General features: G+C 44.0%; 6 protein-coding genes across 10 annotated transcripts; 4 read left to right on the plus strand and 2 right to left on the minus strand.

Moving 5' to 3' along the window:
- Positions 1-40,656: 40,656 nt before the first annotated feature.
- On the minus strand, positions 40,657-77,148 carry COL11A2 (collagen type XI alpha 2 chain). Of its 3 annotated transcripts, XM_072641714.1 has the most exons (66): positions 76,775-77,148; positions 73,327-73,476; positions 72,932-73,142; positions 72,572-72,734; positions 69,672-69,863; positions 68,715-68,792; positions 68,019-68,081; positions 67,126-67,305; positions 64,642-64,701; positions 64,480-64,521; positions 63,873-63,935; positions 63,468-63,542; positions 62,849-62,935; positions 62,445-62,501; positions 62,129-62,182; positions 61,939-61,992; positions 61,667-61,720; positions 61,398-61,451; positions 60,763-60,816; positions 60,571-60,615; positions 60,366-60,419; positions 59,871-59,915; positions 59,343-59,396; positions 58,997-59,041; positions 58,729-58,782; positions 58,351-58,395; positions 58,119-58,172; positions 57,942-57,986; positions 57,641-57,694; positions 57,102-57,209; positions 54,948-55,001; positions 54,334-54,387; positions 53,811-53,855; positions 53,664-53,717; positions 53,444-53,488; positions 53,218-53,271; positions 52,964-53,017; positions 52,662-52,715; positions 52,019-52,126; positions 51,770-51,859; positions 51,523-51,576; positions 51,143-51,250; positions 50,779-50,886; positions 50,563-50,616; positions 49,655-49,708; positions 49,292-49,399; positions 48,915-48,968; positions 48,577-48,630; positions 48,281-48,334; positions 48,027-48,080; positions 47,480-47,587; positions 47,123-47,176; positions 46,761-46,814; positions 46,529-46,582; positions 46,001-46,054; positions 45,607-45,714; positions 45,392-45,445; positions 45,156-45,209; positions 44,730-44,837; positions 44,428-44,481; positions 44,101-44,136; positions 43,724-43,777; positions 43,304-43,571; positions 42,715-42,827; positions 42,215-42,421; positions 40,657-41,981 (listed from the first exon to the last, which is right to left on the minus strand). In XM_072641714.1, exons 1-66 carry the CDS (start codon positions 76,857-76,859, stop codon positions 41,841-41,843), a joined length of 5,214 nt encoding a protein of 1,737 aa, XP_072497815.1. In that variant the 5' UTR covers positions 76,860-77,148; the 3' UTR covers positions 40,657-41,840. The 3 variants fall into 3 exon arrangements, 2 of the variants coding, with proteins under 2 accessions (XP_072497815.1, XP_072497816.1); XM_072641715.1 differs by lacking the exons at positions 67,126-67,305; positions 68,019-68,081; positions 68,715-68,792; XR_011974157.1 differs by lacking the exons at positions 40,657-41,981; positions 42,215-42,421; positions 42,715-42,827; ... (16 more) ...; positions 48,915-48,968; positions 49,292-49,399 and adding an exon at positions 50,283-50,375 and having other exon boundaries at positions 49,659-49,708.
- A 1,055-nt stretch (positions 77,149-78,203) lies between these two features.
- Positions 78,204-85,925, minus strand: RXRB (retinoid X receptor beta). 3 transcript variants are annotated; one of them, XM_072641719.1, is made up of 10 exons: positions 85,871-85,925; positions 84,298-84,548; positions 83,746-83,902; positions 83,026-83,205; positions 81,643-81,815; positions 81,121-81,250; positions 80,772-80,904; positions 80,556-80,647; positions 79,870-79,975; positions 78,204-79,532 (listed from the first exon to the last, which is right to left on the minus strand). In XM_072641719.1, exons 2-10 carry the CDS (start codon positions 84,361-84,363, stop codon positions 79,385-79,387), a joined length of 1,185 nt encoding a protein of 394 aa, XP_072497820.1. In that variant the 5' UTR covers positions 84,364-84,548; positions 85,871-85,925; the 3' UTR covers positions 78,204-79,384. The 3 variants fall into 3 exon arrangements, with proteins under 3 accessions (XP_072497820.1, XP_072497822.1, XP_072497821.1); XM_072641721.1 differs by lacking the exon at positions 85,871-85,925 and adding an exon at positions 85,613-85,734; XM_072641720.1 differs by lacking the exons at positions 78,204-79,532; positions 79,870-79,975; positions 85,871-85,925 and adding exons at positions 80,018-80,181; positions 85,613-85,723.
- On the plus strand, positions 85,761-89,916 carry SLC39A7 (solute carrier family 39 member 7). Its single transcript, XM_072641716.1, has 9 exons — positions 85,761-85,821; positions 86,127-86,262; positions 86,536-87,123; positions 87,240-87,408; positions 87,526-87,597; positions 87,761-87,910; positions 88,070-88,213; positions 88,436-88,632; positions 89,057-89,916. Exons 3-9 carry the CDS (start codon positions 86,545-86,547, stop codon positions 89,327-89,329), a joined length of 1,584 nt encoding a protein of 527 aa, XP_072497817.1. The 5' UTR covers positions 85,761-85,821; positions 86,127-86,262; positions 86,536-86,544; the 3' UTR covers positions 89,330-89,916.
- Positions 89,917-90,066: 150 nt separating this feature from the next.
- Positions 90,067-92,328, plus strand: HSD17B8 (hydroxysteroid 17-beta dehydrogenase 8). Its single transcript, XM_072641722.1, has 9 exons — positions 90,067-90,144; positions 90,418-90,635; positions 90,719-90,835; positions 90,937-91,029; positions 91,107-91,192; positions 91,372-91,456; positions 91,590-91,632; positions 91,905-91,979; positions 92,144-92,328. Exons 1-9 carry the CDS (start codon positions 90,099-90,101, stop codon positions 92,158-92,160), a joined length of 780 nt encoding a protein of 259 aa, XP_072497823.1. The 5' UTR covers positions 90,067-90,098; the 3' UTR covers positions 92,161-92,328.
- A 1,644-nt stretch (positions 92,329-93,972) lies between these two features.
- Positions 93,973-97,038, plus strand: RING1 (ring finger protein 1). Its single transcript, XM_072641718.1, has 7 exons — positions 93,973-94,126; positions 94,352-94,502; positions 94,632-94,792; positions 94,964-95,179; positions 95,357-95,752; positions 96,043-96,316; positions 96,635-97,038. Exons 2-7 carry the CDS (start codon positions 94,425-94,427, stop codon positions 96,734-96,736), a joined length of 1,227 nt encoding a protein of 408 aa, XP_072497819.1. The 5' UTR covers positions 93,973-94,126; positions 94,352-94,424; the 3' UTR covers positions 96,737-97,038.
- Positions 97,039-97,515: 477 nt separating this feature from the next.
- Positions 97,516-104,063, plus strand: LOC140525928 (uncharacterized). The gene is made up of 4 exons (XM_072641717.1): positions 97,516-97,766; positions 99,156-99,505; positions 100,080-100,193; positions 100,790-104,063. Exons 2-4 carry the CDS (start codon positions 99,325-99,327, stop codon positions 102,082-102,084), a joined length of 1,590 nt encoding a protein of 529 aa, XP_072497818.1. The 5' UTR covers positions 97,516-97,766; positions 99,156-99,324; the 3' UTR covers positions 102,085-104,063.
- The last annotated feature ends 36,974 nt before the right edge of the window (positions 104,064-141,037 follow it).

The raw sequence follows: 141,037 nt of genomic DNA on the forward strand, positions 1-141,037 counted from the left end.
ATTTTGCAATATATTCCTCCTACCTCCCCTACCCAAAAAAAATTATACCTTGATATAAAGATTTTAAAAGAGAAAAAACAGTTCAACAAAACCAGCCATCAGCTGTGAGTGGGAGTGTATGCACTGTTCCACACCCATAGCCCCTCACTTCTGCAAAAGGAGAAAAACATATTTTCTCAAGTCTTTTCTAGGAGCAAATTTGGTTATTATAATTTTATCTACCCATTAATCTTTTTACTCCTTGAAAATGTTCTCAATTTTTTTTCCTGATAATGCTGGTATGGAGGAATGAATTGTAGGTACGAGCCTTTGAGAATTTTTTTAATATTCACTTTTTAATTTTGAGTTTCAAAATCTCTCCCTCCCTCCAGTCCCTCCTCCACCCATTTAGAAGGCTAGTAGTATGTGGAGCAGCAAGTACCGTGACATGGCCTGCTAGTACAGGTTCTTAGATCTGCTTTTCTAAAAGTAAAGCAACTTTTGAGGGGTCAACAATTCTCTTCAGTCATATATACCAACAGAGAAAATACAAGCAGAGAAATAAAGACCAACAGACAGGGCTTCTGACTGTCTGGTCATAAGCATTACATACATCACAAATCCAACTATCTGACTACTACATACATACATAGTTACCAAAGACAAGCACCAACATCTGGGTTTTCAAACCCAAGGGGATGGGGGACAGGGCAGGGTTCCTTAAAGGCTACCCAGAGTCTTATCTGGCACATGAACCTTCTTCCAAAGAGTAAGCCCCCAAAGCAAAACCTCACCTCAAAGTATATATATGCTTTTCAGAGCTGGAAGACATCATAACCCTCATGACCTGGTGCCTCATTATAAAATAACAAAAGGTGTGGGCCTTCCTACAAAACAAGCCTCCCCTAATCAAGCAATTCTCATTAACATTACAGTATGATACCCATTATACATGTGAAGTCATGCAAAATACTTTCATATTACAGCCAGAGTTTTTTTGATATTAATTTATTTTTGGTCTAATTCGAATATTTTTCTGCTTTGAGAGAGAAATGTTCACGCTTAGATTCTCATCATGCTCTCTGGCATCTCTCTATATAAATCATTTTATTATTTTGCTTATATAATCATTTAATATTAATTTTATAATTTCAATAAGGGCCAGAACCTGAACTAATCAACTAGAAGAAGAGCCTGGACCTAATAGCTTCTTTGTTCTCTGAGAAACTCAGAGAAACTTCCTATGTCAACAAGGCCAGATGGGGCTGACTTAAGAGTATTTTTCTTCAATTTAAGGATGAGACCATTCACCTGAGACACTATCTTATCTTATCTTAATATTTTATGGACATATACTTTGTTATGGCATGTTAATGGTAAAGGAAATGCAGATATCCTGGGTTGTAATTTCAATTGATGCTTTGTCAACTCTCCTATCTCATTGTATTTGCCACCTATTGAATTAAGAAAATTTCTTTCTCATAATATGGTTAATCATATTTGGAGGTCATAAATTTCAGTGACATAGAGACCCTGAGTTGGGATTTTTCTAAAACATATTTAAGCCTGGTCATTCTTGTATCAGACAGTCAGAAGTTTCCTTCTGGCTCCATGATCATGTATCTTCTAGCTTTAAGGGATTTACATATCACCTACTCTGTTTGTCTCCTTTAACCAAACTTTCAGGTCTACGCTTATTTTTATTTTTAGAGACATTTTATTCATTTGAAATAACTTCACAGGGGATATTCAAGTACTACCTTAGTCCATAGAAATATTTGTTCTTTAGTGTGAAACATCCCCTCTTCCATGAAATTTTCTCCTTTCTTTACCCTCTTTTCATTCTTCATTTTACTATCTGACCCATTCTCCCATAGTCCCGTTTTATTCCTAAGAGACTACAGAAGTTATTTTCCCTTCATTATTTACCATTGACTTGATTAAAGTAGATCACACATTTTCCTCTGTCTTCTTCCTTCTACTCTTCTGTGTGTGCTCCCATAATGCAGTTTTGTTATTTTGTTTAGTTGTTCAGTCAAGCCCAAGTCCTTGTGATCTCATTTTGAGTTTTCTTGGCAGTGATACTGAAGTGATTTGTCATTTCCTCCTGCAGTTCATTTTACAGAGGAGGAAACTGGGGCAAACAGGGTTGTGACTTGCCCAAGAGTTCACACAGCTAGCAAGTGTCTAAAGTCAAATTTGAACTCAGATCCTCCTTACTTCAGGCTTAGCACTCTTATCTACTGTGCTACCTAGCTGCCCCTATTCTGCTATTTAGTAGATCCATAAAAAACATTGATTCACATGTAGACAGAGTATACAGAGATGCTTTTTCCTCCAGCATTACTTCCACTTAAATTCTGCTTTTATCTTTCATCACACCTCCCTGAGTACTTCTAGAAAGAACCATCTTAATGGTTCCTCTGTTGTTACTTTATTGTCGTTATTGTTTTTAACCCCATAAATAACACCTTTGGGTAATTTATTTCACTATTTGTACTTTGTAGTTGTGTTCATTTATTTTCTTGTATTTCTGGAGTATATCTAAAACAGAAAATCTGCTAATGGGGGGCAGAATGATTCAAATGCTGGTGATTTGTGTGGATTTATTTCATATCCTACAAGTTTGCTGATTTTTTTCAATTAATTTTTTAGTTGACTTTTGGGTTATTTAAGTACACTGTAGTATCATCTGCACAAAATGATGTTTTGTTTCTTCTTAACCTATGGTGATTCAATTACTTTTTCTACTCTTATTGGATTTGTATCAGGAAAGCAATATTGGTTTAATGTGAGAAAAAGTATAAACTTAACCACATAAGTAACAAAAAAACAAGCATATGTCAATTACATGTATATGTAATATAGGTATATATATTATATGTATATTATATAGAAAAAACTTTTGACAAAATATATTTCTGTTAAAAACTCTACAAAGCATAGGAATAAATGGACCTCTCCTTAAAATAATACATAGTAAATCCAAGTACTATCATTATTTGTAACAGAGATAAATCTTTTTCACTAAATACAGAAGTGAAACAAGGATATCCCTTATCATCACTTCTATCTGACGTAAAGCTAGGAAGAAACCAAGCAAAATAAATTGAAGGAATAACCTCAGGTAAAAAGGAACAAAATTATCACTTTTTGCAAATAATATAATGGTGCATATGAAAGACTCTAATCAACTTAAAAATGGCCTGAGACAATGAATAATTTCAGCAAACTTTCAGGATATAAAATAAATCTACATAATCTATAGCATTTCTATAAAACACCAGTAAAACCCAGCAGAATAAGACAGAAAGAAATTCCATTTAAAATTACTACAGAAGGTTCTAAAATATTTTGGAGTCTACCTTCTAAGACATATAGAAACTATATAAATCCAACTACAAATAGAAATAAAGACAATTCTAAATCTTTTAAAGAGCATTAATTGCTCATATATAGGACAAGTCAGTCTAATAAAATGACAATACTACCTAGGTTAATATATTCAATGTCATACCAATCACACTACCAGAGGATTACTTTATAGAACTAGAAAAAATAATAACAAAATTCATATGGAGGTAAAAAAAAAAGGTCAAACATCTCTAGAGGAATTATGAAAAGAAATGGGAACAAAAGGGGCCTAGTAGTGCCAGATCTCAAATCATATTACAAAGCAGTAATTATTGTTTCTTTAAAATAGGTTCCAGATAAAATAGACCAATCAGTGAAATAGATATACAACATACCAAATTAAAACAGTCAGCAGTCAATAAGCATTTATGAAGGGCTTATTATGTGCTAGACACTGTGCTAAGCACAGGGAATACAAATAGATTATTTATCTATTTTATTATCTATGCAAATACAAAAAGAAAGACATTCTGATGGGGATGACAATATATAAAAGGAAGCTAAAAATAGAAAGGGGGAGGGGAATGAAGGTGTCCTGTGGGAGGTGCTGCTTAGTTGTTAGGGTTGGTTTTTTTTCAATCTTATTAAATTCTTTGTGACTTCATTTAGGATTTTCCTGGCAAAGATACTGGGGTGGTTTTGGCATTTCCTTCTCCAGTTCATTTTACAGAGGAGGAAACTGAGGCAAACAGGGTGAAGTGACTTGACCAGGTTCACGGAACTAATAAAGGTCTAAGGGTGAGATTTGAACTCAGGAAGATGACTCCAGGCCCAGGACTCTATCTCAGTTGAGGTAAGGTGGAGAATGATGGAAACTCATGACAGCAAGATCATAGAGCATCAGTTGGAACCTTCTTCCTCTCCTCAAACTATGGTGCTTTTTGAGCTTAATTTTTTTTTCTTGAGCTTAATACCCTAAAGACTCATTTCTTCTATCCCAGCCCTTCCCAGGATTTGGACCTGGTGATTTCCTGCATTTTCTCTGCCCCTCCTCAAACTCCCCCTCACATTCCTCAGCTCCGCAGTAATTAGGAACAGTTCTTGGTCCCTGGGGAAAGGAGAGAGGAAAAGAAGCCTGAAGGATGTAGGGGCTGGCAGAAAGGTGGGGCTGAAGAGAACAAGAGGTCTCTTGTTGTGTGGAGAGAGTAGTTGGAGGCCTAGGGAGATTAAGGGAAGAAACTTGGAGCCCTGTGGAAAGACTGGTGTGTTGGAGGCATTTGGGATTTAGGGATGGGACTTGAGAACTGGGCTCAAATACTACCTGGATGCCTGAAAATGGAGAAGCAAGAGAGCTCTGGCACTTGGGGTAGCTGAGTTTCGGGGTTTGGGTGTGGGTTGGGCTGGGACAGGCACCATCTGGGGAACGGTGCAAAACACAGAAAGCTAGAAATGGTAAAGTCTGTACAATGGACCTGAGCAGCAACTTTGGCAGGATGGGGGCTCTGCCCCAAACAGTCCTACTTGGAGCTCGCAGATTTCTGGAGAAAGTGGAGCCCAGAATGGGCTAGGGGAGATCTAAAATTTTCTCTTACAAAGGCTTGAACTGCAGGGCCATTGATAATAAAGGGAAAATGATAGTGCTGAGATAGGGGAAAGAAAAGAATCTCCCTGCCCTGTCCACCTTCCACCAGTCACTACTGGAAGCTTAGCTGATATTGGAATGGGTGATCAGGACATCTAGGTTGGCTTTGATTACCGTGATATTCATAGATAGGTGGATAGATTTATGGCTGGCTACATAATTAGCTAGATACACCCATTAAGCACAAGGACTATGCCAAGTGCTAGATTTATAAATATAAGCAAGATATTCCATACAACTAAGGAACTTACGTTCTAAAGGGAGAAGTCAACCCAATGAAGGGTGCTAGAAAAGGGGGGAGGGGAGGAAGGGTACCCATGAGGAACAATGTTGCAGCAATTGAGAAGGAAGTGGAGTCTGGAGAGAGTCAGAGAGAGTACAGTGAAGCATAACTGAGGTTCTTTACCAAAATGGTGGTCTCCAGGCATCAACAATGAGGAGAGGAGGGCTCCGGGGCAGAGGTTTCCAGAATAGCAATGTGAGGGGTGAGAAGGAGGTGGAGTCTGGAGAAAGTCCATGAAAGAGCGGAATAAAATCCAGGGAAAGCCAAACTGAAGTGAAACCGTATAAAACTCAACCTCCAGACACTTTGACAAAGCTGTATCCCGAGGGAACCCCAGAAACACACGTGATACCTCTACAGAAAGTGTGGCTTGCCTTCCATGCAGATATTCTGTCTGATCATGGGGGCAAATCAGTATGTGCCTCTAGCCATAGTGACCCAGCTTCAGTGTTTGCAGCAGAATCACCAAATGTTCAAATCGAATGGAACCTCTGGGGAGATTAGCAAATCCATCCAGCACCTTCATTTTAGAGATGAGGAAATGGAGGCCCAGAGAGGGGACTTTGGAAAAACTATAGTACTCTGGAGGAAAAACGTTGATAAACACTGCTAGTTGTTTTCAGTTGTGTCTGACTTTTCATGACCCTCTTTGGGCTTGTCTTGGCAAAGACATTGGAATGGTTTGCCATTTCCTTCTCTAGCCCCTTTTACAGATGAGGAAGCTGAGGCAAACAGGGTGAAGTGACTTGCCCAGGGTCACACAGTAGGTCAGATTTGAACTTGGGAAGATGAGTCTTCCTGATTCCAGGCTTTTTGCACAATCCTCTGTAATACCTAGCTCCCCCAAACTTATTTCACTTTTACAGGAGAAGGTGGCTCAATGGATAGAATGTCAGGAAGTCTCAGCTTCTGGCCTCAGACACTTACCCGCTCACTTTCAGTATTTTAAAAAAAAACAAACACAACTTTTTTTCTTTTTCTTTTCTTTTTTTTTTGACCTGAAAAGTGGGGAAATGTCACATTCTAGAGAAGGCAAAATACTTTCATGGGGTAACACCTCTCTCTGCTGGTTGTTTTATGTACTGCATAGCTGGTTTTCAGGAGACTTGAGTTTGCAGATAACATCAAAATAAATCCTAAAATCCAAAAGGATATCTCTGATCTAGTCTAATCCCCTTATTTTAAGATAAGACACTGCAGGTAACTGCATCCTTTATCTTAGGCCTTGTAGCCTTTTCCTCAAATTAGCAAACAGATGTAAGATGTAGTAAGATCTCTTAGCATGGGAACCTGGCCCATTTAAGTCCCTTGAGAAGAGGGGTCACAAGAGCTGCCTTGGCCTTTCAAAATAGAGGGAATGTATAATTGTCAATTTATAACAAACAACTGCTAATTAGTAATTATTCATTGTCGATTATTAATTGTAATTAATAGCTATCATTAATAAAATTTAATTATTAAATAATTAATCAATCAATCCTGACTGCATAAGTAGGCTGAGTTCTTCCTTCCAGGCTGCCTTCTCTCATTAGATCTTGGTTCTCAGCATTTGTGATCTAGGACAGCTAGATTGTACAGAGACTTAGAGTGCAGGACCTGAAATCAGGGAAACTCCTCTTCCTGAGTTCAAATCTGGCCTTAGACACTTGTTAGCTGTGTGACTCTGGGCAAATTGTTTCAACTCTGTTTGTCTCAGTTTTCTTATCTGTAAAATGAGCTGAAGAAGGAAATGACAAACTACTCCTGTATCTTGGCCAAGAAAACCCCAAATGAGATCAAGAACGGGACATGACAACAACATTCAAGATCCAAACTCTTCTCATGGATTAACCCATGACCCGATTTAACTTGGCTTAAGGAAAAGAAGAAGCATTTGTCTCTACAGTGGAAACTTACGCCCAGCCTCTATCGAGAGATTCTTTTGGGGGATCCCATCCCCCTGGAAGTTCCTTACTTCCTCTCAGATCCAGCCATGTTAACAAATCATTTTGATTTCATTTCAGTAGGAAAGAAGGCAATTTATATGAGATCAAAGAAATACAGATATAAGCAACAGACACTCCTAACACTTGGGGCTAAAACAAGATACTTCATTTCCTCCAGCTCCCTAGACAGTCCTAGTCTTGGAAGAGAAGGGGAGAATAGGCTCCTGTCCACATGCAATACGACTGCCAGTCCTGACACCTATCTCTGCTGGTGCTAGGCTGGGGTCCGCAAGGCTGCCCCCAAAGATCCCTTCTTTTTCCTCAGGACATCGATGCTATGCAGACTGCAAACCTAAACTGTGAAATGCCAAGATACTGAAAATCCTTTCGGGTTCACGAGATAATACAGGCTCCATCCCTTTTATCCAGAATGGAAAAGAGCAAATATAGTGACCAAACAGTTTCACAGCCCTGATAGGGAGAAGCCTGATAGGCTCTTATGACATGGTCTCTCATTGGACGCTATGAGTAATGTTGCTCCTACTGTTCAGTCATTTTAGTCATGACTAACTCTTTGTCACCCCATTTGGATACTGGACTGGTTTGCCATATCCTCCAGCTCATTTTACAGGTGAGGAAACTGAGGCAAACAGGGGGAAGTGACTTGCCTAGAATCACAGTTAGTAGGTGTCTGGGGACAGACTTGAACTCAGGAAGACAAGTCTTCTTGATTCCACACCCCTACTCTATCCACTGAGCCACCTAGTTGACCCAAAGGCAGCAAAGAAGTCACCGAATGAAGTAAAGACAGCCAGCTGCAAGTATCTCAGGTCTTTTAAATTTTTATTTACTTATTTTTGTGACATTTTAAGTTCTGAACTGGCTTCCTCCCTCCCTCCCTCCCCGTCTATTCTACAGAAGGCCACCATTTGACAGATTTATAAATACATGCAAAACCAAACTATATGTACTTCTATATCTTCCTCAAACAACCAAGCTGTGAGTTTGGTCCAAACCTCACCAAGAACTTGGACATGTAAATCAATTACAGAATGCAAAGGAATGAGAAACATTGCTTTGGGCAGAAATGAGTAAATCAGTGAGACATATAACAGAAAAGGTATAAGCAAAAGCTACAAAGGTTTAGAGATGAATACATACAGGTTTAAAGGCCCATAGAGGGCAGCTAGGTGGCACCCTGGATAGGCAGGCTGAGTCAGGAAGGCCTGACTTCAAATCGAGCCTCAGACAAATACTAGCTCTGTGACCCTGGGCAAGTCACTTAACTCTGTTTGCCTCAGTTTCCTTATCTGTACAATGGGTTGGAGAAGGAAATGGCCAACCACTCCAGTATCTTTGCCAAGAAAACCCCAAATGGGGTCATGAAAAGTTGGACATGACGGAACAACAGAGGTCCATGACGGATAATTAAGCAAAGTTTAGGATATCTGGGGCAAGGTCCTAATTTTTTGAAGTTGACCTCACAGTGAACAACTGTGGGAATTGTGGGAATTGAGTAAACCACACTGATTCCAAATTATGACACATTTCTGGATCTAGCTCAGTTCCCTTTCTATTCAATTATGGGTCTAATCCAATTTCTGTCTTGTGAGAAAACTTTATTCAACTGTGGGAATTGGGAGAAAACCTTATTCTATTGTTTGAACTTAGCCCTGTGTGGCTGGGAAGCTGGACCACCTCTACCTGTTGCTTGGAGACTCTTCACTAAGGACCTAGGTTATGCTGACCAGAAGGTCTGAAGATTGATGCAAAGAATTTTCTCACAATTATACAACTCAAGCAACCTATATATCTTACTTGAAAACTGACCCCATACTAGTCAATCAGTTACTTTTTTCTTATTCCTTTCATTGAATACAGACACTTGGTGGGGAGTGGGACCGCTCTTTCTGTGATTTCAGGAAATTACACCTGTTTACTTTGCCCCTCCCGGTTTGGAAAGCTCTTAGTCTTTCCTCCAATTAGAAATCAGATTATCTAATTTTGTACCCTGGTTTATATTCTGTTAATTATTTTCTCTTCATAAATAAAATCTATATACCCCTGTATTCAAGGTTCAGTGCCAAACTGAGGAGGCCTGGCCCTAATTTGTTATGTGATTGTTGGTTTCCTCAGTTATTTCAGATTTTACCCATCACATAATCATGTTATTTTACTAATTAATTCTTGGTGCCATTATCAAGGAGAATATTGGCCTAGAGTTGGCATGTAGGTATGACCAGTACTTAACTTGTGGTCTCCAAGGTGTAGGCTAGGGCCTTCTGAGGGGTCGTGCAACAATTACAAGAAATGTGTGATCAACCATTCAGCCTACTAGGCAGATGGCTAGAGTCCTTCCTTCTCCCCTCCCCCTACCAAACTCATCATAATTATCTCCAGCACATCCATACAACTCCTTCCAATTCTTACCTGCTCCTCCCCTTCCTACCACTGACTTCCCATGTAGTTACCTCTGACATGGACCCCTCAAGGAAAAATTCCTATCCATGACCCCCAGCATCCTCTCCCCCTGCCTCTCTCCCCGCCCCCATCCTCTGCCCAGCATCTTATGGCTGCCATAGGTGTTTTCTAGGTCCCCTCCCACAAATACACACAAACACACACATACACACATATGCAGGCATGAACACACTTTTCATTTCTTACTGGGAAAGAGTATAAGAAAAGTAGGCATGTGATTTTGTCACCTTTCCTCCAAAAATCACTCTCTCTGACTTCCCTACTTCTCTCAAGGGCAACACCATCATTCCAGCCTCCCAGGTTTTCAACCTTTTCATTAACCTTGAGGCCTCACTCAACTGAAGTTGTTCTCAATGAACTCTTAATTATCAAATCTTACGGCCTTCTCTCAGTCTTCATCCTTCTTAAACTCTGTATATCATCTGATACTACTGACTACCTTCAGTCTCCTTGTCTGAATTATCATCCACATCCCACCCCTTAACTGCATATTCCCCAAGGTTCTATCTTGGACATTCTTGTCTTCTCTTTGTGCATTCTCACTTGGTGAGATCCCAAAGGGTTTCATTATCATGTCTGAAAGATGGACTCCAAGTTATCCCTTTTTTGAACCACAGTTCTGTATGTATTAACTGTTTAATAGTCCATAGACTTTTACCCCTAAAGCCACCACTCTCCATTCACATAGCCACTACACGTTGCAAGCTCCCATCACCTCATACCTGGACTATTGTCATAGCCTCTTGGTTGGTCTCTTGACCTCAATTCCTCTTCCCAAGATAAACCATCCTTCACTCAGCTCTATCAAAGTGATAGAGACTAGGACTGTAGGCATCTGCACTTTAATGGGCAGAACTTCTGTCTTTACAGAAGAAAACAAAGGTCAAGAGCCTGAACCCAGTCCCTCAGTGACAGGAAATTCCCATCCTAATAGGACTCAGGTCTGATGCCTTTGCCCCAGAGAAGGGAATTCCTCCCCTACTATGATCAAGCTGAGACTATAAACTACATAAATTCCTAAAAGAAATAAAACAAGAGTTTAGAAATGAAATAAAAGGAAAAGATTGGAAGGAGAACAAATAGCTTTGATGAAAATTGGTAAATGTTACTCAGAAGTTGAAATCTCTGAAAGCTAGAATTGAGTAAATAGAAATCATTGACTATGAGACAGCAAGGAATATTAGGACAAAATGAAAAGATTAGAAAAATAGAAGAAAAGATAAGATACCTTATATAAAATACAACTCACCTGAAAACAGGACAAGGAGAGATAATTTAGCAATCTAAATTTTTTTTTCCTGTGAAATATGAGACAAGATTCTCAACTGAGAGGTGGGAATGGTGGAAGGGAAGAAAAGGTTTGGAAAAGCTGCTGTGGTGAATAGAATAGAATCGACTGTTACTGTTTAGTTATTTTTCAGTCATGTCCAACTCAAGACCCCATTTCAGGTTTTCTTGGCAAAGGTTCAGGAATGGTTTGCCATTTTCTTCTCCAGCTCATTGTATAGATGAGGAAGCTGAGGCAAACAGAGTTAAGTGACTGGCCCGGGGTCATACAGCTAGCAAGTGTCTGAGGCCAGCTTTGAACTGAGGAAGGTGAGTCTTCCTGGCTCCAGGATTGACACTTTATATACTGTGCCACTTAGCTGTCCCTTAGAATCAGGGAGGTATAAAAAGATTTTGAGGGCTTAGTTGAGATTACATACCATAAATTTGTAGTGGATCCAGTCAACACAGTTTTGTGATTTATCTGGCACATAGTAGGTGCTTAATACATGTTTATTGATTAAGTGACAGCATGTGAGAAAGAATGAAGAGAGCGGATAGTGGGAGTAATCTAGGGCTGAGACTAAGTCATGATCCATGATGGGGTAGGAGGGCAAAGGAATAAAAAAAAAAAAAGATGAGAGTAAGAATTGAACTGGCTCACTAAGGAACTAAGATGGGGAAGGGAGGAAAGTGTGAAAGGAGAGATAGCCTGGGCAAGACCTAAAGAGTTAAGGGATCGATGGTCATAATGAGAACAAAGAACAGAAATTTGGAGTTGCAAAGGGGAGAGGAAGAACGACTGTGATTAGATAAAGGAATTTCAGACATCATAAAAATAGAAGTAGAGTATTTTGGGGTAAAGGCAGGATCAAAGTTATGATCAACTATGAGATGGGATGAAGAAATAGGTCACAGGAAATGAGCAAGTTGAGGAACTGGGGGGTAAGGTTGTTTGAGGGAGTGTCAATACATATGCAGAAGTCCCTTGCTATGAGGACAGGAGTTGGGGAAAAGAGAAAAACTGTGATCCAGGCACTCACTGAGGGGAAAAGAGGAGTATCCTGGAGATTGGTAGACAAGAACTACCAGAAGATTGGGTGGTAGATATGGACTGAGTGAATCTCAAAGGAGTAACAGAGGTAGAGGGAAAACCTGGAAGTGGCACTGGGAAATAAAGAGTATTCCAACTCTCCCACCTTGACCAGAGAATTGAGGGAATGATCAAAAAAGCAGCTAGTGCTCCAAAGGTTGGTCAGGGAAGCAGTGTCATCAAGAGACATCCAAATCTCATGACCTAGACTTTGTTGTTTTTTTTTTTAATTTTGTAATGTTTAACAATCACTGCCATACAATTGCGATTTTATCCCTCCCCACCTACTCCCCACTACCCCCCTCCCTCCCCACGACTGCACACAATTCTGTATAGATTCTACATATACTTTCCTATTGAGTATACTTTCACTATAGTCATGCTATGTAGTCAGACTAAGATAAATGAAAGAAATCGTATAACAAATCAGAACATGATACACAAACACATACACATATACAAACATGATCTGCTACAATATGTGAGTGACTTCCATATTTCTCTCTCTGAGTGTGGCAGGCATTTTGCCTTGAGATCCTCCATTGGGATTTTTTTTTTTTTTTTGGTAAGAAGTTCTTGTGTTATTACAAAAATCTAAGTCTACCAGAAAAAACTCTCACACACTGTGGTTGTTGCTGTGCATAAAGTTCTCCTGGTTCTGCTCCTTTCACTCAGCATCAGGTCATATAAGTCCTTCCAGGCCTCTCTGAAGTCTTCTTGTTCATCATTTCTTATGGCACAATAGTACTCCATTACATTCATATACCATAATTTATTCAGCCATTCCCCAATTGATGGACATCCCCTTGACTTCCAGTTTTTGGCAACTACATAGAGTGCTGCTATAAATATTTTTGTACATGTGGGACCCTTTCCCATTTTTATGATCTCTTGGGGATATAGTCCTAGTAGCGATATTGCTGGGTCAAAGGGTATGCACATTTTTGTAGCCCTTTGGGCATAGTTCCAAATTGCTCTCCAGAGTGGTTGGATGCGCTCGCAGCTCCACCAACAATGAATTAGTGTTCCAACTTTCCCACATCCTCTCCAGCATTTATCATTTTCTTGTTCTGTCATGTTTGCCAATCTTATAGGTGTGATGTGGTACCTCAGCGTTGTTTTGATTTGCATCTCTCTAACCAATAGTGATTTAGAGCATTTTTTCATATGATTATAGATAGCTTTAATTTCTTCCTCTGAAAATTGCCTGTTCATATCCTTTGACCATTTATCAATTGGGGAATGACTTGTATGATTATACATTTGGATCAGTTCTCTATATATTCTAGAAATGAGGCCTTTATCCCCGAGCTTAGCTGTAAAAATTCTTTCCCAATTTACTACCTCCCTCCGGATTTTGGTTGCATTGGGTTTGGTTGTGCAAAAACTTCTCAGTTTAATGTAATCAAAGTTATCCATTTTGCATTTCATAATGCATTCTATCTCTCCTTTAGTAAAGAATTCTTCCCTTCTCCATAGATCTGATAAATACACTATTCCTTGCTTCTCCAGTTTATTCATGGTATCAATCTTTATACCTAAATCATGTACCCATTTGGACTTTATTCTTGTGTACGGTGTCAGGTACGGGTCTATGCCTAATTTTCGCCACACTGTTATCCAGTTTTCCCAGCAATTTTTGTCAAACAATGAGTTCTTATCCCAGAAGCTGGGGTCCTTGGGTTTATCAAATGACCTAGACTTTAAAGGTCACAACAAAAACAAGTTAGAGGAACAGGAAGAGCTATGTCAAAGGGAAGATTTCGTGACTAAATAAAAGGTAAGAAAAAAACTCTTAAAAATAAAATGAACAGTTTTGATTACATAAAATAAAAATTTTTGCACAAACGAAACTAAGGCAACAAAGATTAGAAGGGATACAATTAACTAAGAAAAAAAATCTTTGAAGCAAGTTGTCTCTTTTCCAAGGTTTGTAAGGAACTAATTCAAGTCTATGAGTAATAATATGAGAATAATCTATGAGAATAAGGACAATCCCTCAACTGATAGCTAAAGAACATAAACAGGCAGTTCTCAAGGGAAGAAATCCATTATTGTATCAACCACCACATTTTTTTAAATGCTCCAAATCACTGATTAAAGAAATTTAGATTAAAGAAACTTTGAGATCCCACTTCACAACCAAAGTTGACCCCCTCCCCTACCAAGAAAATGTATATACCATTTTAAGATTTGCAAATATTACCTCAGTTTTATCTTCACAACAACCCTGGGAGGCAGGTGCTATTATTATCCTCATTTTACAGAAGTGGAAACTGAGGAAGGGAGAATTTAAGTGAAACCTGCCTAGGATTCCACAGCTGGTAAGGGTCTGAAGCAAGATTTGAACTCGGGTCTATCCTAACTCCAGCATTCTAACCATGGAAGCACCTCGCTGCTGCTAAAAGATGTAGTGGAGGAGGGAAAGACAAATGTTGGAGGGGATGCAGGAAAATGGGTACATTAATGAATTGTTGGTAAAGCTGTGAATTGATCTAGTGATTTTGGAACAACATTTGGGACTAAAAAGTTACTAAACCATGCATACCTTTTGAACCAATGATTACCATGAATAGGGCTATAACTAAAAGAAATCCAAGAAAGAGAAAAAGTACTGATAATCATAAAATTTATTTTTGTTGTTCTGAAGTTTTTCAGTTGTGTCTGACTCATCGTGATCCTAATTGAAGTTTTCTTGGCAGACATACTAGAGTGGTTTGCCATTTACTTCTCCAGCTCATTTTACAGAGGAGGAAACTAAGGCGAACAGGGTTAAGTGACTTGCCGAGGGTTATACAGCTAATTGTCTGAGACCAGATTTGAACTCAGGAAGAAAAGTCTTCCTGGCTTCAGGCCCAGCACTCTACCTACTTCCACACCTAACAGCTTGAAATATTTATAGCAGCTCCTTTGGTGATGGCAAATAATTGGAAACTAGGGGTGGGGAAACCATGAACTGGGGAATGGCTAAACAAATTATATTATGAATATAATGGAATACTGTTGTGCTATAAGAAATGACGAAAGAGACAGTTTCAGAGAAACTGATGAAGACCTGTATGAACTGATGCAGAAGTGCGCAGAAGCAAGAGGACAATTTATACTATTAACAGTATTGTATAGACAAACTGCTTTGGAAGACTTAAGAGCTCTGTTTAATGAAATGACCAACCAAGCATGATTCCAGAGGACTAATGCTGTAGCAAGATGCCCATCTCCTGACAGTGAGGTGGTAGTTTGTAAGTGTAGAATGAGACACGTATTTCTGGACAGTCTTCTTTGCTTGACTATGCGTATTTGTTACAAGAATTTTGTTTTTCTTCCCATTACTCCCCCTCCCCAGGGGTGGAATTGGAGTGAAGAGATGGAAGGGAGAGAAAAACAAATAATAGTAAAACAAAACAAAATATTTTAATTTTAAAAACCTCCAGCACTCTGAGGGTGGCAGCCTCTGCTTACAATAGAATACAGCTCTCAGGGATTTTTAGCTCAGACTTCAGGTTGACCGGCCTCTGGAAGAAAACAAGATGCAGGAACTGGCATTTTTTCCCCTCCTGGCTGATTCCTGTAAACCTCTGAAGGTTCACAGGAAGCTGAGGGAACGCTTGGAGTGGCTGTTAACACAAACCAGTCTTTCAAAGGAATGACAGGAAGAAAATGCTACACAAACTGAAGACAGAGGCTGCTGAACACAAGTCCACTACATAGGGGTTTGTTATCCTAAAGAGCTGATGATGGGGAAAGTGAATGACCACCAAATAACAGCTGATCGTAGATGCACGGAAAATACACTGCAGGTCAATGGACAAGAAGAATAATAAATAACGATAATAGCATTTCTGTCACATTGTAAGGTTTGTAAAGCACTTTATACATGTTACCTCACAACAGATGCTATTTTTGTCCCCATTTTACAGAGAAGGAAACTAAGGCTGACAGGTTAATTGACTTGCCAATAGTCAAATAGGAGATTTCTGAAGCAGATCTTTCTTCACTTTATCCACTGAACCACCTCAAATGAGATAATTTGGGAAAAGCACTTAGCAAAGTGCCTAGCGCACAGTAGGTACTACATATCTCTTCCCATTCAGCAGCCTCCATTGAGCTACTTCATTCTAGATACACATAGGGAGTTTGGATCACATATGCCCTCATGGGGATAGAATGAGAAGATGATAGAAAGTAACTAGAACAGGGCAACCAGGCCTTTACACCAGTCACTAGCGTCCAGGGGGGGCACATTTCCTCCTTGACTGAAAGAGAAGGGGAACCCTTCCTCTCCTCTACAGTTTGTAGTCCTTAATTGGCCCACAGACCATCAAGATTAGGGAAGAACAGGAACACCAGTAGAGAATAAGGGAGAGTAGATGTAAGTCTGCAGAGGTCAAGGAAATAATATAGGGGGACTCTGTTCCTGTACAACTGTCCCCATGATCAGATTTTCCCAAAGCCATCCTGAACTGCCATTCCCCACTCACATATCACCCCACCCCTACTCCCACCCCCAACACACACTGAATTTATTATGTTATTTATATTACAGGAAAAGTTTTGCATCTGTCTCCTGGCAATCTTTCTGAGGTTTTAGACATAAAGTTCAGGGAAGGCATGGATGTCACAAACTCAGGAAAAGTGACATCATTAACACTTTCTGAGTCCTTCCCTAGACTCTCAGACATACCTATGTCAGAGATCACGGATCTCTGGAAGAAAGCTGTTGTGGGCCTTTCACAGACAAAACATCAACATCAAAGGCATTGATAATCAGAGAAACAGGGCACATCAAAACTAAGGTTCTACCTGGGAGTCCTCAGTCAGCCAGAAGCTTCTCCAAAGACTAAGAGAGTTGTGTCTCTGGTAGAGTAAGGCACTAGGGAATGGGACTAAATGCTTAGAAGTGCTTAGAAAAGGTAAAGCTTGTGTCTTAGATCCAGGAAGTCTTAACACCAGGACCAGTATACGTGAAACCTGAAGTTTTGATATAAACAGTAGTTAAGAAATTTTCTAACCTCAATCAGTCTCCCAAGGCCTACAAGGAATAGTCATGAATTCCATTTGAGGAACAACCTAAGAGAAAGATACTGAGTCCTGATTTAAGAGGAGAAGAAAGATATTAGAGCTACAGCAGACTCCAAAGTCATCCCCATCATAGGGATAAAGAAAAAGCTCAGAAACTATGGACTGTTAAAAAAATTAATATCTTTTGTTTTTAAATCACTTTGTTTATATCCTTCCTCTCCCCTCTCCCACCCATACAACCATCCCTTAAAACAAGGGATTTTTTTGAAAGGGAAAAAAACACAGTTCAGCAAAACTAACTCACAAATTATCCAAGTTTAACAGTATGTACAGTATCCCCAACATTTGCAAAGAAAGGAAGGTAATACTTCTCACATCTCCCTTTGGTGCAAAATTTAGTCATTAAAATTTTTGTTGTTTGGCCCTGTCTGACTCGAGACCCCATTTGGAGCTTTCATGGCGAAAGTTCAGGAATGGTTTGCCATTTCCTTCTCCAGCTCATTCTACAGAGGAGGAAACTGAGGCAAACAGGGGTAAGTGACTTGCCCAGGGTTACACAGCTAGTAAATGTCTGAGACCAGATTTGAACTCAGGAAGATGAGGCTTCCTGGCTCCAGGTCTAGTACTTTATCCATTCTATTCACTGTGCTACCTGTACAGTATTAATACCAATTTGGTCATGGAGTAACAAAAAATAATAATAAATAAAATAATAATACTAGTAGTAGTAATAGTCATATATAATAGCTAACATTTATGTAGCATTCACCATTGTGCTAAGTGGGTTATAATCATTACCTCATTTTATCCTCACAACAGTCTTGGTGGGTATTATTATCCCCATTTTACAGTTGAGGAAACTGAGGCAAACAGAAATTAAGTGACTTGCCCAGGGCCACACAGCTGGTAAGTGTCTGAGACTTGATTTGAACTTAGGTCTTCCTTACTCCAGGCTTAGCGCTCTCTCCACTGTGCCACTTTTCTTCTTCCTAACTGTGTTCATTTCATGTATATTTCCAGCCCTGGTTCTACTTCACTTTACATAAATCTCCCTACTTTATACTCATCACTTCCGCAGCACAATTTGTCTAGACATTCTCTTGTCAATGGACATCTGTCTCCTTTGTTTTTAGTTCTTTGACACCACAAAATGGATATTTTGATGCCGATGAGGTTTTTTTTCCTATTTTTTTTATTTCTTTAGGGCCACATGGATGGCAATGGAATCTCCGGGTCAAAGAGAATGAACATTTTAGTCATAATTCTCAAATATTTTTTGTGTGGACTGTTTTTTTTAAAGTTGTAGACTACAAGTATTTTTCCCCCATTTACCTTGGAACCCAGTGAGGAAGGCTTGATTCTTGATAAAACTGATCCTTTGTCTCACTACTGTGATGCAAATCCTGCATCTCCTATCTACCTGGGAACTGGAGGCCTAGTTGGAAGCTACTGTTGCAGGAAGAGAGGGAGCTCCAGAAAGGATTGAAAGGAGTATACAAGGTCTTCTGTGTACCTGTGAATGGGGATTTTATGGGAAAGGTTGTAACCAAGACTGCTGACCTGACCTTTGATTACGCATATGTAGAGGGAGGTAACTGCCTGTTTTTAAGCTTCTTTGGAAAGGGAGCCTGTATTTTTTCCTAGGAGAGGCTGGCAGTTTGGAGAACTATTCCTTAAAATGACAAGTGGGGTAGAAAAGGAGTGCACTCTAGTTGAGGACAGTGGGGAGAATTAAACGGAGAAGGAATTAACCTTGTCTTTTGGTATTAGAAGAAACATTCCTTCCAATTTGGAGGTAGAAATTATGTTTAAAAGCAAGGAATGTTATTTAAGAGGAAAGAGCTCTGAGTGTACTTGTATTTCCTTACATCTGCCTCTTTACAACTTTCACCTACCCTTTGTTGTTAATTCTGGCCTTACAAACCAAGAACATTTCTAACCCTTCTGCCAAAGGACAGCCCTTCAGAAACTTAAGTTCTTGGTTTGTTGTTGTTGTTACTTGTTGTTTGAAGTTGTTGTTGTTACTGACTGATCATATGTTGTCCTCACCCCTCCTCTGTTTACCAAGCCAAACAACTATAGTCCCTTTAACAATTCCTCATTTGGAACAGTTGCCCAGATACACTCTACAGGTATCCCTTGCACGTTGTGGGGATAGGATTGCGATGTCCCTGTAATCTGGAAAATCTGGATAAAGATTTTGATCCTCCCTTCATATCAGAGAAGAAGTTTGAACTATTATGGTATTAAAAGACAAAACATGTCAATATTATATAACACTATACATATATTTTATGCATTTCTGAGTTTTTAAACTTTTCTGTGTTGTCTGCTGGCCTTTGTGTGTATTCTGCAGCTTCCACAAACTCTCAAAAAATTCCCATTTTATTTCTTATGTTGACCCATGATATGTTGAAACTGTGATGGGGAAAGTTGCAATGTGGAAGGGATAACATAGCATGTAGTGTCCAGAACTAAATGCAATTGCCCACTGATGAGCAGATCAGAGGAGAATAGGGCAAAATACAGGCTTTCTCATGCTAGATTCTGTTTCTATTACTGAAATCTAACTTTTTAGGCTGTCACATAATGCTGGTACCATATACTGAGCTTGTAGTTCAGTAAAACTTCCCATACCCTGCTTATTTGCACATCTTGTCCTGTCTCCCCCAACTGGTACCTAAGTGACTGATTTTCTGAACCCACACATACACTATCTCTATTAAATTTCATCTTAGTAAATTCTAACCCTCATTTTAGTCTGCACAGCACTTTTGAGATCTGAATACTGTCATCCAGCATATTAGCTATCTTTTCCAGCTTAATGTCCTTTGCAAATTTGATAAGTTCATCAACTAGGCCCTCATCCAAGTCATTGATAAAAAGGTTGATGAAAACAGGACCAATTATCCACTACAAGATAATTCATCTGACATGAATTCATATTGCTTCTGGTCATTCAATCAGTTGCTAATCCATTTAACTATGTTATGATGGAGCCTGTATTCCTCTACATTGTATGAAGGCAACTAGGTGATGCAGTGGATAGAGCATTAGTGCAGGAGTCAGGAGGACTTGAGTTCAAATCTCACCTCAGACACTCACTAGATGTGTGACCTTGGGCAAGTCACTTAACCCCAATTGCCTCATCCTGGGTCATCTCCAGAAATCCTGATGAATATCTGGTCACTGGATTCAGATAGCTCTGGAGGAGAAGTGAGGCTGGTGGCCTGCACAGCCCTCCCTCACTTAAAACAAAGTCAAGGGCAAGTCATGTCATTATTTCTCTGATGGCATGGTCTTCTTCGGCAAGGAAGGAGGAACACACAGACATTGTTTGAAAGAATAGGATGAGAGATTTTGTCTAACACTTTGTTGAATCCAGGGTTATATTATATTTAAATTATTTCTGACTCCAGGACCAGTGCTCTATCCACTGTACCACCTACCTGCCACCCACTCTTATTTTTTGGCAAAACATTCCAGTTTAAGTGACTTGCCTAGGGTCACACAGCTAATCAGTGTCAAGTGTCTGCAGGCGGATTTGAACTCAGGTCCTTGTTTACATTATTCCACTGACCTACACATATAGCAACTTTGTTCAAAAAAAAGGAAATAAGGTTGATTTTATATAATTTGTTCATGGTGAGTCCATGATCGTTCAGAGAGGTCCCTTTATGGATCAAAAATTCTGGTAATCTGATTCTATAATAATCTTCCCTTTCCAGGTGCTACAATGCATAATAATACATCCTACATTTTTGCAAAGGGTCAACAACAAACTCTTCAGCCTACAGTTTGAAGAATTCACCTTCTCCCTTTTGAACCTCACAGTGCTAGAGCCTTCCCATCATCCTCCATGACAGCTCAGAGTTGACTGATAAAAATTATTCAGTCATATCTAGAAGTTCTTTAAGAATGACAAGAAGTAAACCCCTCCCTAGGGGCAAAGAAACAGACAACCCAAGAACAAAAGGAAGCATCTAGATCTGGCTGATGAAATGTGTCTGTCACCCTAGCTACAGTCAGGAATATACTCTCAGGGGAGAAGCAAGAACTAAGTGGAAGGTACAAGAGGCATGGGCTTTGAAACTAGAAAAGAAAGTCAGTCTAGTCATAGGATTTTAGATTTAGAGTCAGAATATTAAAGGTTGGCCTACTCCAACACTCTCATTTTATAAATTGGTCAACCTGAGGCCAATGCCTCTCTCAAGGTATTACACAGGAACACAGGCAGTATTTAAACCCACATATTTTGACTCTAAATACAGCATTCTTTCTTTTGCACAACACTGTTGTCCTGGATAGCAGGAGTAAGATCTGTGAACTCAGGCTATTCATGAATTTTATTTTTTTTTCAAATTTATTTATTTTCAATTTTCAACAATCACTTCCATAAGTTTTAAATTTTCTCTCCCTCCCTTCTCCCTCCCTTCCCAAGATGGCATGCAATCTTATATGGGCTCTACATATACATTCTATTAAACACATTTTCACTTTAGTCATGTTGCATGGAAGAATTAAAACAAATGGGAGAAAGCATGAGTAAAACTAAACAAAACCAAACATAACAAAAGAGAACATAGTCTGCTTCATTCTGCATTCCAACTCCATAGTTCTTTCTTTGAACATGGATGGCATTTTGCCTCAAGAGTCCTTTGGGAATGTTTTAGGTCCTTGCCTTGCTTTGGAGGACTAACTCTGTCAGAAACAGTCCTTGCACACTGTGGCTGTTACTGTGTATATTGTTCTCCTGGCTCTGCTCATTTCACTCAGCATCAGTTCATATAAGTCCTTCCAGGTTTTTCTGAAGTCCACCTGTTCATCATTTCTTATGGCACAATAGTATTCTGTTACATTCATATACCACAACTTGCTCAGCCATTCCCCAGTTGATGGGCATTCCCTTGATTTCTAGTTCTTGGCCACCACAAAAAGAGCTACAATAAATATTTTTGTACATGTGGGACTCTTTCTCCTTTTTATGATCTCTTTGGGATACAACCCTAGAAGCAGTATTGATGGGTCAAAGGGCATGCACATTTTCATAGCCCTTTGAGCATAGTTCCAAATTGCTCTCCAGAATGGTTAGATCAGCTAGCTCACAACTCCACCAACAATGCTATTCATGAATTTTAGAAAGGGAAAATCATTAAGGAATAGGCAGACCAGGTCCCAGGGCACTAGTTAGAAAGTGATGTGAAAAAAAATGAACTTTCACTACAGGAGGAAATTTTAATTCTGATTAAGGTATATGGTCAAATTACTAAGACATCATGGAGTAGAATGCTGAACTTGGAGTCAGGATGACTTGAGTTCAAGTCCAACCTATGATAGATAGTTCCTGCATGACAGTAGAGTCATTCAATTTTCTCTGAACCTCAGTTTCCTCATCTGTAAAGTGATGACAATAATAACTAATACCTCACAGAGTTGTTGTGAGGATCAAGTGAAGTAATAAATATAAATCACTTTACTTTTATATTTTAAAAGTGCTATGGAAATGTCAATTGTTAATACCGTTATTCTATTACATTACATTCTACTACATTAAAGGTAGCGTAGCTTGGTGGATAGTAAATCAGTCCTCTAAACAGGGAAGTCTGGGTTAAAGTCCTGCTTTGGCACATACTATGAACCTGGATAAGTCATTTAACCTCTCATTGGCTCCAGGCAACTGTCTCTAAGACCATAAATTACGGGACAATCATCAAGACACGTTGGTAGAAGGTAAATAAATAATAGACCAATGAAATCACAGGTCTAGACAAAAAAAAATGCTGAATAAAGAAACAAAAAATAGGGATAGTTAAGGCAGAAAACAAAACTATGAATTGGTCCAATCATTTTAGAAAACAATTTGGAATTGCGCAAATAAAGTCAAAGATAAAAAATAAATTTTTAAATAAAGTCACTGTTGGGCATATACCCCAAGAAAGTCAAAGATAGAAGGAAATTTCCAAGTATGTCAAAATATTAATAGCAGCACTTTTCATAATAGTAAGGAACTGGAAATAAAGTAGATGCTTCTCTGTTAGGGAATGGCTACACAAATTTGGCACATGAATGGAAGGGGGTATCGCTATTCTGTAAGAAACAATGAGCATGAGAATCATAGGAATATTATACAAACTAATACTGAGTGATGAAGCCAGAACCAGGAGGATAATATATAAAATGATTATATAAATGGAAAAACTAAACACTATATAATTAAAACAGCTAAGTTCATCTCTAAAGAAGAGATCGAAAGGAATTAAAATTCCTTCTTTTCTGAGGCTGGGACATTGCCTGTCTTGTCAAACATGGCTGATGTCTCGATTAATTTTTCTGAAATGCTTTTCTTATGTTTCTTTAAAACTTTTTGTTGTTGTCACAAGGTGTGGTTCACCAGCTAGAGGAGGCCAGAAGGACATGTTCAGAAATGACAGCTACATCAATAAAAAACATATTAATTAAAATGTTGTTTACAGCTGATGAAGGGAGAAAAGCCTAACTCTTCAGACAAGCTTAGATGGAATGACGATAAAGATTTCTACACCTTTGGGGACTTGGCAGCACTATGACTTTGGGTTTTGTGGTGTTTTATTTTAGTTTTTCTCTTGATTCCCTAGCATAGTTTCTCCATCCTGACCACATCTCAATTGCATTAAAGTAAGGACATTTGTATAACATCTGGTCGGAGAAGTCAACAGCAAGTTCCCTTCAGAGTATAGGTGCGAAATGATGGTAGAAGAAGAGACAGAGACATGATAAGAAAGAGGAAGAAGAAGGAGTCGCTTTGTGAAAGAAGATTTGTGATTCAACATAGAACCTGTTCCTGCCCTCCCAAGGCAGGAATTTTCTTCCCAGAATCCACCACGGGTCTTTTCCATGGGCCCATTTACTAGTCATTGGCAGACTTGAGTTTGGAAACCATTAATGACTTTTCAAAGTTCATATCCAATGCCTCAAGAAATATGGGAAAGTAGAAGAATGTCCTAATGACAGAGGGTTCAAGGTCAGAAATATACAGAGACATATATCATAGCCCACTCCAAATTTCTTCCTCAAATGCTTTCAGGCAGCTAGGTGATCTAGTGGATAGAGTACTGGACTTGGAGTCAAGGAGACCTGAGTTCAAATGCAACCTCAGATACTAGGTGTGTTACACCAGTTAAGGTAGATAACCTTGGTCTGCCTCAATTTCCTCAACTGTAAAATGAGGACAATAATAACATCCAGAGCTGCTATGAGGATCAAATGAGACCATATTTGTAAAGTTCTTAGCACAGTGTCTGGAACATAGTAGATAATAAATAATTGCTTATTCCCTCATCCACCTTGAGCTCTTTAACTCCCACCTAGATAATTAGCCCCACGCAACTATAATAGAAACTGATAAGATTATCAGAGATATAAGGGATTAATATTTCTCAGGCATTCCTTATCTTTAGTTTCACCTCTCTATATTATCAGTGAACTTTTTCATATTAAGTTATATCCACTTGGAATGTATCTTGGTATATGGTATGATGTATTGGTCTAAACCTAATTTCCACCAGAAATCATGATTACTAGTTCTCCTTTAGTTAGCTGAAGCTAACTGGCACATTCAGATGAAAATGAAATTCAAGTGACACTTGCTCTTTCTCCATGCCTTCCTACTTATTTACATAATTTTCTGCTTGTGAGCCCAGATCATATAAAATAGTAGGCATCCCCATTCATCTTTAATATATTCCTTTTTCTCTTCCTCTACTTTCTTTTAAAAAATAAATAATTAAAACATAATTAATAAATTGAATTCCCTCTGTGATCCCTAATGATATTTATTTCTTCTCTCCCAGTTAGAACATAAAGACTTCACCATTATACAGATCATTCCAATTGCTCAAATACATGTACTATTTTTTATGTTTTTCTTGATTCTTGTGTTTGTATTCCAATATTTCTACTCAGTTCTGGTCTTTTCATCAAGAAAATCTGGAAGTCGTTAGTTTTACTGGGTAAGTTGTTCTTGGTTGTTAGACTATATGTGTGTGTGTCTGTGTGTCTGTGTGTCTGTACATACATACACACACACACACACACACACACACACACACATATATATATATATCACTTGGAATATTGTATTCCAATTTAATGAGAGAACCATTAACTTCTGTATGCTATATTCAAATTTTCAGGAAATCTGTTATTCTGATAAAGCTTCGGTTCTCCTTCTAGGTCTTTCCTCTAGTACTCACTTCTCTTACAACCCCTTACTTAATACACCTAATTTTGTTTATAATTTGATTTTTAAACTCTTGCTTCATTTCCTCGGGGAATTCCAGTTGGTCTTGTAGCCAAGCTGTGTTTCCCTTTGTGACTTTGCTTGTAGGTGTTCTGGAGTTGTTCTTTTCTTCTGGGTTTGTGTCATGTGTGTCACTAGTTCCCATAACAACTCTTTATCAGGATTATCTTTTTTTATTTACTCATTCTACCAGCCTCATCTCCCATATTGAGACTTTGTTAAGGTCAGACTCTATACACTTTTGGAAGGAATATTGGAGATTTGCTTGGTCCTAATTTGTATTGTCTGGGACCTTGTTGTTACTTTCTCCAGGTACTGAGAGCTGTGTTCTTTAAGGATCTCAGGAGTAATGCAGGCTGGGGACCTATAGACTTTTAGCAAAAGTCTGATCAAGGGCAAAGTTTGAGCACTGCTTTTCTCATCTGAGCTTTGCAAGCTCCTGATCCCAATTTGAATCTGGGTAATACAATTTCAGATTTTCCCCTGATCATTTCTCCAGTAGACTGTTGCTGCTCCCAAACCCTGTCAATTCTTCAGGTTTAAAGTAATAAAATCACAGGTTCACCCTTGATCTGAGCTTCTTATCCTGGGTTACTCAGCTTCAGCTTTGCCAGCTGAGACCATAACCCCAAGGAGTCAGAGTCACATAAGTGCCATTGGCTTCTGTTCCTCATCTTTACCTAGTACATAATAGCCTCAGTGTGGTTGGCTGACAACAGCCAGAGAATCTTGGTGAACACTTTGTGTATCATTGGTATACTTGTATCTAGAAATGTTCACGTTTATTGCCACTTGTCAAGCCCCAAATTTACCAAAAAAAAATGAAAATAAGAAAGAGTATTTGCAACCTTGGAGAACACATTTTCAATGGAAGTGTGGGTGCAGAAACTAGATTGCCAGGATTGGGAAGTAAGATGACCTGGAAACTTGAGTTCAAAACCAACCTCAGAAATTTACTGGCTATGTGACCCTGGGCAAGTCACTCAACCCTGTTTGCTTCAGTTTCCTCCAGTATTCTTGCCAAGAAAACCCCAAATGGGATCATAACTAAACAACAACAGAACTGGAAATCTCTATGTTTTAATTAATTGCTCCCTATGTACATATATTATATAGGGGGTGTTGGTCTAGACTCTTTCCCTTGAAAGTTGGCATGAAGTCTGGTCTCTTACTAAACAACATTTATGACACAGCAGCTTTTGACTGGTTCTGTGGAACTGGGGACGCATCAAAGACTACAGGCAATTGAACCAAGAGAAACATTGCACTCAGTAAGCTCTAAGAGGAATGAGGAGAGGCTCTGTCTCTCTCTTTGAAACTCTTCCATCACTTCCTTTTCCTTGGATTTCCTGCCAGCAAGGAGGGAGGGATTTTACTTCCTTTCAGTGACCCCCTCTGTTGTGGCAATGGTGGTCCACAGCTTTCACATGAAAATGGAGATCAGTTTGGTTGCCTAGTCAAGTCTGGGTTCTGTCCCTTTCTTCTGCTTTTGTATTTCTTCCCATTGATCTAGAGTCAATATTTCCAATTTTGATGATCACCTCATGAGTTTGAGACTCTTGAGGTGCTAGCTTCTGAGTGGGAGGTGGTTCCTGTAACAAGAATCAACAGGAGGAGAGGAAGCATCTGCCAGGAAGATGTTCTAAGTGAAAAGGCTAAAAAGTCTAAACTACACCCTGGTTAGCCAGGATATCTGGCCCTTTTCAGTTGCCCAAATAGTGCAGCTCTATGATAAAAGTGAAATATCTATACATAAGCCCCACAAAGTACCTTTACCTTTGTTGACCCAAAAAGTTTGTTAAAGAGAAGGCAATAGGCTAAATGCATACATTTTATGATTTCATTAATTAATTCCCTTTAAAGAAAATGGTAACATAATGCATTATGGAGTCAGAAAATTATCTGACTACCTGGTACAGAAATCTTCTGGCTTATATACATTTTACCATGAGAAAGAAAGTCTCTTAGTGACAAATTGTAAATTTAGTAAGACAAGACAATTAACAAAGCCATGTTAGTTTGGATTTATGATCCCAAGCTGTGTGAATTTCCTTTCTGTAGCATATGTCTCTGTAACATAAGATAAGAAGGAAATCCCATCACTCTAGTGGCAGGCCTCCTGTCCTAAATGAGTACTTGAAATAGTTGACACAGGAAAGGGTACCTTTAACAAAGGTTCAATTTAAATTACAACCCAGGACATCTGTGTTTTTTTCCTTATCACTAAAATGCCAGGAAAAGGGTCTCCTAAAGAAGTTACTAAGTCAGCGCCATTTGCTTCCTGACACCAAAATGTATTCTCTGAGTTTACTTAAGATAACAAAAGAGACTATTAGGTCCAGGCTCTTCCTAATTCAAGCTTTGGCTCTTATTAAAGTCCAAAACTTATATTAAATATTATCACCTTTCAGAAGAGTAGAATGCCAGTGATGGATTATCATTTTATGTTTTAACAATTTGTTAATACAATATTATGAATTAATTATGTCTTAAGCGTTTCTTTTGTGGAAGATGAAACAAATAGCTGTCCTATATCTGATACCTATTTTTTTACATTGAGTTTCTTTTCTAGAAGGAATCCTACAAATCCCTTTTAAGGAGATGTTGGACATGTCATACCTAAACTTTGTTTAATGAATTTGCCTTGTAATTTTACTAAAGGTTGGGAATATAATTAGCCAAAGAGGCTGAGTGAAGTCTGACCTGCCTCCACCCCTTTGCTCAGGATAAACTCAGTCAGTAGGAGTTCCATAGTTACCCAGGTCATACTTATCTTCCCAACCAGATTATGAGTATCCAGAACCACATCTTACCCCATTTAAAAGTTCCCCACAGAACTGGGCACATAGTAAACACTCTATAAATATGAATTCAATTGAAATGAGCACAACTTACATTAGGAATGAAAAACATTTTCTCTATTGAAGGTTCTGACTCACAAGACAAAACTAAGTCAAGGACCAGTCGCAAGTTTAAGCAACGTAATTATTTTTAAAGAGGGAATCAAAAGAGTCTATTTAATATAATACAATAATCATTTGAATTCTATATTGTGATCTGTTTGGAAAGCATAAATGAAGGGAAATAGGACAGGAGAGAAAAGGAAAAGGAATGAAGAGGGAGACAAGGAGACATTGTGTTGTGAATGCTTTGCTGACTAGGACTCCTGGCACCAGATTGAGGGATCATTGCTCTTTGAAATTCTGATTAGTTTTCAGTTCTTTAGAATAGTCTTTTTTTCTACACTGGGGAAATAGCTTTTCTTCTTTTATTTCCAAACTTCAAAGTTTACTTTTGAAATAAGTCTTTTTGCCCTTGGGATTCTGAAAGCTTTGCTCTTGTGTAATGGAAAGATTTAAGACACCTCTAAAATTCCCAAGTAAATTTCTAAAACCTACCAGTTTACCTCCTAAAACCTGATGGTCACTATAATGCTATGGTCAGTCTTATGCAATAAAACAAGAATTTATTAAGTGGCTACTGTATATATGGCACTGAGGGAAAACAAAGACACAAACAAAACAGTGTCTACCTTCAAGGAGCTTATATTCTAATGGAGGATAAAAGTATAATAGTGCCTCCTCTGCGGTACCACTGAAATTTTTTTCCCCAAAAACTGTTAGAGCTGCCATCATGGTGGCGTAAGGTGGAACAATGGGGAAACAAGGGAGTACTTGAGGTTTACTGCATCATCTCAGACTATCAAGCCTTTAGCACTGAGCCAGAATGCACATGACCCAAGTTCTCAAAGATTGTGTGGGGAGAGGAGGCTGAGATCTCATTTATTTTCCCTTGCTATACTAATATATAATTAATTATATAATATATAGATTATATAATTAATATATAATCATATTCTACTTCTACCCCAATCACCTTTCTAACCTGTACTTTCCTTTTAAGTGGGGTATGCCTTTCCATAGCCATATTCCAGTCATGGATCTCTTCTCACCAAGTCTCAGTGATTCCTATGAGATCAAATTTGCTTCATTGCTGCTGGAGTCTACTCAGCAGCCCAGTGGCTAAAGGACTAGGTCTGGAGTCAGGGAGACTCAAATTCAAAAGCAGCCCTAGGGTCTGTGTCACCCTGGGTATGTCACTTCTGACTGCCTCAACAGCAAAAAGGTGATGGTAATAATAGCATCTACTTTCCAGGGTTATTGTTAGTATCAAATGAGATAATGTTTATAAAATGCTTAGCACAGTGCCTGGCACATAGTAGGCACTTAATAAATGCTTCTTTCCTTCCTTGCATTGAGTCTCTGTTTCACCTTTCTTGTTATCTATGGTTTGCATTGGTATATAGACACATGAAGATGACTTTTATTCTTGGGTTTTATTCTTGGCTCAACTCATTGATTTCAGTTTCAGATGAATTTCTGGATGTTTCTACTGCTTTTTTCCTTTCTATTCTTTCTATGGTATCCAGCTTGGCAGATATACATAGCTATACAGTTTTATCCCTCCCCTATCCCTTTCCTTTTGAGTTTAGAGACTTTTTATTTATAAGACATTAAAAACCCATCCCTTGGCAGGAATCATTCCTATTATAGACTTTAGGAAAGCAGATTTTAAATGGTCCAGAGGCAAAACAGGCAATACCTAATGGGCTAAATTGCTTCAGGAAATCAGTCCAAGAGGGATGGGAAATACTCAAGAAGGAAATTCTGGTGACACAAAGGGAAACAACTCCAATGAGGAGGGGAAATGGAATTTGACTGAAAAGACTGATGTGGATGCACAGAGAACTCACTTAGATTTTAAAATGAAATTTATAAAGGATGAAATCAATGCCACTGATAAGAGTGAAGCATGACTCTAAAAGTAATATCAGGATGCTAAAGTTCAGAATGAGCTGAGCTTGGTAAAAGAAACAAAATGATTGTTTCTTTCTTAGAAAATTATGTTTGAGAAAAAGAGGAGTATAAAAGTATGATTTAAAGTAAATGGGATAATGATTGCTTGGTTGGTTGTTGTCCTTCATTCTGCAAGAGGACCAAAATGACATCCGTATGTTAGAGTCAGTTTCAATGTGTCCAACTGTGGCTGATCAAACCAATACAAGCTCAGAATGCTCTACCACAGGTCGAGTACAAATAGTGCATGTGAACATTTGGAGTAGATACTCTAAAAATACTCATCTTGTGCTTCCTTTGAGTTGTTTCAATTCTGCCTTGCTCACAGAACACAGAACCTACTCTGATGTGGGCACGCCATGCTGAGTGGTACTGTGCCAGTGTCTCCCATGTCACATAATCAATTCCAAAGTTCTTACAAGAGACCTTGAGAGTATCCTTGTATCACTTCTTCTGACCACCACGTGATTGCCTCCCCTGTGTGAGTTCTCCATAAAATAGTCTTTTTGGCAAGCATATGTTTTGCATTCAGACATGGCCAGCCCATCCGCATTGTACTCTGAAGCAGAGTTTGAATGCTAGGCAGTTTAGTTAGAGCGAGGACTTCAGTGTCTGGTACCTTATCCTACCAGATGATCTTCAGAATCTTCCTAAGACACTGTACATGGAAGCAATTCAGTTTCCTGGCATGGCGCTGTTAGACTGTCCATGTTTCACTGGCATACAACAATGACGTCAGCACAATGGCACTGTAGACCTTCAGTTTGGTAGTCAGTCTAATTCTCTCCCATATTTTCCTTCAGAGCCTCCCAAACACTGATCTAGCTTGGACACCACAGGTGGAAAGCGTCCCTGAGAAGGGCTCGGCAACCCTCACACCAGAGGTATTAGTCTTCCCTGAACACACCCTACACCCTGGAATTACGATAACTGACAACAGAAAGAAGGCAGAGGAGCTCAAACTTCATTGTGTTTGTTTTCTCTGCAAAGGAGAATGACTTTTGTAGCGGTAAAAAAACAGAACAAAAATACTAAGATGGTGTTGATATTCAAGATAAGTAAAGAAATATTAAAAAGGCTCCTGGCTGCCATTGATGAATCCCAGTGACTGCACAAAGGACCCAATCACATTCTTGGATCCTGAAAGAAGTGGCAGATGTGATTGCTGAGTCAAGGCATTTAAAAAATACAGAAACCTGGAGAAGTGCTAAATGATTGGAAAGAGATAAATGGTGTCCACATTTTCAAAAAAGGGAAGAAAACAGAGCCTACAAACTATTAGTGCAATGAGTCTGACTTCTAAGGAAAATTATTGAATGTATCAATAAAGAGATAGTTAGCAAGTGATTATAAGGAAAGCAGTGATTATAAGGAGCCTGCCTCCTTCATCAAGCACAGGTTATGCCAGACTAACATAATTTCTTAGTGGATAAAGGGAATGCTATGGATATAGTTTACCTAGATTTTAGCAAAGTTATTGTTAAAGTGTCACATACTATTCTTGTAGAGAAGATGAAGAAATAAGGTGTAATGGTAATAGAGTCAGATTAACTCAGGACTAGTTGGACAGTCAGACTCAAAGAGAAGCTGTTAACAATTTGATGTTAACATGGCAGAAGGTCTATAATAGAAGGTTTCAGGGATATGTTTGACCCTGTGCTGTTTAACATTGCTATCAATAACTAGAATAAAGGCGTTGATGGGATGCTTATAAAATCTGCAGATGACATAAAGCTGAGAGTTACAGCTAACACAGTGGATTAGAGTCAGGATCCAAAAGGATCTTGACAGGCTAGAACATTTGGGCTAAATATAATAAGAGAACATACGGATTCAAGATACAGATTGAGACATACATTTTTGTGCATAGCAATATGGAAATTTGTTTTGTTTGACTATGAATAATTGTTGTAAGGATTTTTTTTCTTTTTCTTTTAAACTGGGGGTGGGAGGGAAAGAAAATTTCTTGTTAATTAAAAAATAAAATAAAAATGACAAAATCAATAAGGAAAAATGTAAAGTCTTCCACTTGGGTACAAAAAATCTGTTTCATAAGTGTAAGATGGAGGAAGCATATGTAATGAGGGACTGACCAATAAGGACCTAGTACTTAGGGCATCTGAAGCAAGCTCTGCTTCCTGACAACTCACACTGGGGCTTAATAAGTCTGTTTCCAGGCTTAATGGAGGATTCTGTCTTCCTCTTCAGAGGATGCACTGACATCCTATGACTGTTTCCTCCTATTGGCTTACAGGGTAAGGCTGAAAAGCTTCATTGAATGAAAATTAATCATCTGCTGAGTTGGCTGCTGAGGGTGCACACCTCCAATATAGAACTTGATCTCTGTCTTTCTGTCTCTGTCTCTCTATTCCTGTCTCTTCCTACCCTACACTTTCTCCACCTCTTTCTCTTTTCTTCTTTCCCTCCCCTTCCCCTCTTCCCTAGATGGGGTGGGGCAGGGAGGTGACAAAAACAAGAGCTGCTTTAAAACTCATTTGAGGAGAATGGTATGAGGGGCTGCATTCACTTCCCAAATCTGCCTTTCTCTTTGAAAGCCCTTGCTTTTAAATTGGATACAATGATGAAAATAACACCTATGTCCCAAAATACTTCAGCTTCTCATCCAAGATTTCATAATCCTTAGCAATGATTTCTAGATTCTTCTGGCGGTATTATTGTGTCTATGTGAATAACCAAAGGTGGAGAGTAGTCATCCAACTGGACAAAGTTTAGGAGGTTCACTGTCATATCCTGGTAAAATTTTATACAATTACACATATCCCAGAACACTAGACTGTCAAATTCCATCTTTAAATGTAGGGTTACTTTAACTCTGCTAGCCCATTATTCTTCAAGTTCTGTTAACTGAGAATACAACACCAGTCTCTCTCCTATCATACCTGTTCTTGGCTGTGTTGTCTCCCTTCTAAACCTTAGCCCTGAACCCTTAGACACCTCTGTTTCTTCTTCTGTTCATTGTTTCTTGATGTTAAATGTGTGAGTATCACACAGAACAGATGCTAGCACAATTCCGTGAACTTCAGTAGGTCAGAAGAGCCATTAGAGGTCCAGCAGAGTCCATGGCAGTCCTCCACAGCCATGAAAGCCCAGGCAGTTGGGGAGTTAGCTCTAAGAATCACCCTATTTGACCCAGGTCAGCAGAGAATCAACCCAGCAGCCTAAACACCAGGCCTGCAAGAGAGAGAGCAACTCCACCATCAGATATGTCACACCCCAAGGGAATCTGGTAAGGAGGAGGGTTGTAGTTATCCCTTCCAGTGTGAGTCCATTCTCCCCTGGGACAGAGGTAGTAGAAAACATTGAGTTCCTAGTTTGGGAGAATTTTTGTATTCAGTAAACATCCCTTTGTAAAAACTAATTTATGTTAATTGGTTAATTGATATTGAGAAGAGATCAACTGATCAAAATTATATTGGGGCAGTAAGCACTGGTTAGATGATACTGGGGAAATATTAAATGGTGATAATATCTGAAGGAATACAATGGATAGGGGCTCATGAGCAATGATATTGGAGAAAGATATTCTAAATTCCTCAGGGTTACCCCTTGTGACTCTGAAGATGGGAGAAGTGGCTGAGCTCTGGGAATCTGACCCTCCAGTGCTGAGGGTCAGGGGGCAGAAGAGAGGAGATTGAAAGCTTTCACTTCCCAGATCTGCTTTTATCTTTGAACATCCTTGCTCTCAAATTGGATACAATGATGAAAATAATATCTGTGTCCCAAAATACTTCAATTTCTCACCCAAGATATCATATACTTTATCAGTGATTTCTAGATTCTTCTGGCAGTATCATTTGTGAATAACCAGTGGCGGACAGTAGTCATCCAATTGGACAAGGTTTAGGAGATTCATTGTCATACCCTGATAAGATTTTGTACAATTACATATATTCCAAAACACTAGAATTTCAAATTCCTTCTTAAATGCAGAGTTACATTAACTCTGCTAGCCTATTATTCTTTTATTTCTGTTAGGTGAGAATACTATACCATTTTCTCTCCCATCACACTGTTTCCTCAAACCCCCACTATCTTAGATGTGAATTTCATACCCATTCTATCTCCTCCCAAGCCAGTTTGACCATCTTCTAGCCCATTCTATTGTGTACTTTAGAACTATTTTATTTATTCTAAATAAACTTCCCTACATCTTTAAACTTTTCAACTAACATTCCTTTAACCTCCTTACTTTACCAGAAACCTGGCTTCCATGTGATTTCACTACATTCATTATAACCTTTTCAACTGATGGCCAATCTACTCTCATCCTCTGCAAGTCATATAAGAAGGAGGTTGATGTACTCCTTTCTCCCTACTACCATTTTCTAACCATTTCTCTACCACTATCCTTCAATGATCTTTTGAAATCTATGCCTTCAAGTATACCTTTTTCGTATTCTTGTTTCTATACTTTTCCAACTCTATTTCATTTTCCCAAATTTTTCAGTGGTCTCTAGTCTTTATTATCACCTCATACCCTACCATCATTCTCAGAGACCTTAATACTCATATTGACAACCCTTCAAATAATCTATCTATTCCTCACATACTTTAATTTCAATAACCTTCTTCTACTCCTGACTTAAGCAGTACATCAGAATGGTCATACCTTAGACTTCCCTATCTCTCAGGTACACCACCTTCAGGATCTTGAAAATTGAAATTCTACTTTCTAACCTCTTATTCTTACTCTTTTTAAAATTTTCTCACTCACGTTAAATCTGATGTGGGAGTGATGCCTAGGAATCCACAATGATCAAGGTGAAGGACACTCTCCAGCTGGAACAGGGCATAGATGGGTAATGTAATTAATGAGATTGCTTTAACCTGGATCCGGTTTGTCTTGGCTAACTCTAAGAACAGACATGACAGTGGATACAGCAGGTGATGTGCAAAGGGTTTTAAAGGAAAAAGGAGAGAGAATGAATGGTGATCAGGGCTATAGGGGGAAGTAATTAGAAACAATTTTACCTCACCATCACTACTGGAAGAAGATCAATAACTGATGTGGTTGTTGAATATGGGAAGGAATTGTTTGTGTCCATGTCTGGGAAAGAACTTGAGAAGAATGTCACTTTTAGTCTCTGGAGAACGGTGCTTATATATAGCCTTAACAACTGATTTTTTATCTTCCCCTTGTACAGAAAGGTATTAGCTGTAACTACGGTTCTTAAAGATTCTCTCAGCTATTGCCAAGGCAAAAAGTATCAACAGCCCAACTTGAAGATGAATTTCCCATGACCAGTGTCTGTGGCAAGTCTAAATTCCTAAAAGTCCCCTACTCACAGTGTTGCTTACTAAAATAGCTGTGGAAAGCCTTAAGGAACTCCACTGGCATTTCAATGGGGGAAAATGCTTCTTATTAGGAGACTGAAGTTTGTGGTTAATGTGAACTGATGGTTACGGAGCTCATGTAAACTTCAATTGTGTTTTTTTGACATGATTATGCATTTTCTCTAATGTAATAAAGTTGTTTTGCTATAATCTTGAGATTTAAGTGATTGAAATAACAGATAAAAAAGAGACATTTTCAATGGGGTGGAATGGAAGCCTACACAGAGCCAAAGAGCAGGGGGAAAAAGAAAATGTTCAAGGTGATTGACAGTTCACCTTAGGACACGCCCCTTTCATGTGTCCTGTTGCATAAAGGTTATCATATGTGAGAATATCCTATTACATACTAAACAATAACTTCTAATCCTTTTTCATCATTCTTTTTCCACTCTGTTTCCTTCAATTTGTGTTTTTTTTTTCCTTCATATCTGGCTTTTACAGCATTATTGGCAACTGTAATGTCCCACTACCTAGGACACTACACAGAAAAGGCTTACCTCCATGAGCTTTTGCTACTCTCGAATTGCTAATCCTGAGCCCTGAATTTTCTGCTGATGCTCCAGAACTGTGGAATGGTGTTAGTCACAAAAAATGAGTTGATTTCACCTGCAGTAACTTACAGTGAAGAGGGAGGCCATGTAGCATAGTAGTTAGACAACCATTCTTCGAGTCAGGAAAATTTGAATTCAAGTTCTGCTTCAGATACTGTGTAACCTAGTCACTCAAACTTCTCAGAGTCCCAGCAAGTCTCTAAGGCTACAAAATACTAACAAGTTATCAACATGCGTTGGTGGAGAGAGTTTCCATCCCCAGAGTCCCTCCACAAAGATGAAATCACAATTTTACCCAAAAAAGGAAAACCAGTCAGGCCCTTCCGGCAGCTTGAAAATCCTTTCATTCTATTCTGATCAATTCTCTCTCCCCTTTTCACAACTGTTCAATCCTTTTCCTTTTTCCTCAAATTCCAAGATCCACTCCCACCATCACAATTCCAGCAGATGCCATAACTCCCTACTTCCTTAACACAACTCAGGCCATCTAACAGCAACCACCTCAGCTCCCTTCTTTCATTACTCAAAATACCATCCTTTACTCTTTCCATCTAATCATTTTTTTTAAAGTATCCATGCTCTGATCCCAACCCTTTCTTGTTCTCTAGATCCTATTCTCTCGTGTTTCTCCAGGACCTTATTTCAGCAGTCATTCCATGTACATCTTACATGTACCTTTACATGAATCTCATATGTTCTTTCCACTACTCCCTTCTCATCCCTACTACTCCACTAAAAGTATTTTATCAGAATCACTAATGACCTTTCACAAATTTACAAGTCCAAAGGCCTTTTTGAGTAGTTGTCCTCCATCTCTTGACAATCCTTGATGTTGTTAAGTAGTCCTGCTACTAGATAATCATTATTCCCTGGACTACAGGGACATTTCTGGTTCTCCGCTGGCTAAATCACTTCTCCAGCTACTCATCCTCTTCCTCATTTCTTAAGACAAGTGTTTCCTCAAGATTCTGTCTTGGCCCTCTTTTCTCTCTCTCTCTCTCTCTCCTCTTCTCTTCTCTTCTCTTCTTTATCAATGTCATTATCTCACAAGACTTTAGCTACCACCTTTATTCAAGTGACTCACAAATCTATATCTCCAGTCATGACCTCTTTTCCTAGCACCAGCTTCACATTCCCAACAACCTATAGGTACCTTCACATGGACATACCATAGACAAATTCAACATGTAAATGTGTTGTTTCTCCCTGACAGAATATCAGCTCCTTGAGTAAACTGTTTTCCTCTTTGTATCCTCAGAGTTTGACACAAAAACTGGTATACGGTAGTTACTTAATAAGTGCTTATGAATCAGTGAATGAATATTCAAGACCTTTAAGGCCTCCTTGAATCTGCCCCTTTACTTTCCAGGCAATAACCATTCATCCCATCTTCATCCGCAAAATCTTGGTGTTATCAGACTCTTCCTTCTCCCTCCTCTTTCATAATCAAGCTATCACCAATTTCTAATAACCCCACCTCCATAACATCTCTAGCATCCATTTCCTTTTGCACCCACTGCTGGCACCTTGGTCCAAGACTTTATTGTTCAGTCATGTCTGATTCTTTTTGAAACCATTTTGGGTTTTCTTGGCAAAGAAACCAGAGTGATTTGCCATTTCTTTCTCCATCTCATTTTCACAGATGAAGAAACTGAGACAAATAGGATTAATTAAATGACTTGCCCAGGGTCACACAGTTAGTAAGTATCTGAGGCCGGATTTGAACTCAGAAGGATGAATCTTCCTGACTCCATGTCTGCGGCTCTACCCACTGCACCACACTGGCTCCTTGCAAATAGCCTCCTAATAGATATCCCTTTCTCTGTCCTACCCTTTCAGTCTGTATACTGCTATTAAATTAATCTTTCTTATTTATTGATCTGATCATGTCTCATCAAAATCTCAGGTGATTCCCTATTGTCTTTCTTGCCCTTCTCAGCATGACATCATAGCCACAGCATCCTTTACCTGTCTGCTATCTGAAGGTGCTGTTCATCCTGCTCAAGTTTCAGGCTCTCTCTCTGCCCCTCACTCCTCAAGCCTTGAGCATTTTCTTTTGCCTGGCTCTCTTCCCTTCCTTTTTCCCAGTTTGAAGGAGATTCCCTATTCCACATTTCTCTTCAGTTTTCTATTATTTTTTAGGTTTGTAGACACTCCCTCAGGTTCTCTCTTGGCCTGATTTTTCTCTTTCTGGTTTGGAGGTCCTTTCTCATGGTTCTCTTTTCCGCTTCTCCAATTCTGACACATTCTCTTTCTCTAGCAAGACATATAAAAGACTGCTTTCCAGATCATCAATTCCCCTTTACTAGCCCCAGGCCCTCAGTGGACTTTCTTGGAAACTAATTTCCCCTCAGCCAACCCACCTCCACCCTCTCCCCAGAGACTGTGCATTGGCTAGAAATAGACAGCCCAAAAGCAAGGACGTGTTCCACTCATAAACTTGCCCCTCTCACTTCCTGCAGCTGGGACACTATTAATATCTTGAGCCAGTGGAGAGAAAGAGAGGAGAGGGGGAGAAAGAGAGGAGTGGGAGAAAGAGGAGAAGGGGTTAGGGGAAAGGGAGGAGGGGACTAAAGAAGGGGGAGGAGAGATCAAAGAAGGAGGAAGAAGAAGGAAGAAGAGGAGGAGAGAAACAGGAGGAGGAGGGAGGGGAGGAGGAGGAGGAGGAGGAGGAGAAAAATGTGCATCTGATTGGTTAGCACCAGCCTGAGATTGTGCTGTGATTGGCTGCTTGCTTCTAAGGCAGAAATCCCAGTTTGTCCTTCTCTGAATGCCAACAGAATTTAGAATATCCTGTCCAGCTCTACTGTGTCTCACTGTTCCTCTGTTTACAGCTGGTCTCTGCTGCCCTGAAAGCTCCTAGAAAGCTCAGACTGTGATTCTTCTCTTGCATTCCCTCCCAGTGCCCAGTACCGTTCCAGACTCATAAGGAGACTCGAAAAATATTCCTGACTTGAAGAGCTAAGATTTGCTAGGGCTTCAAGGCTGGGTCTCCTGGTTCTGTCCACCCCCTGGGGCCCCAGCCTGTTTAGGGTGGTGTATTTCAGAAAATAGAGCCAGGGTTTCTTTCCACATTTCCCCTTTTGATTCTAGGGGAGAACTGAAAGTTAAGAAGATGAAGATGACAGAAGGGACCACAGGAAGGGGAGAGGAGACTGGCAGAATTTAGATGTCTTGAAGGTGGTGAGGGTGGGACATTCTAGAGAGAACAGGGGTACCATTTTCTCCAACCACCAGCCCTGGGCTACCCATAGCAATAGTAACTCACATGTCTATGGTGCTTTCAGGCTTACAAAGCACTTCCTCCAGCAATGTGAGGTGGTTAGTGAAAGTGTTATTATTTCTATTTTATCAATAAGGAAACTGAGATGTAGGGAGTGTTTGACATCATGACTTTCCTAGGCTCAGAGGGAGGCCTCAAGACTCCTTGACTTTTTTTTTTTTTGAGGCAATCAGGACTAAGTGACTTGCCCAAGTCACACAGCTAGTAAGTGTCTGAGGCTGGATTTGAATTCAGGTCCTCCTGACTCCCTGCACTGTTCCACCCAGCTGCTCTCACCTGACTTCTAAGTTCAGCATTCTTTCCACTATGCTAAGATGTTTCCCTATGAGTTCTCTCCTTTCAACGTAGAGCTAATAGCTGATAAAAGGAGGGGCAACCATGAGGATGCCCCAGAGGTACCCGGAGGAGAAAAGAAGGGCACTGAAAGGAGAGACGCTGGGATTGGGACCAAAAAGCCAATGCTTTGCATTTAACATAACACACGTAACTCAATCCTAGGATTTGGGGTTTGGTGGGACCCTGGAGTTGTCTATTTCAGTTTCCTCTTTTTACAGAGGAAGAAACTAAAGCCCAGAGAGGGGGAGTGACTTAGCAATGGTAACACAGCATACACAACTGAATGAAAGGACAGTAGTTTTATCCTGCTCTTGAGGCAAACACAGGAACTTGTGACATGGAGTGGTAGAGAATAGGTCTCTACTTTGATATAAATACAACCTGGATTGAAATTCTGCCCCTGTCACTACTTGTGCAGCCTTTTGAGCAAATAAACAACTTCCCTGGGCCTCAATTCTAAAATGAAAGGGTTAGACTAAATCACCTGTGAGGACCTTTTCTGCTCAAGGGCTTTTGTTCTGGGATCTTAATTTGAAAGTAGAGAGCAGGGTTGGTGATGTGTGAGGGGAGACCCTTCATGATAGAAAGATTACATGGCTTTGAGCCAGAAGATTTGAGTTCAAAATGTAACTGTCACTTAATATCTTTGTAACCTTCAACAAGTTACTTTATGTCCCTGAAAAAGAGTTCCCTCATCTGTTAAGACCTGAGGTCATAATGTGGATACTACCTGACTCACAGGATTCTTCCAAAGACCAAAGAGTGTGTATGTGTGTGTGTGTTCCAGTGCTTTCTGACGGTAAAACTCTAGAGAAATGTGAGCTTGGCGGAGCTAGGAGGAATCCTGAGATGTTTGAGGTTGAGGTCAGGAAGGGCCGCACCTTCCCACAAACCATCTGCCCACACAGAAAGACAAAGACCACTAGACTGGACAGACTATTGGGCACACCCAGAATGTCACTGTGTATGATATAATTTTCCATTTGTCAACAAGTGGCTTTGCAACAGTCCTTCAGGTTCATTTGTGTGTCCCATATCTTGATTTTGACTGTATGGTCCCAGAAGGCAGGATCTTCCATTTGTTCTCTACCCCAGGTGGCTTGAACAAGGACCTCTATTCAGAAGCCCCCAAACTAAGACTGCCCTCACGTCTTTCTTTGGGGATGCTAATAATATCCTGAGCCAGTGAAGAAGTGGAAGAGAAGGAAGAAGTGGAGGAGGAGAGAGCCACTTGATTGGCTAGCACCAGTCTGAGGCCGTGCCATGATTGGCTGCTTGCTCTTGAGGTAGGAATCATAACTCTCTGGTTTTAAAATTCCAATAAAAACTTACAGTATCCAGTCCAGCATTGGATTCATAACTAACCATGCACTCATCCCCACACCTGGGGGAGGGGGAGGGAGAGGGCACATTCAGGGAGTCACTTGATGTCAAGTTGCCCTAAAAGCCCAGGACTAGTACTGCATGCTACAAATAGTAAGCGCTCATCCAAAGTTTGTTGAATGAAATAAGAATGTGGAGGGGAGAAGAAAAGAAACTAGCCTTGACTGGGGGAGAGAGAGATTGAGAGCACGAGGGACAGAAGGAGACAATATATTCCAACATCCACCTTGGCACTACAGATGGGCTAGAGGAGGGAGAGGCACCACCCTATGGGGGAGGTCTCTCCGCCCTCCCCTTACAGTCACAAAGGAGAGTGCTGAAGAATTGGAGGGGTGGGGGCCAGGGCACTCAGCCCCATCTCCTGTGCCAGGTTTCTCTGTTGGAGTTTCTTTTTTCTTTTTAGTTTCCGCTTGTTAAATAATTAATATAATTAATTTAAAATATAAAATACACAGTGTTCTTTCTCTTCTTCTCCTCTTCTGTTTGCTTGGGGGTGATTTTAAACATAGATCTCATCTCCAATGGGCAAAGGGGCTTCACAGAGAGGCACAGAGGCCCCCCAAGCCCCCATCTTGTGAGGGGATCTGACCCCCCCAACTTTCCCCCTCCATGGGACCCCCATGGATAGAGGACACTTTCTGCCTTGCCCTGAGGCCCCTGGGATGGTGAAGGGGGTCTCTCTTAGGCAACAGCTCTGATTGGCCATAGGGGGTCCTGGCTTTTTGAAGAGTTGGGAGGGTTAAGCAGGCAGGGGTTCTAGCCCTGGAAACAGACAGGCCCCAGCATGACTCCACTCCGCCTAGGGGGGGCCCCCAAGTCCGAGAAGGAAGCATCCAACACAGGAAGCTGCTCCAGTAGGGGCGTTCGAACTTCAACCACTGTTCGGCCCTGATGCGTCTTAGGAAAGACAAAAGAGGATAAGAGGTGAAAACAAAGATGGGGTCTCCATTTTACAACTGTCAGCCCAAAACTATAGGACTAAGCTCCTTCCTTCTTGGGATACGTTGGAGAGGATCACTACCCCCTACTCCCCTTGGCCTTCTTCACCAAGGGCTTTTCTGGTTTCCATATTTGGAGCCCGTAACTTCCTCCAAGGTCCCCAGCAGACCCCTCCTCTCCTCCTCCCATACCTGGCAGCCATCTCTGAATTCCTTGACATAGGGACTAGTCTCTGGGCTCAGTTCATCCTCATTGGCTCCCCGGAGCCGAAGGGGCCCCTCCCGGGACCCTCCTGTACACGGGTAGGAGACGTCTTGGTGAGCAGATACACTGAGCAGGCGCAAGAATGTGAGCTGGACCACACCTACTGGGGATCCCCCAGAGTCCACATATGAGAACTGGAAAGATAGGAATGGGCACCATCAGAGGAGAGATTGGGGATCTGGCCAGGAGGATAAGCGAAAGGCTGGAGGAAAGAGAGAAAGAGGTGGCAGTGAGCTGAGGTGACATGAGGCAACAGAACTGAGAAGGGGAGGATCAGGAGAAAGAAAAAGATGGGGAGCCAGAAAACAGAAAGAGATGAGAGCCAAGAGAAGGATTGAAGGGAAAGGAAATGAGATAAAGACTCAGGGAGAGAAGCAGTGAGGCTCAGGGAGTTATGGGGATTCAGAGGCTAGGAGGGTGGCCTCACCTGTGTGACATCATCCCGAGGTGACACGCAGGTTTCTCCTCCTGCCGTGAAGTTACAGAAAACACGGAAAGCATCTCTGGCACAGCCTTGGTTAGGGTCAACCCAGTATTCACCTAGTTGGGGGGTGGAGGTGGGAGAAAAGGGAAGGGTCACAACCATCTTCCACCCCTCCCCCACTGTCCCATCACCTATTTCCCTTTCATTTTCTGTTTCATATTCCCAGCCCCTCACTCCTAGCTACCTTTAAATTATGTGCACACACACACACACACACACACACACACACACACACACCTATGCCCACATATTCTTCTCTCTACTCAAGGCTTACAGCTGAAACCTCTACTATGTGTTGTCTCCCCCCATTAGAATGTGAGAGCAGGTCTAAGCCCCCCAGAGCTTAGCACAATGTTTTGTACATAATAAGTTCTTAGTCAACACTTTATCTTTCATTCGTGCCATCATTCATTCAACATCCAGATTTCTCCATCACCTAGGCTTCTGTTTCCCCATATCCTCCTACCCTCCCATATAACCCCCTCTCCTCTGATCCCCTCTCTGTGTTTGTCTCCTCATGTTCGCCTCTGACCATCAGGAAGCTCAGGGTGACATAGTCTCAAGTCCTGACAGGTTCGGGCTGGGCTCTCCTGGGTTCCTGCAGGGCGCCTCATTTGTTCAATCTCATCCCGAAGGGAATCCAGGGAGCCAAATATCTCTTCCAGGCCCCCAGGGGCCCCAGGGGCTCCCCCAGCCTCCGCAGCCTCATCCTCCTGCATCAGTTGACTTGCATCTACTGAACGCCGAGACTTCTTGGGCATCTGGATGGGCAGTGGCTGGATCACCTCCCCAGGAGGACCCTGAAGGACAGAAAATTTAATGAGAGGAAGCAGGGAAGTGAAAACTGAAACCTTAGAAGACAGAAATGGTGAGATAGACAGACAGAGAAGGCATCAGATGCAAAGAGAAAAAAAATGAGACAAATGGAGAGAGAACACTTCCCTTCACTCACCGGATGTCCAGGCGGACCTTGGACACCTTTTTCTCCTTTGGGTCCAGCTTGACCCTGATGTGGGGAGACACAAAGGGATCAGAGAGTCAGAAGATTCAAATTGTCACTCAAAGGGATCATAGAGGTATGCAGAGTCCAAGGTTAAAGAATGGTTGGTAGTGAGGGGTAAGAGGTCATAGCCTATCAAATGTTTAGAGGAATTAAGGAATTGGTGTCCTACCAAGCCTGAAGTATCAAGTATCAAGGTCTGTCTCTACGAGCTGCTGTTTATACCAAGTAACAGTAATGTCTAGTCTAATGTGGGGGACATAGAAGTGGCCAGAGGACAGAGTTGGCTAGGAAGTAGAAAGGGGAGGGAAGGGGAAAGGCTTACTTACCGTAGCTCCTTTAGCACCTTTGGGGCCAGCAGGTCCCTATGGAGAGAGAACAACATTAACCATGGATAAATGAAAGGACAGAGAGGAATGGATAAGCAGAGGAATCTGTGATCATGGGGTCACACAGACCCATAAATAGGGGCACTTCTGAGTGGTTGTGAGGGAGAATAATGTGGGCTGTACTAGAGTATTTAGGAAGATATTAGGAATATTGGAAATGGATACTGGGAATAATTAGAAGATGAATATTACTAGGCTAAGGGAGATTTGTCAAAGTTACTGAGATCTATGAGTGGGAAGAGAAAGCAGGGAGGAAGGGGTACTCACAGGAAGGCCAGGGGGTCCTCCAGGGCCAATTGGGCCAGATGCTCCAGGTATACCCTAGAAGGAGGAAAAGCCTAGTTAACCCCATTTTGTCTACCCCCTTCCCACAATACTAAATCTCCTCCAAATTTGTTCACCCTATAATGGAGACACCCCACTAATAACAAAATCTTTAATAACAAAGGACTTTAATATTAATCTCCCCCTCCCCTTCTCGTTCTCCCATCCCTCAAGCACACTGAGGATTGATGCCCACAAAGTGATTCAGGAAAGACTGTCCTGGACCCCTCCCCCCCCATACTCACCGTCTCTCCCTTCTGTCCATGTGCACCTTGGGGACCAGGAAGTCCTCGATCACCCTTTTCCCCTTGTTCTCCAGGAGGGCCAATCAGGCCAATAAGACCAGGGTGACCCTAGGGGAGGGTATAGCACAAAACAAGGTGAGAGGATATGAGATCAGAGGACAGGAAGGGGACATTAACCATAGCAGTTAAGACTCCCTTCCTTCTCTTGGTGGAAAAGGGCCTCTGTATGTTTTCCCTTGGAGGGCAGGGTCAGTGACCTTTATACAAAAGAGATGCTGAGGAAGCACAGGGGAGGACAAGGAACCCAAAATGCTGAGGTGAGGGGATATTTTTCATCTTGTTGGAGGATGTAACATTATATACTCAGAACTGAAGAGGGGATGAGAAGTCCACCCAAAGTTGGCTGCCTATGTGTCTGTCTCTTACCTTTTCTCCTTTGGCTCCAGGGTCACCCCTGAGACCAGGGAGTCCAGGAGGTCCCTGTATGGAGACAGATGATCATTAGCTATGGAGTAATAACCAGCAGGCAGGCCCCGTCTCTTCCTACCTCTATATTCCCTCTCCCTTTCTCTGAAGCTGTTAATGTCTTCCACCCGCAGGATCATCCATCCCCAGGATCCTGCTCTCCCCCCTACATACACCCTTCCCTCAGGGTCACTCACCACAGGACCTGGAGGCCCAGCTGGTCCAGTGGCTCCAGGTCGTCCCTGTTGTCCCTATAGGGGTGAGGGGGAAAACAGGGTTTAGAGAAGGATGCCTCCCCCATGAGTCTTCTCTCTGCCATCAAGTAACTGGTAACTGAAGTCTCAGGCCCTTGGTTCCCATCCACCGTCTCCACAGGCACTAGTTATCCCCTCGTCAGTCCGCTGTGACTCACCACTGAGCCTGGGATTCCCCTCAGACCATCAGGGCCTGGTTTTCCTGCTGCTCCAGCTGGACCCACTGGTCCTGTCTTTCCAGGAGCCCCAACAGCACCCTGCTCCCCCTGAAACACATAGAAGGGGAGTCAGAGAAAGCCGGGGAAGTATAAGTACAGAAGATAATCAAAGGGTAGGAACAAGCCAGCACAGAGGACAAGAAGAGCTTAATGCTTCCACAGAAACACTGGGGCCCAAGGGAGGTTAGCCCTCTGAACCAAGGCACTTGAAGATATAAGACCAGAGTGGCACCAGAGGTTGTCTGGGAGTAATGGCCTGGATTTCGGAGCAGAAAAGTCCCCGTGGAGAGGTGAGAATGAATATGAGAGTCTTCTAGAAGTTATCCTCTCTTACCTTGGCTCCCTTCTCTCCTTGTCGACCCTCAGGGCCAGCTGTACCCGCAGGACCCTAGAGCAACGGGGTGAGAGAGAGGAAAGGGGTCAGATAAAGAAAAGAGAGCAGATAAACACAGCTGTCTCCCCCTGCTTCACACACAGAGCTTCCACCAGCGCACAAAGAAAGGACCAGGGCGAGGAGCACCATCGCCAGCCCTGTCTCAAACCCCATCCCACTAGGCACTCAGTCATCGCTTTGATGACCCAGGGGGACCCAAGGGTCCAGACCCCTTCCCTCCTTTTAGCCAGTATTTATCTAGTCCTTTAAGGTTTACAAAGTGCTTTAAACGTATAATCTCATTTGATCCTCAAAACCACTCTGGGAGGTAAGTGCTATAAACATTTTCCATTTTACAGACAAGTAAACTGAGGCCAAGAGAGGTCAAGTGATTGCCCAGGATTTCATGGCTTGCAAATGTCTCAGACAGGACTTGAATAAAGGTCTTGCTGACTCCAAGTCTAGCACTGTATCCACTATGCCACTTACCCTCTTGCCAGGAGGTCCAGGGGGACCATTCTCTCCAGTAGGACCTGGGGATCCCTGAGGAAAGGAGAAAGAGAAGGAGGTATCAACGGCAAAGAGATAATGGAAGGTGGGAACTGAGAGTGATGAAAATGGAAAGATTAGGGAGAGGTTACACCAGAGTTGAAAAATCTGGAGGTTGGGAGTTGAAAGGTTGAAGGTTGAGGTCAAAGGTAAGAGAAAGGCAGTCACTCACAGGCTGTCCAGCTTCTCCATCCTCCCCTCGGTCACCTTTAGCACCATCCTGACCCTGGAGAGAGGGAAGGGTGGGGGGCTCGGAGGGAGAATTCAGCCCTTCCTAGAACTGGACCCCCATGCTTTTCTGTCTTCCCAATTTTATGGCTCCTTCAGTTAACTGCTAATCAATCAAGTATTTAGTAAACGCCTACTATGTGCATATACTGGGCTAGAAGCAGAGAACGCCAATAAAAAGAATGAAATAATTGCTAATCCTTATGACTATGTAAGCCTGAGAAATAACTTCCACTCCCCAAATAGTCTATCAAAATCCCCACCCCCCCACTCCTCCCTACCCCCTTTCCTAAGGGTGAGACTTACTCGGGGACCCCCTTCTCCAGGAGGGCCAGGGTCACCAGGAAAACCAACAGGGCCCTGAGGGCAAAGGAGAAGAGAGGAGCTCAGTCACAAGGCCTTGAACAGACTCACTACCCATTATGGAGCGGTCACAGCCCCACACAGTGCACATCCCCCCAGCCCGCACCCCATTTCTGACATACTCCAGTCATGATGAAGGTTTACACACAGCCCCCCTACAGACAGAATCTCCTCCCAGAATCCTTGCCCCACCCCACCTTGCTGTACCCTGTCCCACACCTTGGGGTTTGTGAAAATTGAACCACACCCTTCCATCCTCATTTCCTCAAACCCTCTGGGTGACCCTTACTCCATACTCACAGGGTTTCCTTTTGGGCCATCATCACCTGTGGGGCCCTTAGGTCCAGGTGGTCCAGCTTCCCCTGGTTGTCCTGACTCTCCTTTCTCTCCTCGTTCCCCTCTAGGGCCCTGGAAAGGGATAAAGGAGATGGAAAGACACAAATGGAGGCTGGGACAGAGTAATTGGGATTAATGGAAAGGTCACAAGGAGGTTAAGAGAATAAGAGGCACGTCCCATGCCCTCAACTGCCCTTGCCCATTCCCTCCACCCCCACCCCCTCCTGGAAGGAATGGGAGAGAAGGAAAAGAGTTCAGGAAATAGAAGACTGATCCAGATAAAGGACAAACTATGTGCCTGATCCTCTTAATAGTCAGTGAGGAAAGAAGGAAATGGGGGGCTGGAAGCATTGCACAGATCCAGAGACCTTAGCTGCCCTGGCAAGAACTAGTAATACAACAGAAAGAATCCCTGATGGGAGGAAGGAAAGGGAAGCTTTCAATGCTTTAGGAGGTCAAGGTTTAAGGAAAGTGGGTAGAGATGTCACTGGGGGCTAGAGATGTCACTCACCTTGACTCCAGGTTCCCCAGGGACTCCTGGAGATCCCGACTCTCCTGGTTCCCCCTATAATGAGATCAGAGTCAAATACAGGCCCTCTCCTTCCCACATCTCTTAGACCCATTCCTTCTCTACCAGTCTCCTCGCTCCCCTTCTTCACTATTCCCCCCGCCACCTTTGCCCAATAACCAGAATGATTCCCCTCCTCTTCTCTTCCCTCTGATTTTCCCTGCCCAGCTCACCAAACCCATTTCCCCAACAGTTACCTTTTCTCCAAGAGGACCCTGATTTCCAACACCTCCTGGGGGGCCTTGTGGACCCTAAAAAAGGGACACAGTGATAAACAGTTACCACCCAAAGAGGGATGGAAGGGGACAGATGGGTCATATGGACACGACAGAAGATTAGAAGGGGGCAGGTGGGGGGACTCCTTGACCATCAAGATAAAGGGGCTGAAAAGGTGTGACTTTTTCCAAGCAGATTTCTCATCACTAAAGAGAAACTGAAGCGTGAGCCAAATGACCTGGGAGGGACATCAAGGTGGGAGATGGGAAATACTTACATCTGCTCCATTAGGTCCAGCAGGGCCTCGGGGTCCTGGTGGGCCAGGCGGGCCCTGGGGAGAAACAGAACACATAAACAGAGGGAGAAAGAGAAGTGGGGAAGAGATGCAAGGAGACAAAGAAACAAAGAGGATGAGGTTGAAATGCAGAAAGTCAGACCTTTAAGTAAAAGAGTAAGGGACTGAAGTGGAAGTGGCCAGAGAGCAATAAAAGTAGTCTTAGGGAGTTAATAAAGGGGTCACAGATGGATCAGAGCAGGGGTTACTGAAGAATAGAGGAGAGGCATGGTAAGTCAGTGATTAGAGTTGGGGAGGGTCAAGGGAGAGGTTACACTCACCATGGGTCCCACATCTCCTGTCTCTCCTTTCTCTCCTGAAGGGCCTGGTAAACCCTGTGGGTAGACAAACACACAGAGACCGACATGAGGAAAAAGACTAGAGGCTTTCCTTAAAGAAAGATCAAGGCCCCAGTACTCTTGGGTGGCATCCCCATCTCCCTAAAAAAACTGTCTCTTCCCCTCAAAATTTTTCACCTTCTGCTAATTCTATACTGCCTCTTACTTCTCTCTGAAGTCCCTACTCCCCCATATCAGCCCTACCTTCAGTTTTGTAGTTGGAGTTGGGGAAGGGAGGCAGGCCCCATCTTCTCCTCATCCCTTACCCAATCTATCTCTAACCCTGACCTCCAACACAAATACACACACAGAAAGCTCACCTGCAGGCCAATGGGTCCAGGAGGGCCATTAAATCCCCTTGTTCCCTCATCCCCTTTGGCTCCAAAATGTCCCTGGGGTCCCCGAGCACCAGGTTCTCCATCTACTCCCTATACATAGGGAAGGAATGTGAGAGTTGCATACTCACAGAGAGAGAACCATACTAGGAGAAAGAAAAGAGGTCCTAGGTCCAGAAACTGAGGGGAAGTCCCCAAAGTAAGGAGGCACTTTCATTGAGGAATGAGTGAATGCTAGGGATTGGGAAAGGCATGTCAATAACAACTATGACAGCCCATGAATAGAGGAAGATTTTAGGGAAAGGACTGGGGCAGAATCAGGGAAGTCAGGGGTATCTGGTCACTCACCGCTGCTCCAGGCTGACCCAGGGGACCCAGTGGTCCAGGAGGTCCAGGAGGGCCCTAGCAAGGGAAAGAGAAGGTTAATCAGAGATACCAGAAGGTACAGAGAGAAAGAGAGAGAGACGCAAAGTAGAAATGTGGTCAGGAAAGATGAGAAGATGGGGATAGTCAATGTTGGAGAGGCTAGAAAGACAGGCACACTAAGGCACTGGTGGCAGAGCCATAAATTGATCCAACCATTCTGGAAAGCACTTTAGAATCATGCAAGAAAAGTGACTAAAGTGTCCCCTCCCTTTGACCCAGAGATTCCACCATTAGGTATATATGAAGATTGTCAGTGACTAAAAGATAGGTCCGATAAAACCAATATATTTGTAGCAACACTTTTTTTGTGATAGCAAAGAATTAGAAACAAAATAGATGCCCATCAAATAGAGGATGGCTAAAAAAAATGTGGTGCATGAATATAGTGAAATATGCCATAAGAAATGATGAACGTAATGAATAAAGAAAAGCATGGGAAGAGTTGTGTGAACTGATGCAAAGTGAAGTAAATAGAACCAAGAAAACACTGTATATAATGACAAAAGTGTACATGAAAAAGAACAACTGAAACTGAATGCTGTGAAATTACAATGACCAAGTCTGTTCCCCAAAGAAGAGCTAGGAAAAGACATCTTCTTCCTTCTTCTTATGCTGGGGTGTGAGGAACTGTGGGTATAGAATCCTGCAAATAACATCAGATTTTTTTGATGTGTTGGTTAGAATTATGGAATTCTTTTTCTTCCTCTTTTAAAAAATTCTTTATTATAAAAGATAGAAGAGAGAAAAAGTGGGAAATATAGGGAATGTAAAACAAAGAGGTATCAATAAAAATGTATCCTTTTAAAACATCTGAGGTCAAGATTACTCACATGTTCACCCTTGTTCCCTTTGCTACCCTTCTGTCCAGCATCACCAACTTCACCCTAGAAGGGAGAGACATGTCAGATATAGGGATAGGAGACACAGAATGAGGGACGATTAATACAGCAGGATTAGAGGGCCACAAATGAGTTGAACCTATTCTCTTCAGGAAGAATCTGGGAAAGATAACGGGATGGGGAGTAAGGGGGTTTTGGGTAAATTACCTTGTCTCCATCTTCTCCAGCCACACCTGGGGGGCCAGCAGGACCAGGTAGCCCCACAGATCCTTGGACACCATCTCGGCCAGTTGGGCCAATGGGACCTTTCTCACCCTGTGAGAAAAAGAAGGGATTGAAAAGTAAAGCCAGACACCAGGGAACACACATTGACCCTTCTCCCACAAAAACCTCCTCACCAAAAATTCCTCCTCCATTACTCAATTCACAAACGTAGTTCCCTCTCTGTTCCCCTAAGGCCCTCTCTTATCCAGCAGCATATTCATCATTCCTCAGCTCACAGACCATTCCCAACACCCTCAGTACAGAGAGCTCATAAATATCCCTGTCCCATCTCCTCACACACACTCACCGGAACACCTTTCTCTCCAGCAGCACCCGGGGGACCCTGAGGCCCAGGTCTTCCTGGGGGACCAATGGGTCCTCCTGTACCTGCCACACCTCGCTCTCCAGGAGAGCCCTAGAGGAAGAGACAGGATAAAATATGGGTTAACAAGAGGAACTTCTGATCTAGAAGCTCTCTAGAGAAGATTATTCTATGTTGATTCTCCCTAAAAAATAGGGAAAGTCCACACAACCTCCCCTCATACCCAGCAATCCTCTGCTCCTGGACTCTGAAGAGTCTAAGAGGAGTAATTGCTTCTCCCACTTCTGGACTGGGAGGAAGGACTTAATGACCTCCTCAAAGTTTCCCACTTTAAATTCCCTCTCCCTCAAAGACCCCCGACTCACCGCAGGGCCCGGAGGGCCAGGAGGACCTTCATTTCCCTTCAGGCCACCACCTCCCTGCAGAAGGAAGAGATAAGAGTGAAGAAAAAGGCAAATGGCAGGTCAGAGAAACTGAGGGAGGTGTCAGAGAATCAGACTAGAGAAGGTGGGAGCAAAAACATAAGATAAACAGGGAAACCAGAGTGAGGAAGGTGGGAGGTTGCTGGAGACATCTGCATTTGTACGGAATATTTTCTTGGGTTACACTCACTCCAGTGCCTGGGAGGCCCCTTTCACCAGGGAAGCCCCTCAAACCAGCTGGTCCATCCTTCCCAGGAGCTCCAGGAGGGCCAGGATCTCCCTAAATGTGAGGCATAATGGAGACAATAAGAAATAGATACAGCTTCTTCCTAAACCTGGGAGAGGCTGCCCAAGGTACTCTCACTCAGCCTCCCTTCCTCTGGATCCCCAACCCCTGATCTGTCTTTCCCACATCCCCTATATTCCTCTCCATCCTTACCTTAGTTCCCTCTTTGCCAGATGGCCCAGTCAGGCCCTGCTCTCCTGGGGGACCAGGGGGGCCTGGGTGGCCTCGCTCCCCCATAGGTCCTGACTCTCCTGCAGCTCCCTGTGGGATGGGAACAACAGTCTCATGTCACTCCAGACAATCCCCTAAATTGTCCATCCGACAACACCCTCACTTTGTGATTCCCATGATCTTTTCAGGGACAACAGGGGTTCTTAGAGACTCCCCACTTTTGGACCAAGTTATCTTTGGGGGGGGAGACAGGGAGGGAGAATGATTGTGTGTGTGAATAAATATGCCATCTTGTGGCTATCCCTAGAAAGTGCATCCTCCCCAAGAGCCCCAGGGAGATGGTATGTAGCCACACAGAATGGAAAGACAAGAAGGTTCCACATCCCTCTGTCCCCAAAGTCCAGAAACAGAAGCGTCTGAAGGTTGGACTAGATAGCTCAAGGCTTCCCACCTCCAACTCCTCACCTGCATCACCATCTCATCTAGTAACTACAGAGGGAATTATTTCATTCCTTCCCCAGCAAGGAGACAGGAAGAAAAATATGGAGGAGGTAGGGGTGGGAGTGAGGTAAGAGGGCACAGATCCCTAGATTTGAAGTCTATCATCCCCCAGGGTAAAACATACCTGAGGTCCCACCACCCCTGGGGGTCCAGGGGGGCCTGTCTTTCCTTGAAAACCCTGGAGAGAGAGAGAGAGAGAGAGAGAGAGAGAGAGAGAGAGAGAGAGAGAGAGAGAGAGAGAATAAAGAGATATGTAGTTGTCAAATTATCATTGGGAAAGGGAAATAGGGGTCACCACTGGGGCTATATTTAAATGGTTTCATATCAGCTGTGTTCATTCATTCAAAAATGCCCAAAATTGAGGCTGTGTGAGGCAGGGGGCCAGGAGGATTACAGGGAGGGAATCAAGAAGGGACAGTCACTCACCACTTCTCCTCGTTGGCCAGGGTGTCCTGGAAGCCCATCCTTACCAGGGGGACCCTAAAACAAAGGACCAAAGATATGGGGACAAGGAAGGGTATAGGGAGGGGGAAAAAATTAAAAAGGGTGCCTATAGAAGGATAAAGGAAAAAGATTGGAGGATGCATGATATAGTCTTTGAGGGAGGCTGGGGGAGGGGAGGGAACTTACAGAACAGAAGAATAAAGGGGTTGGAAATCAGAGATCAAGGTTATACTCACTGGAGGCCCTTTAGGGCCAGGGAAGCCATTGGGACCCTGAGGTCCAGGAAGACCCTAGAAACAAAGAGGAGAATAGAATGGTAAGTCAGTGAAATAAAGGAGGGAAGGTGTAAATCTGGGGAATAGATCCCCACAGCAGGAGACTGGCCTCCCCAAGCCCCAACTTTGTGCACTACTCAGACACGTCAGTTGCTGAGAAGACTGGCAGTTACTGGGTCAGACTTACCCTCTCCCCAGGAGGACCATGGGGACCATCACCACCTGACGTTCCCTGTGGGAGAGAAATAGAGTTGGGGTGTCAGGGGCACCAACAAGCCTTCCCTGTGCAGAGGGAAAGGTAGTCAAGTAGGGGGAGACATGGGCAAAGCTGAAGGGTGAAGAAGTGACAAATGGTAGCAAAAGTACAAGATTATGGAGGATATTTGGTCCAAGAAAGTGCCACTGACCTTGGCTCCTGATTTTCCTGTGGCTCCTCGAGGTCCTCGTTGACCTCGTGGACCCTAGCAAGATGTTGGGGGAAAATGGTGAGAGACACGCAGACACAAGAATGGATTCTCCCACACTCCACACCACTCTCTCTCCCTCTCACTTACCGTGGGACCACGTTCCCCTCGAGGCCCTGACTTCCCTGACAAGCCCTGTGGAGAAAGGGGTAGTGGGAGTGAATACATCACCAGCTACTCAGACCACCTAAACCAGGGGTCCTTAACTTAGGGTTTACCGGGTCCATGGATAGATTCCAGGGTGCTCATGAACTTGGGTGGGGGGAAAGTTATATCTTTGTTTCACTATAGTTGGTTTCCTTTGTAATCCTATATATTCTGTTGTATGCATTTAAAAGTATTCTTCTGAGAAGGGGCCCATAGGTTTCACCAGACTGCCAAAGGGGTCTAGGATATGAAAACGTTAGAACTCTGCTCTATAGAGTTCTTCCCCCCTCCTCAGAGAAGCTTCATTCAATTCCACCTTCTCTGCCCCCAGAATCCTGCTTCCCAGCCCCTTCAGAAGTCTTCTAAATCCTTCCCACAACCCATAACACAGGCCCACCCTCTCAGCCTCCAATCACACCCTCTGCCTTCCAGCTTTTCTCCTCCACAGGCATCCCTCCCTTCTTACCCGGGCTCCCTTCTCTCCATTGGCACCAGGAAATCCAGGGAATCCAAGTGACCCCTGGGAGGGAAAGAGAGAAGGAGACATACAGGAGTCACAGAATGGGAGATGAGGCCATAAGAAAGGCCTTAGGGGTCCCTCACAAGTACAACAGAGATAACACAAGTATAACAAAGTGAAAAGAACTCTTGGTCAAGAGTCGGAACCTGGGATTTGCCCCAGCTCTGCTTATGACTAGGGGACCATCTCCAGTCATCCTGACCTATATCTGGCCACTGGACCCAGATGGCTCCAGAGGAGAAAGTGAGACTGGTGGCCTCGCACAGCCCTGCCTCACTTAAATCCAAGTTACTTGCAAGTCATGGCATCCCTTCCTGATGTCACGGCCCTCTTCGAGAATGAAGGACAAGCAGCACGCTTCTGACTAGCTGTGCAGTCTTGAAGGACTCACTTCCCTTCTCTGGGCCTGTTTCCTCCTCTGTAAACCGAACAGGCTGAACTACATGCTGCTGACATTCTATAGTTTCTATTGGCCTGAAATCAGGGATCAGTAAAGGAAACAGAAATATGGGATGTGAGAGAAAGGAAACTGGAATGAGGTTTCAAAGCCTAAGCCTTACCTTGGGTCCCTGACGGCCTGGGTATCCAGGCAGACCAGGAACACCCAGTTTGCCCTGTGGAAAAGACAGAAAGAGCAATGGGGGTGAGAGGAAGAGGAGGGACAAGACTTCACACAGAGAGATAGACCCTTGGCATTAATCCCAGCCCCACCCAAACCCAGGCCCTGAGGCCTCTGCTTCCTCCAAGAGGCCCAGGTCTCCCAATCCCCATCTCCTTCCTCCAGACCTATCTTTGGACGACTCAACTTCTCTCTTTCTGTGACTGGATTAAAAAAACAAAAGGCTTTGCTTCCTTCCCTGTCCTTGGACTGGATCCAGTCAGTCACTGAGCCCTGTTGATTCTTCCTTGTAATGTGCCCTTTTCTCTCCTACCCTAGTTTGGGTGCTCCTGTCATCTATCCATACTATTCTTACAGTCTCTTAACTGATTTCCCAGCCTCCAGACTCTCCCTTTTCCTACCCAACCTCATGCACTACTAGACTGACCTGCCTAAAACAGCCTCTCACAAAACAGCTCTTAATCTTTCAGAGGCTCCCCTTGTCTATAAGGAGAAAATCTAGATTCCCTGAGCTAATCTTCAAAGCCCTCCATGCTCTAGCCATGACCTCCATGACCCATTTATACACCAGTCTCCCACCAACACCCCATGCTTCATTGTCACCTCTGGTTCTTTGCTTACGTTGATCCTCTCAGTGCCCCCTCCTCAAATCTCATCCATCTTTCAAAGTTTATCTTTCTCTATCAAAGCTTTCCTGGCTACTTGCACTGACTTATTCCTTCTCTAAACATCTGGATGTAGAGGTCCACAATCTCACTTGGTTACATAGAACCTTGCCTATTTCTTGAGTCAACTCATCTGCATCAATCCAGTCTTACCGATTAGACCATGAGGTCTTCTACTGCTCCACTGTATTCCTGACAGCACCCAGGGTGGGGATGGGTATGCTGTTGTGCTCAGTAACTACCCAGTGACTTCATTTACTGAGAGAATAGATTGTCTCTGTAGTAAGGCAAAGCTGTCCAGTCCCCCTCACTATTGCCTATTTCTCCAAGAAACCAAAGTCTCTGGGTCATAGGTTCAAGTCTAGGTTTTATGCAGATGTATATATCCAGTCCCAGTATCTCCTGAGCTCCAGGCCCAGTCAGTTTGGTCATTTCACACTAGATGTGCCTGCCAAAGGCGTCTCAAATTCAGCACATCCAAAACGGAACTCATCTTTCTACCCAAACACACCCCTCTCCCAAATTTCCCTATTTCTGTCAAGGGTACCAACATCTTTCCAGGCTCCAAAGTTCAGGTATCATCCATTCCTCACTGTTGCTCACCCCTCACATTCCATCAGTTGTCAGATCTTGTCAATTCTACCTCCACAACATCTCTCTCATCTCCCTGCTACTCACATGGCCACCATTCTAAATTAGGTCCTTAGTTCTCACTGGGACTATATAGCAGTAGCCTCCTAACTGAGGTCTCCCTGCCCCGGCCTCTTCACTCTTCAAATCATCCTCCACACAGCTGTCAAAGTGAAGTTCCCAAAGCACAAGGCTGACCATGCTATTTCCATGCTCAAAAAACTTCAATGACTCCCAGTTGGTTCTGGGATAAAGTATAACATCCACTTTGGCATTTAAAGGCTCTCACAGTCTGACTCCAGCCTACCTTTTCAGGTTGATTACCTACCATTCCCCCTCACACACTCTATGTTCCAGCCAAACTGGCCTTCTTGCTGTTCCTTGGACACAAGAATTCCTTTCCCTTCTCCATGCCTTTGCCTAGGCTGTTTCCTATGCCTTCCCTGCCTTCTTAGAATCATTAGATTCCTTCAAAGATGAGCTCAAGAGCTACCTCCTATGTAGGATCTTTCCTGAAACAAACCTTCCTAGCTGCTAGTGCCTCTTAAAAAATGAATACTTTGTATTTACTTGCCTGTGTGTGTGTGTCTATCTATCTATCTATCTATCTATCTATCTATCTATCTATCTATCTATCTATCTATGTAGTTTTCCCCAACAGAATATAAATTCCTTGAGGGCAAGAACTATTTGATTTTTGTATCCAAAGCACATGGTGCCATGCCTGGCACATAAGAGTCACTTCAGATATGCTTGTTGATTCACTGACAGTTTGATTTGTCCCCCTCTGCCCCCATTACCTTCTCCCCCACAAGCCCTATGGGGCCTGGGTCTCCATTAGGTCCAGTTCTTCCCTTTGGCCCCTCAGGACCATCTTCTCCTCTTGATCCAGGGACTCCAACCTCACCCTGAGGGGAGTGGGGAGAATGTGTGGATCAGGCAGTCAGAGCTCAGAGTAGGGGGTTAAGAGCTAAGGTATGCATGTGTGTCATTTGGTGTCAAAAGGATTACTTGAGGTGGGAAACACCTGTGATAGGGATCTCTAAAAGGTAAGAGAGTCATAGGAGGTTGAGGGTGTGCTCTTGGGAGATAGAGGATACCTGGGGAGGTCAGGTAGTTCCATGGCACTGCCTCTGAAGGGAGTTGGGATGAGATTGGGGTGTTTTGGTAATATAAACAGCAGTGTAACACTGGGGTCATTGCAATATTGGGGCTTGAAGGTGGACCAAGGGATTTGGAATTGGAGACTCAGAAGTTACCTAGGGGATGGAAGATTTACTGAAGGCCCAGATAGATGTGAGGCAGCACTGGGAGCTAAGGAAGGGGTTCTCATGCTTACCCTGTCGCCTTTCACACCCATGTCACCTTTGAAACCAGGAAAACCATCTTCCCCCTGAGAAGAGGCAGACACAAAGAAATAAGTAGAAAGGGTGTAGGAGGACCCCACAGAGGCATGAGCTGCATTATTTTGAGGCCAGGAATTAGGAGCTAGGAGAGTCATGGTGGAGATTGTGGATAAAGATTGGGAGGATTGGATAAGGAAGGACTGAAGGGTGAGAAGTGAGAGCTGGAGGCTCAGATGATGGGAGGAGATGTCAGGATAAAGCTGCCTGGACAGGGTCCACTAGGGGTTCTCTCACCTTCTCTCCCTTATGACCTTTCAAGCCTCGAATTCCATCCACACCCTGGAAAGAGAGATGTAGAATGATCAAGAGACAAAGTTCAGGTTTGGAGGATAGGATCCTGAGATACAGGAATCCTTCTCCTGGCCACTCCCACCCTTGCCAAGTCCATGTCCGTCTCTAGCCACATGTTACCTTGACACCTCGAGGTCCAGGGTATCCTAGGGGACCCTGTGGACCAGATGGACCCTGGATGGAGAGGGAAAAAGAGAAGTCACAGGAGAGTGTGAGGAATGTGGTCACTTACGAGGTCAGGGGGGACAGGTCAGGCTGAAAGAACTAGAGGGAGATAGCAGTAAGCACTTCTGGGATATTATAGTGACTTTGGAATCACCGGATGCTCAAAAGAGGAAACAAGGTCTCTTACCTGGTTCCCTTTGGTTCCTGGTGGACCCTCTTTTCCTGGATGGCCCTGGAGGGGGAAGGAAGAAAGAGAATGAGGTCTCATACCATGAGTTCTCTTACCTTCCCATCCCCACATCCCCAGCTCTAACCTAGCACCCATCAAATCCTCAAGAATAGCTAGAAAACTTTCAAGGCAAAGAAGATGAGAGGGAGGAATCTAGGGAAGGGAGAGGAGGTAAGATGACACTGAAAGATCTTCAGGGGTTAGAAATGACAAAGTTACTCTTTGAGAATGGGGAAAGTCAGGAGACTGGTTGCAACATAACCAAGAGTAACTGAGATATGAGCTCATGCCAGGTTGAGGATCAGAAATTATGAGGAGTTTGGGGAAATCACTCACCGGGGGTCCATCAGAGCCAGGCATCCCTGGAAGACCTGGTTTCCCTTGAGGACCCTGCGAAAGGCAATGATGGGATCACAGCTACAGGTAGCAAAGGTACGGATAGACATAGGTGTATAGTTCCTTCCCTCCCCCAGCACACCTCAAGTCCCCATCTTTTTCAGAGCACTCCATTGTCCTAGCCTCCGTATATCCCCTTTCCCTCTCTCTCCCATGACCCTCCTCTTCCTAACCACCATCTGTTTGCCCCACCACCCCCATCACTCACCTTCTCTCCATGGGGGCCAATGGCACCTTGAGGTCCAGGAAGACCCTGAGAGATACAAGAAGAAGGGTGTCATGGGAGGACTGTAGGACCTATTCCTGTCTATCCTCACAACACTGGCCACATCCCTCTTCCTCCCGCACCATTGCATAGCAGGAGCTATAACAGTCAAAGTCCCCTAACTCCGTTGCCCCAGTCTTAGCACTAACCCCATTGCAGTGACCAGGGACATAATAACTAACTAACTAAATGTTTGGGTGTGGGCTTAGGAGGGAGAAGGGACAACATGTAAAGGCAGGGGGTGAGGCAAGTCATAGGATTTAGAAGATGAAACCATGGGGCCACTCACCTGGGTTCCTGGTGTACCCTGTTGTCCAGGAGGGCCAGGCTCTCCCTGGGGACCCTGGAGACAAAGAACAATGTCACCTGGGAAGGTTATATGAGGACTAACCCCCAGGTCACTAGAACAGAGAAGACTAGACTATGAATCAAGAGACCTGAGTTCAGTCTCAGGTCTACCACAGATGTACTATGTGACCTCTCTAAGCCTCAGTTTCCCTTTCTGTAAAAAGAAGTGTTTTTGAGGTCTCTACCAGTTTTGACATACTATGGTTCTAGGACCCATGACCATAACTGAGGCCCAAGGGGCTTCTGGGAAAGGTTCATGGAAGATCAAGATTAAGAGGATTTTGTGGGGTAAGAAAAGTAATCGGGAGAGACTTCCCAAGTATATAAATCAATTAGTTTTCAATCAGCAAGTATGCAGATTTAAATATGTTGCGCTTATACATGTAGAATAAGTACATAGGTATAGAACATACACATACAATATTTGTACATTACACCTATTATGGGCTAGGTACTATGCCAGTCTTACCAAGTTCCCTTTAGGGCCATGGGGTCCATCGATGCCTCTGACTCCCTGAAACATTAAAAGAGACTGAGAGAAGGAAGAAAGGGGACAAAGAGATGGGGACTGGGGGAGGGTCTGTGGGTTTCTGGGTGGGGAGTCCCACCCCAGGGTGTGGGTATGTGCCCTGCATCTCTCAGGTGCCCCATTTACCCAAAACCCAAGTAAACAAACCCATGTCCCTGGCTCCCTGCCAAGTGTGGCTTTGTGGATTTGTGGGTCCGTTTTGTTTTTCTTCAGGGTTTGGTTTTTTGGGGTTTTTTTGGTAACACATAAAGCAAACAGTGAACTATCCGATATGGTCATTTGAGACCTGGGCGTACAAATAAGGAGAGAACAGTGAGTTCATTTAGGAGCCAAGGGAAAGAGAAAGGGGAGGAGAGGTCAGGAGGTTAAGATTTCAGAGGGCCAGGGGTTTAAAAGTTCAGGAGGTGGGTTAAGGTTTAAGGAAGGGTTACTTACTGGGGGTCCAGGGATTCCAGGAGGACCTTTGGGGCCCAAGAGACCTCGGGGACCCTAGGTTAGGGGTAGAGCAGAAGACATTTATATGAAAGCCTAGTGCTATGATTTTTCATCTCTTGGTCTCCCTAGATCCACAGTCTCACCACAACCACTGCCAATAAACCCTGTCCCCTTGTCCCTCTCCCAAAATCCCCCCTGTACTCACTGACTCTCCAGGAAGGCCTCGTGGTCCAATTTCTCCATCATCTCCCTAGTGAGAAGAGAGGAACATGGAAGGAGTGAGGAGACCCTTCCAAAGTCTACATATCTTCAACTTCCCCACCTCAAACACCCCATCTATTCTCCCTCTTTCAGTCTCTCCTTTCCCTCCTATCCAGCAGCGCCCACTGCCACTCACCCTCTCTCCATCCTCCCCTGGAGGACCAGGAAGACCTTGGGCTCCGCTCTCACCCTGGAGTGAGGAAGACAGGTATCATTGGGACCTTAGAGCCAACCCCTTCCACCCAACACATACCCCATAGGTAGACTCCCTCCTCCCCAACCAAGTTTCCAGAACCAAAGTTTTTCAACCTGGGACCTACAAACTTGTTTTTCAAAACATTTTGATGATTCTATTTCAACATGATTGATTCCCTTTGCAATTCCATGTATTTTATGGATTTAAAAACACTATTCTGAGAAGGGGTCCATAGGTTTCACCAGACTGCCAAAGGGGTCCAAGACCCAAAAAAGATTAGGAACTCCTTTAGTGAGTACCTCAGTACTGTCAGCTAGAACCACCCCAACCTCACTTCTTCCTCTGGGAATTCACACTTTGCCCACATCCCCCCATATCTGACCTCCAACCCTAAGTGGTCCAGATGGTTCTCTAGGTCCATTTGGACTCATTCTTGGGTGCTGGAGGACACTGAAATTCTGCTCCTTCCCCAGACACATAGTCTATCCCACACACAACTGTTCCTCTCTTTCCCTCCCTCTTCTCTCTAGTTATCAGTCCCTCAGTCTGTTTCCCCATACCTAGGCAATACTCACTCTGTGTCCTTTCTCTCCTGGAAGCCCTGGAAGCCCATCAAATCCTCGGTCACCCTGTGGGAATAAGTGTGAGAGCCTAACTCACTCCCATCCCAAAAAGAAATCCTTGACAGGGCATGAGGAATGCCTGGAGCGCACGATAATCAGCAGAAAATTAAAGAAAGAAGGATCCAGAAAGAAGAATGGGGAATCAGAGGCCTGGGAGGCCCAAAAGGACATGAAGAACTATAGAGACAGGAAGGTCATGGAGGCGTTTCTTGTACTGTTACCTTCACCCCAGGCTCCCCTGGCATCCCTCGGGCTCCATCAGCTCCAGCACGACCCTGAAGGGATAGGAGGAAATGACGGGGTTGAATTCAAGGGAAAGGGATATCCCCCTACAGATCACTGGCCCCTCATCCCCACCACTGTACCCCATCACTCCCTGCACAGACCTGCCTCTCCATACCCTCCCCCAGCAAAGCCCGGTTCTTTCCACAACACATATCTCACCACTACAAGGCTACCTGCCCCTGGATGATTCCCCAAATTAACCACTTACCCTGCGTCCAGCTTTGCCTGGGGGACCTGACAGGCCCTGGGGACCCCGCGGGCCCTGGTGCAGGGGAGAAACAGGATATAAGAGGTCAGTGGAAAAGGAAAATGAAGGGGTCACTAATGAGGGGGTGGAGAATTAGAGGGTCAGGGTGACTCAAGTATGAGAAATAAGGGGTCAGGACTGGCACTGTTACCTGAGGGCCTAAGTCTCCAGATTCTCCCTTTAGTCCAGGACTCCCAGGGTGGCCCTGAGATAAGAGATAAAAGGAAGGCATGAGATAATGGGAGATAAAAGGAGGGCAGGTGGGGAACAGGACCCCCAAGGCCCTCCCAAGGACCTCAGCATTGAAGACTAATCCCTAACCCAGATTCCCCCAGGAATACTATACCCTAAGACTATCTTCTCTTTTTGTTTTCCAGAAAAAAAAAATTTCCACCTTCCATCCCCAGACACACACACACACACACACACACACACACACACACACACACCCCCTTCCCATCACTCACCAGGGGTCCAGGGCGACCTGTATATCCCATGGGGCCAGGAGGACCCCGGAGCGCCAACTAGGGAGTAGGGAGATATTAGAACTGAGAAGAGGAAGCAGAAGAAGAAACCCCCAATTTTCTCCCAGTATCTAGCCCCCTACCTCATCCCCCCAAAGTCTTAAAACCCCTCTCCTAAAGTCACCTCTGGCCTCTTCCAACTCTTTCTTCCAGCACCCACCAACCCTCCAAACTCCTACGGAAGTTTCCCTTTGCCCTTACTCCTTCCCAGCCCTTCTGATGCTCAGTGGTCTCATCGCCAGTCCCAACAGATTAAATTTCCCCACACGCTCTCAACGTGTTCCCCCAACAAGGGGAGCTGGCATGGACACAGCTGAGCCCCTCCCCCAATGACACTTCTTGCTCACCCGAGCCTGTTGCAGGATCGCCTGGGCCTGAGCTTCTTGAGCTGCCACCACAGGACCTTTGTCCCCACCACCACTGCCAAACCGGAACTAGGCAATGTGAGAAGTAGTGGAACCAAGGGTAAAATGGAAAAGGAAAAAAAGGTGAAACCAACCATCTATCACTTTTCCCTCATTCTAGGGTACTCAAGTGGCCATCCCTACACCATCTCCAGGATTATACACCACCTCAATACCTAAGCCCTGCCTCTCCAAATATCTTTTTGAGTTCTAGGTAATAACACTAGGGTCTCTGTACCCAACTTAACACCTGTTCCAGGTATATTCATCTTTCTTCTGGGTATACTCTTTTCTGATTTTCTCTGGTATAAATTATGCCTTTCCCAGTTCTAGATGACCCATTCTTGCTTCTAGATCATGTCTATACTATTCCTCCATCCCATCTTACCCTAGAAAAATCCCTTTTAGCTTAGACTCTTTCCCCCTTCAGATTTTCCTCACCCCTTTAGTACTCCTTGATTTCAGGTCCCCCAATATGCCAGTCCTGGGGTTCCTGATATCTTGGGTTCTAGCTAGCTTACCACCAATGATGCCAACTTCTGAGGCCCAAAATAGAACTCACGGGAAGCATAAGTGATGTTCCAGGAGGACCAGGGGTCCCATCTGAGCCAGGAAGCCCTGCACGGCCTGGGGGACCCTGTTAGGGGCAGGGGGGAAAAATAGGGGAATAAGGATAGAATTAGGGTGGGAGAAAGGAGAATAGAGAGACAGTAGGGAAAGGTAACTTATCCCCCAAGAGTCCTACCATGGTCAGGGCCAAAACACTCTTTTAAGTGTCCTCCAACCCCTCCCCAGCTCCCACAAAGAGAAATGGGGCAGCAGATACCAGGCACCTCCTCCTTTAACATAAATTTCACCTTCCTTTCCAGGTGACAAGCATCATATTTCCCTTATCAATATTTATTCTCCACACCAAGGATATCTCAGAGTTTCCCCAGCCCTACTAATCAAGCCACCACCCTCTTACCCTTTCTCCAGGATCACCAACAGGACCAGGGTTCCCCTGAATTCCAGGGGGGCCAGTCAATCCCTATAAGGACAGAAGAAGAAAGAAATTCAGATGTAGGAGGCAGGGAGCAAGAATTCAGAAAGGGGGGCAGGGGGTAGACTTGGGCCAGGAAAGGGGGTCTCTGAAAGCATTCTCAAGAGGCCTCAGGATTAATTCAAAGGGAATATGAGAAGGGGCAGCATGTACAAACTTTATACAAGTTCCAAAGCATTTTATTGATTACTGCCTAGTCTGAGCCTCCTAACCTCTCTGTGAGGTAGATACTCAAGCTATTATTATTCCCCATTTTACAGACCAGGAAGCTGAGACTCAGATTCAGAGATCTGCCCATGGTCACTCAGCCAATGGTGTAAGAAGTAGGATTCAAACTCAGGTTTTGTTGTCTCTAAATCCACTATGGGACCTGTGTAAATAAGTGGGGGCTATGGGGGTGGGCTATCTAAGGAAAATATGAGGAGAAATGGGCAATTGGCTGTTGCAGGGAGATTATCAGGAAGACAGAAATGGGGGAGGCTATGATGAGTTTGCAGAGATTTTGAAGAGGAAAGGTTAAGGCTAGACTCACCGCAGGTCCTTCAGGGCCTGGTGGCCCCTCTACTAACATTCCCTGTGAAGATAGAGGTCTGAGGTCAAGGTCATTCTCATCTTAATACCTTTCCCTGCCCTCCAAACCCCAAACACCTGTCACCCCAGTAACCTTGCTGAGCCAACATGTGTCATGACTTACAGGTTCTAGGACAGCGGGTTCTCCCTTCTCTCCCTTCAGCCCCCGGACTCCATGGGCAGCCTGAGGGAGACACATATGTAACCCCAAGTGGGGTCTGTGAGCAGCGGATACCTATCCAACAACCCCACCAACAACCACCTCAAACAGCCCTACCCCAGGGATACTCTAGACCATGTTTCTCTCCTACCCCACTAATATCATCTGTACCTAAACGACTCTAATGCATGGATCCTCTTGGCTTGGCTAGCCTCCTCTTACAAATCCCTGACCCCGAATATCTATCCCCAAAACCCCTCAAAGCTAACTCAGAGCCTATTAACTTTCATTCACCCCCACCCAGGAAAGATATCTACACAGGCTCCACTCTGACTTCTCTAGGGTTCCCTCATAGGAAAACTCCAAGACCCACCTAGGGGTCCTCAATCTTTCCCCAAACCCAATCCTCCTGAATTTTCTATCCAAGGATTTTCCCCCAAGTAACTTCCTCTACTCCTTCAGGAATATGTAAAAGCACACACACAGAAATTATCTACCACCTCAGATTCTTTTCCTACCCTAACCCCAACCCTATAAGACCACCAAACCTAGATTCATCTGAGATTTTTGGAAACAATCCCTTGAACTTAGGCCTCACATCCTGCTTTTCTCAGGTTCCCCGACCCAAGCTCCCCACCCTCAGTGCACCGCCCCACCTCACAACCCACTTAGCTCATCCTCCATCAGCACCCTGTAACTGCCCCAACTCTGAAACCAGAACCCCACCCTATTCTAAGCCCTTCCATTCCCACAGTCCTTGTTTCTAATACCTTCTTCCCTTTTGACCCCATGATTGCGGTAGGACAGGCTGGATGCCGCCTTCAAGATCTTCAGAATCCCCAGGAATGTCCTCCCCCACAAATAGCAAGGGTCAATCCACCAAACTCTCCCCGTCCCGTGGGTATCCCCAAATTACTAGACAACAGCAGAGGAAGCAGGAGGTAGGAGAGGGGTAGGGGGTGGAAATATTAGAAAATAATCATAATGCCAGCAGGGTAGAGGAGGCAGCCATGACGACAGGGAAGGAGCAAGAGACACACAGGAAGTAGCCCCGAAGAAAAATCAAGAGCACACAAAATAGACTGTCCTGAGACACACTTGATCAAAACAGACAGAAAATGGTTTGGAAACACCAAGAAAGAGAGATAGGAAATGTCACTAACAAACTAGAAAGAGCTGTTGAGGTACGAGTCTTTGGAACACTCTTCAGGTAGAAGAATATGGCTTTCACAGCCAAAAGAAAAGGAAATTGAATGAGATAGATAAGAAATGGCTCCTTTCAAGAGGGCATGACATGTGAGGGAAAAAAATGTTAAGAAAAATATAGGACACATAGGAAGTAGCCATAAAGAGCAAGGTTCATGACAGGAGCATTACGATTAGCATTGCCTGGCTTATTCACAGGAAGTGGCTTATTCACAGGAAATGGGAAGAGACAACATGGTTACTGCAGCCAGGACACACAGTCACAAACAAGTGGCTCTCAAGCCAACACCAACACCAAGATGGACGCCATGACTAAGACAAACAGGAAGTGACTGGTTGGGCAGGAAATGGGCCTAGTTTTGGCAAAGCAACACAACGTTGAAAGTTAAATCTTCTGGTACCAACGTAGACAAGAAGAAAGCATGAGAAAGATGATGTGGAAAGTCAGAAACTGGTTGCAAAGGAGAGGCTTGTTGTTCCAGAACAACATATATGCATCAGCCTATATATATATATATATATATATAGAAAATATCCAAAACAAACAGGAAATGGTCTCAGGAGGAAAAAAAAAGATTCAGCCACCCTAGGCAGAAGAAAATGCATAACTGCACCAGGCGAGAGAGACAGGCAATGGCAAACATTCTGAAGCAACATAGACCCTCCCTCTCCCCCTACGTGAATGGGATGACTAACCACCAAAAGGAAGTGGTTCACAATCAACAGGAATGATACATTAACGATAACAAGTGATGCATTAACAATAGGAAGTGATGCAATAACTGGAGGTAGTTCATTAAGAATAGGAAATGATGCATTAACAACAGGAAGTGATGCAATAACTGGAGGTAGTTCATTAAGAATAGGAAATGATGCATTAACAACAGGAAGTGATACAATAACTGGACGTGGTGCATTACGAATAAGAAATGATGCATTAACAACAGGAAATGATGTAGTAACAACAGGAAGTAATACATTAACAAAAGGAAATGATGCATTAACAACAGGAAGTGATGCCATAACAACTGGAGGTGGTACATTAGCAACAGGAAATGACGCATTAACAACAGGAAGTAAGTGATGCCATAACAACTGGGAGGTGGTGCACCAACAGGAACCGCCTTACAACAAGAAGTGATGCAGTAACAACTAGAAGTAATGTGTTAAGGACAGGAAATGATGCATTAATAACAGCAAATGATGCTCCCAACTCTGGCAGAGGAGACCTGCCTCACTTACGGCTCCTGAGTGGGTCGTCTCCGCAGAGAGAGCTGGCCCAAGCTCCGTCTCCTCTCGATAATCATCCCCATAGCCATAGGTGTAATCGTAGGGACCTGGAGGGGGATCTGTAGTCCCCTCTCCATATTCCTCAGCTCGAAAACTGTCGATGGTGGGGGGACCCTCGGGGTCTGTCTGCTCCTTCCCAGGGTGGGAAGAGGAGGTAGAGGGGAAACGGTGAGGAAGCAGGCAAGAATATTGAGCCCTTGAATCCCTCTTGAGCCTGACTAAGGGCCAGGGAGGAGGGAGGCCTGGGGCCATCTGAGGAAGGAATGGCAAGGGAAAGGACGGCCAAAGGCTCAAAGGGAGTTCGGAAGACCAAAAAGTTTCCAGGTGAGGGTGGATGAAGGGGCAAAGTGGCCAGAGGGCTGAACAGTAAGAAAGGGTGACTGGTCGGTTCTGCAAAGGAGACTGGGAAGCAGCCAGAAAACTGAAGGGAAAGCCGGCGAGGGGGTGCCCTGCGCCCCAGGGAGGCAGGGGGAGCGCGCTGAGAGGGGCTCTGAGGCCTCAGTGTCAGGAAAGAGACATGGGAAGGGGTGTGAGGGAGTGAGCTTCCCCACCACCCAATATAAAGTGTGTCCCACATTTGTGAGGTCAGAAGGGATATCCTAAACAGAAAACACAGGTGGGGAAGAGTGATCCACCAAACGGAGAGATGAGGGGACAATGAATAAAGACGGACATAGCTTCAGGAGCTGCTAGGAAGATGGATCTGAAGCGGTCAGAAGAATGGACATAAAGCTGTACACCTAACAGCCCTCTGGCCAAGAGAGGAGAAAATGATTCATCCAGTTGAAGTGGGAGGTGTCAGAGCCATCTGGATCATGCACTAGGGTGGAAGGGGGCATAGTTACCTCCTCAGGGGGTAGCAGGGGGTTGGACTCCTGGGTCCCATCTTCTTCACCTAGGGGAGGGTCCTGACCTCAAGGAAGGGGGGATGGGGGGAGGGAAGAGCACAGCCAGAAGCAGAGGGGAAGGAAGATTAATGTAGATTGGTGCAAAGCAGCAGATATCCCCCCACCTGTAGAAACCTATCCGCGCTGGGGGATGGGGGTAAATCTCAGATCTTGCCATCCCTCTGGGAGAGAGTGTTGAAGGGGTAAATTTAGGAGATTGAAGAGAGCAGAGATCTGGATCCCCCTGTTCTACCTGCCGGTAACCGCTGCCTCTAGTCGGAGGGGGACCCCGGGCTTGTGGGGCAACTGCCCGACGAGCAGGGCGTCGGGATAAAGAAACCCGGTCCCTGGCTGACACTGCGCCCCTACCACGGGGAGGCTGCCCGGAAGGTGAGGTGGAGGCCCTCTGGGCCGCTGACCTCTTGGCAGGTGGGGAAAGCCGGGAAAGCCGGCGAGGGGGTGCCCTGCGCCCCAGGGAGGCAGGGGGAGCACGCTGAGAGGGGCTCCAAGGCCTCTGTGTCAGGAAAGAGACATAGGAAGGGGTGTGAGGGAGCTTCCCCACCACTCAATATAAAGTGTGTCCCACATTTGTGAGGTCAGAAGGGGTATCCTAAAGTTGACAGTGTGAGAGAAAGGAATCTCTGAAGGGGTTACCTGGTAATCAGGAGTGGTCCCTGTGGTCATCACATCATAATAAGGGGGCTCGTAGTCATAGTAGAAAGAATCAGGGGACTGGGAATAGGGCAAGAGGAAATCAGATGGGGACAGGACAGGAATAAGGAGGTCATAGGTGGGGAGATGGCAAAAGAAAGAGAGGATGACCAGAAGGAGTTAGCAAATGAGGGGTTAGGCATAAGAGATTAGGGATTAGGCATAAGGTAGATGAAGGGAAGAGGATGATGGGTGGTAAGGGAAATAGAGAAGCAGGTTGAGGGTGAGTCCCACATGTGGACAGAAGCAAACATAATTAAGAGATTGATCCAACACTTGAACCCCCAACCCCTTATCAGAACCCTCACCCTATTCATCCCTCACCTCAATTTTCTGCTACAGTTCTCCTCCCCTCTTAGGCTTATCTAGCCATACATTTCTAGGCCTTCATAGACTAGACCCCTTTATACACCATTCCCTAGACACAACACTATTACTCTCTCTAGATGTATTTCCCCATCTTTGTTTCTTTCTATTTCTCCATCTCTTATTTCCCCATATCTCCATTTTCTCTCAACCTGTTCCTTCCCCCAATCTCTTAATTTGGGGATGAGGATGTAGTGGAGGGTCAGGGGTACATGTTAAACTAGAAGGAAATAAGGGGTGGAGGGATAAGCACCCCATCCTCCAATTCCTCCAAATTCCTTCATCACAAAACCTTTTTTTAAATGAAAATAAAAATAGTTTTGTGAATGAGCATTTTAGATAAAGAAAGAGAAGATGGCACCATAAAACTGGGGGATGACTAGGGCTGGGTCAGGGTGGGTCAGGGCTGGCAGAGGAGAAACATCATCCAGGAAGGCGACCTGGCAGTTTTCAGGGAAGCTTCATGGAGACAAGTCTAGAGTTGCCCGTTGCAGAGTTTGCGGTAAGTTGAGGATTCTCATGGTTCTTGCTCACCTGTCTCTGGGGTTCCTGGTTTTGGGGCCTATGGAGTCTGTGTACTTCCTGGGTCTGGGATCTGCGGGCCCTATGGGGCTCTTGATTCTGGGGTCTCTCCACACGGCTCCCCCCACATTTTTGCTGTCGTTGCTCACAGGATTCATAAGCAGCCTGCGCCCCAGGGACGATGACCAATTGCTGGATATCACCCTGGGAGGGTTGGGGAGGAGAAGCATATGGAGGTGAAGCATGATATCCCTCCTGTCTCTTTCACAGAAGGGTGGAGGCCAAGAGAGACAAGACAGGAACAGAAGACAGAGAAGAAGCCAGGAGGGGATAACCCTAGAACAAGAAGTGAGATAGATGGGGCTAGCTAACTAGAAGGAAAACTGAAATAGAGGTTTATTTTCATTGCAACCACCACCCTTGGAGGTCACCACACCTGGGCTTCCCACTGCCCTCCCCCATATTTGGGCCATGTGTCTCTGTTTTGTTCCTCCCAATGAAAACTTCCACCTCTTATATCTGTTTCTCAGGGCCCAGGTCATTAAGGCCTAATCTGACTTGGTCTGATATGCTCATGGAAGTGGTCCAAAGAGCTCACTCAATGGTAGATCTCCCCAAATAAGCCCTCTGTCTCCAACCCCCTCCTTACTTCCCATCCCCCATTCCTCTCTCCTTTCTATCCCTTTCTAGATCACATTCAACCTGTTCCCCCACCCCACCCTACCCTAGAGAAATTCCTTTTAGCTTAGACTCCTTTTCCAGACTCTCCTCACTGCTTTAGCCCTCCTTGGTTTCAAGTTCCCCAACTGGCAATCCTAGGGTTCCTGACATCTCCATTTCTGGCTATCTTAGACACCACCACTAACACCTTCCCGCAATTTCACAGAAGCCTTAAAATAATGCCTTGGCCTTTGCTGTCTCACCAAAGGGTGAGTGACTATGATGAGCCTCTCAGACTCCATAGGAAAGGAAGGCATCCTTCCTGCTCAGTTCAAGGGGCACAGGAATTGTTGTCAGGGAGTTCATGCTCAAATCCTCATTGTATTACTCCCCATGTGATCACAGGCAAGTCATTTCCCCTTTCTGTACCTAAGGTTCACCCTCCCATAAAGTGAAAGAATTGGAGTAGATCATTTCTAAATCCCTTCTACAGCTGATGTTCCTGGGATTCTCGATTTCTGCTATCTGTTCCTCTTCCTTCCCTCCTGCTCCAAGTCCTCTTGCTTGAATAATAACAGTTACCTAGCTGATCTCCCTGCTTTCTCCAGTTTTTCCCTTTCATGTGCAATACTGCCCAAATAAATTCCTAATGCATTGTTCTAATTATATCATTTACCTCCTCAAAAGCCTTTAGTTTACAGGTCCTGGACCAACAGCATATCCAGCCTACAGTTTCCCAGAGTAAGAGAGCTGGTTCAGAGGAGCTTTAATTTTGGGCGTCAAGGCCAAAAAGCCCTTTTCACTACTTTTTAATTATCCTTGATCCCTGAATTCTAAATCCAGGCACTGGAGTTCAAGTACCATCCTTACTTCTGAATCAGTTTGGCTACTTGGGTTCAGAGATCTCCCATGCTTGATCCACCTTCTGCCACAGGGCCATGTCTCAGCACCCATTTTTATCTTTCTACTTCCACATTTTCTCTCCATACCACAGTCCATAATACTGTTTTCTCGAATTCCTTTCCCCCAAAAAATGAACACACAAAATCTGAAGTAATGCAGCATGGTAAAGTGATTAGATGCCTAAAATTTTTTAAGTCCTAGAAAAGAACTCGACTAGGTTTAAATTAAAAAGTCACAGCTCCCTAGCCTCGCTTGGCTGGGATTTCCTCTCTGGCAGACCCTGAGTAGAAAGTCAAACAGGTTCAGAGGCTAGGAAGGCCTTTATGTTCACTGGGGATTCAGGGATCAGGCAGGCCTTCTGAAGGCTGGGAAATGTAAAAAGCCTTGGGGCCAAATGCAAAAGTTCCCAGAACCACTTGCTGAACATAAGACCCAATTCCTTCAGCCAAGTGATAAGATTCAGCAAGGCCTATAAATAAGACCCAGGGCTGGATCTTTAGCAGACTGTCCACTACTTATCCAACTTCTCTTACTGGCATTCAAAGTTTTGCCATATCTGGTGTCAATCTACTTTCTCATCTCCCACTGTTCCTTTCCACATATTGGTGGTGCCCCCTGAGCAAATCCTAAACTTCCCTGACTGTATTGTACTTTGCTCAGGTCTTTTCCTCTCTTAGAAAGTCTTCCCTTGATCCCTCATTGTTGAAAACCTGTTCCTCCTTCAGGGCCCAACTCAAATGTTATTTCTTCCAGCAAGTCTCCTCTGATCTCCATAGTCCAAAGAGATTCAATGCTCACATGGCATTTATCATTTATGACCTTTTATGATAGTTATATCATACTCTCATAGCTTTAAGAAGTAGAAGGGACCTCAGAGGTTATTGAGTCTGACCTCATTTTACAGATAAGTAAACTGAGGTTAAATGATTTTACAGATAAGTAAACTGAGGTTCAAGATTACACAGCTAGTAAATGTCAGAGGCAGTATTTGAACGTAGTTCTTCCTGACTCCAAGTCCAGGGCACTATTACTTATCTCACCATCCTACAGGATGACATACCAAATCTTAATCATCTTTGCTCCACCAACCCAGCCCCCAGCTCCACCCCAGTGGTATATTTCACACAGTAGGTGACAGCAAATCTTTTTGAATGACTATTTGGGCAGAAAAGGCCAAATGACAAACCCCAGGTTATACCATATAGGCAGCCACCAAGTCTGTCTGTTGTGTAGGGTAAACCCTAGAGACAACAATTGAAGGAGATAGGTCAAAAGTGAGAACTTTGCATATGAAGTGGGAGAGGACAGCAGGAGATGGGAGCAGGAAATGTCTCTCAAAACCTAGTTACCTCAAAGACCTCATCATCCAGGATTCGGGCACCAAAGATGAGGACTCCACGGGTGTCTAGAACAGGGCGGGCACTCCGGGGGAGGGGACGAGTCACCCGCTTCTTACAGTCAACAATTAGGGTAACTGAGTGACCCTTAACAGCCACAGCCACACGGTGCCACCTGTGCAAGACATTGAAGAATAACCAAGGAGGATGGTAATGCCTGAGAGTGACCAAGCTGGCAAGGCAATGAGGAGTTGGAGGGTCAGGGAAGTAGTACATTTCAGGTCAGGAGAGAGGTCAGTGGTCAGTGAAATTAGGGGATAGCTGGTAGAGAATCAGAGCAGGGGAAATATTCAGTAGGCAGAGGTGACTCACTTGCCATCAGCCAAGCTAACGCCTCGGAAAGCAGGTAAAGCGGGAGGTCTAGGCCGCCCAGTTTGATCTTCATACAGGAATCGGGGGGGCCAGCCAAGCTCTAGCCCCAATTGCCTAACACCTTGGGCACTGTACAGAGTCAATAGAGGGGCCTGGAGGCCAGGATTCGGCCGGAGCACAGACAGCAATGAGAAATCAGCAGGGAATCCACCTAGAGGGGGACAGTGAGAAAGAGATGGGACATACAACATCACAGAGGATGGAGAGAAATAGAGATAAGGGGAATGGACACATATCCTTATCAGATGGGGTCTGGCTTTTCCTCCATTATGACATTTGACTCTGGGGTTCTGCTGTAACCTTCAGTAGTCTCCAATTCCCCACCATCCTCATACCTGGGAATAATTGCCTGGTAGGAGCACTGAGTTGAGCTGGCCGGGTCACTCGATAGGCCACATCAGCTGGACAGACACCAACCACCCTCCTGACACCATCAGGGAGTGAGGGGAACTGAAGAGCACGGAGCACATCCACAGGGGGACCCCCTGGAAGTAAAAGAAGATCAGGAAGCAAAGACCATACCATGAAGCAAGTAATTTGGCTTTTGAGTCACCGGCCACAGGGAGGTAGGTGGTGGTTGGAGTAGGGGGGAGGAATAACTTGGATCAGGGCAGATCTGTCCTTAGCATTCTTTACCTTTTTCTCAATTTCCTTCTGTCTCCATTTATGTGTTCTACTTCTATCTGTTTTCATCTCTTTTGTTTCTCACTGTTCCCTATCTCTTTCTCTCTCTATATCTGTCTCATAGTGTCTCCATTTATGTCTCTGTCTGCCTCTCTGCATCTCTCTCTCTCTCTCTCTCTCTCTCTCTCTCTCTCTCTCTCCCCCTCCCTCCCTCCCTTCCCCCCTCCTTCTCCCTCTCCATATCTTTCTCTCTGTGTCTCTGGCCTTTATCCCAGCTTTGACACAAACAACATCTGGGGAATCGATCAGTCTGGGCACAGTGAGGTGTGCATGTGTGAGAGGGGAGGGGGCATCGAAAATTGGGATACAGAGCTGCATAGAAAGAGGGTCTTAGGAATTCATTTGGACTCTGCAGTTTGATGTGGGAGTGGGCACTCCTAAGCAATGCTGGGGATATTAGGGGGAAGAAGTATCCAAGACCCCAGACCTCCAGTCCATGCCTTCTAGCATGAAGGAGAAAGGGAGTGAATCAGGGGAGGGGAGGAATGGGGGGCGATGGAACTGCCACATGAAGTCTGAGTTGATCCAGGGCCCTGAGCCACTCACATCTGGGGAACCCATCAGAAATGGTCAGAGAGTTCTTGCCCAGGAACCACTTGGCCCATTGCTTCGCTTCCCTTATACCTGAGACCTAAACATCTCTCCTCAAACACCACTCCACCACCAGAAGCCAGCTAACCACCCCCTTCTGTTCTGAGACTCAGGCTTCTGGTGTCAGAATTCTGGAAGACAGAAGCCACCTCTCCCTGTTTCCTTTCTCTCTATTTCACTCCAGTCCCAAGTCTGAAGAAAGTCTTACATGAGATCCAGCAAAATTGGCAGAGCTACATAGATAGGTAGGGAGAAACAGAGATGAGAGAGAGAGAGAGAGAGAGAGAGAGAGAGAGAGAGAGAGAGAGAGAGAGAGAGAGACATAGAGAGGTACCCAGGAGATCAGGAGAGCTGGACTGGGCGGGGTGGGGCAGAGAAAAGGCCCTTTGAGTTCTGGAGCTGGGGAAACCACGGACTACCCACCCCTCCCCGGCCCCCACGTGTGGCGGCTCCGCAAACACCAGCTCACAAGGGCGGCTTTCAGACACAGAGACAGAGGGAGACAGAGAGACAGAGACACATACAGAGACCCCAAGCCCAAGAGACTTCAGACTGGAGCCCATCTCAACACACACACACACACACACACACACACACACACACTCACACACTCACACACTCACACACACACACACACCACCCAGGAGAATGCTGCTCAGCCCTATCAGCTCCCTACATCTAGCCAGGCTCCTCAAATCTATAAGCATGGAATTCTTGTATTAGGCCCTATAGGCTCCTCACATTTGTCCCACAAACTTCAGCTTTGTCTTATGTACTCCCCACTTCTGGCTCTACAAACTTTTCCTTTTCCCTTCCCCCACTGACTCCCCCTTGCCTGTCTCATAGGGTCCTCACAGTCCACAAGGGGTAGTCAGAAATGTATCTCATCCTCTAATGTTATGGATCCATTATTGTTATTAATTGCTATTAATGTTAATGCATCCATTATTAGAGTAAGTTATATAGTTTCTTGTTTTCTACCTCAAATATAGGGCACCTCAAAAATATATATACATATATATGTATGTGGTCAACATGTCCTGGTTTCCCCTTGCCTCCAGGGCACTTGGGCCCTCCCCAAACTCAAACAGATGCTAGAGGATTTTTCTCCTGCCTTAAAATTATCCTGAAAAAAAGTGGACTTTTTTTTAACTCTTAAATTTCCTATCTCTGAGAGTATGAGCTCTGGAATCAGAAGGCCTGGGTTCAAATCCTGCTCTGACAATTACTATCTATGACGTGGGGCAAAATACAATCTCCTTGGGCCTCAGTTATTTAATCTGTAAAAGGAAGGGATTGACCTCTGAGTTTATTTCTAGACCTAGACTCTATGTACTTCACACTTTATAGTGTCTGGGAGTTCTTATTGTATTCTAACTGAAATCCTTTATGCTGCAATTTCTGATCTGTTTTCCTTGAAAAAAAAAAAGACTGAAGGAAGAAAGAGAATAAATTAATATGCATATTGAATGCAAACTGTACCTAATCTTTTCAAAGGGGATCCCAGCCCTTATTCTACCACCTGGGAACCCGGAGTCCTACTCTTCAGGCTCCTCTTCTGTGAAATCATACCTCTCCTCACTGTGGTCCCTTGAGGGTAGAACATTCTCATCTCAGGAAAGCTGGGGGGAAAGTCTGGGATCCTGGACGCTGGGGTCCCAGGGGAACAAGCCTGGCCGCAAGAGGGGGTGGGGAGGGGTAGGAATGCAGAGAGTTGGCTCCGATCTCAGACACCTGATCCCAGCCCCGTCCGGCCCGGCCCGTTGGCAGCAGCCCCAGCGCTCTCCAGAGCCAGCCGCGTGGCAGCAGCGAGGGCACAGGGGGAAGGGGGGGCACCGGTAGGGGAAGAGAACAGGGACAGAGAGAACTGTCTAAGGAGCATGGGAGTATCACAGAAGTTGCCCTGAACCTTTGACTCATCCCCTAATTTTCCTCACCCTCATTGCATACCCCCAGAAGAGAGAAAAATAGAGACACATCGAGACAGGTACAGGCTCCTCTCTGGTGTCCGTGGGTTCCCAAGTACCAGGAGACCTGTCCACTCAGCAGGTTAAGTCGGTTCATCTAGTTAGCACCCAACCACCCCACCACTGCTCAGTGTATAGCTTCCAATTTCAGGTCTCTGAATGGCGATTCTGACATCTTTTTCCCCCAATACCCGCTATTTGGAAGTTGAGATGTAAGATGAGAGGTGTTCCTGTCCACTCTACCCTCAACCCTGAAATCTTGACCCCCAGACTCGATCGCCTTGTCTCCTCTTCCGGGACAGAATGTCCCATCTCCAATTCCCAGGGTTACTGACACAGGGTTCCAGGTGTCTCCTCACACATCACTATATCCTGCCCAAAATCTAGGTACCTAAATTTTAGGGGATCCTCCATCCTCACCAGATCCTAACACTCCCAACCTCGTTCCATCCAGAGACTCATTAATTCCACTTTCGGGCCAGATTTCCAAGGCTCCTCCCATGCTCCCAACTCTGGTGTCTGATAACCTGGTCTCACTTACCTGCTCGGGTTGGAGGAGGCGCGCTCAGTCCCAGCACCAAAGGGACCAGTAGAAGGAGACGTCTGCAGCGGCTGCACCGCTCCATGGCTGAGCGGTCGGGACGCCCAGGTCCCGAGGAGCCAGGGAGCGGAGATGTAGGGAGGGAGGGAGGAACAGCTGGAGGAGCTAGGACACCTGACTCAGGGAGAAGGAGCAGCGCGCCCTTGGTGTTCGAATTCCTGGATCCCCTGGAGAGGGGAGGTTGGCTGAAGGCTGAGGACCGCTGCAATTCTCAGCCCTAAGATTCCATTCACGGAAGGGGAGATGCCAGGGCTCCAGTTCTGCCGCTGCTGCTCCCTCCTCTGCCGCAGCCACTTGTGTGTCCCCGGCCACCCTACCAGTCAAGAGCCCCCGACCCCGCCCCCGGCCCAGCCCCCCCACGCCCCTCTCGCAACTGGAGAGGGAAAATCCCACCCCGCTTCTTACACCTTCTCTGGGGAAATCCCTGCTCCGCCCATGGGAACCAGGGCCTTCCGGGGACCCAGGGATTCTACCTCTCTTACCTTCCCAAGTCCCTAGGCATCCTGTTCTCTTACCCCCATATTTTCTAGGGCCCTGCTTCCCCTTCTCTCTCCCTTCCAAGAACCCAAGCATTCTACCCCAGTCCAGTTTGGGGGGCGGGGTCCGGGGGGCTCCCCTATAATCAGTTCCCCATAATTACACACGCCCCCGCCCCTTCCCGCAGAGGTAATTGCAGAGCCCAGGTATTTATAGAAGAGGCTAAAGATAGTGACGGGCGGGACACTGGGGGACAGAGTAACCAAGGATACTAGGGGATGGAAAGTATGGAGGAGTCCAGGAGAGTCCGAGAGTCGCCCGGAGAGTCCAAGGCACGCAGCCCAAGACTGAGAGCGGTAAAAAAGATGGGGAGGTGCTCAAGAGGACAAAAAATCAGTTTAGAGAAACGGACTTGGGATTGTGGCCAGGTGCCGCGGGCCTAGCATCTTCAGCACCCGCGGGACGCGCGCAGCCCCAGGGTCTGCCCGGAGCCCTTGGTGCGACGGGTGAAAAGCTGGGATTGAGCAGACACCGCCTGCTCCCCGCCGCCGCCGCCGCCGCCGCCGCCGCCTAGGAGGGGGGCGGAGGTGGCTGGGAAACAAGGAGCCTTTGAAAGCCGGCTTTCCACACTCACACCCTCCACTTCATCGACCCCTGCCCCGCCCCTAGCCTGGCACACACACCCCCACCCCACCCCCGGACAAAGCCCTCCTTGTCCCCCCACTCCCACTCCAAGCCCCAGGGAAACGCCGCAGCGTCGGGGGAATCCGAGCGGTATTTCTCTCCCATTCTTGAAATCACCACATATGGCCAATACAACACCCCTTTTCCACAGTCCCTGCTCCCCCACTCCATCTGTCCGTCCCCCCCCCTCCCCACAGAGACCCCTACATCCAGAAAAGCAGCGGCTTTAATTTGAAAGCATTTTGGGGGGGGGGGGGGAAGTCCTGTGGGAGAGCTGGAACCTATAGAATCATGCAGGCCCCAGAAGACACCCCCTCCCCTTTCCCTGGGACTGACCCCTTCCTCCAATCCCTGCAGCAACCCTGCCTCCTCAAACCAGGAGCTCTCCCAATCAGGGAGGGCAGGGCAAAAAGTTTGTGAGTACTGGGAAGACATGATTATGGAGGGAAGTGGTGTAATCAGGTGGGAGGGGGGCGGGTCAGTGATAACCGTGTCATCTCAAAAGCATCTCTCCTGAACAGCTCCCTACTCAAATCACCCCTCTCCCTGGCTTGGCTGCCCAGCTAGACTAGGCATAAGGATGAAGTTTGGGGAGGAAAAATCACTCATGCTTGGAGATCCCCAGGGATAGATATAACCTATACCCTTCCCCTAACACATTTCTTTTTCACCAGTGGGAAGATCTTTGAGACTAACCCCTGGTTTTCCCTATAAAACCTCAGCAAACCAAGGAGGGGAAAAAGCCAGTCTATCCTCTTTCCTATCGTACTCCCCTTCAGTCTGACTGGAAAGGGAGATGGCCAAAAATAGGATGTAAGAACCAGGCTATGAAGATTTCAAAGTGATTCCTCTCCCAGTCACTATTACCGTCTCCCACAATCTTTCCGTGTTTTCATAAGGGAGGGAGGCGTGAACCCCATGGCCAATGTCCATCATCATGTGGGGGGGTCCTGCCCCCCAATGTCCATGTCTCTGGGTGAAGAACAGAGCCCCCATTTCAACTGTCTTATTCAAAAGATGGGGAGAAAGGGGAACAAGCTCAAAAGGTCCCCAGACCCCAGACAGAGGAACAGGATCCTGGGAGAGAATCGCAGCAGATCCCCAGTGCTGTATGAGGGAAATAGATGGGGGAGTGAGGGGAATCCTTTACCAGTATGAGAACTCAGTTCAAAACTTGGGCATCCCCTACAAGTCAGAGGACCAGGCCAGCCGAGGACAGGGGCCACCCCATCCCTCTGAGGGTTCCAGTTTAGTTCTGTTCTCTATCCAAGGTCCTGAAGCTTTCTTCCCCACCCTCACCTCCCACAGTTTGGGACCCATCCTGCATTCCAGCCTCCTTCCGGGCCTCCATCCAGGTATGAGGGTCACCTCCCCCTTCTATTTTCAGTGTTAGGCAAGCTGGTGTGGTGCCTCTAGCATTTCCATAAGGAAGGTATCAATGGGTGTGTCCCCGATGAGCTTGAAGAAAAACAGATGCTCCAAGCACTTGAGGCCAATAGATCGGAGGGCAGGGAGACGAAGGAGCAGCTTTGCAAACCTGGGGTGGCAGGGCAAAAGAGAGGAAGAGGAGATGGGGATCAGGGGAGATAAGGGGAGAACATCAGAGACCCCTCCATAAAAATGTATGTGTGTGGAGGGGAGAGGGGTGTGAGGGGGGAGGGGGAGGGGGAGAGAGAGGGAGAGAGAGGGAGAGAGAGGGGGGGAGGGAGAGAGAGGGAGAGGGAGAGAGAGAGAGAGAAATTAGAAAAGGAGACAAATGAGATACAACACATACTCATTACTGGCATGACCCCCCTCAATCCTTGCTCCCTCTTTAGTTCCACAAACAAATACTTTCCAAGGCTCTTGCCTGCCCTGTCCCCCTCTCATCTCACCGTCCCTGCTGCTCAGGGTATTTCTGTTTACAGTATGATTCCAAAGATGCATAGACTTTCTCCCTCAGAATCTCTACCTCCCCAGGGTTGGAGAGGCCCTTGGCATCTGCAGGAGGGGAGGAAAAGGTGAAATGGGAGAGGATTAGGTGAAGAAAACAACTGGATGAAAGAGGAAGAGAATCGAAAAAGAGTAATGATCAAGTCAAGGGTCCTCCCCACCCCTCCCCCATCACTCTCGCTCCCAGGGAGCCCTCTACCTCCACATTTAGCATTGTTTTGCAAGTGTTGACTGTATTTTGTCTTTCCAGGACACTAGGGAGAAAAAAAATGTCTCTGGGTTATGAAATAGGATATCTGTCCCCAAACCAAGCTAAGAGGATGAATTTTGAAATCTAGAAGCTGTTAGAAGGGATTTTGGAGATCATTTAGTCTAACCCTATCATTTCACACATAAAACTGAAGTCCAGAGAGAAGTAACTTGTCCAAGGTCACACAGCTAATAACTGGCAAAGCCAGGACTTGAACCCAGGTCTTCAAATGCTGAAGTTCAAAGTTCTTTCCACTACTGCAAAATGCCTTCCATAACAGAAAGGTTATATTTAGGGAGAGGTTGCTTGGTTACTTGGGAGATCTCTGGGTTATCTGGAGTAGGTATGGGTATCTCATATACAAGTATGTCACCCTACCTGGATTGAATAAGATAATTGCCCTCAAACAGCCAAGTTCTGTCTTATCCATTCGCATATCCCGCATCTTGGACACCAATTCAGTCAGCACCCTATGGAAAAGCATGGGAGTCATACTTCTAGTTAGCTCAGGAAACTGACCAGCAAAAGATCCCCCCACATCCTGCTCTGCACCAGCCAACTACCTAGTCTATGAGTGCCCCAGGGAACACTGACCGGTCAAAAATGGCTCCAACACCAGCTGAATGAGCAGAGTTTCGATGGACATGGAGCCCTGTGGCAAGAAGGATGCCATCCCTGACGGAGATGGAACGATGGGAGAAGGAGGCGATGAGGAGCTCATTCCAGCCTAAGAGGCAGAGGCCATTCGGTCAGGTGCCAGAGACCAGGCTAGGGAGTTATTGGAGTTGAAGAAGGGGAGGGGAGAGGGGGGAGCAGTGAGCTTCCCTACTTGGAACAGTCTGCCCACCTAGAGGTGACTCATGGTAATGGTCCTAGCAAGCCAGGAGGTCATGTCAGGACAAAGTCAAAAGGTCACCTAGACCAGAGAATAGAAATCACTGACCTGCTCGAAGCAGGATGACCTGGTCATCCAGAGGCAGAGAAGAGAAGTGTGGGATCCTCTTTGCCCACTCAACCAGTGTAAATAGCTGTTTGTCTGCTGCCTGACAGATGTTGGTCACAGGGTCATTTGGCTGAAGGAGAATGAGGATACGCAGGGTTGGGGAAATATTAGGACCCATCCCCTCTCATATAAATATTGCCCCCTCCCCCATGCCCAACAGGTTCCTCCCCACTCCCCCTAGCCAAGGCTGATCTTCCCATCATTTAAATTTCTGTTCCATCCCTTATTGCTGGGGGAGGGAAAGTATGATACTTTGGGGATAAGGGAGGGGAAGGAAGCTTGTTTATGTGTCTTAAGCATTCCTGCCCTGCAAACCGTTCATATTTCAACTATTACTATTAGGATTATTAGGAGCCAGAGGGACCTCAGATATATATAGATATAGACATATATACATATGTTTTCAAGAACTCCCTCCCCCCAGTGTCATCTGAGAGAATGGATCTCTCCCTGGTCACTCACGCTACTGCCGCCGCCCCCGGTTCCCCCGGGTCCTTCTACGCCCTGGTCACTCTTCTGTTCCACGGCGAGTTCAGCCTCCAGGATCCTGTCCACAGGCATCTCCTCAGGGGCCCCCCCGGCTCCCTCCCCTTCCCCGTCCTTCTCTTTGCCCCTTTGACGCTCCTCCTGTACCGCTGGGGAGGTGGGAGGGGGGGAGAAGAAAAATGAGTGGGAAGTCAGAAGTGGATCATGTGGGGAAACAGCATAACAGTCAGTCATGTTCTTGGGGGTTACAGGGGACTAGGGTAACTAAAGGATGTAGATAAGTTAGAGGTGGGTGACTTGGTGAAGGTATAGGCATTAGATCAGAACATTCTCTTATTTAGACAGATTTTCAAAAAGCAGTTTTATATTCATTATCTCACTTGATCCTCACAATTCTGAGGTAGATAAGGGCAAGTACTATTACCCCAATTTTATAGGTAAGGAAACTAAGTCTCAGAGAGGTTAAGTGACAAGGTCATGTACCTGGGAAGTAGCAGAGACAGGACCAGAACCCAGGTTATATGATTCCTGGTAGAGTTTAGGAAAATGTCGTTGTTTGACCAGTACATTTAGGGAAAGAAGTCAGATCTAGGTTCTTGTTCTGGTTCTGCAACTTACTGGCTGTGTGACCTTGGGCAATTCACTTCCCCCTTGATGAGCTTCCCCCAATCTGTAAAATGAAGGGAATGGAGTAGATGATTTCTAAGGCTCCTCCTTCCAGCTCTGACAATATGTGGATTCTTACAGTGAGACTCTCAGGTAATAAAGGAAAAAAGAAGACTCCCCCAAGCTTCCCCAAAACTTTATGCCCCAATGGGGACAGAAAACTCCCCCAGAGGTCATAAAGAAGAAAGGCTTGAGGGAGCTCCTCCTTGAACCACACAGAAGAATGGTCAGGAACTGGAGGCCAGAGAAGAAACAAGAAGATTAGAAAGTAGAGGAGAAAGCCAGAGAGGCATGACCATAAGTTATAGAGTAATGGCAGATAAAGTGGAAGACGCCAGAAACAGAGGGTCAAAGTGCTAGTCCAGCTAGGTGGGTTCCACAAGGCTACTAGATCTGGGATAGACACACCACTGCAGAACCACTGAAAGAGGAGGTAGAGAAACCAGATCAGGATCTTTGGGGGAGACCAGCTGAAAGGGGAAATGAGGAAAGAAGATACATGGCAGAGGAGGAAGAAAGGGGCAGGTGGGATGGTTTCCTTACTCTAGTTCTCTTTCTCTTTCTGGCTTGACTGTAAGGTTGGAAGATAGGGGCTGGTGGGCACTTCAATCCACTTCCCCCACATAACCTCAATGAAGGAGAAACTGGAAAGAGCAAGGGGCCTGTGTTAGCAGTACAAAGATGATTTCTTACCCTCCCTCTTCATGCCAGTAGCAAGGCATTTCTGGTAGCGGCAGTACTGACAGCGGTTCCGTTGCCGCTTGTCCACAGTACAGTCCTTGTTGTCCCGACATGAGTAAGTCAAGTCCTTTCGGATGGTTCGTTTGAAGAAACCTTTACAACCTTCACAGCTGTAGACCCCATAGTGTTTGCCTAGAATGGCAGGTAATGGGGGACAAGGGGACAGAAAGGGCTAGAGAGAGACACTCCCTACCCTGTAACCCCAGGGTGGGGAGACTAATCACCTTTCCCTCTGAACTCTTGCAAACATGCACCCTGTTGTATTGCCTAAAACAATAACCAGGTCCCAGAGACATTGACACTTTGCTTACAACCAAGTGCAAGTTCAGTTAAGCCCATCTTATATACAGACTTTACATATAGGCCAAGTGATGTGCCCCAGCTCATAAAACTAGTAAGTGAATGAACCAGGTTTCAAACTCAAGTCATTTGATTCTAAGACCATCACTCTATATATATCACACTGCCTCTTTTCTACCCTCTCTAACCTTGACAGGTAACCTGTAGGACATTATCCTCTGATTCACCCACCCAGGTTCTAAAGCTCTCACCAGACCCCTTCTCAGCCTCTTGGATGACCACCAATCATTTATCTAAATTTGAACTGCCACAAGTGGGGTATGGCCTGGCCCCTCTCCTCATTGAGCTTTGAGTGACCCCATGAAACCATACCTGAACTTCTGTCCCCACAGATTGCACAAAGACGTTTGCCAGCCCCTGGACCTGCTGGGGGAGGTGGACAGTGCAGGCCTCGAACACCCAACAATGGTGGCTTCACATCTTCTGGGGGGCCGGACCCTCCCCCAGGGAGTGACACTGTGGAGTTAATCTGAGGGGATATTACAGGGATGCCTGTTGGGAGGGCTGGTGGTGATAGTCACAAGGACCTAAAGCTACTCTCCACCTCTTCTGTGATCAATCAGTCCGTCTATCTACATCTATAGGTGGGAAAGAGGGCAGAGGAGACTGAATACAGGTCCAAGGATGTTGAGAAGGGGAGGTCATGGGAATAAAGTAAAATCATCAACTTTAAGTGACTGAAAGGTTATTCGTTATGGTAAAAAAGGGCCAAGGACATCATAGATCAAGATGTCAGAGGTCACAAGGAACAGAGATTCACACGAGGGCCTGGTGTGATGAAAGATCACCAGGTTATATGGAAATTCAAACCAGGGTCAAGGGTCATCTATAGTTCAAGAGGATCATGGGATCACAACAGCTCACCTGGGGACTGCTGACAGGGCCATAGGGTCCAGGAGGGGCTGGGGGAGGCAGCCCAGGCGACCCCATGGAGGAGCTGATGACAGGAAAGGGGGAGCCAAGTGGGAGTTGGGGTGGGCCCCCTGTTCCTAAGAGGGATGAAGTTGCAGAGGGTAGGGGAGCCAGGGGGGGCCCAGGAGGAGAAGGGGGAGGGCCCCCCCGGGGAGGGGGTTGTGGGGATGAGCTCAGGGAGGAGCTGTCTGGGCTTCTACAGTCTGGGATGGGAAGAGAGAAGAGACAGAAACAAAGACAAAGATATAGAGAGACAAAAAAAAAAGAGAGAGAGAGATAATCAGTCTTCAGCAGGTCAACTACTCCAATTCAAATTCAACAAACATTTATTTAGAGCCTAGTATGTGCAAGTCCCTGTTGTAGGCACTGGGGTTACAAGATAAAAGGAGACTTTAAACTTTCTCCAACTCAAGTGAAGACACTTTTATTTGCCTTTAATCATTTTTTTGGTTTGCCCAAACCAGCCCCAGGCCAGGAAGAAGGCACTCCTTTTGGTTAGGAAGTTGCAGAGTGCTTTGGATTTGGGGGGTGGGGAAAGGGGAGAGCAGGAGTAAAATGAGAAACTCCTATTCTTCTTGAACTGGAAAAAGATTTGGGACCCAACTTAATGGAATGTTAGAGACCCTCTCGCATTACATATGAGGAAACGGAGGCCCAGAAAGGAAAAGTGACTTGTTCAAGGACCCCCAGCTGGTAAGGGTTGAAGCTAGCATTCGAACTCGGATCTTTTCCCTAGAACTGAGTTGGAGGCGTGGGACAGCGGCAGAAGGTCTACGAGTGACAGAAGGGTGACCGTGCCATTGAGATCTGAACTTGGCTGGGGTGGCCCGGAGCCTAGCCTAGCTGGTCTCGGTCCGGAGCCTGGTTCGTCCCAGTGTGGGTGGGAACACAAGTGCCGTTCACGAACCACCCCCCTACACAGCAACCCCAGCCCAAGCTCCGAGGTCAGGGTCGCCCAGAGGGGCAGATTGGAAGATGCTGACCCCTCCCTGACACGTGCTCCGCCCCCAGCCCTCCTCCTCTCCAATCCCTCCCGAGTCCAGCAGAGTGCTGTCCACGCTCCCTCGTCCCACTCCAGACTCTAGATTTCACGGGGAGCGAGACCCTCCCAGCGTTTGGATTACCCATAAACTGGGCGTTCGGCAGGGAAGGGGGAGGGGAGACGGTAGGCAAAGACACCCGTGGGTGTATGTAAAAGGGGAAGAAGACATGCAGATAACACCGTCGCTCGCCCGCCCGCCCTGGCCCTACCCTGCCGACCACTCACCCCGCCCGCTGTCGCCCATCCCGTCCCGTCCCGCTCCCCCCGGCTCCGGCTCCGGGGCTTGTTGTTCTCCGGCCGCCACCTCCACCCGCCGCCGCCACCACCGGGTCCCGGCCCCACAATGCTTCGCGCCACGCTCCCCCACAGGCCCACACTGCCCCGCGGCATGGGGGTTAGAGAAGGATCCGTGAGGGAGGGCAAAGCAACCAACGGTATGGTCCCCAGAAGGAGGTGTGGAAGGACTTGGGGGAGGATACCTACAGAACTCTGGGGTCGGGAGAGAAGGGCAGGATACTGCCAGGGTCTTGGAATAGGGCGCCAGAGCTGGCGGAACAAGGTACTTCACTTTGCCCTACTCTAAGATGGCAGCACCATGGTGGCAGACATCTAGGTAAGGACAGGAAGCCCTTGAGTTAGCTTCCGCCCTTCACCAAGATGGAGGAGCCCGTTCCGTTCTTTCCGGGTGGCCCACTTCCTCCGTACACGCATGCGTATCAAGGGATAAATTTCCCCGTAGCTGCCGCCGAGAGAGCCGCTGTCCGGGTAAAGAAAGGGGCGGAGAAAGGGTGGGACTTCCTCTTCTCGCGGGAGCGGGGAACGCGGGAGTGCCACGTCCGTCCGTGTGAACCGGGAGCGAGAAAACCCCGGCGCCGGTGAGACTTTAGCCTCCTTTTGCATTCAAAGTTTCTTTATCCTCTTCGGGTACCGTAGAGACGGTGGCTTAGAGGGAACACTAAACCGGAATTCCCGAAAACTAGCAAGACTTTCCCGGGGACCAGGGATTGGGGAGGGGGCAGGAGGTGGGTGCAGGTGGGAAGGAGACTGAAAGACTACAGACCATGGTTTGGGAGAATAGGAAAGCAACCATACTGGGAAGTAGACCCCTTGGATGGACCCAGAAGGGTCACTGTCTCTTTTCTTTCTAGATAATCGCCATGGCTCACGGAGCCCCAGGGGCCAGATGCTGGGCAGCTGTGGGGTTGGTGACTTGGGTTGCCTTAGAGCTGCTGGTGTCTGGACTTGGGGTCCACGCAGACCTGCATGAAGATATGCATGAAGATTTCCACCATCCTGGCCATGGCCATTCACACAAGGATTTCCACCATCATGACCATGGGCACTCGCATGAGGATTTCCATCATCCTGGCCATGGGCACTCCCACGAGGATTTCCATCATCCTGGCCATGGGCACTCCCACGAGGATTTCCATCATCCTGGCCATGGGCACTCCCATGAAGATTTCCAGCATCATGGCCATGGACATTTGCATGATGATTTCCATCATGGTCACAGCCATGCACCAGGACACCATGGCCACACACATGAGAGCTTTTATTATGAGTCTGACCCCTTGCACAATAGACAGTCACATGAAGGAAATGGACACAGAAGTCACACTCATGACCATGGACACAGCCATGCTCATGAATATGGACAAAGGTCTAAAGGCATTGGGGATTCTGAGGTTCTAGGCAGTGGGCAGGACTTGGACACTGTCAGTCTTTGGGCATATGTGAGTTCTCAGAGAATAATGGGGATAGTAGAAGGGGTTGTGGGGTGTGGGATCTTACCCTTGTATAGTAATTAACTCACACCCATGACTTATTTCCTTAATCGCAAACTTATTAGGCTCTGGGGGCAACAGTGCTAATCTCAGCGGCTCCATTTTTCATCCTATTTCTTGTGCCTGTGGAATCCAATTCCCCTCAGCACCGCTCACTCCTGCAGATCCTTCTCAGCTTTGCCTCAGGGGGACTTCTGGGAGATGCCTTCCTGCATCTGATACCTCATGCCCTGGGTGAGTGATCTCTAACCTTCATTGCCTTTCAATCTTACTTTGCCTCACACTTTGAGAGTCCCTATTGGCTGTGATGTTTATGTCACATGCTTGATATTTCTGACCTTCTTTCCTCAGAACCTCATTCTCATCATGGGGATATGGAACCTCAACTTGAAGAAAGGCCAGGACATGGACACTCTCATAGCCGTGAGGAGGGAATGGGAGGGAGGAATGGGCAAAGTCTGGGCCTGAGGTAGGGGGGAGGGTATTTGACTATCTCCCCCACTTTCCCCAACATTATGCCAGAGGATGTGGGGGAATCAGGGGACTATTTTTCTGTCTTAGCATCCTTCTGTCTCCCTGCCCTCAGACCAGGGCCCCATTCTCTCTGTTGGGCTCTGGGTTCTCGGTGGAATTGTTGCCTTTCTTGTGGTGGAGAAATTTGTGACACATGTGAAGGGAGGACATGGACATGGACACGGACACGGACATGGACATGGACATGAGCATGGCCAACATGGTAAGACTTAGAAATACCTCTTTCCCTATAATTCATTCTCCTGCCTTGGGATTTCAGGGGGGTGGTAGATATCTAGGAATCTTCCTGGCTTAGGGTTCAGTCTGTCTCTGAATGAAGTGGGGAAATCTCTTCATTCTGATCATTCTTTTCTTTCCTCAGAGTCCTCCAAGGAAAAACAGAGTTCAGATGAGGAAGAGAAAGAGAAAGAGATTGGAGGAGCAAGGAGGAGAAGAGGAGCAGGCAGAGAACCCAATGATGGTCCAGTGAAACAGCTTAAATGTGAAAAGGAGAAAGGAGGCTCAGGTGAGGGAGCAGGGACGGTGCCTGAGACATTCTGGAAGTTTGGAGGCTGCTTGGGGGAGGGGGTGGTATTTTCACGAGCTGTTGTTTATTGTTACATTTGGTCACTGTGCTTAGATATTGTTTATCTAAAGGTCATTTCAGGGTGAGCATGGGAGCTATAGAAGTGGCTGAGGAAATATAGAGTATCTTACTCAGTTCACCTTCCCTGCTTCTCCTTTCCAGACATGCGTGTGTCTGGATACCTGAACCTAGCTGCTGACCTGGCCCACAACTTCACAGATGGACTAGCAATTGGGGCTTCTTTCCGAGGGGGCCGGGGACTAGGGATTTTGACCACACTAACTGTCCTGCTACACGAGGTGCCCCATGAAGTTGGGGATTTTGCCATCCTTGTCCAGTCTGGCTGCAGCAAGAGGCAGGTCAGTAACTGGCAGAATCAGGAACATTGCACAGGCATCTATTCCTCTAAGGTGCCCCAGAAACCCCTTAGCTCTTCGTTCCTTGCCACTGTCTCTGACCCCATCCCTCCACATCACCTCCCTAAAATTCTGAGAAATTAGCTTCCCAGTATTCTTTGTTTTTCTCTGTTATTTTAAGCAGTTATATTTAAGCAGTACTTTTTCTTTCTCTGGCATACAAATTATTTCTACTTTTTGACCACTTTAGACTCCAGACTTTGAAAAAACAAAACAAAAATATTCCAAGTCCCTCTTCTTACCTTTATACTACAAGCCTTTTCACAAGCCCCAGGACATTAACTCGCATTATATCTCTCACCAGGGATGATTTTGAAGGTTTCTCTCTTTTTCTTTCCCTTCCTCAAACCCCCTACCCCCACTTCAGGCGATGCGTCTTCAACTGCTGACAGCACTGGGGGCCCTAGCAGGCACAACCTGTGCACTCTTGGCTGAAGGAGGGTCCCAGGGAAACAGTACTGCTGGTGGTAGTGGCCCAGGTTGGGTCCTCCCATTTACAGCTGGTGGCTTCATCTATGTGGCAACTGTGTCTGTATTGCCTGAGCTACTGAGGGAGGCTTCTCCCCTGCAGTCCTTGCTGGAGGTTCTGGGGCTGTTGGGTGGAGTTGCTATGATGGTGCTCATTGCCTACCTCGAATGAGAGGTGGGAGACCCCTCCCCCTAAACCCTGGAGGGTAGGGTGACTTAGATGGGGGGCCCTAGCCAAAGGAAGGAGGAGCCAAGTACCATAAAGGTAAACGTCTAGAGGGACAATGAACTTGGGTTGGCCCTATAGGCCTGAAGGTTTCAGGGACCAGTAGACTTGAGAATGAGATGCTAGAATGGCTGTAGTATTGAAAATTGACTGACAGTGGAGTTGGATTTTAGGTGGCATGGCTAAACGTGGCCATGATAGAAGGGCTGGGCCCAAGAAGAAAGAAGAGGGAGCCACAGAATGGGGACTCCTGTTACGAGTGTCCCCATACCTGTTCTCAAGAAACCAAGCTTCGCCAGCGGCTCCTCCAGTCGCTCCCCTTGAGGAGGGTGTGCCTTTCTCAAAGGCCTGAGCTCTGGACCAAAGGGGTGGAGGGGAGGGGTCAGGATTAAGGTCAATCGTGTGTAGTGATTGGGGGGGGTGGGCTTGTTACTGATCTTATACCTGTTTAGTTTTTGCTTTTTTTATATCGATGAGGGGAGGGCTGGGGAAGGGTGATGACCGGAAATAAAGGCGCTGGCTTTTTCACCCCATCTGGTCTCTTGTCTTACTTTCGGGGAAGGGGCTAACACGTCCTTCAGACTCTCCGCCTGGAAGAATTTTGTCACTTTCCCCTTGGGGTGAGAGCTAGTGCGACTCTCTTCCCTTCTGATTGGCTCCAAGTTCTCGGCCCCGCCCTTTCCCTTCCCATTGGCTTGTGGCCGAAGTCTTTACCATGGCGGCCCAGCTTCGGCTGCGTTCAGCGCTGGCTCTGGTCACAGGTTAGGGAACCCCACCAAACTTCGCGGCCTGCTTCCCCCACTAGGAAAGAGGTTTTTTCTCGGGCAAGGTGACGGCACGCAAAACCGGGCTTCCTGGGGAAGTGTTCAGGTGCCCGTATCCCCGCTCCCCTCCATTGCCCCGGCTCTAAGGGCGAAGTGCCCAGTGTTGAGTCCTGGAGCGTTCCCGAGCTACCCACTCCTCCGACGCCCGCGTCCGCCTTGGCCCGCATCCCAAGACTGGCATTTGTACTCCTTCCTTCCCCCATTCCCTAGGTGCAGGTAGTGGCATCGGCAGGGCAGTCAGCCTGCGCCTGGCCAGGGAAGGGGCCCTTGTGGCTGCAAGTGACCGGGATGGGGCAGCAGCCGAGAAGACTATACGGCTTCTGGAGGGCACAGAGAGTGAAGCTGGGGCTGGCCCCGGGCGTCACGCTGCTTTCCAGGCCGATGTGGCAGAGGCTGAGTCGGTGCACGGGCTGATAGAGCAAATCCAGGTGAGAGTGAGTTTGCACAGTCTGAGTGGGGCAGGGAGAAGCCGTTTCCCGAAGTAACCTCATGCCCTTCCTGCCTCCCCCAGGCCTGCTTCTCCCGCCCACCATCAGTGGTGGTCTCTTGTGCCGGTATCACCCAGGATGAGTTTTTGCTCCGAATGCCTGAAGATTACTGGGATGAAGTCATTGCTGTCAACCTCAAGGTCCTGATCCTGATGGGAATAGGAGGGGGTGCCCAAAGTAGGGGAAGTGCTGAGTGCTGTGACCAAACACCACCGTTGCCATCTTTTCCCTTCATTGGCAGGGCACCTTTTTGGTCACTCAGGCTGCAGCTAGAGCCCTGGTATCCAGTGGCTGTGGTGGCTCCATCATCAACATCGGTAGCATCGTAGGAAAGGTCAGCCTGAGAAAAGGCAGATGTGAGGGAGAAAAGGGAGGCTTCCCTTGTGATCTCCAACCATGACTCATCCACAGGTGGGGAACCTAGGACAGGCAAACTATGCTGCATCCAAAGCTGGAGTGGAAGGAATGACCCGAAGTGTGGCTCGAGAACTTGGACGGTTAGCCTGGGAGAAAAGAGGGCTCATTTAAGCTGGTTACTTTTTACACCAGCAAAGGATATGCTTGATCCCAGATCAGCTAATAAGTGGATAGACTGATATCCACTCTGACAATCACTAGGGTCAAAATGGGGAACTGGCAATTATCAGGGGTTAGTGATAATTCTCCATTCTCACAGACATGGAATCCGCTGTAACTCCATCCTTCCAGGATTCATCCTAACACCCATGACAAAGAAAGTACCACAGAAAGTATTGGACAAGGTAGGGGTCACCTACACCCTCCCTCACTACCCATCAAACCCTATCATAGAGAAAATTCTAGACAAGAAGATGAGGCCAAAGAAACCACTTCTCCATAAAAATCTTTCTTTTTCCATTGTGTATCTACTTTCAGATAACTCCACAAATTCCGATGGGCCATCTGGGGGTCCCTGAGGGTGAGAAACAAGGGTAGAGAAAAGGGAAAAAAAATGAAAAGGGAAAGACTGAATGGAAAGGGGAGATAGAAATTGGGCTTTCGGTAAGTGGAGACTGAAAGATGCCCTTGAGCACAAGACCTAGGGTGTTTGTGAGGTGATGATGTCTTTGGGGTGGGAGTTACATGTTATTATGTTTCTTGCCTTGGTTTTTTTTTGGGAGGGGGAAGGGGGAAAATCATTCCTGGGATACAATGGGCAGCAGTGATGACACTTCTGAACTCTTTCCCTAGATGTGGCAGATGTGGTGGCATTCCTGGCATCAGATGACAGTGGATACATCACAGGGACCACTGTGGAGGTCACTGGTATGATTAGAAAAATTGGAAACCGGACCCAATAAAGAGGGGGAGGAGTTAATGGAAACCTCTGAAACAATTCTTGAGGGACTGGGGATGATGTGGGAGGTTAGAGAAATCCCTATTCCAAGCTCTTCTCTTTTTCTCCTTCTCCCTGTTTCTGACTTTCCCAGGAGGTCTCTTCATGTAACTCCCACAGCGTTCCAGGACACTGAACTCATCTCTTTCCCCAAGCAGCACCACGGCCAGGCAAAGGAAGATTCAGATGGAGGGTGGGGGACTAGCTACTGTACATTGGGAAAACAAGTTATATGAAAAGGGTGTCTGTGACCCTAATAAATTCCAAATCTTCCTACCACCTCTGGCTTCTCCTTGTGTCCAAGCCTTCAGACTCCTCCCCATTTCCTCCTCCCCTTCTTCTCCTGGTGGGATTGTTCCCATTCACTGGCTGGTTTCCCAGGGCAACCCCCGCCGCCGGGTGTGAGGAGAGAGTGTGGGATACAGTGCCGGCAGAAGGAGGGGGTCTTGGCCCCACCCCTGTAGACAGTGCCCCCAAATCCCCCTAACTTTTCCTGTCCCTGTGTCCCGCAAGGGGGGAGGGGGGAGAGCATCCACGCAGTCATATTCCTGACTCTGATCTTGGTAAGGGGGGACAACGTGGAACAGGTGCCTCAACCTTCATCATTTTTCTCTCAGTCCCCCTTCTGTCCCCCCCCCCCCCTTCTCAATGCTTCACAATAGTGCAGCCGGCCCGGGGTCGGGGTGGGGGGTGGGGGATTAGGGGAGGTGGCCAGGATTAGGGGAGGGGGCCAGCCACTGAAAAGGGCCGGAGGGGATGAAAGAGGGGCCGGGGGAGAAAATAAAGGAGGGGTAATGGGGAGGGGAGAGGAGGGGGCCGGGGCGAATCGCCTCTGGAGCCCACTTAAGGACTGGCCACGGACAGAAGGAGAGGACAGGGAAGTGGGGGGCTCGGAAGGGGGGAGGGCCGGGAGGGGAAAAGTGTGGTCCACGGGGCCAGGGTGGGGGAAGAAAAAACAACTCCCTCACCTCCTGCTCGGTCCCCAGCTTGGCCTCTGGTCCATGTGTACCTGCTCGGGCGAGGATCCAGTTCCTCATCTCCTGGGTAGTTCCCGCTCCTGCTCCTCCTGAGGGCTGGGATCCCTTCCCCGCCCTTACCCCCCCCCCATCATCTCCCTCCTCCTCCCATCCCCAGGCAGCTCCAGGTCTCCATCGGCTCCCTCTTGATCCATTCCCAGCGGGCCGACCCCCTTACCCCCACCACAGCTCTCTCCGGCCCTCCACAGGTGGGGCTCTCTATCCCCGGGGTAACCATCCTCCTTCTCGGGCCGTGGCTCTTGATTGTCCAAACGCAATTCTCGTGGCTCCGGCCCTCGAGAGTTGGGTCTGGACATCCCGAGCCGCGGCCCCCACGCCTCGCGGAGGAGGGCGGACTGGCCGACTCCGGAACGCCTGCCACAGAAGAGAGGAGTCCCTGAGGCGGGGCGGGGGGATGGTGGGAGCGAGGACTCCGAGGCGTGCCCTTGGGACTGGGGGCGTCCGAACCCTGGGTGCGGGGGCTGGAGGCGATGGGGACGAGGCAGGGGGTGGGATGCCGGGAGCGACCGGGGGGCTGGGGGCTTTGGGTGGGCGGCCCTTCTAACTCTCGTCCCCTGTCTAAGACAGCCCGAGTCCACTCCGCGTTCTTCCCACGGGAGGCAAGTGATCGGCCCATCTCCGGCCCACTCCAAGAGGTAGAGACCGCACCGGGAGGAGCGTGCCCCTACTCCCAACACTTAAGTGTAGCAAGTGGTGGAGGCGCGTCCCGTCAGGTCCTGTCTCCATCCCGCGTGGAGCTGTGGGAAGGAGCCCCACGTGGAGCAAGACAGCACCACGCTAGCCCGTCCCCTCACGTGGAGATGGTGTCACGTGTACAAAAGAGGGGGGGCACCCCCTTAGTTCCACGTTCCACCCGCGTTCCGAGCAGCTCGGTGACGTAACCATCGTTCTGAGTCAGACAGGGGAGGGAATGGGGAGGCGGAAGTGACGCAAGGGCCCGAGCGCCCCAGCCATGGCGGCGGCGGGAGCGGTGGCGGCGGCAGCGGGACCAGGGTCCTGAGTGGGAGGGACCGGGGACTTGAGTGAGCTCGGCCCGGGAGGTACGCGGCGCCGGGGCACTGGGATGGAGTGGCACGCTGGCGGCGGGGCGAGCCCGAGAATAAGGCCTGGGCCTGGGGGGCGGGGTGAGGGAAGGGAGGAGGGGAGGGGGAGGGGAAGGAAACGTAAGGGGGCGGGGCCTCGGGCGACAGGGGCGCGTGCAGAAGGGGCGGGGTGAGGCGGGGCGGACTCTCACTACCCCCCTCCACTCCCATTCCCACCCCCAGGATTCCTTCTGCTGCTCCTTAGTGGCCCGGTCTGCCCCCGGCTCTCTGGGGTGGTGGTCGACTCCTTGTTACCATGGCGACCCCGGCGAATGCACAGAGCGCCAGCAAAACGTGGGAACTGAGTCTCTATGAGCTGCATCGGACCCCACAGGTGAGGAGGGGGCATCCTTGAAATGCAGACTGTCTCCTGTGAACTCCCACATTCCTAGGAGATCTTCACTCTGATCTCCCGTCCTTCTCCCCCCTCCCTGCATGTCATTCTCTCTCTCCCCTCCTGCAGGAAGCCATCATGGATGGCACAGAGATTGCTGTTTCCCCACGATCCCTACATTCAGAGCTCATGTGCCCAATCTGTCTGGACATGCTGAAGAATACCATGACCACAAAGGAGTGTCTCCACCGCTTCTGCTCCGACTGCATTGTCACTGCGCTTCGTAGCGGGTATCAGCAGACCCATGTGCTAGGATGGGGCTGTGGGGGGGAGGGGGAGAGCTTCTGTATTCCCATGGACAATCTCCGAGATCCTGGATGATGCCATTTTAGTGTGTGAAACTAAGATTCCCAGTTAGCAGTTAACATTTTAAGTGGTTTCTTTCCTCTAACTCAACTCAGGAACAAAGAGTGCCCCACTTGTAGGAAGAAGCTGGTGTCAAAGCGGTCTCTTCGGCCTGATCCAAACTTTGATGCACTGATCTCCAAAATTTACCCAAGTCGAGAAGAGTACGAAGCACACCAGGATCGTGTCCTCATCCGGCTTAGCCGCCTGCACAACCAACAGGCACTGAGCTCCAGCATCGAGGAGGGGCTCCGAATGCAGGCGATGCACAGGTATGGGAGTGGTCGTACTGAAGTGCTGGGCACTGAATTCTGGAAGGTTTCTGGACATGTAATAGGCAAAAATTCATGATTCTTACTTTCTGGTTCTTTGACATTCTAACACCTGATCTCTGAGTCCATAACCTTCCTACGTACTGATTTCCTAATTGGTGTTATTTGCCTCTACAGGGCCCAACGTGTAAGGCGGCCAATGCCAGAGTCAGACCAGACAACAACAATGAGTGGTGGGGAGGGAGAGCCTGGTGAGGGAGAGGGAGATGGAGATGGGGAAGATGTTAGCTCAGACTCTGCCCCAGACTCCACTCCTGGACCTGCCCCCAAACGACATCGAACAGGAGTTGTGGGAAGTAGCAGTGGAGGGACAGGGGGTGGGGCTGCTGGAGGTATGGGTGGGGGAGCAGGCTCTGAGGATTCTGGAGACCGGGGTGCCCCCCTGGGTGGGGGCACCCTGGGTCCACCAAGCCCACCTGGGGCCCCCAGTCCTCCTGAGCCAGGAGGAGAGATCGAGCTTGTGTTCCGGCCCCATCCTCTGCTGGTCGAGAAAGGAGAATACAGTCAGACTAGGTGAGGAAATTTTCCCTCTCCCCCAGCAACTGTCTAAAAACTGGGAAACCAGGAACCAAATGGGTACCTCGGAATCACAGAGCTTCCTTCCAATAACAGATAATGATTCTGCCCAGCAGTTTGACTCCCCCAAACTCAGAAACATACCTAATGCAAAATCATGGTCACCTCCAAACTCTAAAGAGAAAAGACACTCCTGGAAAACTCCCATGAGTGGGGTTCAATATGTCATGTTTCCTACTTCACCAGCCCTTTGCTTTTTTCACTAATCATTTGCCCCAATTCCTCAGATATGTGAAGACAACGGGGAATGCCACAGTTGACCACCTCTCCAAGTACTTGGCTCTAAGGATTGCACTTGAGCGGAGGCAGCAACAAGAGGCTGGAGAGCCTGGGGCACCAGGTGGAGGAGTCCCAGAAGCTGGAGGACCTGAGGGAGGTGGGGGGGAGGCACCAGGAACTGGAGGAACGGATGGGCCAGAGGAGCCAGCCTTGCCCAGCCTGGAGGGTGTCAGTGAGAAGCAGTATACCATCTATATCGCACCTGGGGGAGGAGCTTTCACGGTGAGAGAATGGAAGGGAAGGATTGTGGGGGAGGTGTTGGGGATGAGGGAAAAGTTTAAGATAATACACAGTCTGTTCACCCTGTCACTAATCAGTTTTTCTGTATACTGTTCTCTCCCATTTTCCTCCTGGTCCTTCCATTTATCTCCCATTTCCTTCCTCTTCTATTATTTTTCTCCTATTCCTCTCGCTCTTCTCTTTTCATACTTGGATATTTTTCTTCCTATCTCTTGTTTCCTTTTTGTTTTCCCTCCTTAATGATACCAATCTTTTCTCTCCTTCCCTCCACTTTCTTTCTGGTTTATTCCATATACCCAGACCCTGAATGGCTCACTGACCCTGGAGTTGGTGAACGAGAAGTTCTGGAAGGTGTCCAGACCCCTGGAGCTGTGCTATGCCCCCACTAAGGATCCCAAGTGACCCAAGGGGATGGGGGTCATAGGGCTTCTTATGTCCTAGCTCCGCCTCCAGGTCTGTGTTCCCCCATCCCCCACCCCCTTACCCTGCCCGGCAGGCCGGCGAGAGGACACCGATGAGGACAAGTGGCTTTTATACAAAGTGTCTATATCAGATTCTTCTATATTGTACAGAGTGGGGTGTGGGCCCCCAACTCCTTCCTTTTCTACTCACCAGTCACCTCCCTTCTGTAATGGGGATATTGTGGAGGGAGGAAAACCTCCCTTTCCCCCAACAACAACGCATTTGCTTTTTTTTCTTTCAAATCTGTGTCTGTCTGTGTGTTAGGGGAGGGGGGAAAACGGGGCAAAGAAAGAAAGGGAAATAGCGGCCATGAAAAATTTTGACTGCCGCCTCCGTGGAAAAAAAAACAAACCATTCTTCTTTTGGGAGAGGGGGTTGGGAGAGGTCGCTAATACAATTTGAAGGCTGGGAGGAGCAAAGTGGAAGAGATACAAATACCTCCCCGATAAACTAGAGCTGGCAAGCAGAGGCAGCCGCTGCGCCGCTATTTCTGGTCCCTTGTCCTTGGTTGTAGCTCTAGCTACATGGCGCTCCGCCTCCTAGGCCGCCTGAGGAGCAGGAGTTGAGACTACGGTTCCCATGAGACCTCGGGGTAGGGGATCGCTAGTCCTCGGATGCTGCTGTCCCGAGGGCCTGTGGGAGTTGTAGTTTTTGCTTCCCCAAACAGTTGGGGGGGCGTGGAAGTCGTCCGTTCCCCTTCCCTCCCACCAGGTGGGTAGAATGTGGGCTCCAGAGCCGGAACTGAGCTGCAGGGAGTGGGAAGAATTATCAGGGTTCGATCCCCATCTTCGGGAAGTTTAGTGAGAGGGGAAGGGGGACGGCTCCAGGAGGAATCGAGGGCCCCCCGCCCCTTCTTCGGGCACTCTGCCCCTCACTTCCTGTTTCCGCTGCTCCTCTCATTCCCACCCCCCCAAATTCCTGTGGCTGAGCTCAGTCCGCTGTCTTGCTGGCAGACGAGTCGGTGGTGCAGGTAATTGGCCCGCCCGGCCCCCTTCCCTATACCCTGACCCCAGCCGGCAGTCCTCCCCAACCCCTGGACCCTCCCACCTCACCAGGATCCTCAATACCAGGGACCTTTCCACACCCTCTAAATCTTCTATACCATGGACCCTCCCACCCCCCTGAGATCCTCAATAACAGGGACCATTCCACTGTCCCGGACCCTCCCACATCCCTGGGACTGTCTATACCAGGGACCCTCCCTGGGCCCCTGGACCATCAATAGTAGAAACCCAGGATCCTCGATTCCGTGGACCCCCACCCCCGACTCTCAATACGAGGGATTCTCACCCCTGAAACCCTCCCACAGCCCCCGGACCCTCAATACTGCAAACTTCCCCCCAGCCCCAGAAAGCTTCAATACTGGAGACTTGCCCCTACCCCTCCCATTCATCCCCAGCTCTCTATACCCGAGACCCTACCACTCCCAGAACCTTGTGATCCTCAATACCAAGAACCCTTTCATAGCCTCCAACCCTCAATATCAGACATCCTCTTACAGCTCGAGGACACTCCCACAGCCCTTGGGGATCTTCAGTATCAGGGACCCTTCTATTTCTGGTTCCTCAACACAGGGGACCCAACTCCTTTACCTTCTGACAGTCTCTAGAGCCCCTCAATGCCAATACCCTCTTAAGACCCCTGGGACCCTCGATATAAAAGATCTTCCTCTCAATTCCTGTGTCTTCCCACAGCTTTTGGGATTCTTCAATACCGAGACCATACTACAAACCCCCACCCCCACCCCGGATATCCAATACCAGGGAGCCCACAACAGAACCAAAGATTTTTCCTATAGCCTCTGGGAATGCCCCAGTGCCATAAACTCAGTTTTTTCCCCAATATCACCAATTCCCATAGTTCCAGGAACCCTGCAATGCCAGGGACTCTCCTACGTGTGTTTTCTCTAGCTTTGAGGGTCCTCTAATAACCACATGTACTCCTCCAGCCCCACAACATCAAACTCAGGCACCTCCCCAGTCCCCAGGCTTCCTAATAAGTCATCCAAGTTCCTGTCCTCTAACCCTGCAACCCGCCTCTAACTCCCTCCCAGGCATCCTGTTCCTGACTCCCCCAGCTTGCCTTCTTTTCCTCTGTCCCTGATCTGGGAGGTGTGTTTCTGGCATGTTAGGAGAAGGGAAGATGAGATCTGTCTGAGAACTGAGGCGTTGTTTGCTCAGCCTGAGCCTGGTGCACCAGAGCAGTCTAAACCTACTAACTTAATGGTGCCTAGAAGAAATCTCAAGAGGTGGGCATGGGGGGAGGGGCAGGATAATGTGGGGAAAAGAGAGGAGAAAAGGACTAGAAATGAATGAGAAGAGAAGTGGTGGAATTTATCTCTTCTCTATTTTGGTTCCAGAGACAGTATCCCTTCCCCTCCCTCTCCCCACCTCATCAAACCTAACTTCCCTTCCTTTCTTCCCGGGCTCTCCTCTTACTCCACCCTGGCTCAGCCTACAATTCCCCTTTCCCCCTGCCCTTCCCCTTCCTCCCCATGTCCCTGTCCCTCCCCTTCTCCGCCAGCTCCTATGTCACCTACATCCTCCCATCCTCCTCTGCTCTCTACTTCTCACTTTTCTCTCCCTTCCCCTTCATTGTCTTCCACTCTTCACCTTGATGCCCCACCCCCTATGCCAGTGACTTTCACAGACATGGCTGTGTATTTTGGAGATGTCATGTGGGAGAGCTACCGGAATCTTATCTCCTTGGGTGAGTACCTCCCCTCCCCACCCCCTGCAAAAAAAAAAAAAATACCCCCCTAATTCTGACATTCATTCTATCAAGGGTATTGAATTAAATTGAAATGTTAAACTGAGAGGTGACGTCTCTGAATTTCCTGCATAGAAGGTCAGCATTTCACACCCCTCTTAGAGGTCTCTAGCTCTCTTCTCTCTATTCACTTTCAGGCATCTTGCTTCCCTATCTCCTGAGTCTTCCTGATTCCAGCAATCAGATATTATCAAGCACTTTTAATTTGCAAGTATCTGTGCTAGATGTAGAGGATACAAGAACACACCAAAAAGGTGTCTTATTGCCTGTTTAGGGAGATGAGACATACAGAAGCTGACACTACAGTGAAATGTATGCTAAATACCATGTGATAGACAGTAAGTGCAAGATTCCTGAGGAATAAATCACAGCGATCTAGACTGGTCAAGAAAGGCTTCATGGAAAAAGAAACTTGAGCTGGGTCTTGAAGAATGGTTAGAATTCAGCTAGGGGAAGGACCAGGAAGAGAAAATATTTTGGACAGAATAATGAATCTTGTTCTTCCTTGCCCCAGGATTTCCAATCCCCAAACCAGAATTGATCACTCACCTGGAGCAAGGGGCTGAGCCATGGGGTCCAGGGTCTCAGGAGTCTGAAGAAGGAAGAGTCCCAAAAGATCCCTACCCAGGTGAGTAAGCAGCAGGGAAAAGATCTTTTTGCCTTCACCCTTCATATCCTCCTCATACCCCAGGGAGAGAGTCATCAGGTCTGGAATTTAGAGCTTTAAAGGGTTTTGGAAATTACATAGTCAAATCTCATTTTACAGGGAAGGAAACTGAGGTCTAGAGAGGAGAATCTACTTGCCCAAAGCCAAAGGGCTAGAAAGTGGCACGAGCAGGGGCCTTGAGGTTCTTCAATACCAAAATCTTTGCTCTTCCCACTGTACCACACTGCCCCGAGGATAGAACTCCACCTCACACCTCCTCACTATCCTAACCTATACTTTTGCTTCCCAGTAATTGGCAGGAATCACCAAAGTCCCTACCCTTGTTGTCAGAAGAGAGGGCTAACCTCTGCCCCCCCATCCCTTCCTCCTTCTGCCTCCAAGGATACAAACTACTTTATGAGATGCCCTGGTCCACTCTAAATCCCTTCAGGAATACTATCCATCAGGAAGGAGAGGAGAGTAGCTTCCATAGAGGTTGAACCCACACCTTTCTTCACTTCACCACAAGATCCTTTTTCCCTTGTAGTTCCTTAATTTCATCACTGTCTCTTTCACAGGCATGAGGACCAAGGAAGAAAAGGAGACAGAATCCGTCCCTGACCCTCCCCCTGCCTTGGAGGGTTCCCCACCACCGGCTACGCCCAGTGGCCCAGCCCTGCCTCCACCCCCAGCATCCCCACCCCCACCCCCAAAGCCCTTTTCCTGCCCTGAATGTGGTTCCTGCTTCTCACGACGTTCCCACCTTTCGCGCCATAGGCTGATCCACTCTGGCGAGCGCCCCTTCCCTTGCCCTGAATGTGGCAAGTGCTTTGCCCAGGGTGCCCACCTGGCCTTGCATCTGCGTTCCCACACAGGTGACCGACCCTATTCTTGTGATCAGTGTGGCCGAAGCTTTCGCCATGGCTCTCACTTGGCCCGGCACCGACGTACACATCTGCCTGAGCCTCCCTACCGATGTGGCCAGTGTGGAAAGGGTTTCTCTCAGAGTTCTGGGCTCCTGCAGCATGCCACTGTCCACACAGGCGAGCGTCCCTATATCTGTGCTGTTTGTGGCAGAGGCTTTGGCCGCCACCCCAGCCTCATCCGACACCAGAAGTCCCATTCCGGTGAACGCCCCTTTCCCTGTCCTGAATGTGGCAAGCGCTTCACTCAGAGTGCCAATCTTGCCCGCCACCTTCGGACACACACTGGAGAGACACCATACCTGTGTGGGGAGTGTGGACGTGGCTTTAGCCAGCACCCTCGCCTCGTGGCACATCGAAAAGCCCATCACACAGGACCCCCACCCCCACCCCCTCCTGTCCACTCTTGTGCTGACTGTGGTCTACTGTTCCCCCAGGCTCTGGCACTGGCCCGTCACCGGGCAGCCCAGCATGGTGGTGAGAAGCCATTCCGCTGCACTCAGTGTGGGGAGGGTTTTGGCCACCGCTCCAACCTGCGGCGCCACCAGCGTGGTCATGGTGGGGAACGACCATACCGCTGCAGTCAGTGTGGCAAAGGCTTTGGTCAAAGCTCAGGGCTGGTCCAGCACCAGCGAGTTCATACTGGTGAGAAGCCCTTCCGCTGCCCAGACTGTGGCCGTGGGTTCCGCTATAGCTCCAACCTGGCACAACATTACCGAGGCCACACTGGAGACCGGCCCTTCCGCTGTGAGCACTGTGGTCGTGGCTTTACCCGTAGTTCTCACCTGCTGCGGCACCGTGCCACACATGGTGGGGAAGATGGAGATGAGGAGTGTGGGCCTGGAGGGGTTCCTGTACTGACAATTAAGGCAGGTTCCATAAGCCAGGAATCACCCAAGGAATCTGGAGAGACTGCCCAAGTGATTGAAACCCTATCTCAACCAGAGTGACCTGTTTATTCCCTGTGGTTGGAGTAACTGAGTCTAACTCCAGCCTTATCTTTGACCAGTGTGACTCCCAAAGCAACCACTTTCTTGTGGTCCAAATGATTACTCTTTGCTTGTCATTCCTTAGAGAGGGGGTGACCAGCTCACCCTGCCCATACCAGAAGTGAGAGTCCCTAAGTGCCCTCCTTGTGTCTCTGGCCTGGAGGAGGTGAGGTTCCCTGTGCCTAAGAAAGAATATTCTTCAAAGGAAAGTACGCTCCATGTTCATTTTGTATAGAGAAAATTGTCCATCTTTCTCTAAGAGGCTTGATGAGGCTGTCTCGAGGATAGCTGGGAATCACTGGTCTCTGCAGGAGACCTCAAGGGAGATAAACTGAATCCCTGTGATATTCCCTGCCTAGGATAAAGAGAAACCACATACAGAGGTGTTAGTACACCTCCACAAGTTGCACTTGGTCCTTAACCACCATCCCTTTAATTCTCTGTCTGACCTCATGATGCCCTGGAAACTACTGGGGTCCTCTCTTCTGTGGGTACCAAAGAGCCATCCCCAACTTCCTCTGACAATGTAATCTCCCTTCTCCCTAGGGGTCACTAAACACTGACTACAGGACTCCCTAACGGTCCCAGATCTCCCTAAAACTCCTTGTCACACTTGAAGCCAAGAATACAGGGAAGCCAGGCTATCCCCTTCCAGTTACATTCCCTTACATTACTAACATTCTGTAGAAAACGTGTGATTTCAGTGCTGTAGGTGCTCTCTCCAGTGAAGTAGCTCAGAAATTGCCCATGCCTGTGGCACTTCTTATTACTGTGGCCAAAAAAGGCATCACCTTTTAGATGATGAACCCCTACAAACTTAGTTAGGTTGCTTCTAGTGCAACACAGACTCAGTGTTTTTGGAAGCTTTTTCAATTTGATAAGACCTGCCAAAGTTTCAATGGACTCCTCTTGTAGCAAAATCTTTAAGAACCCAACCTCACCCCTATGCCAAAATAAGACATCAGAATAAGACTATAGTAGATTTTCCCTTGGATTGAAGCTAAGCATGTGGAGAGACATAACTAGGGAAACTGGGAGTATGAGAGGAATGCAATAGTTGGGTCAAGTTGAAAGAAACTAAAAAAAGTTTTAAGGGGAGCAAGGGAATTTAGAGAGAAATTAGGAGACAGAAATAAAGGAATGAGGGGGAGAAAAGGTGTCACTTGTTACAAAGTAATAATTTCACCACACACGTATTGTGCTTTATAGTTGAAAAAATGTTCACATCATTTTATTTGATCTGTACAACTCTGTGAGGGTAGTTAGTCTCATTCTCATTTTTAGAGATGGGGGAAACCAAGGGCCTGAGAGAGAAAGGAGCATCCTCACATAACCAGCAAAGTCTGATTCAAGTCCAACGTATGTCCCACTGTGTCATACCACCACCAAGGCACTAGTTGGCCTGGATCCTACCATCAGAGACCTTATAGTCTATTTGAGGAAACAGAGCATCTCTACAAAAAATTATAAGGCCATTTATGAGGACAAAACAGTCCATAGTGAGGCCTCTCATTTACATTCATGAGGTAAACATTTCATCACAACCTACATTTTCCCCCCTAGGTTGCTAAGGTGCTAAATTCCTACCACAAGCACTACATTTCCAACCCTTTGCAAGTAAGAGACCCTGTATGAAAAGCAGCCCATGGCTCCCACAAAAGTTTCCAGTGAAGGATATGCAGCTCTCATACAGAGAGGTCGCAGTTGACAAAACTTGATTTAGTGCCAAAGCTGACACCAAAGGAGGGAACTATTCTCATCTGTCTTTGGAAAAGGCACTATGGGTTGACTAGGATGAAGAAGGTCCACACTTGCAATATCTTTTATTTTTATTGTTAATATTAAAAATATAAATAGTTATTTTAGTTAATTTATTAACTTTTCTCAATGTAACTTTTAGGCTGTTACAAGCAAACACTCAATAAATGTTTGAACTGAAATCTCTCCTAGAATGCGTCAAAAGGATTTACCTTTCTTTGTGTCCCCAACATTATAGCAAGGTCTTGGCACAGAGGCTTGTTGATTAACTATGTTGACAAGTGCAAGAAAGAACCATGGGATGGTTAACATTCAACCTTAGAGATCATTGCATTCAAATTTCTTGCTTTGCAAATGAGGAAACAGAGGCCCTAAAAGGGGAAATAGATTATATTGCAAGACAGTGTAATGCCATAATATGAACTGTGTAAAAATATGAAAGAGACATAATAATAAAGTGATCTAAATCAAGGCAACAACATTTCCCAAAGAAGGTAAGAGCAGAGAGAGGGAAGGACATAGGCCTATAGAAAGGAGAGAGAATCATATGCTAATGAATGACTGGATAACTATGGCAAATAATAAAGAATACGTGGAAAGATGGAAAGAAGGGAATGAGCCATGGGAAGTAAGGGACTGATTCGACTACCAGTGAGAATGAATGATAGACAAGTGTAGGAAATGGCTAGTTGGAGGAGGATTTTGAGGGTCAGACCGAGAATTGTGGATTGATTTTGTTGGGTGATAAAGAGTCACTATAGATCCTTGAGTGGAGGACTGGCATGATGGAAATGATTTATTCAGAAAACAGTTTTATCAGTAGCTGGGAAGGACTGGAGCAGGAAGAATTAGGTCAGAAAAGTAGTTTAAAGGTTTGGTGCCAACCCCACTTCAGACTGCTGAAGGGAAAATAAGACTCTGGGAAGAAGCCAGCATGAGAGGAGCTGACAGTCTCCCTCATGTCCTTATCCCCAGCTTACTATACTAGAGACTTTGAGGAACTTCACCTTGGATGAGATCTAGGACTCTCTTTTGGTTGAGCTCAGTTACCTCACTCCCAATGGCAGAGTTCTTTCACTCTATATAGTCTGATACCTATTTTCCTATGTATACTTTCTCTGATTTCTGTTTTTCTATTGACTTGGATTTCTTTGCTACTTGCAAAAAGGCAAAACAATTTTAAAAATGGACAATTGAGTTGTTAGGTGGTAAGGACTTGTATATGTATTAAGTGTTTATCATGTGCCAGACACTGTGCTAGATGCTGGGAATAAAAATACATAACACAGTCCCTGCCCTCCAGGAGTTTATATTCTACTGGGGAAGATATTTGTTCACAGTTAAGTAAGACACTAAATCTATATAAAATAAATTCAGTAATTCTGTGGGACATTAAAAACTGGTAGGAATCAGAAAAAGTCTCTTAAAGAAAGTGGCACCTGAGTAGATCCTGGGCAGGAGAATATGCCAGTCACCGGGGACAATGTATAGCAAAGCATGGAGGCAGGAGATGGAATGTTGTGTACAGGAAACAGCAAATAGATCAGTTTGCCTGGAGTTTAGCTTTCTGGAGGCGTGTTAAATCACCCTGGAGAGATGGGAGCCTAACTGTGAAAGACTTTAAATGCCAAGCAAAGAAACGATTTTATCCTAAGTCATTGAAGTTTCATAAGTTGGGGAATGAGTGGTCAGACCTGTACTTAGTGATATCGCTTTGGCAACAGTGTGGAAGATGGAGTGAGAGCAGAGAGACTAGAGGCAGGGAGGCCAAATGGAAAGATATTAAACAAATTCAGGAAAGAGGTATTGAGGCCTTAAATTAGGATGGTGGCCATATGAATGAAGAGAAGAGAACTAGTAAGAGATATTATGGAGGCAGAATTGAAAAGATTTGCAAGATCATTGGATATGAGAGTTGAGGGAAAGGGAAAATGTCGAGGATGTGAACATAGATGTCTGGGAAAATAATGGTGTTTTCAACAGAAATAAAAAGTTGGAAGAAAACATGAGTTTAGAGAGGGATAAATTCTGTCATGGACTTGTTGGGGTTTGAGATAACCATGGAACATGTGGGTGGAGATGTCCAGTAGGAAGTTGGATGTATAAACTGGAGTTCAGGATATGGGAGAGCTGGATGTGTAGATCTGGAAATCATCTGCATAGAGGCAACAATTAAATCCACGAGAATGGATGAGATCATCAAAGACAGTGTGGGGACAAATGAAGGGGCCAGGACAGAGTTCTGGAGTACCTCCACTCATATGGGACAGAACATAAATAATAAGCCAGCAAAAAGCTGATTGGATTTGGCAGTGTAGAAGGTGAAGAAGAAAGGAATTAAAGGTAAATTAGAGATTGTGTGTGTGAGAGCCAACAAAAGAATGGATCCATTGACAGTCATGGGGAAATTAGAAAAGGGAAAAATTTTAATTTTAAATTTTCCGAAGGCAGAGAAGGAGATTTGGAGGGGTGGAGAGTGAATGTAGCAGGAGGAAAATAAAGCACCAAGAAAAGCAAAAAGGAAAATGAATAGGGCTAGCCAGAGAACTAGGAAAACTAGCATTATAGTGTCATAGAGGTCAATTGAGAAGAATCATGTTCAATAATACCAAATACAACAGAGACCTGAAAGAAGATGAAAACTTAAAATCATTGCATTTGGTCAAGAAGCAAACTTAAAATAATAGGTAGCATTTGTATAGTGCTTTAAGCTTTGCAAAGCACTTTACAAATGGTATTTTATTTGATCCTCTGAACAACCTACCTGGGAGGTAGTTGCCATTATTGTCCTCATTTTACACATGAGGAAAGTGAGGCAAGCAGAGGTTAAGTGACTTGTCCAGAGTCACATAAATGGTAAATGTCTGAGGCTAGATTTGAATTCAAGTCTTCTTGAATTCAAGTCCATTCACTGTGTCACTGAGTTGCCTCCAAATGCAATAAATAAATCCATCTTTGGAACAGCTTGGGTTGTGCCGCCAGAAACTTCTGGGCTCTTTTAGGCACCAGACAAGATTAGGAAATGTAGGGACCTGTGACGTGAATCAGTCACCTGCTACTTTAAACTTAAAAGGGAGTGCTGAAGGTAAAAAGCTAGATTTGAGATCTAGAAGAAGGTATGGCAACAAGAAATGTGTCCTCTGGTAAGGAATGGAAGGAAATGGACCCAGGGCTGATGTCAGGTTACAACAGCTGAAAACCTGAGTGATACACTAATGGATCTGGATGCATAGGCACCAAATGTAGAGGGCAGGCAGGTCCTTGAACACAACTCTAGTCATACGCCCTCATTCTTTAGAATGAGAAGCCTTTCCTTCCCATATTATCGTTACTAGCAGTTTATTCTCTCATGGATTGGGTCTGTACTTGGCTAGGAGTTGGGGCAGAGAGGAAAGTAGAATAGAAATTCAAGAATCATGTGGTGTGGACATGAGTTCTCTTCAACTCCTGTTTCCCAGGGGTCAGTCTCCTGTCCTAGACCACCCTGAATAATGCATCAGATGGAAAAGGAGAGAGAGCAAGGGCAGGATCAAGGAAGCAGCACAACTCCAAGAAGGAGCGATTCTTAGAATTCAAGGGGCAAAGTCAGAGGCTTTTGCTGCGGCTCCCGGGACTCAGTTTCCACTTCACCAGGCTTTGCTTTGGAGATGCTAACTTAGCCCAGACCTAGTATTGGGGAATTCTACCTTGATGGAAACAGAATCAATTATTTTTCTGTATCAGTTTCTAGAACATCTCTACATGTCCTTCCTCTCTAAGAGTCCAGGGAAGGGGTCAAAAAGGTATAAAAGAAAGGAAACATGAGTAGGTATCATTCATCAAACCATAGTGAAAAGACCACTGGCTTTGAAGCCAGAGGAGATGCACTCTGGAGGAGAGTGAGACTGACAACTTTTCAAAGCTCTGCCTCACTTAAATCCAATTTTCTCACAAGTCAAGACATCACCCTTGTGCTGTCATGGATCCTCTTTGAGCATGATGGATCAACAGCCATAACCTAGACTCAAATCCTTCCTCTTTTCCTTAGTAACTGTAAGGTCTTAGACAAATTACTTCCCTTCTTCAGACCTCAGTTTCCTCATCTGTAAAAGGAGAAAATTGAATGAAATGAGTGATAATCCCTTCCAACTCTAAATACTATGAAATTACATTTCAGAGACGAGAAATTTACCCAGCTTCTCCTCATCCTGAGACATGGATACTCTTAGAATTCCAGGTCTCTGGGTTTTTTTAGTCTAATTGTTACCCAGGGAAACCAGTCAATGAAGAGGTGAGGAGCTTCAAGGGTTCTATCATCAAGGGAAATACTATCACTTTGGATAGGACTGAGATTAAGAGAATAAGTCAGGACAGGACAAAGAAAATAACTTGCTTCTGGTCACACCCAGAGGTGTGCTAGAGTCAGGCCATAGGAAGAATCAAATGTTAAATTTTCAGTGTGAACATTTATATCCCAGAAGTTAGCACATGTTGTAGGTCAGGGTTTGATTATTGTTTTATGGGAGATCTAGACTTAAGAAAGTGATGAAGAAATTGTTAATAATGCATATCAAACTTAAAAGTACATTTTTGTTTTTGGATAGCGAGTTGTTCAGCATTTACAGCCAATCTCTGCCTTACACCCCAAGGCAATAACTATAGTATGAAGAATCAGATATTAGCCACCACTCTCCTTCAGCTTCTGTCTGAAATGTGGTTGCTTCTCCAGACACTTCTGGTTTCACCCTGATTCAGGGCCTGGATCCATTCATTGTTATAGTACAAAAAGAATTTTATTTTGGAGACCTGAATTAAATCTTGGCTCAGACATTAGCTATGTCACTTCACCTCTACCAAGAACCTAGAAGTATGCTTTACTATCAGCCTTCTAAAGGCAGAACTGAATACCGAATTGATTAAAGCTGTGAAATGTTTATAGGCTCTTTTTCTTTACCCTATCCTGGTAATCATGTAAATTGTTCTCCTAGTTTTTCTCACTTCTTTCTGCATCAGTTCATGCAGGTTTTCATAAGTTTCTCTGAATTCTTCATATTTGTCATTTCCTGTTGTTAATAATATTCCATTGTATTTGTATAGTTTGTTCAGTCTAGTCAATGAGTACCCACTTTCTTTCCAGTTTTTTGTTACTACAAAAAAGGTTTGCTATAAGTATTGTATCTACAGGAGGTACTCTTGAAATGCTAAGAGATATCACCCCAATATATTAGGTTTTTACCTTCTAGAAGAATACGAAGAGACATTAACAAGAATGGGTTGCACAATGCCCCCAAGTAAGGTGCATTCTATGAATCAGGGAAATATGAATTTAGTTTACCAATCGTTTAATAAATGATTACTTTATGCAAGGCAATAAGGGGATAAAAAGACAAAAAAGGAGGAACAAGGAACCTACATTTTGGATTCTTTCATCATTCAATAGTTTTTATTTAACACCTACTGTGTGCTGGACCCCCTGCTCTGTGTTCAAGACAATAATAGTCTCCCCCCTTGAGGAGCTAAAGAGGAGCTGTAGCAATGGATACTCATCCTGCAGGCACCTGGGTGGTATAGTGGATGGAATACTGGACCTGAAAGTTCAGTCCAGTCTCAAAGTCAAATCCAGCCTCAAATTCTTACTGGCTGAGTTACCTTGGACAAATCACTAACCCCCAAATTTCCTCAACTGTAAAAGATAAAGTATAGCCCTACCTTCCATGGCTGTGAGGATCAAATGAGATATTTGTAAAGAGCTTTGCAAAACTCAAAGCGCTGTATAAATGCTAGCTATTATTATTATTAACAACTGCCACTTCATCTTCTAGTTTGTCTATTCCCTCCCATAGCATCCCCCTCAGTTCCTGAGGCTCCCTACTTTGTCCCAAGCCCTTATTTCCATTTCTAATGCTAAAACACCCACTACTTCATTCTTACTCTCCTCAGTAAGCAACACTGTCTTCAAGGCTATGAAGAGGAGGGAGAGAGTATTAACAAATCATTCTCCCACATACCTTTCCTCTATCATATGATGCTTCTGTATACGGCCCTGTGTTCTCTAATGACTCACTACTGATAAAGATACAGCAAATCATTTTACTGTTAGAATACTTAACATTCAACCCTCTGGTTCCCCAAAAGCTTCACACAGTCCGCAAATGCCCAGTCCTCTTGGAATTATACACAAAGAATCAAAGGATTCCAAGTTGGAAGGGATGAAGAAATTGAAGCCTGCAGAGATTAAATGATTTGCATAGGGTGACACAGAATAAAGAGTAGAGCTGAGATTTAAATCCATGTCCTCAAACCCCAACCCCACTAGTTCTTTTCCACTAGTAAAATAAAAATTAGTTGTGAATTGGTGCACAAAATCATCCCAAGAAAAAGATCCTGAAAGAATCTCAGTGACTGGCATTTCCTGGGCCTCTCATTTTTGGAATTTTTGGCCGCCCATTCTAAATTAAGACAGAACCACAACAAGTACCCCAGTCACTAGGGTGGTCCTCTGGGAAAGGATACTGAAATAACTGTAACTTCCCAGGTTTCTCATACTCCTCTTTCCCCAACTATAAACCCATATTGTACATTGAATACTTGGGTGGGTGTTGGGGACTCTGTCACCTACTTTGGGGAAAGCATAAATAATATCCATATCCAAACTTGAGTCAGAACAATCCCTTTGGGTTCACACACCCAAGACTGAACGTGGTCCATATAAGCCTAGAGTTCTGCAGGAGAGCTGGGGAGGGAGGAAAGGAAAGATACAGAGAACAAGTCACATCTATCTGCCTATCTCTTTACCCATATATACAAGAACAGGTTTCTCTTTCTGAACCAGATTGCTACAAGTAGATAGTGTGAAACTTAGGATACATTTTTCCATAGAAACTAGGTTACATAGGGAGATTAGTTTGCCAGGCCAATTCAATGCACTTGATACAATGAGGTATGAATAGTACTATAGAACCTAACCAACATGAATGACGATCTCTCTCTGTCTCTCTCTATCTCTCTGTCTCCCTGTCTCTCTCTCTCCCTGTCTCTCTCTGCCTGTCTCTCTCTCTCTTTGTCTCTCTCTCTGTTTCTCTCTCTCTCTCCATATATATATATATGGATAGATAGATAGATATAGATATATCTCCTTTCTTAATTTTTAATTAATTTTTTAAACATTCATTTAAAAATACATTTGAGTTCCAAATTCTCTTCCTCCCTCCTGCCCCTTGATATGATATCAATTGTACATGTGAATTCATGCAAAACGTATTTCCATATTAGCCATGCTGCAAAAGAAAACAGACAAAAATAATACACGAAAAATAAAGGAAATTTTTAAAAATATGCTTCAATCTACACTCAGAATTCATCAGTTCTCTCTCTGGAGGTAGATAAGATTTTTCATCACGGGTCCTTCAGAATTGTCTTGGATCATTGTCTGGGTGAGAGTAGCTAAGTATTTCACAGATTACAATATTGCTGGGTAACAATATAGGGATGAGGGAGAAGGGGTGATGAGGCTTTGGGATGGAGGCATAAGGAGCTGTAAAGAATCAGACCATCTTGGTGTTTAAAATTCTAGGAATCCTTTCTAGTTCTTAGGTTGGCTTGTCCATCTATAGAAGACCTGTAGAAGAAACAGAACAATCTGTCCTGTTTATTACTTTTCTTCCGATAGTAACTACCACCTGCTGCTTCTGACCTGGGTTTCCTCTTCCAAACTATCAAAGAAAAGAGGAGAGGCAGCATGGTGCAGTGCTTAAAGATCTGGCTGTGAAGTCTGAGGATATGAGCCCAAAACCTGAGCTCTGATGCTTATCACCTGTGTGGCCTTGGGCATGTCTTTTAAACTGCTGTACCTCAGTTTCTTCCTCTGTAAAATGCATACAGTGAACTAAATGTCCTGGGATTCCTGCTATCTTTAGAGCCACAATAGTCTCACAGTTTCTACTTGTCCCTTAAGCAAAAACAGAGACCTTTAAAAGGATCCTGATGGTTTTTGCTTCTAGTAACAACAAAAAAGAGGGGAATAGGTTGGGGGAAAGAAATATTTCTTGCTGTTTCTCCTCTGTTTGCTCTCTGTCTGTCTCTCTCTCTTTGTCTCTGACTCTCCCCCATAAGGAAAAAGAAGAAGCTACATGTGTTAATGGTGAGGTTGGAAATCAACAAAGGACTCAGTTAGATTTATATTTATTTCAAAGGCATGCCCATACTCATTGAGGCCTGATCTTGGCCTTTAGGGTATTTCTGTAAGCTGGAGTGGGGGCTGGGCCTTTAGTATAGCATGAGGAGATGAGACAGGGGTTATCACCACTGCCAGCAACAGGGGGAGGTTGAGAAGGGGAGGGGATTTGAGGTGGAGAGAATAATAACCCACATTTCCATAGCATTTTAGGTTTTACTTCATGATTATTTCACAGCAACCATGTGAGATTAGAAATAACAATTACCACCATCCTTTTTTTACAGATAAAGCTACACAGGCCCAGAGAAGTTGAGTGATTTGTCCGTGGTCACCATTAAAGCCAGGATTGGAATCCAGCTCCTCAGATTCTGATTCCAGTATCTTTCCCACTCCTCCCTCTTCCCTTTCATCTTCCCTATCACTGTAATTGTGAACCTTGTCCTTGATTGCCCCCTAAGTCAGGTGAGAAGAAAAACAAGGGATGAGGTATGGGAAGGGTCCTGAGTGGCAGCAGACCTGGAAGAGCAAAGGAGATGAGGAAGGAAGTCTTAACTGGTAGCAGCAAGGAGAGAATTTGGAGTGAGTTCCTGTGGCTGTGGGGCCACATTCTCAAATAGCTGCTGGTATGTGAGGAATGTGAATAAATTTAGCATCTACAAGTTGGGGACTGCCTTGCTGCCTTGTCAAGGCTTAGATCCCCTACCACATAAGTCAGCTTCCCTGACTTAGCCCCCAGAATACTCAGAGTAATACTTAACACAGAGGAGGGGCATAGTAAATCTGTAATTAGGTATGAGATAGGAAAGATGTAAACATTTAATAAGCACCAAGCACTTTACAAATAAGATCCTCACCACAACCCTGGGAAGTAGGTGCTACTAGTATCATACCCGATGAGGAAACTGAAGCAAACAAAGTTAAGTGACTTGCCCAAGGTCACACAGCTAGTAAGTGGCTGAAGTAGGATTTAAACTCAGTCTTCCAGATTCTAGGCCCAGCTCTCTATCCACTGAGTCACCTAGAGCAAGACTGAGGCAGCCAGATATTGTGGGAAGAAAAGTAGCTTTGGAGTCAGAGAACCTGGGTTTAAATACTAACTCTGCTGGTAACTACTTGCATAACTTAATTTTTCTGGATTCTCAGTTTTCTCCTCTGCAAAATGAAGGCTTTGGACACAGTGTGTCTCTCAGCTCTGACACTCCAAGTGTGTGATCCTTAAAACATCAGCTTCAACAGTTTTCTTTCAAAATAGGAAAGACAATAGTATGGAGTTCCTGGAAAAGAGACCAGCTGGTTTTCAGGAACCTCTTAAACCCTAACAAGAATTTGATACCCTAATAAAAAGTTGGTTCCTCCACTCTACCTCTTAAACCCCAAGCCTTATTTCTTTGATTAGTCTGGGATAGGAGGCAACTGCCAAAACTTATTTGAGGTATCTCTCCATTAGCATCAGAGCTTTATCTAAGACCCCTCCAAGGACCTATAAATATCTCAGAGTCAGAGTAGAAAAAAACCCCTTATTTGACTATATTCACCCCCAAAATTTGGGTGTCAGTCTCAAGACTCTCCAAATCATCATGTGATTGTTTCAACCCTGATTTAAAAACAAATTTTAATTGGTCTTTGTTTTTTGTATCACCAAAATTTTCCTAATCTCTCTGTTTCTCTGTCTCTCTCTGTCTCTGTCTCTGTCTCTCTCTCCACCCTCCCAAAAAGTCATCCCATGTAACACCTGATATTTTTTAGAACACAAAAAAAGAAAAGAAAAAGGAAAAATCAATATAATTGATTAATACATCAAAAGATCCAAAAATATGTATAATGTATCACATTTGTGGACCTTCCACCTCTGCAGAACAGTAGGCTGGAGATGTTTTCTCACATCTCTTCTTTGGGACCATGCTTGTCCTTGGAAATTTTGCAGCATTCATATTTAAATTTTGTATATGATTGTTCTTTCCATTTCCATTGTCAGTCATTGTATATATGATTCTTTGACTCAGTTTACTTCACTCTGCATCAATTCATTTAGATCTTTCTGCACTTCTCAATATTCATCACATTTATTTGTTACCACACAGTAATCTTCCATTACTTTCATGAACCATAATTTGTTTAGTCATCCCCCAAGTAGCTACTTTGTTTCCAATTCTTTGCTGTCACAAAAAAGGTGCTGCTATAAATATTTTGGTTAGGTTTATTCCTGGAAAGGAAAACTAATCGACATAGAAACTCAGTTGTGTATCATCAGTCACCAGAAAGATACTTTTCTCCATATTCCTTCTTTGGGATTATTGATGAAACAAAAAATAATACCTTAAGGAAAGGCAGTATGAGGGGGGAGACAGAGCACTAGTCATGGAGTTCTGATACATGCTGGCTAAATGATCAAGAACAAATTATTTAACCTCTCAGAGCCCCAGACAACTCTCGAAGACAGGGAGTCCCAACCTGGGGTATATAGTAGATAACTACATTATCCAATTGAAATTAATCTTGATTTTTAATTCTCACATGCAATTCATGGTAAACTTTACAATGTATTTCCAGTGCCCTGGAGTCTGAAAGACCTAAGTTTAAATCCAACTTCAGACACTTGTTAGCTGTCTGATCCTGAGCAAGTCACCTAACTTTTGTCTGCCCCAGTTTCCTCAAATGTAAAAAAGGGACAATAGTAGCACTTGATTTCCAAGGTTGTTGTGAGAATCAAATCAGTCAGTATTCATAAAGAGCTTAACAGCGCCTGCCACATAGTAGATTTTTAATAAATGCTTATTCCTTCCTTCTTGCCTTCCTTCTTTTCCTATTGATTGTGGGGTACAGGAAAGTTTACTGAAAGACAGGGGAAATATTTTTTGGTGGAAAAAGATTTTACTGATCTAGCTTTCTATTTCTTAGCCAGTACCAGATAGTTTTGCAGCAAATGAATATAGGATGTCAGTTTGGGGGATAAGAATTCATTATTTGGTAAAAGAAAAATTGTTGGGAAAACCTAAAAGTAATCTGACAGAAACTGGGCATTGACCAATATTTTATGCCATTTACCAAGATAAGGTCAAAATGATTATATGACCTAGATATAAAGAGAGATATTACAAGAAAAATTTGAAGAACATGAATATATTACCTATCAGACATGAATAGATGAACAATTTATGAGGACATCCCTGTTCTGAAACTATAAATTATCTATAGTTTCAGATCTGCATTTGTAAAGGGAGTGTTTATGCCAGGGAGTTTCCTACACGAAGTGAAATTGTATCTGGACCAATACACACACTTCCCCCCCTCCAAACTGTTAACACTGATAATAGGGTAAGAAGTCACAGAAAACAGGAACATGGGGATTGAAGTATAGACCCTGGAGGACAATTCTTAAATTGGGGAAATCAAGGCACAATCCAGAGAAGAAGCTAGTGAGACCCCCGAGATACTTCAGTAACCTATCTAGAATAAATTACTTGATTTGCTCCATCCTTGACTCCCTCCCCTCTTGTCAGGTCCTTACATTTCAGTGTTAGAAACATCTTGACTTTTGATTCTCTGAAATGGGAGGAGGTCCCATTTGGGATGGATAAGGCATTGGGACTACCTTTCCCCTCATTCTAAGGTTTTCTCCTTGTTTTCAGGATGTAGGAATATTCAAGGAGTCCCTGTATGCCTGCCCTCCAAATGCTATACTATCCTTTTATTCCCCGGGGAAAACTACAAATAAAAAGCATTCATTAACTTCCTGTTGGGTACACTGGAAGAATTCTGGGAACACAAAGATGAAAAGTGAAAGCTACCTCCTTAAAAACTGACCTTCAACTGCAGGGATAGAGATGGCCACTGGACCTGTGATTTCACTGGTACAGTACATACAATGTAGGAAGGTCATAAAGGCAAAAAGAAATTCCAGACAAAGTGTATGGGAAAATCTGCGCAAGGTAGACTACTTTCAGCTGAGGACAATGGCAGGGGGTAGAAAGATTTCACATAGAAGGAGCACCTGAGTTGAGCCTTAAAAGAAGATAGAATTCTAAAAGGCTCAGAGCAGTAGGGAATATGTTCCAGGAATAGGGACAGGCCTACAGGAATGTACAAAGCCAACAGTATGTCAGGATTGAGAAACTCCTATTCCATTTGGATGGAATGTAGAATGAATGAAGGGCAGTTATCTGAGATAAGGCTGGAAAGATAGACTGGGAAGATGTTATAGAAGGCCTTAAATGCCAGGAAAAGAAGGTCATATTTTATCCTAGAAATAAAGAGCCTCTCATTCTTTAAAAAAAAATTCTTTGGATGGAGGCCAATGACTATGAGGAACCAAGAAATCACAACACAAAACCAAAAGAATGAAAACATGGAAGGTAATGTGAAATATCTCATTGGAAAAACAACAGACCTGGAAAATAGATCCAGGAGAGACAATTTAAAAATTATGGGCCTACCTGAAAGCCATGATCAAAAAAAGAGCCTAGACATCATCTTTCATGAAATTATCAAGGAAAACTGCCCTGAGATTCTAGAACCAGAGGGCAAAATAAGTATTCAAGGAATCCACAGATCACCGCCTGAAAGAGATCCAAAAAGAGAAACTCCTAGGAACATTGTGGCCAAATTCCAGAGTTCCCTGGTCAAGGAGAAAATATTGCAAGCAGATAGAAAGAAACAATTCAAGTATTATGGAAATACAATCAGGATAACACAAGATCTAGCAGCTTCTACATTAAGGGATCGCAGGGCGTGGAATATGATATTCCAGAAGTCAAAGGAACTAGGACTAAAACCAAGAATCACCTACCCAGCAAAACTGAGTATAATACTTCAGGGGAAAAAATGGTCTTTCAATGAAATAGAGGACTTTCAAGCATTCTTGATGAAAAGACTAGAGCTGAAAAGAAAATTTGACCTTCAAACACAAGAATGAAAAGAAGCATGAAAAGGTGAACAGTAAAGAGAAGTCATAAGGGACTTACTAAAGTTGAACTGTTTACATTCCTACATGGAAAGACAATATTTTTAACTCTTGAAACTTTTCAGTATCTGGGTATTGGATGGGATTACTCACACACACATGCACATGCACACGCACACACACATAGAGACAGAGTGCACAGAGTGAATTGAAGAGGATGGGATCATATCTTAAAAAAATGAAATCAAGCAGTGAGAGAGAAATATATTGGGAGGAGAAAGGGAGAAATGGAATGGGGCAAATTATCTCTCATAAAAGAGGCAAGCAAAAGACTTATTAGTGGAGGGAAAAAGAGGGGAGGTGAGAGAAAAACATGAAGTTTACTCTCATCACATTCCACTAAAGGAAGGAATAAAATGCACACTCATTTTGGTATGAAAACCTATCTTACAATATAGGAAAGTGGGGGATAAGGGGATAAGCAGGGTGGGGGGGATGATGGAAGGGAGGACATGGGGAGGAGGGAGCAATTTGAGGTCAACACTCATGGGGAAGGACAGGATCAAAAGAGAGAATAGAAGTAATGGGGGACAGGATAGGATGGAGGGAAATATAGTTAGTCTTATACAACACGACTATTATGGAAGTCATTTGCAAAACTACACAGATATGGCCTATATTGAATTGCTTGCCTTCCAAAGGGAAGGGGTGGGGAGGGAGGGATGAAGAGAAGTTGGAACTCAAAGTTATAGGAACAACTGTCAAGTACTGTTCTTGCTAATAGGAAATAAGAAATATAGGTAAAGGGGTATAGAAAGATATTTGGCCCTACAGGACAAAAGAGAAGATGGAGACAAGGGCAGAGAGGGATGATAGAAGAGAGAGCAGATTGGTGATAGGGGCAATTAGAATGCTCGGTGTTTTGGGGTGGGGGGAGGGGACAAAAAGGGAGAAAAATTTGGAACCCAAAATTTTGTGAAAATGAATGTTAAAAGTTAAATAAATAAATAAAAATTCTTTGTTAGAAGGAATGGCTCTCTAGAAAGGGAGAAGAGGAGGTTAGAGGGGGAAATCTAGGCAACATACAAACAAAAGATAGCAATTAAATTCTGTTGTATATGCAGTTTTTTAAAGCAATAAGAAGGAGCTGAAAATGTCTGAGCAGGACTTTGATGTGGAACTTTAGGAAGATAATTCTGGAAGCTCTAGGAAAGATAAACTGAAGAGAGGAGAGACTGGAGGCAGAGAGACCAATCAGGGTCATAGTACAAGTAAGAGGTGATGAGTGCTCAATGTGCATGGAGAGAAGGAAGCATATTTGAGGGATATTGTGGAAACAGATTTAACACAATTTGGCAATGGATTTTATGTGGAAGATGAAAAAGGGAGAAGAGACAAAGATGAATTGAAATTAAAACCTGAATAAATAAGAATATGTTGATGCCATCAACAGAAATGGGGAAATTGGTAGGAGGGTCAGGTTTAAGGGAAAAGTTTAGTTTGGAATATGTTCAGTATGAGGCAACAATGGGGCATTCAGGGAAGATTTTTAACATGAAGTTGCAGATATGAAATTTAGGAGAAACATTAGGGTTGTATATGTAGATTTGAGAGTCATTATATACACAATGACTCACCCAGGGGAGGGGATGAGGCAACCAAGGGAGACAGCGTAGCAGGAGAGGATATATAGAAAGAAGAGATGGTCCAGGACAGAGCCTTGAGACACCCCCACTTAAGGGATAGGAAGAAGACAATGAACCAATGGAGAAGCCTGAGGAGCAAGCAGACAGCTAGGAAGGGAACCAAGAAAGAGATCAGTGTTATGGAAGTCAAGGAGAGGAAGAATAATAAAGGTGATGGTCAGCAGCCATCTGATTTAGCTGTTAAGGGATCAGTAGTCAAACAGGGGATAGAACTAGTCATAAAAGACAAAATAAATCATTTTGATTACATAAATGTAGTGATTATTCTCAACTCACTCTCCCAGAGCAAGGCCAACTGCAACTCACTCTCAAGATTCCAAGGGTACACTTAAGACATTGGGGTCCTCTTTCTTTAAAGCTATGAGCTTAAGCCCCTATTTGGATTATTCCTCCCTACTATTAATCACCAGCGATTACATCCCAATTCCATTTCCTCTATTCACATCAATTAGCTTTTACAAAGGGATATTTACTATAAAGACAAAAGACTTGGTGGCTCACTCTTCTGACTTTTCAAAGTTAGGGTTTTTTCCTCTCATTTTCAAGATCTTTTTATAAAAAACAATTATATGTCTTATAAGTTATCTTCCTGTTCTGTCTATTCTAAATGTTTATTTTTTGATTCATGGTCTTTCTCTTTATTAATTCTATCATCAATGTGTGTTCTTCATGTAGTTAAAGCCTGGGTGCCTGGGTGAATAGAAGAAATGATTGTGTCCTGAGAAGTAATTGAAAAGTTTGAAAAGGGAAGAGGATTTGGGGGGGTAAGATACTGAGTTCAGTTTGGGACATGTTGAGTTGAGTCTTCGGAGGGACATAGAGATTCCCAAGAGACAGTTGGAGATGTATTACTAGTATGAAAGAAAGAGACCAGAGAGGAACAAAGAGATCTTGAGATATAGTTCCAAGAACATGTTCCTCCTACATTAGCAATTAAGGAAATATATTTGCCTATAATAATAGGCACTGTAGAAGAGTAGATTGAGAGTTAGCCTCAAAGCCAGGAACATGTGAGTTTAGAGTCTCACCCTTGGCATGTAAATCTTAGTAACAAATATGCAGTCAAGCAAAACAAATTCTTCCATAGGCCAGGTCTGAAAATATGTATCTTATTCTACATCTTGTGCCCATCAGCTCTGTCAGATAGTTTACTTCATCATTAATCTCCTGGAATCATTTTTGGTCATCCCATTGATTAGAATTCTTAAATTTTTCCAGCGTTGTTCATCTTTATAATGTTGCTGTTATTGTATAAAATGTTCTCCTGATTGTACTTACTTCATTCTGCATCAGTTCATATAAGTCTTATGCGGTTTCTCTAAACCATACTTTCTGTCATTTCTTATGGAATAATAGTATTACTTTTTTTCAATGTCAAATTTTTAGTGTTTCACTCAAATACAATTAAGTTGAAATACAGATATAGAAATATAATACTTTATTAGATGCTGTTGGTTTGGAACAAACAAAATAGACTCTTTTATACAGTATCCCTTCCTCTTGTGTTGTCTGCAAATGCAATATTTGTTGCACATCAGTTTTTATGTAAGTTAACATTCGAGTGTAACTAGAAAATCCTGTCAACAGTAGTAGATTTTCAGCCCCTAGTTGGTTTAGATATTTTGTACCAAGAAACTTATCAAAATTACACATGCATTTATGTGCTATCTCTTTATAAGCCTTTCCATAAACATTGTGCATCTGGCAAGAAATTGTACAATATAACTGGAAATTATTCAAAAGCACTGATAAACAAGAACTATATTTTGACATAGCGATAACCATTTCAATGGGAAAGAAAATCTTGATAACTGTACCATTACTAGTTTAAGATATTCATTCTTAAATTTTTTTTCAATTTTTTTATGCCAGTTGTAAAAAGTGACAAAATTTATATTAAGTTATTTACCAGAAAGAAGCTCCTTAGTATTATATAATAGGATTACACAGTAGTACTCCTTTACACTCATTTACCATAATTTGTTTAGCCATTCCCCAACTGATAGGCACTCCCTTAGTTTCCAGTTTGTTGCCACAGCAAAAAGAACTGGTATAAATATTTTTGTACCTGTAGATCCTTTTCCTCTTTCTTGGATCTCTTTAGGGTGGTGGCCCCTTGGATCAAAGAATATACACAGTTAAGTAAATTTTAGGGCATGATTTTAAATTGCTTTCCAGAAAGGCTGGACCAATTCACCAATGTTTTTCCACCGACAGTGCACTGATGTACCTCTCTATTCCTGCAGCCCTACAATAATCGTATTTTCTTATTTCTATCATCTTTGCTAATCTGATGGGTATAAAGTAGAACCTCAGAGTTATTTTAATTTACATTTTGCTAATTAATAGCGATTTAGAGTATTTTTCATATAATTGTTTTTAACTTGGATTTTTTCCTTTGAAAACTGCTTATTCTTTGATTATTTATTGATGAATGGCCCTTAGTCTTATAAATACAAATCAATTTTTTATATATCTTGGATGTGACATTTTTATCAGAGAGATTTATTGCAAAGGTTTTTTCCCCCAATCTTAAAAGAGGAAGAAAAACAGAAAAGTTCCAATTAAGAATAAAAAAAAAAAGTACCAGAGACAAAACAAAGGAAATAAAAACCTAGCTCTTATAACTTTAAATATGAATGGATTAAATTAATCTAATGAAATAACAGAGAGTAGCAGATTGGATAAAAAAACAAATCACCACAATCTGTTGCTTAGAAGACACATATCTAAAACCCAAAGGTACTTACCTCTTTTCCTTCAAATTTAACTACACTGGTTTTGTTCATACAGAATCTTTTTAGTTTTATGTAACCAGAATTGTATATTCTATCTTGTGTGATCCTTTGTGTCCCTTTCTAGTCATGAACTTTCCCTCTACTTTTAGATCTGAAAGGTACTTTCTCCCTTGTTCCTCTAAATTGTTTATTGTATATTTTATGACTAAGTCATGTATCCATTTGGAGCTCCTGCTTTTTTTGGATTTGCCTAATGTATAGTAAATTTTACTTGTCTCATTTCTGTTCTACGTATACCTTTGTTTTTCAGTTGCGTTTCTTGTAAGCAATAGATTGTGGGAAGTTGTTTTCTTCTCCAATCTGCTTCTGTACTTTATTAAATTGTTTAATCCATTCACATTTAAAATTATGAAAGCTAGATTTTTATTTTCTCCATTTAGTTCTCTAGTATTGCTTTTTCCTCCCTTAAGATCTGAATTAGAATTTTTTGTTTCTCTTTTTTTTTAAAGACCCTGCTTTATACCTATCATTATTTTTGGCTTATTCTATTTGAAGACAACCCTATTTCCTCAGGTTCTCTTCCCCCATCCCCTCAAATTCACCCCCTTAACCTGCCTGCTCTCCCATTTGTCAACTCTTTCCCAAGTTTTAGAGTTTTACTTAACTTTTTAATTCCTTTTTCTTTTTTCTCTTTATTTAGTTATCTAATTTTCCCCCTCTTCCATCCTTTTTTCTTCCTCTCATTTAACTGGTTAATTAAATAAAACCTTTCTTTCTGTCCGTTCAATTTCTTTTGTTTGTTAAGGCTTTAAAAATTTTTTTCACCACCTTCTTCTAGAAAAGATTTTTTTACTTTGTTCTCATAATTAGTTTTATTTTTATTCTTTTAAAACTTTCATTCTTTGATTCATACTTATTCATCTTTTGAGTATACTTATTTATTTTTTCTTCATTTTGTGTTCCTCATGGAATAAAAATTTCTAAAAAGCCAAGTTGAATTCTCTTTTGTAAAAGCTTTCTTTGCTGTTGCCTTGTAAATCTTGCCCTCTTCCCCATTCCCCTTTTTTCTGTTGTCTTGCTTTTAGAACTGTTGATTCCTGCAGGAGGTGTAAGGACAGATGCATTGCCCCCTAGTACAAATACCCCTGTATCCCAGATTGTGCAGTCTAATTCTACCTCCTGCTCTTCCCAAGATCATTTCCTTTTCAATTTGCCATGGAATCTCCTCTGAGTACCCAACTTTCTGGTGGGGCCAGTGGTTCCAAGTTGCTAATTTCCATTCTGTTGAGGCAGGATGTTGTTCTGAAAGAAGATTTCTCTCTCAGAGGAAGTGGTGTTTCTTAGCTCAAGTTCTTATATATTTCACTCATTATAAGGTCCCCACCTCCTGTTACAAAACATTTGTCTCCCTACATGGAAGTGTTCTTTAGTGTGGCCCTATTCCACCACTGAATTAAAATCTCCACCTCTCTTTCCTCCCTCTTTCAATTCCTCCCTTTGCCAATTCACCCATTCTCCTAAAGCTTCTCTTCTTGCTGAGAGACTACAGGAGTTATTTTCCCTTCATTGTTTACCATTGACTCGATTAAATGTCATGCAGATTTAGGGCAGAGTTTGAATAAATGACATTAGGATTGGTTAGAATGGTGGATTGATACTCCCAACCAAGAGCAACATAGGATGACACAGACAGGAAAAGCCAGGGATAGAATCACAATCCTTTTCTCCCATTATCCCCTGGGACAACATGCTAGGTGGTGGTCTAGTGGAGCAGTCAAATATGGTCTCCTGTGGAAGATTTAGCAGTGCTGGTTGCTTCTCCAGAGAAAAAACTGATGGAGTCTAAGTGCAGATTAAAGCATACTATTTTCCACTTTCAGGACTTTTTCCGTGGATTCTCCCCTCCCTTTGGGTCCATATCTTCTTTAACAACATGACTAATATAGTAATATATTTTACATGATTGAACATGTATAACCTATATGAAATTGTTTACCATCACAGGGAGGAGGGAGATGAAGGAGGAAAAGAGAAAATTTGGAACTCAATATTTTTTGAAAATGGATGTTAAAAATTGTCTTCACGTGTAATTGGGAAAAATGAAACATTATATATAAAAAAAGAAGTGCTGGCAACTCAGGTTTACACAGCATTTCAAAACAAAGAGTCTGCACGGCAGCTGTCACATCACCAGTGGAACAATGTGGTCAGGGAGCATTGTCCAGTAACAAAAAAGAGGTTTATAAGAATTAGCCAAGAAGGTGAGCTTGGGATGAGAAAAGTGGAATTTTAACTATGTTTTAGCAACCAGATTGCAGGAGAGTTTCAGCTACCAGTTCTAAGCAAAAGTGTATGCATTTCAGATCTCAAAAGTATGAATTATGTAACATTATGACAATCCTATGAGTATGAAACCATAGATTCCTCTATCTATTCAGGAGGCTACAACAGAAATTTCCTTCCATCTTTTCACCTCCCCCGCTCTCTTTCATGGTCCTTCCTATTCTATAATTTTGTTCACAAAATCCATTGATTAGCCTTTAAGGGGTTGGTGTGAGGTTTAGTCCATGGTGCTTTAGGCTTCTTTCACTATCAAATCCCCTATTTCTTTACCACTCACATTCAACTTTATTCCCTTTTATACTTTTAGAAAGAAATTTATTGTTCCTTTTGTTATTTGTTTTTTCGTTTGTTTGTTTTTTTACTCCCTACCATAGATATCTTTCTTTTTCTAATTTTTTAATAGTTTCTAAGGATGGGGTAACTTAATGTTTTCCTTGGTAGTCATGTTTATTAACCATTCCTATCTTCCTGTTTTTTGGAGTGTTTAAAGGTTGAATAGGGCAGCTTGGTGGCACAGTAGATAGAGTGCTAGGCTAGAAATCAGCAAAATTCACCTTCCTGAGTTTCAATCTGGCCTTAGACAGACCCTAGGCAAATCACTTAACCCTGTTTGGCTCAGTTTCTTTATCTGTAAAATGAGCTGGAAAAGGAAATGGCAAATCACTTCATTATCTTTGCCAAGAAAACTCCAAGTGAAGTCACAAAGAGCTGGACGTGACTTATTTCTGGGTTTGTTTGGTTTGGGGTTTTTTTTGTAAGAATGCTTCAAATTCCTTTCTTTCACTGAATGCCTATCATTTTTTCATTGATGCTCAGGCTTGGATTTGCAAAGTATGTCATTTTGGGTTCAATTTTTTGCTTTTCAGAAGATATTATTCATTCTTTTCTACAGTTTCTAGAGGGTACAGAATAGTCTTATCCTATTCAAATTTCCTTTCTTTTATAGTAAATATTTTTTTCCTGATTGCTTGCAGAATTTGTTGCTTGGAATCCTTAAATTTATTTTTTTTGGTAATTTAAAAAAAAATTTTACACTTAAAAACAAAATGAGAAAAGAAAAAAATTGCCATGTACACAGAAGACCATAAGAGAGGATTAAATATAAAACAATACATTTTCATTTCAAGAAAATCTATATAATGAATACTATACAATATTTTCAAAGCTGCCCAGGTTTTTCTTTGCTTCCTTGTTGGTCTTCTTTTGTTCTCTGCTGTCTCTTTTTTACTTTATTTTTTTTCTCCTCCCTCCTCTCCTCAACTCTAACAAGGGACACTATATATATATGTATATATAGACACACACACATATATATGTATGTGTGCATATATGTACATATACATAGATATCTACAAACATAGGCATATTATATATGTGTCTATATATATACACACATATACAAGACAATATTTATTTTATTTTTTATTCCTCCCATCATATTTCTCTGAAGATGGATAGTATCTTCCTTCATAAGTCCAAGTCTTTCCATATTTTTTTCCTAAATCAACCAGCTCATCATGTTCTATATCACAACAATATTCTTTTCTGGATTCAAACAGCATCTTCCTTTATAGGATCTTTGAGGTTAATTTGGGTATAGTCAGAATAGTCAGAATGACTTGGTTACTCAAAATTGTTCTTAAAACAATACTGCTATTACTGTATACAATGTTCTCTTGATTCTGAGCATTATGCTCTTCTTTATTTTGTGAAGGTCTCTCCATGCTTTTATAGCAGAGTAATACTCCATCATGAATATATACTCCAATTTGTTTAGCCATTCCCCAACTGACAGGCATCCCTGCAATTTCCAGTTCTTTGCCCCCATGAAGAGAACTGCTATAAATATCTTAGAACATGCAGGTTCTTTCCCATTTTTCCTAATCCTCTTGGGAAACAGATCTAATAGTGGGTTGGAACAAAGGGCATATATAGACAGTTTAATAACTGTTTGGGCATAATTCCAAATCTCTTTCCAAAATGGTTAGATCAGCTCACTGATCCACCAATAATGAGTTAAGGCTTCCAAATTTTCAACATCCCCTCCAATATTTGTCACTTTCCCCTTCTATTATTTTAGCTGATCTGATAGATGTAATATGATATCTCAAGGCTGTTTTAATTTTAATTTCTCTAATCAATAATGATTTAGAGCACTTTTGCATGACTATAATTTGTTTTGATTTCTTCATCAGAAAACTGCCTGCTTATATCCTTTGCCCACTTATCATTTGGGGAATGACTTGCATGGAATCCTTAAATTTAACTGCCATGTATCTTGAACTTAGTTTACAATATAGGGTAAGCTGAGGACCATTTTGATTAGTTCTTTGTTTTCTATATTCAGAAATTCTTAGCAGTTTTCTTATATGATTTCTTGCCTTATGATATTCCAGTCTTTTGGCTTGTCATATATTTTTGAGAGGCTTATGGTCCTCAAGTTTTCTATATATCCTGTCTTCAGTATAAATGTGTTTTGCTTATATAGAGATCATGTGTCCTTTTTAACAATAATGTTAAATGTTTCTCTTCTTCCAAATGTTTCTCTTCTTCCAAATTGTCATTCAATGTACTTATAAATATATATTATAAATAACTATATTTGTAGTAATTAACTATATTTGTATTTTCAATCAGTAGTTCTCTCTTTTGCTTCTTTGGAGAGATTTGCCTTTATTAATGCAAGCTTTTCTATTCTGCTAATTTTTTCTGCTGTGTAGGCAATAAATTATACCATTTGTTCCCTTTAAACTTCTTTTAAGATTCTGTTTTCTCTTTTGAACCATTCAGGAGCATCCAGGGAATTCACAGGATTCTGTGTTTCATCAGGTATTGGTTCAATTTCCTTTGTCTTGCAACATGTATTCAGAGGCAACTGCAATCTGTTAGATGGTATGGTTGCCATCATCTCTTCCAATTTTAGTACCATACCTGTTGATTAATCTGCTTTTGTTCTAGGTTTGTAACAGTTTTCTTCCACTTAAAATCTTTTGTGGTTTTAGTTTTTTTCCCTCCTTCTTCTCAGACTCCTCTATTGCCTACTCTGATTCTTTCCCCTTTCAGGTGGATTTATTCCTAGAACTTAACTTTGAAGTTATATTAGATTCTTCCCACAATAGGAAGTTCACTTTGCACTGGCCTTAGTCCCAGCCCTAGACAATTTGTGGAAGGACAGAACTGAGTCCTACCTAGACATTCTTTATTTCTAGACCTTGTGCAACCCTCTATGCTGGAATCATACTCCATTTCCCTTTGTTCTTTAGTTCTCTGGCTGAACATAATCACCACAGTTCTATCCCCCAACACCTCTCCTTGCATAGCAAATGAAGGGCAGAAGTTGAGATCCACAGCTTGTTGCCACAGAATGGTGGAGTCAGGGCAGGAATAAATGTCCTGGCAAAGACGGCAGCATCAGAAGGGAAATTCCTGAGTGGGTCCTAGAACACAAATTAATGGCTTGGATCAGCTGTTCAGATGGAGAGCAGAGGCTAGTTTGGGGAAGGAGTTGAGTGAGTAATTTAGGGATTAACATTCCCCACTATTCATTCATAGGATTGTTACTTTCTTAGACTTCTTATTTCTTTTGGTCTTTGGGGACAGATGAAATTGCTCTACCTCTGGCACATAGTTTGTCTTTTGAGGGGAAGAAGGGTTGAGAGTTAATGAAAACTAGAGAAAATGTGTCCTTCATGTATCCATTTGAAGTTTATCTTGATTCATAGTGTAAATTATTAGTCTATTCCTAATTTCTGCCTGTAATGTTAATTAAATCTTCCCCACCCATTAATAGGCCTCACATAACTTTAGTGGATTTCTATTGAGGCACTGGGTCAGAGGATCCTGCCCTCCAGCTCTGAAAAGTGTATAAAAACTCTGAGGTGAAGTTTTACTTCGGGGCTTAGTTTTTTGAAGAAGGTTTGTTTGTCAGATGAGACTCTGGGAAGCTATGAAGGAGCCTCCCAGCTTTGAAAACCCAGACGTTGGTGCTCCTTACTCTGGTAACTAGGTATGTGTGGTCAGACAGTTGGATCTATCTGTTGATCTGTGATGTATGTATTACTTACATCAGATAATTGGAAGCCCAGTCTGTTGATTTTATTTCTCTGTTTGTATTTTCTCTGAAGTTCAGAGTGCTGTCTTTTCCCCCTGAACTAAGTGAATGATATATGTGCTTGATTAAAGTGATTGTTGACCCCTGAAAAGTTGCTTTTCCTTTTAGAAAAGCAGATCTAAGAACCTATGATAATAGGCCATCCTGGATGTGTCACGGTGCTTGCTTTTACACTGCCTGACTACATTCCAGTTTTTCCAGCAATTTTTGTTTAATTCTGAGTCCTTATCATAGTAGCAAAAATCTTTGGATTTATAAAGCACTTTGCTAGTGCTGGTTTTTGTATGTTGTGTACCTAATCTGTTTCACCAATCAACTATTCTATGTTTTAGCCAGTACCATAGAATGGTGATTTATACTTTGTAATAAAGTTAGAGCTCTGGTGCTGCAAGTTCTCCCTCTTCTCCACTTTTTTCATTACTTTTCTTTGGATAACTGACCTTTTGTTCCTCTAGATCAGGAACCTATGACCCCAAGACCAGATGTAATCCTCTAGGTCCTCAAGTATGGCCCTTTGACTGAATTCAAACTTTACGGAACAAATCCCTTGAATAAAAGGATTTGGTCTGTAAAACTTGAATTTAGTCAAAAGGCCACACCCAAGGACCTAGAAGGCCACATATGGCCTTGAGGCTGCAGGTTCCCCACCCCTGCTCTAGATGAATTTCATTTTTTTCTCTAACTTTATCCAATAATCCTTTGGTTTTTTAATTGCTATAGCATTGAATAAATAAATTAATTTAATTTCAATTGGCATTTTTATTATATTGACCTGACCTAGCAAAGAGTAATTATTATTTCTCCAATTATTTTGCTCCTTCCTTGTTTCTTAAAAGAGTGTTTTATAGTTGTGCTCATGTAGTTTGTGTGTGTGTGTGTCTGTGTGTGTGTGTCTGTGTGTGTGTGTTGGGGTGTAATCTCAGTTCTCACGTGAATGGTCTCGGGCAGGTAAAGGTGAGGGCTTCTTGATTGCGAGCTCTCACGAGGCCCCCCAGGGAACAGCTGGGAATTGAGGAGTGAGACACAAGCTATCTTGTTTTTCCACCTCTTTTCAGTGGAAACTTGCTGGGGAGAGCATCCCACCCTTGAGATTGGTCCATGGTCTGAGCACACCTGTTGTTAATTGGCTAAGGGGCTGAGAGCATGCATGGTGTCCACGAGCAAACTATGTGGCTGGGAGAGCTTAAATGGGGACAGGAAAGCCTGAGGTTCCTTTTTTCCTTGCTCCCCGGGAGGGAGAAGGGAGCTCCATGAGGAGAACTCGTCCTGCATGCTGACATGTAGCTAAGATCCGGAATAAAGCCTACATTCTGTTTGACTCTGGAGGTCTCTTCTCTCATTACGTTTATCCAGCTGGCCACCAAAGACCTGGAGATAGGTAAGATGACCTGGGCAGCCCACGGCAATTAGGCGGGACATGTGTGTCTGTGTGTGTGTTGGTAGAGAGACTCCCAAATATATTATGTTTTCTGTAGTAATTTTGAATAGAATTCCTCCATTCTGTTAAGTTTCTTTTGTTAATATACTAAAATGCTGATAATTGATTTGGATTTGTTTTCTATCTGGCAATCTTACTCAAGTTATTATTTCAAACAATTTTTGGTGATTTGCCTGGGTTCTCCAGCAAGAACATCTTAACAGTTACAAAAAGGAATAGTTCTATTTCCTCTTTGCCTACATTTATTCCCTTGAGTTCTTTTTCTTTGCTTCTTGTTATAGCTAGCATTTCTAGTACTCTGACAATAGTGGTGATAATGGATAATCTTGCTTTACTTTTTATAGGAAAAGCCTCTATTCTTTCTCCATTATGTGTAATGTGGTTCTACCTACCATATTAAGGAAAAGTTCATTTGTTTCTATCCTTTGTAGTGTGTTTTTAAAAATAAAAGTGGTTGTTGAATTGTCAAAATCTTTTGAAGCATCTAGATATATCATCATGTAGGTTTTATTATTTTTGCTATGAATATGGTCTCATGGTTTACAGCTTTCCTTCTACTGAATCAATCCTGTAGGAAACTTTTTAATAATAATAGACAACTTTTTGTTGTATTTTCTTTGCTAATATTTTATTTAATATTTTTCCCTGGTATATTTGCAAGTATTCTTTTGGTATATTTATGTTTCTTTGTTTAATTTTAAATGTTATTGAGTCAACCTAAACCTCCCTGCATTAGTATTCTGGAGACCCATTAAAGAAAATAATTTTTCTCCCTCAACCTTTGTGCTGTAACATGGTATCAAGCTCTATTAGTCAAGCTGATTTATGGAACCAATGAATAACTGTAAGTATGAAAGTATTTGGGAGTGTTGTGGGTGAATATATACATGAAGTTTAGTGAAAGAGGTAGGAAAGGAGGATGAGAGAGTGGAGGAGGAAGGAGGAAAAGAAAGATAGAGAAAGAGGGAGAAGGGGAAAGAGAGAAAGAGGAGACAAAAAAACAAACACAGAGGCAACCATATCACCTGTGTGAAGTAGTGTATAGAGAACCAGCTTTGGAATTAAGAGGACCTGAGCTCGTCATGACATATACAGCCTATGATCATGAGCAAATCACTTTAATTCTCGATGCTCTGTGATCTAGACAATTCTAAAGCTGTAATTCACAGAAAAAGAACCGGTTTATATCAGTAGAAGGAATTCCCTAAAACAATGAATTCACAGGTAAATATGTATATACATCTTATATATTTGTATATTTGCTCTTTATATACTTATACATATGCATGTCCACATATAGATAAGAACAAGTATATATGGCTATATTTGTGTATATATACGTATGTATAGAGAGAGAGCATATATGGCTCTGAAATGACATAATTAGACTCCTATTTTATATTACTTAACCTTTGTGCTAAGCTGAATGGTAAGGCTATTCTGGAGAAATGGGAGGTCAGATCCTCATCAAGTGCTGATTGGCAGGGAGGTTGCCCACAGATAATGATGAGAAGATACTGAAGAGATTTTTATGCCACGCTCTGACTCTTTGGGAGTGATATAAAGTACTGAGTAAAACACAAATGAGGAATCAGGTGCTAGTATTGTGGTTTGTTAGCTGCCTGAATCTCAAAGGCTTTCATTCTTTGAACCCAATAGAGAAAACTAACAGGGAAATTGGCAGTATTCCCTCTCTTCTCACCATCTGCTGACCAGGAATTGGTGAGTGCATTTAAAACTTTCCTTGTCATCAGGATGGATGAGGGAGAGAGTCACTCTTCCCAGAAATCAGGGACTCGGTGATAACATCCTTCTTTGAAGGAAGTGATCAACTGTTGGCACTACAGACTGCTCTAGACTGTTCTAGACTGAGCAGTAGGGCAAGGGACTCTCTGGTCAAGTAATGCTATTCTGACCATAACATGACTGATTGGCTAAAGAGGAACCCTTTGCTGGTCACCTGTTCAGGACATACCGCTATCATGCGTGGGGACCAGTGCAGAGCAACATAAATAATTACCAGAAAGCTCAGGGGACTTGCTTTTGACATTATTTTGACACTGAAAACAAAACACCCTGAGAATTCAGGGCTCAAATGTTTGTGGTATTGACTATTCAATGTGTTAGTGCCAAGAGCACCAAAGATCCCTATACGAAATCCCTGTCTCCCAACAGAATGAAGAGAAGTCCTCTGACTTTGTTTTAATATTGGAGAATAGTACAGCCCTCCTTTACTCAAAACAAAGTCAAGTGCAAGTCGTCATCATTTCTCTGATGACATGGTCTTCTTCGGCAATGAAGGACGAACATGAATGATGGAGAAACTAACGCTGAAAGACAAAATGGAGGTGTAGAAGCCCCTATGGAGTGTATAGACAACAGTAAGCTGACTTAAGTGTAGAGGGGTATTATATATAATTACCAGAGAACCTAGAGTGAGAAGAGATCTCAGATACCATCTGGTCCAATCCTCTCATTTTACAAATGAAGAAACTGAGGCCAAGAAAAATTAAGGAACTTTCCCAAGAGCACAGACATTAACAGTTGATATTTGAGCCACAGTTCTGTGACTCCTAATCCATCACAGCCTGTGACAGAATTAGGATTCAGACTCTAGTTCTGCACCACCCACCCCTCCAAGTCCAGAGGTCTTTCCTCCACACTGCCCAGGTTTATGTAGTGGGCCTGTGACTGTGGGAAGAACACCTATTCTCCCACTGACTCAGAACATCCAGTCAATCCTGGAGGTAGAGAAAGAGGATATAGACTGGAAAAGCATGTGTTGGCAACAAAAAAATAAACAGACAAACAAAAAACAGCAGTAGAAGTTTCCAGGTGATCCCCTTAAGTGAGGACCACTGAGACCAAAGCAGAGCCTTTCCTTGCTCCAGGAAGTCTAAGCCACCTGTTAGCTGGTCCAATGCACAGTCATTCCTTCCAGAGGTCATCTACCCTCATAGAGGCCCTCACAGACAGAGCACAGTCAAAGGGATTTTGTTAGGTTGTTTTTTTTTTCCCTACAATTGTAGACTAGAAGGGTATATGAATGGAAGGTAGATACTACTGCATATGTATCCTCCCCAACCCATTTCCAGCTCCCCTTTATATTTTGTCTTCCCTCTATTAAAATGTAAGCTGCTCAAAGACAAAGACTTTCTTGTTTATATGTGTACCTCCAGCATTTAGCACAGTACCTGGCATACAGTAAGTGGTTAATAAATGAGGTATTATGCATATGTCTGTCTATCTGTCTAGTCATCCATCCACATATCTATCTATCTGAAGGAAGAATTTGTCAGAACCTAATTTCAGCTGTTTGAGGAAGCAGAGGTAGGTGGGGGGGGGGGGGGAGGTGCCACTTCTGGTCCCACAAAATTTAACCATTGCCATGCTAACCTTTCCTCGAGTATCCCCTACGGAATTTTATCCATTTCACAGCCTCTCTGAAGATCCCAGAGCCTAGAGGCTGGCTCACAGAAAGGGAACAAATTCTGAGAGTTTATCTGATACCTTTTGAGACAACTAGCTGCACAGCAGGATAACAAAGACCCTGTCTGTATTTATAACGTCTTCCTAGTCTCATTCAGCCTTGCAGGGTTTTGAGAGACAAGAATCATGGAGCTGGAGCACATGATGGGAGCAGGGAACCTTAAACAATAGGATTGGGGATATCAGAATAACTGGGATCTGTCCTGGGAGGAAGATCATTTCTACCCAGAATCTTCGAGTACTAGGAACACTTAAAGAATCTCATTCACTATCTGACTGGAGAATCCTCCTTACCTTTCATTGTTCCTAAAGAATAGGAGGAAGGTCAGCCTTCTCTCCCATTTATTCAGAAGCTAGCTACATGAGTAGTACTTGTCTGAGAACATTTTCCTTCCATGAAACTCTGAAGGAAAGTGAGTGTGAAGAGGAGAGAGTTAACAATGACTGCTTCCTCATAGGTAATCTATAGGTAATTTAATCTAGGTAAAATAAAGTTGCAGTAATACCATACTGAATGATTAAATCATCTGTTAACAAGCAAAGATATAGATAGAACGCACAATATCAAGAAGATGGGGGCAGATCCAAAATATAATTATGTTACATATTTTAATATTTTATAATTGTTCATCCCCTAGACCGGGACTCAGGAGAAGGGGAAACTGACAAAGGCACTACGTTGGGTAGACAAAACCTTCAGGATTTTTCATACTGCGGCTGGCTGCGGTTTCGAGCGCCTTCTAGTGGCCAGCCGAATGTTGCAGAATGTTAAAAAAGGGACTCGCCCTCCATCCCTCCCCATCCAGTCTTAGGAGAGGGTATAGCTATGGTAGAGTGTCACCTCATGGCTAACTCCGATATTGCACTTTAAATTAAACTAACTGTTCTCTGCCTAAGTGACAGCATACAATACTCCGAAGTAGATATCACAATTGAAGAGTCATTATTTCTTGCTTTTTTAAACAGTGGCTCTGCAGTAACTGTTGTGTTTCAGATCACATGCCCAAGAAGCAGTACTTACAATCCACCTCAGTGACTTTCAGTCTTTTCAGTTACTGTTTAGGAACACTGCTCTCTTTGGTAGACCTCAAGACCCAATTGGAGGAATTGTGAAGTCAATGAAGTTTCAGAACCATGCAGTCCACCTGCGTCATCCACAGTGGTTGCAAAGAGTATTAGGAAGAATAGGATGTATGTGTTCCATTGGACTTTGGATAAGATAACTAAGGTGGATCAGTAACTCATGACATAGAATTCAAATTGCCCTGGAAAATCAGTCAATGAACATTTATTAAGTGCTTATTACACACCAATCACTGTGCTAAGCACTGGAGATATAAAGAGAGACAAACACGTCATCCTCACCCTCAAGAAGTTCACATTATAATGGGGGAGACAACATGAAAATAATTATCTATATACAAGAAATATACAGTGTAAATGGAAAATATTCATAGAGGAATGAGACTAGCAAGGAAGGAGGACTAGGAAAGGTCTCCTGCAGAAGGTAAGATTTGAGTTGAGCCTTGAAGAAACCTAGACAGCTAGGAGTTGGAGGTGAGGAGAAAGAGCATTCTAGGCATGGTTGGCAGGTGATGCAAGAGCACACCATTGCTATGCCCAAATCAAACTGCGCATATCCTTTGATTCAGAGTACCATTAAAAAAGAGGAAAGGACCTATATGTCCTTTCGCCATGGCAACTCTTTTTATGATGGCAAAGAATTGGAAATTGAGGGGTGTAATAGCAAGCAGTCTGGCACACCCGGAATGACTTGCTAGCACAGGTTCTTATATGTGCTTTACTAGGAAAGATAGCTGTTTAAGGGGTCAACAATCTTTTTTAATTACACTCACTAGTTCAGAGTAAAAGTCAGCACCCTGAACTTTAGAGAAAATAACAACAGAAATAAAGGCCAACAGACAAGGCTCTACTGCCTGAATCAAAGCAATAATGCTATACACTTTACATACATCCCTGGATCGAGAAAGATTTTACCTCTGAGCAGTTGGGGAGTTCTGATCATACAACTACTCAGAGACTCAACCAGGGAATCACAAGGTCCTTCTCATAATCCAGCCCCCAAAGCAAAACCTCACCTCAGAGTATATATACCCTTCTCACAGCCAGAGGGCATCACAGCCCTCTTGACTCAGTGCCTAATTAGAAATTAGCGAAAGGTATGAAAGCCTTTCTACAAGCAAGCTTCCCCTAAGCAAGCTTCCCTTAATGGTCTCCACACTCCTACTAATAGACAGGAAGATTTTAAACTCTCATTAACATTTCAAGGGAATGCCCATCAATTGGAGAATGGTTAAACAAATTGTGGTATATGAATTTTTTGGAACACTATTGTGCTATAAGAAATGATGAGCAGAAAAACCTGAAAAGATTTACATGTACTGATGCAAAATGAAGTGAACAGAACTATGAGAACATTGTACACAGTAATAGCAACAATGTTCGATGATCAACTATGATTGACTTGACTCTTCTCAGCAATACAATGATCCAAGACAAGTCCAAAAGGTTCATGATGGAAGAAAATGCTATCCACATCCAGAGAAAGATGGAGTCTGAATGCAGATCAAAGCACACTATTTTCATTTTCTTTATTATTTTGTGCTTTCTTTCCTTTGGTTCCGTTTCTTCTTTCACAAAATTACTAATATGGGAATATGTTTTACATAATTGTACACATATTACCTATATCAAATTGCTTACTGTCTTTGGGAGAAAGGAGAGGACAGAGAGAGGGAAGAAAAAGTTCGGAACTCAAAATTTTATTAAAAATGAATGTTTAAAATTGTCTTTAGCATAGACCCATGCCTGACACAATACACAAGAATAAAGTCCAAATGGGTACACGATCTAGGTATAAAGATTGATACCATGGACAAACTGGAGGATCAAGGAATGGTGTATTTATCAGATTTATGGAGAAGGGAAGAATTTTTGACTAAAGAAGAGATAGAAAGCATTATGAAATGCAAGATGGATAATTTTGATTACATCAAACTGAAAAGTTTTTGCACAACCAAACCCAATGCAACCAAAATTCGGAGGGATGTAGTAAACTGGGAAAGAATTTTTACAGCTAATCTGGGGGATAAAGACCTCATTTCTAGAATATATAGAGAACTGAGTCAAATGTACAACAATACAAGTCATTTCCCCAAAGGATATGAACAGGCAATTTTCAGATGAAGAAATTAAAAATATCTATAATCATGTGAAAAAATGCTGTAAATCACTTTTGATTAGAGAGATGCAAATCAAAACAACTCTGAGGTACCACATCATACCTATAAGATTGGCAAACATGACAGAACAGAAAAATGATAAATGTTGGAGAGGATGTAGGAGAGTTGGAACACTAGTTCATTGTTGGTGGAGCTATGAGCTCATTCAACCATTCTGGAGAGCAGTTTGGAACTATGCCCAAAGGGTTACAAAAATGTGCATACCCTTTGACCCAGCAATATTGCTTCTAGGACTGTATCCCCAAGAGATCATAAAAATGGGAAAGGGTCCCACATGTACAAAAATATTTATAGCAGCACTCTTTGTAGTGGCCAAAAACTGGAAATCAAGGGGATATCCATCAATTGGGGAATGGCTGAATAAATTATGGTATATGAATGTAATGGAATACTGTTGCGCTATAAGAAATGATGAACAAGAAGACTTCAGGGAGACCTGGAAGGACTTGTATGATCTGATGCTGAGTGAAAGGAGCAGAACCAGGAGAACTTTGTGCACAGCAATGACCAGAGTGTGTGAGAGTTTTTTCTGGTAGACTTGGATCTTCATAACAACACAAGAACTTAAAAAAAAAACTCCCAAAGGTCTTCTAAGGCAAAATGCCTTCCACATTCAGAGAAAAAACTATGGAATTCATTCGCAGAATGTAGCAGATCATTTGCGTGTGTGTGTTTATGTGTGTGTGCGTGTATTATGTTTTGATTTGTTATATGATTTCTTCCATTTATTTTAGTTTGTCTACACAGCATGACTATAGTGAAAACATATTCAATAGGAAAGTATGTGTAGATCCTATAAAGAATTGTATGCCATCTTGGGGAGAGAGGAAGGTGGGAGGGGTAGGTAGGGGGGGAAAAAATCTAAGTTTTATGGTAATGATTGTAGAACATTAAAAATAAAAAAAAATACATTGTTTTCACTTAAAAAATAAACCAATATAAAATAAGTTTAAAAAAATAAAATAAAATTGTCTTTACATGTACTTGGAAAAAATAAAATCCTATTTAGAAGGTTTTGTTGGTTTTTTTTTAAGGAGGACAGAATTGGGAAAGGAAGTGTCCTATATCAGAAACACCATTGTAGCTGGATTATAGAATATGTGGCAGTAAATTATAAGTAGACTGGAAAGATGGGAAGAGGCCATGTTGTGAAGACTTTTAAATTACTAGAGGATCAAACACTCCTAAAAGAAATAAGGAAGCCCTGAAATTTCTTGAGGTGAATGGTAATACAGTCAGATTATGCTTTAGGAAAACCACTTTGGACTCTGAGAGGAGGACTATTATCAGTCAATAGGCATTTGTTAAGCTCCCACTATGTGCCAAGCACTGTTCTAAGTACTAAGGATACCAAGAAAGTCAAAAGACAATCCCTGCCCTTGAGAAACTCACAATTTAATGGAAGAGACAATAAGCAAACAGCTATGTACAAAAGAAGGTATATGCAGGATAAATAAGAAATAATTAAGAGAGGAAAGCATTAGAATTAAGAGGGATTGGGAAAGGCTTCCTGTAGAAGGTAGGATTTTAGCTGGGACTTGAAGGAAGCCAGGTACCAGAGATGGGGAGGGAGAGTGAGCATTCGAGGCAGGGAAAATGCCCCAAGTCAGGAGTGTCTTGTTTGTTAACTATCTAGGAGGTCAGGGTCACTACATCAAAGAGTATGTAGGGGTGTAAGAAGGCAGAAGAAGACTGGAAAGTGGGAGAGGGTTATGAAGGACTTTGAACACCAGAGTATTATCTATCTGATCCAGCCACTGGAGTTTATTGAATGGTAGAAGTGGGGAATGACATGGTCAGATCTGTGCTTTAGGCAAGTTACTTTTGTGATTGAATGACAGATGGACTGAAGTGTGGAGATGTTTGTAGCAGGCAGACCAATTAGCAGGCTAACCAATAGTCCAGGTGTGAAGTAAGGATCACCTACATCATGGTAATGGCAATATCAGCGAAGGGGGTATACTGAACAGAGGATGTAAAGGTGAAATTGATAGACCTTGGCAAAAGATTGGTAATGGGGGTGGGGGTGTGAGAGAGTGAGGAGTTGAGGATAACACCTGAGGCAGGACCCTGTGTGGCTGGACAAATTGTGGCACCCTTCAGAATCAAATGCAGAAGAGAGGTGAGTTTAAGGGGAGAGATAATGAATTTGAGTTTAAGATGTCTAGTGAACATCTAGTTGAAGATGTCTGACAGGCAGTTGGAAATGTGAGACTGGGGGGCAGCAGAGAATTTATGACAGAATAGGTAGATTTCAATAAATTTATTAATAATTCACTAAACATTCATTAATTGCCTACCATATGCTAAGTGCTGGTTTGAGAATCGTCAGCATAGATATAATAATTTAAAGTCATAGGGACCAATGAGATGACCAAGTGAAATAGCATGGGGGAGAAGAGATGATAGAGAACCACTGGAGCTTATTGAATATAGGGGGAATATAGTTAGACTAGTGCTTTAAGGAAATCACTTTAGAGCAGAAACAGGAGAACATTGTACACAGTAACAACCACAGTGTGCAAGTAATTTTTCTGGTAGACAGCCTTTCACAGCAATGCAAGGATCTAAAACATTCCCAAAGGACTCTTGAGGCAAAATGCCATCCACATCCAGAGAAAGAAATATGGAATTGGAACACAGAATGAAGCAAAATATTTTCTCTTGTGTTATGTTTTGTTTGGTTTTGGATTTTCTCAAGGTTTCTCTCGTTCATTCTAACTCTTCTGTGCAACATGACTAATGTGAAAATATGTTTAATAAGAATGTATGTGTAGAATCCACAGAAGATTGCATGCCATCTCTGGGAGGGAGAGGAGAGGGAGGGGGAGAAAATCTAAGACTTGAAGTGACTGTAGAAAACTGAAAATAAATAAACTAATAATTTTTAAAAATCACTTCAGTAACTGAATGGAGTGTTGAGAGACTGGAGGCAAGAAAACCATTTAGAAGGTCATTGTAATAGTTCAGCAAAGAGGTGATAAAAGTCTGTACTAGGGTGGTAGTTGTTTGAACAGAAGGAAGTGGACATTTAGTTGAAATGCCATGAAGGCAGATATGACAAAAGATTTGACAATGGATTAGATATGTGAAGAGGTGAAGATGACATCAAGTTTGCAAACCTTGGGTCTTTTGCCTTTCTTTTTATCTCTAGCATTTAGCACAGAGCCTGTCACATAGTAGGCACTTAGTAAATGTTTGTTGATTGACTGACAAGACCATGGAAGAACGTAAGGAATACTAAAAGTATTAGATTAGCTAGAAGCCCCCTGTTTAAACCTATCAATTGCCAGTTATTCAGCACCTCTGTCAAGTCATATAGTATTTCAGCATAGAGTAAGTACTCATCCCCAGAAAAAAAGCTCTCATCAGCTGGCCAATTCCAAGGAATTATTAGTAACTAAACACTTTTAAAATTGGTGGCTACTATCTGACATTTATAAAGAGCCATGCCATCATTGTAAAGCCTTCCAACAATCTCACTTATGGTTATGAAGAACCAAAATCAGAAGAATCTCTGAATGCAGATCAAAGCATATCATTTTCACTGATTTTATTCTTGTGAGGTTTTTCCCCCATTTTGATCTGTTTCTTCTTCCACAACTGTGACTAATATGGAAATATGTTTTACATGACAGCACATGTATAAACTGCCTATATCAAACTGCCTACCATTTTCAGAAGAGGGGAGGGAAGGGAAGGGAGGGAGAGAGAAAAATTTGGAAATCAAAATCTTGTAAAAATGAATGCTAAAAGTTTTCTTGATATGTAATTGAGTAAAAAAATAAAATACTATTAAAAAAACAACCTCAGAAGAACCAAAAGTGAAAATTTCACCTGATTATTCTTGTTTATGTTTACACATAATCGGATCAAAAAACGATTAACTGTTTCACATATGCATCACTGCTGGTTTTTGTAGAGACATCTATGGGTGCTAACAATGTGTGAAGAACTCAATCAGAAATTTGGGCAGACCACCCACAGATGTATTCTAACAAGAGCAAATTTGGATGCCACCAACCAGAAATGGCCAACTATAAATTCAATCTACATTACCAGCCAGGCCAATATGGAAGCCAGTGCTCTATTCTGTAAATAAAAATTTAATAATTTTTGTAAAATTTTTGTAAAATGTAAAAAAAAAAAAACAAAAATTCTGAACATTAACAACCTTGTTGATCCACAGAAAGGAGTAAAAGCAATCAGTGACATGAACAAAGCTGGGCAAAAAAAAAAAAAAAAAAGATTTAAAAAAAGAATGAGAAGTCTGAGAGTCTGGGACTTCCTCTGGGAACACCATGTATTGGTGGGAGTAAATGCAAAGCTGCCTCAAGATGATCATCATTGGAGAGTTGGTGTTGATTTAAGCTACAAGATGAAAGTCTACAGGAAGTGATACAGTCCATGGGAAAGGGAAGTGGTCCTAGTGATGTGAATACAAATGGTGCCCCAAAGGTTAATATTAAAGGTTACTTTCCCAGGCCCCCTGAGGCAGGGTTGAGGCTCATTCTGTAGTCCATCCTGTAACTTGAGATTCTGTAACTTGAGAGTGTTTTAATGACCTTTTCGCCTTGTCTTGCAATACCATTCAACTTGTACCAAAAAAAAAATTGCTTTTGTCCCCCTTATTGCTATTCTGTCATTCATCCTGTGTCATGACAGTTTTTCCTTATCTTGCAAGCAACCATCTTTCTCATCTTGTTTGTACTTATCCTGTCCCTAAATCTCCACAAGAAACCCTAAAAATTACATCATCATCATCCTGAACAACTCTATGTAAGTATAGTTCCCCCAAATATCAGAGTCTCATTTAGCTCTCTTGCTGAGGAGGCCTGTGATACTTTTTCACATAAAATAAAAAGTTCTCATTGGCTAAAAGAGTAGGTCTAAGTGAATTCTCTCACACCTGAACCTTCTCTTCCAGCTTTGACCTCAAAACTAGGAGATCAAGTACATCTTCTTGGAAGCACCTCCAAGAAGGTACTGCCAGAAGCTGGAGCTATGCAGTTG

This window comes from Notamacropus eugenii, chromosome 2 (genome assembly GCF_028372415.1).
Source record: "Notamacropus eugenii isolate mMacEug1 chromosome 2, mMacEug1.pri_v2, whole genome shotgun sequence".
Lineage (NCBI taxonomy): Eukaryota > Metazoa > Chordata > Mammalia > Diprotodontia > Macropodidae > Notamacropus > Notamacropus eugenii.

What these genes read in the sequence shown, in the direction of transcription:
- COL11A2 (XM_072641714.1), bottom strand. Translation starts at nt 76,859, where the DNA reads ATGGAGCGGTGCAGCCGCTGCAGACGTCTCCTTCTACTGGTCCCTTTG. An exon ending in ATGGTCCTCCTGGGGAGAGG is followed by an intron (nt 53,272 to 53,443) that starts GTAAGTCTGACC and finishes CTTTGTTTCTAG; the next exon opens with GGTCTTCCTGGACCTCAGGG. An exon ending in CTGGCAAAGAGGGAACTAAG is followed by an intron (nt 51,860 to 52,018) that starts GTAAGGATGGAG and finishes CCTCACATTTAG; the next exon opens with GGAGATCCTGGCCCTCCTGG.
- RXRB (XM_072641721.1), bottom strand. An exon ending in CTGTGGGGACAGAAGTTCAG is followed by an intron (nt 83,206 to 83,745) that starts GTATGGTTTCAT and finishes CTGCCATTCTAG; the next exon opens with GCAAACACTATGGGGTCTAC. An exon ending in GGTCATCCTGCTTCGAGCAG is followed by an intron (nt 80,905 to 81,120) that starts GTCAGTGATTTC and finishes TCTGCCTCTTAG; the next exon opens with GCTGGAATGAGCTCCTCATC.
- SLC39A7 (XM_072641716.1), top strand. Translation starts at nt 86,545, where the DNA reads ATGGCTCACGGAGCCCCAGGGGCCAGATGCTGGGCAGCTGTGGGGTTG. An exon ending in CTGTCAGTCTTTGGGCATAT is followed by an intron (nt 87,124 to 87,239) that starts GTGAGTTCTCAG and finishes CAAACTTATTAG; the next exon opens with GCTCTGGGGGCAACAGTGCT. An exon ending in TCTGATACCTCATGCCCTGG is followed by an intron (nt 87,409 to 87,525) that starts GTGAGTGATCTC and finishes TTCTTTCCTCAG; the next exon opens with AACCTCATTCTCATCATGGG.
- HSD17B8 (XM_072641722.1), top strand. Translation starts at nt 90,099, where the DNA reads ATGGCGGCCCAGCTTCGGCTGCGTTCAGCGCTGGCTCTGGTCACAG. An exon ending in GGCTGATAGAGCAAATCCAG is followed by an intron (nt 90,636 to 90,718) that starts GTGAGAGTGAGT and finishes TGCCTCCCCCAG; the next exon opens with GCCTGCTTCTCCCGCCCACC. An exon ending in CCATCTGGGGGTCCCTGAGG is followed by an intron (nt 91,633 to 91,904) that starts GTGAGAAACAAG and finishes CTCTTTCCCTAG; the next exon opens with ATGTGGCAGATGTGGTGGCA.
- RING1 (XM_072641718.1), top strand. Translation starts at nt 94,425, where the DNA reads ATGGCGACCCCGGCGAATGCACAGAGCGCCAGCAAAACGTGGGAACTG. An exon ending in CGAATGCAGGCGATGCACAG is followed by an intron (nt 95,180 to 95,356) that starts GTATGGGAGTGG and finishes TTGCCTCTACAG; the next exon opens with GGCCCAACGTGTAAGGCGGC. An exon ending in CTGGGGGAGGAGCTTTCACG is followed by an intron (nt 96,317 to 96,634) that starts GTGAGAGAATGG and finishes CCATATACCCAG; the next exon opens with ACCCTGAATGGCTCACTGAC.
- LOC140525928 (XM_072641717.1), top strand. Translation starts at nt 99,325, where the DNA reads ATGTCACCTACATCCTCCCATCCTCCTCTGCTCTCTACTTCTCACTTT. An exon ending in CCGGAATCTTATCTCCTTGG is followed by an intron (nt 99,506 to 100,079) that starts GTGAGTACCTCC and finishes TCCTTGCCCCAG; the next exon opens with GATTTCCAATCCCCAAACCA. An exon ending in CCCAAAAGATCCCTACCCAG is followed by an intron (nt 100,194 to 100,789) that starts GTGAGTAAGCAG and finishes TCTCTTTCACAG; the next exon opens with GCATGAGGACCAAGGAAGAA.